Source organism: Dendropsophus ebraccatus, chromosome 14 (genome assembly GCF_027789765.1).
Source record: "Dendropsophus ebraccatus isolate aDenEbr1 chromosome 14, aDenEbr1.pat, whole genome shotgun sequence".
Classification (NCBI taxonomy): domain Eukaryota; kingdom Metazoa; phylum Chordata; class Amphibia; order Anura; family Hylidae; genus Dendropsophus; species Dendropsophus ebraccatus.
This window is the reverse complement of record NC_091467.1, coordinates 13,095,521-13,238,785: the sequence shown is the minus strand read 5'-3', so window position 1 is coordinate 13,238,785 and position 143,265 is coordinate 13,095,521. Positions and strand designations below refer to the sequence as shown.

The window sequence follows — 143,265 nt, the reverse complement described above, 5'->3', positions numbered from 1 at the left end:
AACGATTATTAGGCAACCGCTATTGCGATCGTTGGAGATCGTTTATCGTTAATCGTTAATTGAAAAAAATCGCTTCGTGTAATACCACCCTTAGGGTTATTCCCCCTGGGGGACTTCTAGTATATGCACTCTGATCTCTCATAGATATGCTGCAGCCAGAAGCAATCCAGTGCCGAGCCGGGATCAGCACCATTACGGCGCTGACCCCCGCCAGCAAAGTACACAGGGATCGCTCCTCCGGGACAACGTCTCAGAGGAGCGATTCCCCCACTAGACACCAGGGATGAGGCTGCATAAGAGAATCAGATGCAGCTGTCAACTTTGACAGCTGCATCTGATTACTCTATTAGCGAGCATGACGATCGGACCGTGCCCGCTAATAGCCGCGGTCCCGGGCTACGTGCGGCACCTGGAACCGCGGCGGATTAAGATTGCGGCCCCGCTCTGAACACCCGTAGGCGGCCCAGGACGTACCCGTACGCCCTGGGTCGTCTAAGGGTTAAAGGGGTACTCCAGAGGAAATGTTTTTTTGTTTTTTTTTAAATAAGCTGATGTTAGAAAGTTGTACATACAGATATGTAAATTACTTCTATTAAAAATCTGTTTAAAAATCTCCAGTCTTCCACTACTTATCAACTGCTGCATGTCCTGCAGAAAGTGGTGTATTCTTTCCAGTCTGACACAGTTCTCTCTGCTGCCACCTCTGTCCATGTCAGGAACTGTCCAGAGCAGCAGCAAATCCTCATAGAAAACCTCCCCTGCCACCCTGGTTAAAAATAGAAAAACACTTAGTGAAGCCTCATTCACTTAGATCTATTCTTTATGTATACTTTTGGCATCTACCTATCCCCAAAATGTTCTCTCCCACAGTGGTTGCTGGATTTAAGATGTGGATTATCTCGCACACATCAACAGGGACGCGACATAATATTATATTGCCGAATACTCCATTAGATATACTACATGTTGCATTACCCAAAACCGACCTTTCTGAGTGGGTTTCGAGGGGTTTATCAGAATTAAACCAGTTATTCCGGGAAGGTGTTTTATGTTCCTATTTAGATTTACAAAATAAATATCGCCTCCCAAAAGAAGACCTACACAAATATCTAAAATTACGACAATTTCTACTAACTAGGAAACATACAAATGTGAAATGTAATTTGGATCTTATAAAAACCCTTAAATCCCAACCAAAAGGTCTTAAACCTATTTATGAAATATTAGGGAAAACTACCTCATTTGAAGCAATTGGACCATATGCTAAATGGTCGGCAGAACTGAATATTTCCCCCTCCGGAGAAGACTGGAAACATGCTTTCTCATGGTCACACAAGGCCCTACAATGTATAGTTCATGTAGAGGCTATCACCAAAGCAAGGTTACAGTGGTACTACACCCCACTTAGACTTCACAAGATGTTCCCCTCATCCTCTAGTTTATGTTGGAGAGAATGTGGGTGTGAAGGATCATTACAGCACATTCTATGGTATTGCCCACGGATAACACAATATTCGAGTGAAATTTCTAAATTAGTGGACAAATTATTTAAAACTCAAATCCCACTAACACCCCAATTAGCACTTTTACTTGTAGGTATCCATATGATTCCACCACCCTTTCGCATTCTGTTTTGCAAAATAGTAGTAATTGCAAAACTATTCTTAACAAGAAGATGGAAATCTTCCTCTATTCCTAAAATAGAGGATATAATCCAAGAAATTAACACTACATACAGATATGAGGAGGCTATAGCTCAGGGGTCCTCAACTGGCGGACCGCGGAGGCCAGCTGTCCGGACCCCTGGTCAGACCTCCTAACCGCCCCGGATCCGGTCCGTCCCGCTCCCCACCGCACTGCCTCCCGTCCCATAGGCATACTGTCCTTAGATGTCAGTACGCCTGTGGGGCTGGGGGCAGTGTCGGTCCGGCCCCCGGCTGATACGCGCTCTGTAGGGATGTCCCGGGGATTCCCCAGCAGAGCGCGCACCACAGACCTCAGTGTACGCTGCCGGCCTGTCCTTCCCGGAAGTGCAGGCCGGCGGCGTACGCTGAGGTCACTGATGCGCGCTCTGCTGGGGAATCCCCGGGACATCCCTACAGAGCGCGTATCAGCCGGGGGCCGGACCGACGGGAAGAGAAGACAGCCGCAGCGGGGAACGAGGTGCTAGGTGAGTTGTTTTTGTTATTTTTTTTTTCTGTCTGGGGGGCATCTACAAGGGGAGAGCGCACAGGTGGACTATATACTACAGGGGGGACCTCACAGGGGGCTATATACTACTGAGGGGGCTATATACTACTGGGGGGAGCGCACAGGGGGCTATATACTACAGGGGGGGACCTCACAGGGGGCTATATACTACTGAGGGGGCTATATACTACTGGGGGGGAGCGAACAGGGGGTTATATACTACAGGGGGACCTCACAGGGGCTATATACTACAGGGGGAAAGCACAAGGGGGGCTATATACTACTGGGGGGAGAGCACAGGGGCGCTATATACTACTGGGGGGAGCTCACAGGGGGCTATATACTACAGGGGGACAGCGCATGGGGGGCCATATACTACTGGGGGGAGAGCACAGGGGCGCTATATACTACTGGGGGGAGCTCACAGGGGGCTATATACTACAGGGGGACAGCGCATGGGGGGGGGCTATATACTACAGGGGGAGCTCACAGGGGGCTATATACTACAGGGGGGAGCTCACAGGGGGGCTATATACTACTTGGGGGGAGCTCACGGGGGCTATATACTACTGGGGGGAGCTCACAGGGGGCTATATACTACAGGGGGAGAGCACAGGGGGGCTATATACTACTGGGGGGAGCTCACAGGGGGCTATATACTACTGGGGGACAGCGCACAGGGGGCTATATACTACAGGGGGAGAGCGCACAGGGGGGCTATATACTACTGGGGGGAGCTCACAGGGGGCTATATTCTACAGGGGGAGAGCGCACGGGGAGGCTATATACTACTGGGGGGAGCTCACAGGGGGCTATATACTACAGGGGGAGAGCGCACAGGGGGGCTATATACTACTGGGGGAGCAACAGGGGGCTATATACTACTGAAGGAGAGCGCACAGGGGGGCTATACACTACTGGGGGAGCAACAGGGGGGCTATATACTACCAGGGCAGTCACCCCCTTTGTACCTTATATCAAAGGCCTGGTGAGAGAGAAAAAAATGCCAATTTTCCCGCTAATAAGCAGCAATTCTGTATATAAATAGTTGAACGTTTGTGACAAAGTAACAAAACACGTTTCCTACTGATGTTCAGCTCGGACCTTCACCTGACAATAGACCCCGGTAAGTGGCCCCTCACTAAAAGTTGTTGAGTACCCCTGCTATAGCCTTTGGTAATAACTCTATTAAAAAGTTCAGAGAGAATTGGTCACCATGGACAACAAGCTCCTATTTTTCACCTTAACACTTTCTATTTTGTTAAACAAGGATTATGACTATGGATGGTTTCCTGATGTATAATCAAGATCCTTGTCTACTATAATACTCTTCTTGTTGAAATGTATATATAATTGTTTGGAAATGATGTATGTTTGTTGGAAATGTACGGTTCTAAGTTGTACAACAGTTTTTATTTGGAAAAGTTTGTTAAAACCTAATAAATATATTGAAACAGAAAACCTCTCCTGCACTGTGTCAGACTGGAAAGAATACACCGCTTCCTGCAGGACATACAGCAGCCGATAAGTACTGGAAGACAAGAGATTTTTAAACAGAAGGAAATGACAAATCTATATAACTTTCTGACACCAGATGATTTAAAATGTTTTTTTTTTTTGTTTTTCTTTCCCCCCTCTGGAGTACCCCTTTAATAAGACAGTTCTAGTTAAAATTACCATCAAATATCTATCTATCTATCTATCTATCTCCTATCTATCTATCTATCTATCTATCTATCTATCTATCTATCTATCTCCTATCTATCTCCTATCTATCTCCTATCTATCTATCTATCTATCTATCTATCTATCTATCTATCTATCTATCTATCTATCTATCTATCTCCTATCTATTATCTATCTATCTCCTATCTATCTATCTATCTATCTATCTATCTCCTATCTATCTATCTATCTATCTATCTAACTATCTATCTATCCATCTATCTATCTATCTATCTATCTATCTATCTATCTCCTATCTATCTATCTATCTATCTATCTATCTATCTCCTATCTATCTATCTATCTATCTATCTCCTATCTATCTGTCTATCTATCTATCTATCTATCTATCTATCTCTTCTATCTATCTGTATCTATCTATCTATCTATCTATCTATCTATCTATCTCCTATCTATCTCCTATCTATCTATCTATCTATCTATCTATCTATCTATCTATCTATCTCCTATCTATTATCTATCTATCTCCTATCTATCTATCTATCTATCTATCTAACTATCTATCTATCTATCTCCTATCTATCTATCTATCTATCTATCTATCTATCTATCTAACTATCTATCTATCCATCTATCTATCTATCTATCTATCTATCTATCTATCTCCTATCTATCTATCTATCTATCTATCTATCTATCTCCTATCTATCTATCTATCTATCTATCTATCTATCTATCTATCTATCTCCTATCTATCTGTCTATCTATCTATCTATCTATCTATCTATCTATCTATCTCTTCTATCTATCTGTATCTATCTATCTATCTATCTATCTATCTATCTATCTATCTATCTCCTATCTATCTATCTCCTGTCTATCTATCTATCTATCTATCTATCTATCTATCTATCTATCTATCTATCTCCTATCTATCTATCTATCTATCTATCTATCTATCTATCTCCTGTCTATCTATCTCCTGTCTATCAATCTATCTATCTATCTATCTATCTATCTATCTATCTATCTATCTATCTATCTATCTCCTATCTATCTATCTATCTATCTATCTTCTATCTATCTATCAATCTATCCAGTAGCGGTCTTTGGCACTAAGCACCCCAAGCGATCGCTTGGGGCCCCCAACATCCAGGGGGGCCCCCACGTCCTGCTCTTGTGCTCAAGACCGCTGGACAGGGCCGCTGCCCCGCTCGCTGCTGCGATCTGAACTGAGTAATGAGCGCTCACAGTTACATGCAGCAGCACTGACAGGGCGGGAGCCATTGGCTCCCTTCCTGTCAGTCACTCTTGTGGCCACAGAAAGTGTTTTCCCTGTGGTCACAAGTGGCCACTTTGTTCTTGTGGTGCTGGCGCTCCAGTGACATTACTGGAGCATCAGCGCCAGAACAAGGGGAGTGCGGCCTCTTGTGATCGCAGGGAAAACCCTTCCTGCGGCCACAAGAGTGAAGAGAAGAGGAGACGCCCGGACCCAGGTGAGTATAAGTGTTTGTTTTATTGTGTTATATACTATATGGAAGGGGAAGCACACAGGCATCTGTTTAACTGGGGGAGAGCACAGCAGGGGAATATATAAATGGGGGGAGCACACAGGGGGGTCTATATAAATGGGGGAGCACACAGGGGGGGGCTATATAACAGGGGGAGCACACAGGGGGGCTATATATAACTGGGGGAGCACACAGGGGGGCTATAGACAACTGGGGCTTTACAGAGGGGTCTATATACTACTGGGGGCAGCACACAGGGGGTCTATATACTACTTGGGGCAGCAGAATGGGGTCTATATACAACTGGGGGAGCACACAGGAGGTCTATATTCAAGTGGGGGAGCACACAGGGGGGCTAAATACTACTGGGGGAGCACACAGGGGTCTATATACTACTGGTGGGGCACACAGGGGGTCTATATACAGCTGGGGGAATATACAGGGGTCTATATACTACTGGTGAGGCACACAGGGGGTCTATATACTGCTGGGGGCAGCACACAGGGGGTCTATATATAACTGGGGCAGCACACAAGGGGTCTATATACTACTGGAGGAGCACACAGGAGTCTATATACTACTGGGAGAGAACACAGGAGTCTATATAATACTGGTGGGGCACACAGGGGGTCTATATACTACTGGGGGAACCACACAGGGGGTTTATATACTACTGAAGGAGCACACAGGGGTCTATATCCAAGTGGGGGAGCACACAGGAGGTCGATATACAAGTGGGGGAGCACACAGGGGGGCTAAATACCACTGAGGGAGCACACAGGGGGGCTAAATACCACTGAGGGAGCACACAGGGGGGCTTTATACTAGTGGGGGAGCACACAGGGGGTATATACAACTGGGGGCAGCACACAGTGGGTATATACGACTGGGGGCAGCACACAGGGGGTCTATATACAACTGGGGCAGCACACAGGAGGTCTCCTATCTATCTATCTATCTATGCAAAAAAGGGGTCCGTGGAGCCTCAGTTACGAGTCTCAAAACATGGGAATAGCCAGATATCCCTCTCTCCAGAGAAGGAAGCCCATTGCCAAGGGGTGCCTCCTAGTGGGGACAGCACCAAACCACCCTGATACGTAGTCCCTGGGACCCTCACTCTGTTGCGAGCTTTGGGACCTAAATAGGGAAACACCAGAGTGGCCCCTGTGAGTCAAAGTCTAACTCTGTGGCGAGTATAACAACATAAGACAAGGGTTACCAAGGCTAGGCATCCATCCACAGACTGCAGTTTTGGGGTACTTGCCCCTCATCAGTGTGGAGCAGGATTCTGGCTACTGGGGCAATGATAAATAGACCAACAAAACACAACAATCACTGAACTCAGGAAGAACAGTGAAAAATGGTTTGGTGCTCTCCCCACTAGGAGATGCCCCTTGGCAATGGGCTTCCTTCTCTGGAGAGAGGGTGTTTTGAGACTCGTAACTGAGGCTCCATGGACCCCTTTTTTGCATATTCAAATTTTGTATGGGACAATCAATGGAGACTCGTAAATGAGTACTCCATTGGAATTTTTCACTGTTCTCCCTGAGTTCAGTGATTGTTGTGTTTTGTTTATCTATCTATCTATCTATCTATCTATCTATCTATCTATCTATCTATCTCCTATCTATCTATCTATCTATCTATCTCCTATCTATCTATCTATCTATCTATCTATCTATCTATCTCCTATCTATCTATCTATCTATCTATCTATCTATCTCCTATCTATCTATCTATCTATCACACGAAAATCCAAAGCACTCCAGCATAAGGTGAAAAAAGGTAGTGGTTTCACCACTACCTTTTTTCACCTTATGCTGGAGTGTTTTGGATTTTCGTGTGATACTTGGGCATCCCCCCTGCCAAGGGATTTGCATCCAACTGCACCCACTACACCTGTGAAGAAGTGCGGCTCCTTTCTCCTCTGTATCTATCTATATAACCAAGAAGTCGCAGCACATCCAAATAGTGCAAAAAGCTGTGTCTTTATTTCAAAGTAGCAAAATCAATAAGTGCACTTATTGATTTTGCTACTTTGAAATAAAGACACAGCTTTTTGCACTATTTGGATGTGCTGCGACTTCTTGGTTATATTGAAGAGGAGACTTTTTCCAATCTCCGTTGCTGGCACTCCTACACCGGGTCTTTGAGTGCACTCCAGACTGAAGCATATCTATCTATTATCTATCTATCTCCTATCTATCTATTATCTATCTATCTATCTATTATCTATCTATCTCCTATCTATCTATTATCTATCTATCTCCTATCTATCTATTATCTATCTATCTCCTATCTATCTATCTATCTATCTATCTATCTATCTATCTATCTATCTATGATCTATCTATCTATCTATCTATCTATCTATCTATCTATCTATCTATCTATCCAGTGGCGTCGCTAGGCCTAATCATTCGGGGCCAAAGCCCCGAATGATTTCAGCCTAGCCCCGAAAGTCTTTTTGATCCCGCCAGCACAGAAATAACAGCAGCCGGGTCTGAGATAGATCACTATCAGAGGCCCCAGGCTGCTGTTACTTCAGTGCTGGCGGGCCGCGGGAGTGGGATCAGCCGGCACCACTTCCGGACGCCTTGTGACGTCATCCCGCTCCTTATTGGACAGAGGGCCGCAGTGGACGCTGCACGCTCCGGCCTGCCTCTCTCCTGTGCTCCCGGGACGTCAGCACAGGGCGCCGCCAGCTGTAGACCCCTCCTGCCCCAGAATCCGCGCGGACCCCGGTGCCGCAGCTACAGCCCCTTCACCCCCCGGAATCTGCGCTGACAGGGGGCGCCGTGCCGGGAGATACAGCCCACCCCCACGGACCCCTGGCGCAGATACAGCCCTCCCACACCCCGAGTGGACCCCAGCTCCCCCACTTACAAGGACTCCCCCTCCTGAATCCTTGCCAACAGAGGGATCCAGCAGCCACAGACGCGCACCTCCAGGACCCGCGCCGCATACCCGCCACCCCCTCGGACCTCACTGCCAGGCTGACTGGCTGGAGAAGACAGGTGAGTAAAATGTTTTTTTTTGTTTGGCTAGGCTGGGGCAGTAGTAGTGTGTATGGGGGGGCTCAGATGGGGGTAGTAGTAGTGTGTGTATGGGGGGCTCAGATGGGGGCAGTAGTAGTGTGTATGGGGGGGCTCAGATGGGGGTAGTAGTAGTGTGTGTATGGGGGGGCTCAGATGGGGGTAGTAGTAGTGTGTGTATGGGGGGCTCAGATGGGGGTAGTAGTGTGTGTATGGGGGGCTCAGATGGGGGCAGTAGTAGTGTGTATGGGGGGGCTCAGATGGGGGTAGTAGTAGTGTGTGTATGGGGGGGCTCAGATGGGGGTAGTAGTAGTGTGTGTATGGGGGGCTCAGATGGGGGTAGTAGTGTGTGTATGGGGGGCTCAGATGGGGGTAGTAGTGTGTGTGTATGGGGGGCTCAGATGGGGGTCGAAGTGTGTGTGTATGGGGGGCTCAGATGGGGGTAGTAGTGTGTGTATGGGGGGCTCAGATGGGGGTAGTAGTGTGTGTGTATGGGGGGCTCAGATGGGGGTAATAGTGTGTGTGTATGGGGGGCTCAGATGGGGGTAGTAGTGTGTGTATGGGGGGCTCAGATGGGGGTAGTAGTGTGTGTGTATGGGGGGCTCAGATGGGGGTAGTAGTAGTGTGTATGGGGGGCTCAGATGGGGGTAGTAGTGTGTGTATGGGGGGCTCAGATGGGGGTAGTAGTAGTGTGTGTATGGGGGGCTCAGATGGGGGTAGTAGTAGTGTGTGTATGGGGGGCTCAGATGGGGGTAGTAGTAGTGTGTGTATGGGGGGCTCAGATGGGGGTAGTAGTAGTGTGTGTATGGAGGGCTCAGATGGGGGTAGTAGTGTGTGTGTATGGGGGGCTCAGATGGGGGTAGTAGTGTGTGTATGGGGGGCTCAGATGGGGGTAGTAGTGTGTGTGTATGGGGGGCTCAGATGGGGGTAGTAGTGTGTGTGTATGGGGGGCTCAGATGGGGGTAGTAGTGTGTGTGTATGGGGGGCTCAGATGGGGGTAGTAGTGTGTGTATGGGGGGCTCAGATGGGGGTAGTAGTGTGTGTATGGGGGGCTCAGATGGGGGTAGTAGTAGTGTGTGTATGGGGGGCTCAGATGGGGGTAGTAGTAGTGTGTGTATGGGGGGCTCAGATGGGGGTAGTAGTAGTGTGTGTATGGGGGGCTCAGATGGGGGTAGTAGTAGTGTGTGTATGGGGGGCTCAGATGGGGGTAGTAGTAGTGTGTGTATGGGGGGCTCAGATGGGGGTAGTAGTGTGTGTGTATGGGGGGCTCAGATGGGGGTAGTAGTGTGTGTATGGGGGGCTCAGATGGGGGTAGTAGTGTGTGTGTATGGGGGGCTCAGATGGGGGTAGTAGTGTGTGTATGGGGGGCTCAGATGGGGGTAGTAGTGTGTGTGTATGGGGGGCTCAGATGGGGGTAGTAGTGTGTGTATGGGGGGCTCAGATGGGGGTAGTAGTGTGTGTATGTGGGGCTCAGATGGGGGTAGTAGTGTGTGTATGGGGGGCTCAGATGGGGGTAGTAGTGTGTGTGTATGGGGGGCTCAGATGGGGGTAGTAGTGTGTGTATGGGGGGCTCAGATGGGGGTAGTAGTGTGTGTATGTGGGGCTCAGATGGGGGTAGTAGTGTGTGTATGGGGGGCTCAGATGGGGGTAGTAGTGTGTGTGTATGGGGGGCTCAGATGGGGGTAGTAGTGTGTGTATGGGGGGCTCAGATGGGGGTAGTAGTGTGTGTGTATGGGGGGCTCAGATGGGGGTAGTAGTGTGTGTATGGGGGGCTCAGATGGGGGTAGTAGTGTGTGTGTATGGGGGGCTCAGATGGGGGTAGTAGTGTGTGTATGGGGGGCTCAGATGGGGGTAGTAGTGTGTGTGTATGGGGGGCTCAGATGGGGGTAGTAGTGTGTGTATGGGGGGCTCAGATGAGGGTAGTAGTAGTGTGTGTATGGGGGGCTCAGATGGGGGTAGTAGTAGTGTGTGTATGGGGGGCTCAGATGGGGTAGTAGTGTGTGTAGGGGGCAGGTTTACTGTAGGCAGAGGGGGGGACTTACTATGGTGGGTACAGTAGGTGCTATATTACTATATAGGGGGCACAGCAGTGGGGGCATTTTTACTATGGGGGACAAAGCAGGGGGCATTATTACTATATTTGGGTGCACAGCAGGGACATTATTACTATATGGGGCACAGCATGGGTCATTATTACTATATGGAGGCACAGCAGTAGACATTACTACTATATGGGAGCATAGCAGGGGACATTATTACTATATGGAGGCACAGTAGGGGCATTTAACAATGTGGGAGAGCACAGCAGGGAGCATTATTACTTTATTTGGGTGCACAGCAGGGGATACTCGATATGGGAATAATGCACAGCGGGGGTATTTTATATGAGGATGCTGCACAGCAGGGGGGCTATTTTATATAAGGAAGGATGCTGAGCAGGGGGGCTATACTATTTCGAGGCACAGTTGAGGCCTATAATGTATGCAGACACAGAGGGAAGGGCGGGGGCTACAACTATATGGGGGTAGAGAGAAGGCCTATACTATGTGAGCACAGCTAGGGTATATAGGGCACAGAGGAGACCTAATCACTGTGTGTGCTGGAGCAAGGAGCCTAAAATGTTTTTCCTGGCAGATTCTGGAGAGAAGGGTTATGGCTGGGGCCGAATGGAAAAGAAAGAGAAAAGTGAGCGACTCTGATCAGAGAAGACGTCAACTGTGAGTCACAATTTCAAATACTAGCCTATGTGATCATCTGTTTTTAAAAAAAAAGTTATACACACACATGCGCGCACGCGCACACATATATATATATATAGTGTGTGTGTGTAACGTCACTGGAGAAGTCAACTCATGGGGCCTGTGCCCCGGATGTTTTAAGACCCTAGCAACGCCCCTGTATCTATCTATTATCTATCTATCTCCTATCTATCTATCTATCTATCTATCTATCTATCTATCTATCTATCTATCTATCTCCTATCTATCTATCTATTATCTATCTATCTATCTATCTATCTATCTATCTATCTCCTATCTATCTATCTATCTATCTATCTATCTATCTATCTATCTATCTATCTATCTCCTATCTATCTTCTATCTATCTATCTATCTATCTATCGCCTATCTATCTATCTATCTATCTATCTCCTATCTATCTATCTATCTATCTATCTATCTATCTATCTCCTATCTATCTATCTATCTATCTATCTATCTATCTATCTATCATCTATCTATCTATCTATCTATCTATCTATCTCTCTATCTATCGCCTATCTATCTATCTATCTCCTATCTATCTATCTATCTATCTATCTATCTATCTATCTATCTATCTATCTATCTTCCCATATGTAAATTACACCTAGCAATGATCTGGTATCTGATTGGCTGTCTGCTTTCTTTATGACATCACAGAGTGACATCACCACACATGATGACATACATGAATGATAAGGTGCCGCTGATCTCGGAATTCTTCAGAGTTGGAGTAGGAGTTGTAGTGTAAGTATCTCCCCCTCCCCTCCCCCACCCTATGCTCCGCCCTCTGCGCCCCCCCCCAAGCCTGGTGTCCCCCAAATCTCACACCATAGAGAACTTACATTGGGGAGTGATCCGCTAGATCCATAGAAACCCCAAGAAGCCGCAGTAATAACATTTCTTCTCTCTTCCTCAGGTTGTCTTGTTTTATACAGAGCATCACTATGTTTGCTATGAAGGTAAGGGCCTGTTCACACTGTCACAGTCTCTATGTATGTCCACTGCAGTCACCAGGACACCATGGGGGTGATTTATCAAACATGGTGTAAGGTGAGACGGGCTCAGTTGCCCCTAGCAACCAATCAGATTCCACCTTTCATTCCTCACAGACTCTATGGAAAATGAAAGGTGGAATCTGATTGGTTGCTAGGGGCAACTGAGCCAGTTTCACTTTACACCATGTTTGATAAATCTCCCCCTGAGTCTCTATGTATCTTGATGGATTAGAGATTGTGGAGATTTATCCTGCCGTCCTATAGGAAGATGCTTCTCACTGCCCCTAGCAACCAGAGCTCCCATAGCAACCAATCACAGCTCAGCTTTCATTTTACCAGAGCAATGTGAGAAATGAAAGCTGAGCTGTGATTGGCTGCTGTGGGCAACAAGGAGAATCTTACTGTAAGATAGAGCCATAAATCTCCAGCAAGGTACCTGCTGTGTGTTTCTGGTGCTGCCCTCTGCTGGTCTCCCTATGTTACTGCTGTGTGTTTCTGGTGCTGCCCCCTGCTGGTCTCCCTCTGTTACTGCTGTGTGTTTCTGGTGCTGCCCCCTGCTGGTCTCCCTCTGTTACTGCTGTGTGTTTCTGGTGCTGCCCCCTGCTGGTCTCCCTCTGTTACTGCTGTGCTGCAAGTTGTTTGTCAATACAATGAAACTAACTCTCTTCTCCCTGTTTTATCATTACAGAAATGGACCACAGTGTGCGACTTGCACTGTAAGTATCACCATCATCCTCCGCCCCCCCCCCATCCCCCCATTATCTATCCTCCCCACCATCCCCCTGCCAGTCTCCATGATCCTCATGTCTTTTTTTTTTTTTTTACAGCTGAGGATCCAGAACCAGAACCCTGGGAGGAGGACCCTGATGAGTTGTGAGTATAACCCCCCCACACACACACATATACCACCACCACCACCACGTATGGTGACATCACATGTCCTGCCTCATGGGACCACATATCCCCAATGGCCTCTTATCTCCTTATACCACATATATTCCTATGCCCGATGGTCACTTACCTCCCCATACCCCATGGCCTGTGTATCACTAGTTGTGGAAGACTTATTAATATGTTTCTTATTCTGGTTTCTCCTGCAGATGGCTCTTGGTTTTACCGCCATACCCACAGGTTCCCAGGTATGGTGGAGTCTTCCTTGTAGAAGGAAAAAAAAAATTCCAGACATCTGAATAATTTCTATAGATAACCCTATATAACTGCTGAAAGAAATTACTAATCATCATTCTCTTCTTTTCTCTATAACAGGATTGACAAACCTAACATTGATGAGGACGAAGGACCTGACGAGGCGTGAGTATAACCCCCCTTTCACCCCTCACCACCCCCCCCCCCCACCCCCATGGCCACTGATGTCCTTATACCCCTTGGCCCCTATCACCTAATACCCCATGGCCACTTATATCTCATGGCCACTTATCTCCTGGGTATTGTGGGTAGTTCTTTGCATCACTAGTTGTGGAAGACTTGTCAATGTGTTTCTTCTTCCGGCTTCTCTTGCAGATGGCTCTCCTTGGTCCGTTCGGCCCCTCCTGCTTTCAGGTATGGTGGAGTCTTTCTTGTAGAAGGGAAAATAATCCAAACATCTGAATATTTTCTGTAGATTCCATTTATGTTATGTTATCCTAACCAGTTCTGTTCTCTACCAGTGATCGCTTTAAGAAGAAGACCTGGCGGCCCACACTGGAGACCATCAGGTAAGACCCCGTACTTTTCTATCATTCATCACACTGTTTGATCCTCTTACATTGGTGCTAGAGACTGGGATAATGTCTCCCAGTCTTTATATAGTTACATATAACTTGATATATGTTTGATGTACAATAGGGAGGAGACGGCAAAGGACTTTGAAAAGGAGCTGAAGAAGGAGCGGAGAGAGGAGAGGAAGTCAAGACGAGCTCTGAAGAGGGCGAGGAGGCTGGCTATGTAAGTAGAGAGATGCAATACACTAACATACAGACACATAATAGATCACACCACCATATAGACACCTTACTGCCCCAATAGAAGACACTGATATAAAACCTGTCTGCACACACTATATATCTGCACACACAGGCGCCATCTAGTGGTGCCAATCATGGGACATATCCTGCTGCACAAAGATGCCCCCGGATGTGAAACGCCTGCTAGAAAGTCGGTCAGTGCGTTCCTCCCCCGGGGGTCTCTAAAGCTTCTTCATGTCAGCTTTCTTTTTGTTATTTCTTAGGATAAGATCATTCTTCTTCTGCTGCTGCGATCCGGTCACCGTGGTCTAAAGCGTGAGTATACAACATCCTACTGTAGTCATTCCACACAATGCTCAGCTAGTGATAGATTTTACCACCCACACATGAGACGTGATCAGCCGCTGAGTGGCCGTTTTCCCGCTCCTCGGCTGATCGCTGAAACCTTTACACCTGACGATTATTGGCCGTATGTTTTTAGCAACACTCCCCACCAATAATCGGCCCGTGTAAAAGGGGCTTAAGCCCAGCACATTGTCCTACACTTACACTGTGTCAGTGAAGTTAATCTCAGCCGGTACCGCAGTACCGGCCGGATGAACTTCATTTCTGTTGAATTGGGATGGAGGCACATTCAGTTGTGCCCGCATCCCAATTCACCACAGCAGACAATGTAAAGTGCGGCCGGAGCTGCACTTTCCATTGTGTAAACTGTCAGTGTTGTGCGGCCGTTATTCAATGAATGTTATTCATGTTATTCAATGTCAGTTATTCAAAACTGACATGTCGGCTGCTAGGAATCCTGAATCCTGCCACTAGGAATCCTGGCCGGAGTGTGTATGTGTATATCTATGTGTATAAACTCCGGCCGGGATTCAGTTAACTTCAGTGCAATGTAAATTTTCAACTAATCACGGCCGTTGCTGCAAATTGCAACAATGGCCATGATTAATTGAAAATTTACTTTGTGTGGATACTGTGTTGCTGGGGCTTTTAGAAGCTGCTAGACACCATAGACCATATAGAGGCAGGAATAAGTAGTGCGGTGGAGACCGTATGGAGTGCCCAGAAATGGACGCTCTATAGTTATGGCGGGTTGCCTCCACCTATCGGCCATTACTGTGAGGTTAGAATTTTTTTTTTTACAGCTTATTCAGTTCTAGTCCTAAAATATTCTGTAGGAAATTATTCATTTCTTCATCTCTATAAAGAGCCATGAGATGTGATCTATAATAGAAGTATAAAGTATCCGTCACCTCTTTGCCTCACATAATTGTTTGGTGTCTCTCTGCTCCATACAGATTTATAACAACATCTGGCATCACCATCTAGAATTACCATCTGGCATCACCATCTAGAATTACCATCTGGCATCACCATCTAGAATTACCATCTGGCATCACCACCTAGAATTACCATCCATCTTTACCATCTGGCATTTTCAACATCTGGCATTACCACCTATAACATCTGGCATTACCATCTACCATCTGGCATTACCACCTATAACATCTGGCATTACCATCTATAACATCTGGCATTACCATCTATAACATCTGGCATTACCATCTTTACCATCTGCCTCCTCTCCGCACCTGGCATTACCATCTTCACCATCTTCCTCCTCTCCGCATCTGGCAGGCACTGCTAATAATGTGCTGAAAATACATCGGCTGGCAAGCACACAGCAGTGGCCCATGAATGATGACCGACAGTCCGGGTACATCCACATGTACTTCATCCTCGCTGGATTTCGTGCTGCGGTTGAACCTTTAATAATTGGTCGTTAATAAATCTTTATCTTCAGCTGCATTTTGTGTTTTCTTGCATCGTCGCTGCTCATATTAAACTTAGTTAGATCATCGAAAACAGGGTAGGGGCAGGGTCGTCTTTCCCATTGGGCAGGAGTGTAGGCAGCTGCCCGGGGACCCGTCACTCTTAGGGCCGTATTACACAGCCTGATATATAGGAGCAAGCAAGAAACAACCTGTCAGGTCAGTGCTCTCTTGCTCCTCATTCCCCACTTGCTGTCAGTGCTAGTACACAACATTAGCGAGCGGGATAAAAGGGGGGGGGGGGGGGTGTCGAGCTGCCAGAGGTAGTTCTGGGGGGGGGGGGGGTGACCAGCAAGGCTCTCATCAGTTTGCTGTAGTCCCAGTGGGAGGTGTAGCAGGTGCACCCTCTCCTGCAGTGATACAGAATACAGAGTGGATACAGATGGATCTCATTTAGTAGCTGCTTCTGCAGGGCCCTTGCATAATCTGCTTTTTCTCCAAGTTAAAGGGGTTGTCCAGCGAAAATCTTTTTCTTTCAGATCAACTGGTGTCAAAAAGTTATATAGATTTGTAATTTAAAAAAATCTCAAGTCTTCCCATACTTATTAGCTGCTCTATGTCCTGCAGGAAGTGGTGTGACACAGTGCTCTCTGCTACCACCTCTGTCCATGTCAGGAACTGTAACGATCTAAGGTGCAGCTCACCTGTATCTGATTTGGCTGAGGTTAACTGGAATACACCATCCAATGTACACAGTAACTAAAAAAATTCTAAACATACCAGTCCTCAAAGCAAGATCTGATATGTGTCAATTTATTGTAATAAAATGTAATAAAAATATAATAAAAAATAATTTTAAACCTGAAGTGTCTTTCTGTCTAGTCCAGGATAAAATACTCAAACACATTAAAAGCATAAACCATACAAATACATAAGCCCCGGGGCCCTTATAGTGCAATAGATCAACACAGAGGGTTAGGGAATGCGGTACGAAAGCATATGAAAACAAAATGAAAGAAAAAAAGAAAGAAAAAACCCCCAAAACATATAAAGGTGTAAAAGTGTATAAAACAACTATGAGTATCTGAGTATCTAGTTGTTTTATACACTTTTACACCTTTATATGTTTTGTTTTTTTGTTTTGTTTTTCCTGACATGGACAGAGGTGGCAGCAGAGAGCACTGTGTCAGGCTGGAAAGAATACACCACTTCCTGCAGGACATACAGCAGCTGATAAGTACTGGAAGGCTGAAGATTTTTTTTTTTAATAGAAGTAAATTACACATCTCTTTCTGGTGCACTTTCTGGCACCAGTTGATTTGAAAGAAAAAAATAATTTGGTGAACAATCCCTTTAAGGATTAAGAGACCCAGAACTTAGTATTTTTTTTATTTTATTTTACTTTATTCACAATCACTTATATCATCATATCTGCGACACAATCGGAACCAGATGTGAACAAAGTTTTAGCTTCATACATGAACAAGTGCAGTCCTAGTCTTGGCCACTAGGTGTCTCCCTTCCCTGCACACTGCCATTCACCATAGTTATGAGAAATCAGTGTCTAGTATGATTAGTAGTGTCCACCCTATGGTAAATTCAGACTTCCCTCTCATTAAAACAGTTTGGTGCAAGTGTAACCCATTCCTTGCTGTTCTGATTTATCCAACCCCCCCCCCCCCCTTATTCTGCAGCCTTTCTTCTAGCAGTTCAGTTGTGGTGCTGCTGTTTCTTTCCTTGCTGCTCACCTAGCATCTTGGAAAGCCAGTGCATTAATGACCCCTTCCTCCCCACATGCAGCCTGCACCATGTAACTCAGTCCAGCACCAGCCTATTTGCTGCACTTTCGCTAGCAGTACATCATGGCATAGCAGATAGGAGTATGTCTTGTGCTGGGATTAGCTAGGCAACTAAGGGAGTAAGTGCCTGTGTAGGTATTGAAGGCGATATCCTATTTAGGATAAGATAAAACAGAGCTACCTTCTTGAAAAAACAGCGCCACCCGTGTCCCAGGTTGTGTGTGGTATTGCAATTTAGCACCATTCATTTTAATGGAACAGAGCTGCAAAACCCACACCGAAACTGGAGACAAGAGAGGTGCTGTTTCTGGAGGAAAGCGGCTTGTTTTTCTAAGCACAGTTAACCCCTGACACTGTTGCTCTATGGGAGTGCTCATGCGTCCCCGCTCAAAGAATTGACATGTCAATTCCGCCACATTTGCTCTGTGTGAACCTATCCTAACACAGTGCTCTCTGCTGCCCCCTCAGTCCATGTCAGGAACTGTCCAGAGCAGGGGAGGTTTTTCTATGGGGATTTGCTACTGCTCTGGACAGTTCCTGACATGGACAGAGGGGGCAGCAGAGAACACTGTGTTAGGGTATTTTCACACTGAGCAAATGTGGCGGAATTGAGCGGAGACGCATGAGCCCTCCCATAGAGCTACAGTGTCACACTGAGGCAGGTGGAATTCTGCCACATTCCCTTAGTGTGAACATATCCTCAGACTGGAAAGAATACACCACTTCATGCAGGACATACAGCAGCTGATAAGTACTAAAAAAGACTGAAGATTTAAAAAAAAAAAAAATAGAAGAAAATTACAAATCTGTATAATGTGACACCAGTTAATTTAACAATTTTTTTTTTTTTTTTTTTTTTTTTTTTTAGCAGAGTACCCCTTTAAGTCACCAAATAGTCATGCAGCGCCCTCACAGGGGAAATAAAGCATTACACAGTGCAGCTAGGGTTCTGCCTCTTATACCTTCACTGATATGTTTCATATAATTGTTTTTTCTACACCAAATAATCCCTTGAAATCAATACCAGGGTCCTGCGAGAGCTTTTACAACACAAATAAAAACGCCAGGTTCTCAATGTTCTTTAATTTAAAGCTAGAATATCAAGACAGTCATACAAAGTAAGAAAACAATGTACACAATTTACAGAAAAACGCTCAAAAAACAACCTTTTGTTTGTTATTAATTGTGCCAAAATCTGAATTATGAATCAAAAAAACTTCTCTATGGGGTCTATATAACTAAAATGGGAAGAATCATGTGGTTTCGGGATTCAGGGCTTGTGCAGTGTGGGACATCAGCTACACAGTGTTTCAATGGAACGTAAGGTCGCCGCACCATTGGGCTTAGCGAATCGCATCAATGTGAACCTATAGCAAACTACACATAAACCTGTAATTCTATCTATATATTAGAATGATCTGTATACTAGCTGCGTTCCTGAATTCGGGCCAACTTTTGTTGACTAAGATCTGGAGACGTTTGGTGGAACATCTTAAAAGGGGAAATCGCATATAAAATGATGATTTAGTAAAGAGTAATCTTGGACCACCGTAATCCCCTCTATTACCTACTAGAACATCATTTTTGCAAGATGTCCCCCCTTAAAGGTGTTCTCGGTTTGTAATGCTTTAAATAAAGTTAAATGAAACGAACACACAAAATGGTGTAAAGTGAAACTGGCTCAGTTGCCCCTAGCAACCAATCTGATTGGTTGCTAGGGGCAACTGAGCCAGTTTCACTTTCCACCATGTCTGATAAATTTCCCCCTTAGAAAGTGTTTCCATTTTGGTTCCCGTATGATCTTGGTCCTGATGAGCGGATCTGGCACTATGATTACAAATCTTGGCCAAGTATGGTTAGGTCGGGATAGCTATCGCCAATGTTTGGCCAACTTTATATGGAGTGGGTAAGTGTATTTGTAGGCCATCATGGTGGCACGGTTTGTGTACGTCAGGGATGGGGAACCTTCAGACCTCCAGCTGTAGCAAAACTACAATACCCATCATGATGGGAATTGTAGTTTTGCAACAGCTAGCGGGCTACAGGTTCCCTATCCCTGACGTACACAAACCGTGCCACCATGATGGCCTACAAATACACTTACCCAGTCCATATAAAGTTGGCCAAACATTGGCGATAGCTATCCCGACCTAACCATACTTGGCCAAGATTGCCAGATTAGGAATATTCTGCCAAAAAACTAGGATAGCCACTTGTCTCCCCTGATAGAGGGATTGGGCATGCTGAAATCCATGTGCCTGATCAGTCTTCATGGAAGAGGCAGAGACCCATGTGAACTTGATATGGTTGGCTGGTCCCTCCTAAATTGATGGGGTCAGACAATATTGAAAGGGGTTATCCAGCGCTACAAAAACATGGCCACTTTTCCTCCTCTCTTGTGCAGGTTTCAAACTCAGTTCCAGTTGAAGTAAATGGAGCTTAATTGCAAACCGCACCTGAACTGGAAACAAGAGAGGGGGAAAAGTGGCCATGTTTTTGTAGCACTGGATAACCCCTTTAATCTAAAAGGCAGAGAGAGATAAGGAACTTTTGGCCCTCCTTCTGTTGCAAAACTACAATACCCGTCATGCCTGGACAGCCATGATTGGAATTGTTTTGCAACAGCTGGAGGGCCGAAGGTTCCCCCCATCCCTGATCATAGGTATATGGCCAGGTTTAAAGGGGTTATCCAGTACTACAAAAACATGGCCACTTTCTTTCAGAGACAGCACCTCTCTTCTCTACAGTTCAGGTGCCGTTTGCAATTAAGCTCCATTCACTTCGATGGAACTGAGCAACAAAATCCCACCCAAACTGGAGACAAGAGCGGTGCTGTCTGTGGAGGAAAGTGGCCATGTTTTTGTAGCGCTGGATAACCCCTTTAAGGCTTCTATAGTTGGCCAAAACCACCAATTTTGACTCTCTAATGTGCACAGGGGTCTTCAGATCACAGCAGTGCATATAGAATCTCATGTAATCAACGGAAAGGTTTTAAACGCAGGAAGCGGACCCACTTCTCAGGCTCATTTCAATAAACTTTATTTACAAGAACACACCCTGTATTCTAGTAACAGAAATAAACCTGAAGCAGCAAATGTTTTACCTAAACACAGCAATATTCTTGGCGATTTACTCATAGGCTGATATGGTCCTAGAAAAAGGCAATGGCCCAAACCGGTATGAATTCAAACATTAAAAAAAAAAAACAGCAAATCTAAATATAGATGAATAACTTTAAACTCGGAAGCCCAGACCTGCTGAGCCCATTCTTATAATTATTATAAAACCCTACTTTACAAATATTACCATGCTTGCTTCAGCATATTCTAAAACTTTCCAGAGCACAAGGAAAAAACAAAATAAATCAGGCCCTAGGTGATATATCTGAAAGAACTTTTTGGAACACGGAAAAAAAATTCTAAATACTAAAATTTGGAAATACCATTTTGTTGGGTTATAAAGTACTCAAATGATTTCTATACTAGACTATAAAGAAACAAGTGTTTACAGCTATGCTTAAAAGTTTTAACCTCTGCCCCCCCCCCCAAAAAAAAAAAAATAAAACAAAAAATAACAGGTTAAAGGAGGATTTCTTATATACACAATGGGGGCGTCCACTCTATAGCCAAGTAAGCAACATCTCCGAGGCACTGCCTCTCTAAAAGCTGGCTCTACATATTACATTATTGCCCCTCACAGACTCAACTTCTGTGAATTTTTTTGTCTTTCAAATCAACTCCAAAAATCTCCAGTACTTATCAGCTGCTGTATGTCCTGCGGGAAGTGGTGTATTCTTTCCAGTCTCTTTGCTGCCACCTCTGTCCATGTCAGGAACTGTCCAGAGCAGGAAAGATTTTCTATGGGAATTTCCTGACAGTTCCTGACATGGACAGAGGTGGCAGCAGAGAGCACCGTGTCAGACTGGAAAGAATACACCACTTCCTGTAGGACATACAGCAGCTGATAAGTACTGTAAGATTGTTAAATAGAAGTAATATAACTTTCTGACACGGGGTGATTTGAAAGAAAACAAAACAAAAAACACACCAGAGTTCCCCTTTAAACTCTTGAGGGTCCCCCCTTAAGTGTGGAGCCTGATCGGATGCACATGATGGGCATGATACCTGAAACATTGGCTACTAGGTTCCCATTTATACTAGTGCAACCCAAAAAATCAAATGTCCGCCTCTGCTATGTGCCTATCAGAGATCCGCCTTAACTTACAGTAGACATGTTGATTTTTTTTCTTTTTCAATTAAAACTTTTTTTTCTGCCGTTAAATACAATCTTATCAAGCTTAATGCAAAAGAAAAAAACAAAACAAAAAAATCAGACGTATAACCAAGCGATCAAAATGCCTCGGAACCCCCCCTCCCTCCCCCAAAATAAAACAAGTAGTACAGAGAAACTTCCCAACCAGGAAACTTTTAAAGGGGAAGTCACTAAATTATTTACAATTAACATAAAAGACCACAAATTTTAAAGACACAAAATATATATATTTTTTTAAAGCAAAATTCAAGAGGATTTTAACAAAGTACAAATATATAAATGTCAAGTGACAGGAAAATCAATACAAGCGGCGTCTTTTTATTCTTAAGCTTTTTTTTTTAATCTTCCACAGTTGGGTTAAATTGTGCAGGGTACGAATAAAGCTTTTGAAACAAAGCAGAATGACGGACAGGCAACTGAGAGATTAGGGAGTCTTCCATGTGGTCGCCAAATCCCACACGACAAGGTTACTCGGGCTATGATAAAGCAAAAAAAAGAACAAAACGCGTCGGCCAAGATGTGACAAAATCCCAGGTCTCTATGTTCACAGTGCAAAATTTTGAGGATGTGGTAACGGATCCCAAGCAGATATTTTTTTTTATAAAGGGAATATGAGTGAATCTGTAGGATGTTTAAGGCTGTACAGGTATATAGAGTAGCAGGCCAGTGCTATAGATAGGACTTTCACTATTCATTGCCGCTAATATGGCAGATTAGACTGACTTTAAACTGCACAATACACTTTTGAGGGTCTAATAAACTCAAGGGGGGAGATTTATCAAACATGGTGTGAAGTGAAACTGGCCCAGTTGCCCCTAGCAACCAATCAGATTCCACCTTTCATTTTCAAAAGAGTCTGTGAAGGAGGAAAAGTGGAATCTGATTGGTTGCTAGGGGAAACTGGGCCAATTCTACTTTACACCCCTTTGATAAATCTTGCCCAATTTTGTTAAATACGGGCCAGGCCTATACACTGAGCCTATATCTGGGAAAAATACACCTTTTGCCATAAATAAGTTATAACATGAGAAAAAGTTGTCAAAATTACCATTCCAAGATAACAGCATGTAAGATGGCATAATGGTAATAGGTAACAAGTGGCATAGGGATAACAAGGGTATTTATTGCTAACAGAAATTGTAAATATATATATATATATATATATATATATACATACATACACACACACACATATATATATTTTAGAAATATATATATTTTATATATATATATATATATATATATATATATATATATATATATATATATATATATACACACATATACACACACACATACGCACACACCACACATATATATATATATATATATATATATATATATATATATATATTTTAATGGGCATGGGAATATCCCAAGTTTCGCCTCTCTTTTACACACACACATATACTGTATATATATATATATATATATATATGGAGTCTATTCAGTACAAGGGCTCCTGTACGAGCTTTGTTCCCCCAAATTAAAAATAAACATCTGGCCATTACTCCTATAACACCCGTTACAGCAATAATAATACTGATATGGTGAACAGCGCATGTTCGGCTGTTCGGAAAACTCCCGACACTATTATAGACCCACGCCAGGGTTTTCTTTAGGCCTCTGGGTCAGTATACAGCTGTATACCTTGTTTACAGTATGGAGTTTCTACTATTCCATACAGAGGCATCAAGTAGTTTTTTTATATATATATTTTCTCTCATTTTTGGGATTGATGTCTCTATACGCCTATTCTGTGACATCCGATGAAAGTCAGTCAATGTTGAGTAAAATAACCCTTGAATCTGTATCATAGTTGCCAGCTGAACTTACACGATGCCGCTATGCCGGCTCTTCTATCTAAAACGTAAAAACCGTAACTTTTTCTATATTCCCACTATGTTCTGACCCGTCCGGCAGTGACGTCTTTGTCTTTATCAGCACTGCTTACATCAACAGTCTTCAGCCATAGAGATTAAAGCTTATACTGTCCATACACCAATAATGGCATAGCACATCCTCTGTTATATATATGTCCTGTTCCTATATATTCTAACATAGGAGTTATCTGGAAAGTTGCTCTTATTTGGTATATCCAATAGTCCCATTCTCCCAGCGCATATACTAGATTCAAGGAATAGAAAGACTATGATGTCCTGGCCCACAGGCATGCACTGAGCAGTATACTGCATGCAACCAGATCTCTGGGTAGCCCTAGCCGCACAGCGCCACTCCGTTCTACCATAACGCATTGGTTGTGTAGCCCTAACATCGCTAAAAGTAGTCTGCGATTTTATTTTTATTTTTTTTATTAAATAAGAATAAAGTAACTCTGAAATAAATATTTCCGCTTTAATGTGTTGTATATCTGTACAAAGGAAAAAAAAAATTGCCTATGCGCTGTGCTACCCCATATGTTCAACTTGTGGGTAAAAAAAGAAAAAAATAAGGAGGGACAGAGCCCCGAATGAAGGATGGAGAGCCATAGAGTAAAGAACAGTGTCCTAGAGGTTACTATGCAATACTCTGTGTAGTAGAGATGGGGAACCTTTGGCCCTCAAACTGTTGCAAAACTACAATTCCCATCATGCCTGGACAGTGATGGGAATTGTAGTTTTGCAACAGCTTAAGGGCCAAAGGTACCCCATCCTAGATGTATAGTAAAAATTCAGCTCATTCAGGGCTACAGGAAGTCAGTGCTGATGTATGGTATAATATAAAAAAAACAACACTAAAAATAAAAATATGAGAACAGAACATCTTGTTGGTTACGGGCGGCAACAGACCCTAAGACTACAAAACTGCTTCACCTGGGCCAAGGCACTTTTTGCCATCACAGCTCTGGCCTTCTGAAAACTAGAAAGTGATCCGATAAGTAACTCCTCTAAAAATACATAGCACTAAAATTTAAAATAAAAAATAAAATAAAAAATGCACGCTTAAAAGAAAACTAAAAACGATCCTGGAAGATAAAATGTAGAGCCGACAGAACCCTGCGTAACCGAACCCCCATGACCGTGAACGATCGGAACGCAAAAAACGTTCACATCCTATCAAAGTCTTATAGCAGAATAGAAATAAAAAGAAAAAAAAATAAAAGAACGTCCGAAGGGGCGACCTGTTTCACTTGATCTGCGGGGCTGATCTATCATTGCTGATGGTTTTCCTAAGCTTCACTCCACGCTTTATCATTGAGAGCATATCGTCCTGGTGTCCGACCGCCTCACTATTGCTGGTGGGTTCGGCTTCGCTCGTGCTTGGGGTAGGTGTAGCGGGTGTTGGTGTGCTATCTATTGGTCCCGGGCTGATCGCATACGCTTTCTGCGGGCTCAAGGGCAGCGGGTTGACCCCTTGAGAATAGGAAAAGGATTGCTTAGGTATGAAGGCACAATATGTTGTTTGTATGGCGTTGAGGCTTTGCGCCGAGGAACACAGCCCTGGCTTTATCTGGGCGAGATCCGATCTATGATCCTGGATGTAAGGGAAAGCTTCGCTGTTCGTCCTCTCGCCAAAGGGATTCACGGGGGCATCTGGTAAGGTCGGGGTTTTAACTGGCACCACCGGAGTTCGGATGGGTATCGGCACGCCGCCGATCGTGCCTCTCCTTAGAGTCGGCTTGTTGGAAGGTTTCCTCTTTATGGTGGCGATGTAAGATGATCGGACGAGTGGGTCGGGCTCGGCTAAAAGGCTGACGGTGGACGCGGGCCTCTTGGCTTGGAACATTCTTCTGTAATTCTGGCTTATGTCGCTGTTTCTGGGAATAGTAGACGACTTGTCAAAATCCAATTGGTCGGTTTCTTCTTGTTCTCCGTGCAGCGAGATATAATCGTAGTCTGCAACTGAAGAGAAAAGGGGAAATTAAATACAGAAAAAAAAACCCCTCAAAATCATAAAATATTCTCATTATCCATCACACAAAACGTTAAAAAAAAATTAAGATAGTATATTGCAAAGCTGCTTACGATCACAACTCCTATTGATTTCTTAGACAAAAAAATTGTAACAGTGCCTCTGTAATCAGTGCAGGTATTTTTGTATATAAGATAACATATTTTTTAACGTTTTCTATGTTTAAATCAGTGTTATACATATGGCCACTAGGTGTCTCCCTTCACTGCGCATGTGTACAACTGCTGCATGTCCACATTCAGTAGCAGAGGATGCTGGGGGTGCTTGCATTGTATGGTCAACTCTCCTGTCAAACAGCACCAAAACCTCTGTAACCACACAGTGACATTATACTGACTGACTGAATTGTTACATAACTAAGAGCATTGTCTCTAGTGATCTAGTGCATGACCTTAGTTGTACCACATGTCGATCTAAAGCAGTAACAATCCTGTGGGAATAAAATGTTGGATTAATCTGCCGCTACTGTACCCATAGCCCAAGCTTTAAAAAAAGAAAAAAAAAATGAAGACATGCTGCATATCTGGGTGACATAAGATGGGTCATAATAGTAGGCAAAATTCCAGTATTGACAAAGCCACAAAATGGGTAAAAAAACCAGCTCAGAGTCACAAAAAGCGGCTTCCATAGGGAGCATCAGAAGTGCGTAAGAAGCAAGGGTTAAATTATACAGATACCTGTACATTGCTGTGGACACCACTATATAGGTAACACCCATTATATATATAGAGGAGGGGACACAGTAAAAAAAAAAAAAAAAAAAAAAAAAAACACAAACACACACTCTCCTGCCCTGCTCCCATGCCTTCTGTTTTATTACTCTTCACAGCCAAGGCAATTCAGCAGAACATGCCTGCTCAACCAATTACTGGTTGCAGCAGATGCGGACTATAATAGGTCCGTTTCGGGCGATAGCCCGGGGCCCTGAGCTCCTGGGGGGCCCATGGCCACCCAAACAGACTTATACTTTCAGTGGTGTATTATCTCCAGACTACAGTTCTGCCATGATTTGCATAAAAATCGCTGCTGTTTAAGAGACTTTTGCACAAATCAGGGCAAAACTGCAGCCAGGAGACAATACAGTAACATTAGAGAACATACTGAAGGACCTTATCATGTGACAATGATGTCACCACAGGTCCTTTACAGGCTGTTTTATGGAGGAAAAAGACTAAAGCTAGTGCCGCCATAGTTACAGTAGGTTGGGGGGAGGGCCCAAGCTTGGTGAACAGCCCAGAGTCCATGGTAAAGTTAATCTGCCCCTGGGTTGCATCGGTGTTGGGCAGGTCCCGCTGAGTCATGCCATCTTGGCGGCAGGGAGATGTAGTAGAGGACTTGGAAACAGGGTAGATGAGTATCACTTTTTTTTTTATTGCTTCCCCAGCTTAATATATAAACTTTTAGGATACCAGATACCAGTATTCCAGTGCAATCACCAAAGTGCAATGCTGATTATACAGGCCGTCTGGGGCATTGAATGGGTTAAGCTTTAAACATCACCACCCAGCAATAAGAAACTACAATGCCCATGGAACATGTAGTTATACCAGGAGAAAAATACAGGGAAGGGGCTGAGCACAACATTGCAGGACATGACAGGCACAACACCACATTATATAGGAAATGGAGCAGCCCAGTCCAGTCTAATGAAAAAGCAGATTCTTACCAAAAAGAGAGGGGTCCTTCTTTAAGGCTGTGGAAAGAATGCACATACGTTGGTTGAGACACCAAGAACATGTGAGGTAGATGCTTACAACATGCTATGTGCCGCGCTCTGTCCCTATATTCACAAAGCAAGTCACGACATAGTCTGGGTTGTTGGGTTTTTTTGCAAATTTTTGACTTTGCAATAAATCGCCATGTAATCTTGATTCCTTAAGCCTAACCATGTTGTAATGTTTAACTACTTTTTTTTTTGCAGAATAAAATTTTTTTAAATTGTCCTGTTCTAACCACTATAATGTTTTTTTTTTAATTTTTTTTTTTTTGTGCCATGACCTTTACCATTTACTTTATGTCCCTCTAGGAGACTATTATAAGCAACCACTGCTGCACAGCAATGATCAGTGAGATCAGCGCTCTGCTTGTACAGCCTTCCTGACTCTCTATCAGATCGCCAACTGGGCAGCCACGAGGTAAGGAGGAGGCCTCCGGCTGCCATAGAAACTAATCAGCACAACTGCAGTCACGATCGGAGCGCTGAAAGGCACAGCACCTGTTAGTGACTCTTATAAATGCCCTGATTGCCACTGACTGTGGCACTGAAGGGGTCAATTGACAGACATTAGCATGATCGCTAATGTCGGTCATCGATTGTAAGTGCCAGCGACTAATTGCAGCCAGTACTCAACATCTATAAAAATCATAATCTATTAATCATAAAAATTATGATTGGTCGACTTATGGTTGCTGAGACCCCCTCTGCTCGCTACTATGAGCGGGTAGAAGTGCTCAGCTAAGCTCTTCTCTCTCGCACTACAGGAGACAGACTCTACAGTAAGTGAATAGACCTGCATGGTGGGTGCATCTAGGTCCTGTGACACAGATCTGGAAGTGAATGTGATGCAAGTGTACTTTTACCTAATCGGTCGCGGTTTGAACACTCAGATCCTGATCAATCCAAACAGCGCCGCCCAGGCTGTGTGTGGTATTACAACTTGGCTCCTTTTACCTTAATGGAACTGGAAGGATGTAGCTATGTCTTTTCTAATGATAGATAACCCCTTTACCATCCATACTGCAGGAGTGCAGACCGAGATCAGTCAGGTATCTTAACACAGTATATGAACAACTTACCATGAGAGGGAATGGTATCGTCGGAGCATGAAGGGGTAGTTGTCTGTGTGCTGTACCCGCTGGAGCAATGCAGAGAGTCACGACTAAGTTGTATCTCCGAGTTCAGGCCTTGACTTAAAGCCAAAGCCAAGTGATCACGTGCAAGTTTCGGCTGCAATATCAAATGGATAACATTAACACCAATAACCAAAGAGGAGAAGCAATCCCCTAAATATATACTACAATTCTAAAGGGGCTCCCCACCTATATATTCTTATAACAATATGGATAGCATGGCAGTAAGGGATTAATGGTGCTTTTACACAGAGATTTATCTGAAGGATTTTTTTGAAGCCAAAGCCAGGAATGGATTTGAGAAGAGGAGAAATCTAAGTCTTTCTTCTATGACCTGTTCTCTGTTTATAGTTTGTTCCTGGCTTTGGCTTCAAAAATCTGGCAGATAAATCTCTGGCTAAACACACCATAAGGCTCCACAAGAAGCATCACCTGACCTCTAAGACTCCCTAACACCAGCTTGGTTGTCTCCCCAAAGAAACGCACTCTCTCTTCTCTCGGCTCTAAGATCTTCATAATGCAGGAGACAAGAGAGTCCATCTCCTGCAGCCAGGTGCAAAAGATATTGAGCCAGGGAGTAAAGCGCTTAGCCAAGAGAGTAAAGCGCTTAGCCAAGCACTTCTCCCGACTGAACACCCTGACTCTAAACAATCACAACTTTCTATATGTCCCTATGACATCACAATAAGCTTTTTAGAGTGACAGTGCTTATATAAGGGGTTGTGCGTCCACTTACAGGGAAACTAACTCCAAAAGGTGGCACTAGACATCAGGCACTTTTGTGGTCTCCCCAAGAGGAAACTTTACCCCTAAAGGTCCCTATACACCTTATAAGTCTGTTGGCCGTAACAGTACACTCATGGAGGGTTTCGGCCACCAGTATAGGGTGTATGGTGGTTTTGTGACCGTCCACAAACAGATGATGTTGGTGAAGAAAGGGGTTAAGGGTGATGGAAAAAAATCACTGCCTGACCCCTTTGTCCTGGGAGAGATAAGCCACAGCCAGAGTTCTATGGCTGATTCTTAACCCTTACCATTGAGAAGACAGGATCGCTCAGCTGTGCTAACCGTTCCTGTGTATAGGAGAGATAACTGATGTCTGAACGCTTGTTGAAGGTGTATGACCACCATAAGACCTACATCTTATTATGTAAGGATAACTAGCAGAGAATGTGAAACCTACCTTAGCCATGACTTGTGGCGGAGGAGCTTTGAATACATCATTGGTCAGGTTTGACTTCAAAGTGCCATTCTCTCCGCTGGGTCCACTGGTGGGAGACACCTGCTGACTGCTGTTCATCAGCTTTGGATCCTGTAAGCAGACAATCAAATGGTTGAGGTGTTGGTGCTGAGACCCCCGCCAATCGTTACATAGAGCGGGGAGAAGCGAGTAGCTGAGTGCTTCTCTCTCCAGCTCGCTGCAGGAAACAGGCTCCACTGTAAGTCTATGGAGACCGTCTCCTTCTACAAGACAAGAAAGCAATCGAGCCGGGGGTCTCCGCTATGTGCTTCTCCCCACTCTATGTAACAGGACGAGGGTCTCAACACCCCAATTAAAACCTTTTGACCTTGTCCACCTCATCTTATAAGGACAATGTAAATTTCCCTTCTTCAGACTGAAGTGTGTGTATGTGACATCCCGCAGCGGCACAACCTCTGTAAGGAGCAGGAAAGTCTTTAGTTCAAGGACCAAATGTCAAGAGGGACTTCAATGTGGAGGACTCCCTCCGCTGCTCTGTCATTTGCCTGGCGGGAAGAGCGTAGGTTGGCAGCTACTGACGTGAGGAGAGGAAGTTTCTCTGTGGTCAAGTACTGCTGAGGGTGCTTCAAGGGGAGACTGAGGAGACTCATCTGTACCGAGTGCCCCGTGTCCAACATCAGCATGCGTATGTATCTGCTGTAAGAGTACACGGCCACAGACTGAACTGAAAGTCATCACGGCCACCAAATAACATCTCAAAGGTTTATTAAAGGGGTTATCCAGGATTAGAAAAACATGGCTGCCATCTTCCAGAAACAGCATCGCTCTTGTCTCCAGTTTGGGTGTATGTTTTGCAACTTGGTTCTATTGAAGTAAATGGAGCTTAAAAAGGTATTTCAGCGTTTTTTTTTTTCTTTCAGATGAACTGGTGTCAGAAAGTTTTATAGATTTGTAATTTACTTCTATTTAAACATCTCAAGTACTTATCAGCTGCTGTATGTCCTGCAGGAAGTTTTCTTTCTAGTCTCACACAGTGCTCTCTGCTGCCACCTGTGTCCATGTCAGGGACTGTCCAGAGCAGGAGGAAATCTCAATAGAAAACCTTTCCTGCGTTACAGACTGGAAAGAATACATCACTTCCTGCAGAGCATACAGCAACTGATACGCACTGGAACACTTGAGATTTTTTTTCTTGAAGTAAATAACAAATCTTTGGCACTTTTTGTCACCAGTTGATTTGAAAGAAAGTTTTTATTTTGCTAGAGTACCCCTTTAATTGTAATACCACACCCGAACTGGAGACCAGAGCGATGCTGTTTCTGGAACATGGCGGTCATGCTTTTCTAAAGTTGGATAACCCCTTTAATAGTGCAGGCCATTATTTCAGCGCACAGCAAGGATTTAAAGGGGTTATCCAGTGCTACAAAAACATGGCCACTTTCTTTCAGAGACAGCACGACTGTTGTCTCCAGATCAGGTGCGGTTTGCAATTAAGCTCCATTCACTTCAATGGGACTGAGCAGCAAAACCCCGCCCAAGCTGGAGACAAGAGTGGGGCTGTCTCTGGAAGACAGTGGCCATGTTTTTGTAGTGCTGGATAATCCCTTTAACTGAATAGCCCCTTCTCCACCCTACACTGATCAGGGCCACAGCGGAAGTCACTGACCTCTGTTTTACGGATCCTTTGTAGGACTACAGTGTTGAAAACCCAATTAAGGCCATGGGGGGTACAAGTTTAGCGTTGTCAGGGATCTCCGCTCATAAGCCTCCCCCTTACAATATCATCTTTGGACAAGTCAGGTGATACATAGAGGTGTTTATTTACCTGGAACATAGTCTCCAGCATTATGGTGGAAGATGGACGCATGTGAAGGGTTTCCATTGAGCTTGAGATTGAGTCCATAGACGGGACATGTCTCATTGATCCGTGCAGGTAGTTACTGTTGACAAATACAAGAAAATTTTTTTTTTACTATTTTATCTCATAACACATGACAAAGTGGACTATTTTACTAATGCCTACTATGAGCAGACTGCTACTTACTTCACTGAACTGTCATATATATTTTCAAATCAACTGGTGTCACAAAGTCATACAGATTTGTAATTTACTTTTATTGAAAAAATCTCCAGTACTTAACAGCTGCTGTATACCCTACAGGATGTGGTTTATTCTTTCCAGTCTGACACAGTGCTCTCTGCTGCCTCTTCTGTCCATGTCAGGAACTGTCCAGAGCAGTAACAAATCCCCGTAAAAAAAACTCTCCTGCTCTGGACAGTTCCTGAAACGGACAGAGATGGCAACAGAGAGCACTATGTCAGACTGGAAAGAATACACCACTTCCTGCAGGACATACAGCAGCTGATAAGTACTGGAAGACTTGTAAGTAAATTACAAATCTGAATACCTTTCTGACACGTCGATTTAAACGATTTCTGTTATGTCAGGGTTCCCCTTTAATAACTTTCCTCCATTTTCCTTGTTGAGCTTTCTATTAAAGGAGAAGTCTGGCCAAAAGTATTTTTATATGTTTTATAGGTCCAGTAATAGGTCAATACTTATGGAGAGTTAGACAAATTCCTAATGTAAATTATGGAAAATGAACATATACTGCTATTTCCCGTAATTTAGTAGATCAAGCAGGGTACAGATTCCCTAAAAAACCGTGACGTCACGAATCAGGTGTAATTCCTATGGAGAGTCCAGCAGGGGGCGCACTATATGTAGAAGTCTATGTTGTGTATTGTATATGCAACTGTACATAATGTATCACAGGGACACATGGCATCTCCCTGTGATGGCACTGAGCAGGGAGGGAGAGAGGTGCCCGTACATCTACAACTACCACCCCCTCCCTTCCTGCTTGGTGTGTGGGACACATACACACTACTACTCCTCCCATCATCTGCTCATAGTATCGGCAGGAGGGAGGCAGGTGGATTCTGGTGGTGGAGGGAGAGATGTATGTATGTGGGAATTGTAGTTCTGCAACACAAAGGTCCCCCTATCCCTGTCCCATAGGTACAGATCCTTACAGCAGTGTATGAACAGTCACATATATGTCAGTGTAAACCTTGGACACTGTAGTCAGACTAATACATCCCTAACAAGAAGCCTTTTATTTCAGCAAGCCCCGGTGACTGATCCTTCTGGTCACAAGAGATTATTATTTCACCCAGTCAAACACCTTTCTATTGGAATGTAAAAGTAGACGGCACCTGGGAATGGAAGACATCCGATATCCGAGCGGGCTAGGCACCGTGCTGACCTATGGTAACCTTCATTGATTGTGGAATCTAAGCCCCCCCCTCCTATATAGAGGCTGGGGGATTAAGATATTGATGGCCGGCTAAAGTTACAAAACGTTCGAAAGAAGAATCTACCCCGATGATCTGTAAAAGGCTTTGCTGATGTCACTCTATTCAGGACGGGAGCTGCTGACAAGACACAAATAGCCGATCATGCCAGAAACGTTCCAGTTCACTAGTGCGAGCGGATGATAACGCGTCTGACCACTAGATGGCGCTCTCTATCTATTCCTGCTTTGTGCTTAGCTTCCATTGCATAGAGGTGAAACCTGTGGAGCTGGGATCATCTCACTAACTAGCTGCTTTTCTCATATATTACCACTTTAAGTAACCAATCATTCCTAGTTGGAATAGGCAGTATGGAGGAACATGCTTCATACTACACGCTGTACGCTGCCATCACGTGCTTAGTGGTTCACCATGTTATGGAGCTACTCTCCCCTTGAACTACTGTTGTCTAGAAAAAATTGTTCTGTAACAAGAAATCTGATGGAATCGGACAGAAAAATCATGAGATGTGAACAGAGAGTTTGGCCATGTAGCAATGTCTATGGTCAGGCACCTTGGACTGCAGCTTCTCTCCCTTAAAGGGGTTGTCCAGCGAAAATCTTTCTTTCAAATCAACTGGTGTCGGAAAGTTATATAGATTTGTAATTTACATCTATAAAAAAAATCTCAAGTCTTCCAATACTTATTAGCTGCTGAATGTCCTGCAGGAAATGTTTTATTTTCAGTCTGACACACTGCTCTCTGCTGACATCTCTGGCAGAGACTGGAACTGTCCAGAGCAGGAGAGGTTGTCTATGGGGATTCATAGAAAACAGAGTTCCAGTCTTGGCCAGAGATGACAACATTTCCTGCAGGACATACAGCAGCTGATAAGTTTGGGAAGACTTATGATTTTTTTAATAGAAGTAAATTAAAAATCTATATAACTTTCTAATATCAGTTGATTTGAAAGAAAAAGATTTTCGCAGGACAACCCCTTTGAGAAACAGAGTGGGGCTGCAACTGAACATGCACAATCCTTTGATGCCACAGCAGCATGTATTGACAGTGACCTCTAAAGAGGCACTGTCACAATTCTTTTTATAAAGAAATTAAAAGGGGTTTTGATTGCAAGCAGCAATGCAATATACTGAATTTTTTTTTATATTTTCCATGTTTAAATCAACGTTGATTTTAAATACATATGACCACTAGGTGTCTCCCTTCATGTTACACTGTCTTCCATGCTCCCTCAGTGCTGAGATTTGGTCTTTTCTCTGTTAAAGGGGTTGGTCACTTTATAGTAAAATTGCTCAGTGTACAGTATTAGTAAGTGTACTCAGTGTATATACTGACAGCAGCTCCCTGTGTACTCAGTGTATATACTGACAGCAACTCCCTGTGTACTCACTGTATATACTGACAGCAGCTCCCTGTGTACTCACTGTATATACTGACAGCAGCTCCCTGTGTACTCACTGTATATACTGACAGCAGCTCCCTGTGTACTCACTGTATATACTGACAGCAGCTCCCTGTGTACTCACTGTATATAGTGACAGCAGCTCCCTGTGTACTCACTGTATATAGTGACAGCAGCTCCCTGTACTCACTGTATATACTGACAGCAGCTCCCTGTGTACTCACTGTATATACTGACAGCAGCTCCCTGTGTACTCACTGTATATACTGACAGCAGCTCCCTGTGTACTCACTGTATATACTGACAGCAGCTCCCTGTGTACTCACTGTATATACTGACAGCAGCTCCCTGTGTACTCACTGTATATACTGACAGCAGCTCCCTGTGTACTCACTGTATATAGTGACAGCAGCTCCCTGTGTACTCACTGTATATAGTGACAGCAGCTCCCTGTACTCACTGTATATACTGACAGCAGCTCCCTGTGTACTCACTGTATATACTGACAGCAGCTCCCTGTGTACTCACTGTATATACTGACAGCAGCTCCCTGTGTACTCACTGTATATACTGACAGCAGCTCCCTGTGTACTCACTGTATATACTGACAGCAGCTCCCTGTGTACTCACTGTATATACTGACAGAAGCTCCCTGTGTACTCACTGTATATAGTGACTGGGGCGGGGCACCACTCCAGTTACTGATTAGCTGAGCGGCCAGTCTATAAGCCGGGACATTTTCACCAGAGTTGTATCCCTTCCGGCGAGGGTCCCGATGCGACGACGCATCCCAGGCACGGGAGAGGTAAGTAAGGACTGGTTGTTATGTTTACCCATGCTCCTGCCGCCTCTCCGATTTTAGCCAGGAGCAGACTTCTGAGGATAAGTATATTATTAACTTTTGCTAATTCTATTAGCTCAGCAACTTACCAGGAGACAATGCTCTCTGTTATGTAACACGTCAGTCAGTACAATGTCCCTGTGTGGTTACAGAGGTTTTGGTGCTGTGTGACAGGAGAGCTGACCGTACAATGCGAGCACCTCAGGATTTTCTGCTTCTGAATGTAAACGTGCAGCAGCTGTATTAATACGTTGTGAAGACTTGTCCTGCTCCGTGCAAACACAGGAATGACCGTCAATCAATACCAGGCCATGTCTGTGAGCGCACAAAAGACTGGGACTTCCTGTCTTTGGTCTCTCCCCCCACTAGACCACCAGGGAAAGGGGGGGATATAATACATTTAAATGCAGCTGTCAGTTTTGACAGCTGCATGTAAATGTATAATTAGCGGGCGCGCCAATCGGACCACGTCCGCTAATAGCCGCGGTCCCGGGCTGCACATAGTACAGTTACGCCCTAAGGCAGGAAAGGGTTAAAGGGGTTATCCAGTGCTACAAAAACATGGCCACTTTCTTCCAGAGACAGCTCTCCTCTTGTCTCCAGCTTGGACGGGGTTTTGCTGCTCAGTTCCATTGAAGTGAATAGAGCTTAATTGCAAACCGCACCTGAACTGGAGACCAGAGTCGTGTTGTCTCAGAAAGAAAGTGGCCATGTTTTTGTGGCACTGGATAACCCCTTTAAGGAGCTGCCTCAGGAGGAGAGAAAACCAGTGTAAGGTTTTACTCTTCCACAATCTGATGCAGAACAGGATCACATGATAACATTGTGTTTATTCACGGTCAGTAAGACCTATACCCAGCGTGACGTCCCAGAGAGTCCACAGGCCATCTGTCTTCTCCTCTAAGCTCCTAGCGGCCTGCCTCCCCTTACTGCACCCATGTGAGGCCCTCACAGGTCTGAAAGCATTCATCCTTCATAAACAGCCTGTAGGTTCCATCACTAATCCTAACCGCAAGAAGGAGGAAAATCTCTCCTGCCAAACGCGGCCGTGCTGGAGGATCCTTACATGGCCATATACAATGAGGACACCACAACCTAATAACTCAAACATCTCCAGGGGGAAGAAGCGCCGACGTGTTACTACAAGGCTCCACAGTACCAGCCCCGCTTATGGTATAAAAGGGAAAAAACTTCCCCTGTTTATACACAATGGAAAATAGTAGTCACGAAAAGTGAGGTTGTGTGATCTGTAAAAGCACAGATCCTTCTAGCAGCCCTGGATAGTAAAGAACGGAGTATTCTTACTACATCAGGTGATCAGCCGGACATACCATACCGCCATGTGTAATAGGGTCAATCAATGAGCAAATGCTCAAGAAAATCATTGTTTTATGGCCACCCCCCCCCCTTTGATCTAGTGATCGTTCGGTAGACCTCCCTATACGTTGAAAGCGAGCGTAGATCGGTGCTAGTTTACGGCATGGTTTGGCTCATCTAATGCTATCTAAGGCTTTAGGTCCCCAGACACCTTATAGTTCAGTCGGCTGCGCCCACCACTCGGTATAAGGTGTATGGGGCTCTCCCAACCCAACCCCTTTGTTTTTGGAGAGATAAGCCACAGCCAGAGAGACGAGAACACAGGAACACTTGGCCGTACCAAACGCCCCCTGTGTATGGGGAGGACGGGGCTAGACGGGAGAGATAACCAATGGTTGTCAGTTATTGAGGCTTGTATGGAGACCTTTATATGCTCCCGTAAGGACTACAAGTCTAAGGGTCCTATTACACAGAGCGATTTTTAACGATTAACTATCGCAAACGAGATTTTATATCGTTAACCTGAAATCGTTCACCATATTACACAGAACGATAATCGTTAGTTATGATCGTTACTATGATCGTTATTACGATCGCTACTATGATCATTTACTCTATCTGATCCCAGCAAAACAATGAACAATGTGCAATTACACTGAGCGATTAGTGAACAAATGCGGAACTTGGGCGAACGAATGTGGAATTACAGCGAACGATTAACGATAATTTTAGGTTCAGATCTAAATCAACGATATACGAGTGATTTTTCGATCGTTGCCTGCAATTACACAAAACGATTGTTGATTAAATTCGAACGATTTTTCGCACGATAATCGTCCCGTGTAATAGGGCCCTAAGCCTTTCTTAGTAGTGGCAAAGCCTTTACATTATAGCACTCTGGACCTGAACAAAAAAATTCCGAATACATTGGATCTGGAGATCTACGGAGTGACTGAGCTCTCCAGGATTTATCACAACAATGGCCCTGTTGTATTGCGATGTCACATAATGGGTGGGGTTGTGTTGCGACAGCACAACTACAATATGTCTGGTGCAAGAAAACCATCTTTTGGTTCCAGGTCGCAACTCAAACACAACTTTGCCACCAACGACTCAAATGCAACTGTGACTTGTATGCAATATGGCTTTAAGGAATTACAATTTCAGCAATTCTCTAAAACAGGGATGGGGAACCTTGGGCCCTCCAGCTGTTGCAAAACTACAATTCCCATCATGCCTGGACAGCCGAAGCTAAAGCTTCGGCTGTCCAGGCATGATGGGAATTGTAGTTTTGCAACAGCTGGAGGGCCCAAGGTTCCCCATCCCTGTTTTAGAGGCTAAGCGCACCAGGAAGTTTTCCCATTAGAACATCTTGACCTTCCCCCTTCCACTCCGCAGTGAGCTTCTCGCCTTTGACAAAAGGGTCAGATGCTATTTTTAACAGCTGCTAAAAAAAAACAACAAAAAAACTCTAAACGCCTTTCCATTTGCTCTGCTGCTTTCCAACATCTGTTAAATCTCTTCCTCTCGCAGAGGTCCCCCAGCGAACTGGCAGCCTGACAGCCAGCGCTGCCATGTGCCTGCATAGATGGGCTGCTATCCCAACTAAAACACAAAAAAAACAACAACACACACATACACAACAAACACAGAAAACCCCACAACAAAAACAAAAGCGACAGAATCCAGAAGCTGAGAGAAGCACGTGGGGGATGAAAGCTTTTCCCTTTGTTCTGGAGGGGGGGGATGACAAAGGCAGCGCGGCTCCCAGGTCTTAATATAAAGGCCGGGACAGAAATCGAACCATTTTACAGTCACTACTGCTATGTAAACCTTATACACTATACAACTAGAAAAAAAAAAAAATTGCCATTAAACTTTTTGGATTTTTAGCTGTCACATACATGCAAAACGGCATAAACAGTCTCATAGCAAACCATGTAGCATCATACTTTGCATGCACAAATCTAAATACTGGTATACGTTACTCGCACAAAGATTTAATATAGTACCCACAGAGCCCACATTGTGACAAATGGTACCCAAAGGGTTAAATACTTTGCCCATACAGGGCCAGTCGGTGGCCACAAGGTGCCAACAGGAACCAGAGTGCAATATAGCGCTCACATTGTACCAACCACCCCCCTCAATAACATGACTCGGCATGCAGACTGTCAAGACAAAACCATTTTCTACCACTAGGACAACAGTGAAAAGGTATCAATTAAAGAGGTACTCCGACATTTTTTTTCTTTCAAATCAATTACTGTCAGAAAGCTATATAGATCTGTAATTTACTTCTATTTAAAAATCTACAGTCTTCCAGTACTTATCAGCTGCAGGAAGTGGTGTATTCTTTCCAGTCTGACATAGTGCTCTCTGCTGCCACCTCTGTCCATGTCAGGAACTGTCCAGAGCAGCAGCAAATCCCCATAGGAAATCTCTCCTGTTCTGGACAGTTCCTGACATGGACAGAGGTGGCAGCAGAGAGCACTGTGTCAGACTGGAAAGAATCCATCACTTCCTGCAGGACATAAAGCAGCTGATAAGTACTGGAAGACTTTTTTTTTTTTTTTTTTTTTTTTTTTTTTAAATATAAGTAACTTACAAATTTATATAACTTTCTGACTGACACCCGTCCATATGAAAGAATTTTCCCGCTTTAATAAGTATAAGTATATGTTGCACAAGGCCTATAATGAGAGTAGAGTTCTTAATGGGAATGATAATGATATGATAAATGTAATGGCCAGTACACGGAGTGTAGTATATGGCATTCTCTATTGTAAGACATGACATTACCCAAGGTAATCTATAGTCGAGAATAAGAATACATTAGGGCGTGTGCAGCACTAAAGTAATTCCCCTGGCTACAGAAATGCTGGAATCCTCTGTATAGTACCTGTTGGTGCTGGCCTTTCGTGATAAGGTTCCACTAGGTGAAGCGGGTGGGGTCTGATAAATGAAATTGTAATCCGAGTTCTTCAGATCATGTATCACCTGTGGAGGGAAATGAGAAAGAGTTCTGACTCACTGCTCATTGCTCTTTATGTTCAGTCTGGATGAAGATTAGCCGCCGTACTGTTAATACTCTCATTTACCTGAAAACATATATGAAGGATACACTGCACAATTTTAACAGGTTAAATATACCAGCCATTTAAAGGGATTGTCTAGTTTAAACAGATTACCATATACCCTATTAGGTAAATTAAGGATATATATATATAATATATATATGTAATAAATATTAGTGAACAAATAGGGGTCTCCAGTTCCGGAGCTTCATCTGCACTATAAAGGACAGCGCATCTGTGCTGTGTACTTATGTCAGCCGGCCGGCTGCCTCCTCTAGGGGATTCAAGCTGTCCCTGAAAAGGTAAGTCACGGCTTCCCTCCCATCTCCGTAGTTTAGTACTTAGTGTAACCCCTTCTCTGCTGATCTGCTGTTTCTTTCCTTTCTGCTCATACAGCACCCAGCAAAGCCAGTATATAAGTTGCCCCTTCCATCTCCATATCCCACCCAAGGATGCATTTGCGCAGTTAATAAAAACCATGTGAAGAATAAACCACACTGTTTTGGAGGCTGTTTAGGTGCTGAGCTGTGATTGGCCAGAGAAGTAAGATAAGGGAAGAACCTGTGTGTGTACTACTGATAAACAGTCCAGCACTGCTCCAACCCCCTAAAAGGGGACATAGCTGTGCACCATGGGCTCTATACCAAAAAGGTATCCTTTATGGTAATATAATGTTGCATATAAACTTTGAATCCTATATAATATAATGGTGCAGCGTTACCTTTCCGTATGACTCCCCCATCCCAGGTTAAAGGGGTTATCCAGCGCTACAAAAACATGGCCACTTTCCCCCCTCTCTTGTCCCCAGGTCAGGTGTTGTTTGCAATTAAGCTCCATTTACTTCAATGGAACTGAGTTTAAAATCCCACTCAATCTGGAATCAAGAGAGGAGAAAAAGTGGCCATGTTTTTGTAGCGCTGGATAAGCCCTTTAAGAGATAATTCACGTGTAAGTATAAAATGTGAGGATGGTGTCCTGTGAAATGTCTGCAGATTACAACGTGCGCACAGCTCGGAAACAGGTCAGAGGAAGGAACTAGGAGTGAGTTCATAGTCTGATAATACAAAGGACTATTGCAGGCCAGCTCTGCTCATATTCCCAGGACACCACGTGTGTATCTCGAGTGATAGGCCTCCAATTCCTGCTATGAATGAACCCGGCCGCCCATGATTACAGTCCTCCTGAGACGGTGCGGAGAGGGGATGTTAATAAAGACTACTCTCACAACTAGTCATTTACTTCTATCTTTATCAGGCGCTCTGCCTGGCACTGCCCGATAAGGCTGGGCGGACCCTCACCACTGGCATTTTTCATGGTCAATAAACCAAAAACACAAGTTGGTTTATAGGTAGACATACATACAATGATAAGATTACAGTCTTCACTCACTACCAGGTATTTAGTCAGAGTTATTTCCCAACATTAGGAAACAAACCAACAATGAGCTGGGGGGGATAATATCTCCCCGCTATTATGGTACTCCGTATTTAAAGTGTTATTCATGATTAGAAAAACATGTCCCTTTAGTCCCCAGTTTGAGTGTGGGGTATTGCAGCTCAGTTCAACTAAAGTGAATGGAGCAAAGTTGTAAAACCGCACACAACCTGAGGAAAGGGGTGGCGCTGTTCTTTAAAAAGGGCAATTTTTTTCCCCTGGATGTAGTTGTAAAATTTAGCAATTAAGTTTGAAATATCCTGCATGTACCCCTCCCCCCCCACTAGTCAGAAAAAGGAAGTCTGTGACTATGGAGGTGAATCTGATACCATACTCATTATAAAAGTTGAGCTGCCATAGCAGACGCAGCTGTACAGATATATGTTATAATAGCTTAATGCTTAAAGGATTGTCACTGGCTGGGGTTGGACCTCAACAGATCGTACGCTAATGGCCTATGATAATATATGTGAGTACTATGCCAGCCAATCCCATCACTTTATTGGAATAGTCCGTACCTGCTCGCTCAAGGGGGGTAGTTTATTTGGTTCTAAAGTCAAACTTGTCAGGTCTTCAAGGATGGTCTGTAAGTGAGTTATTTCTCCCAGCATGCCGATCTCTTCATCCTACAAAAAACAGACAGCATAGCAATACTAACCAAGCCACCAGTATATAGTACATGTATAACCAAATCATGCCAAAGATTTTCAGAAATGGTGCGATTCATGTTCCAAACCGCTGACACTGTTAGGGATCATTCACATGTTCTATAAATATGGATGATGTGCTACGGAATGGAGTTCAGAGCTCCTGGTATCAGTATTCTTTATGATGCTGGAAGCTCAGAAGCTGGTTAGATATTCGTGCAACTGTACTGACACAGCGTACAGACTGCTCTATGCAAGGTACCATGTGTCTTCTTGCTCTTACAACTATCTAACTAGGGTAGGGGCAATAAGGCATCCGAGTCTTCAGTACTCTGGGATGCCTCTTTGATGCCTGGCACCAGAGAATGAGGCACAGACAGATGTATGACGGGTACCATGTACCTCCTTGCCCTAACAGTGTCAGCAGTTTGGAATGCAGCTATTGGGTTCCCTTTTACCATAATCATGGCGGGAGTAAAGATTTTGGTGGGACCAATGGTCTAGGGCAGACGTGTCAAACTCAGGCCCTCCAGCTGTTTTGAAACTACAATTCCCATCATGCCTGCACAACCAGAGCTAAAGCTTTGGCTGTCCAGGCATGATGGGACTTGTAGTTTTGCAACAGCTGGAGGGCCTGAGTTTGACATCCCTGGTCTAGGGGGTGTCCAACTCTCCATTGGGGAGACAAGGATAGGGCATGTTTGCAATCATTTTGTTCTTGGAGGGATAAGTCAGTAGAGAGGAGCGAACTTCAAGCTGAAATAAAAATTTTGGCATTTGATTACCGGTGGCAAGCTGGATGCAGCCCTAGGGGTGCCTGGAAAACATCCTATGGCTGTATCCATGTTTTAGGGCTGCATCCAACTTTGCATTTTGGGTTTGGACAACCTGAACATACTGAAAATTAACTCATCTCTAGTCATCAGCAGGGGTGTCTGGAAGAGTCTTACATTTTCTTTTTTCATTCAGAACATATAGACTTATGGTGCATTTACACAGAACGATTATCGTTCAAATTTTTGCAATAACGATCACATTTGAACGATAATCGTGTAAATACAGCGAACGATCAAGCGGTGAGCGAGAAATCGTTCATTTTGATCTTTCAACATGTTCTCAAATCGTTGTTGGTCCTTCACTAAAAATTCGCAGATCGTTTCATGTAAACAGTCTTTCACCGATTTACCCTGTGTGTGAGATGGGCTTAAGCAATCTTAAAACGGTCGCAATAACGATTTTTCCAAACGATATATTGTTGCGTCTAAACTCTAAACGTTATAAAAAAACACATCGTTAGTTCGAAATTGTTAATCGTTGGGCGAATTATCGCTGTGTAAAAGCAGCATTAGCTAACGGTCCTATTCCACGGAGCGATAATCGGCCCGATTTGGCCGATTATCGCTCCGTGGAATAGAGACAACGATCAGCTTGTGTCATCGGCTGATCGTTTATGCAGGTGCAAACCTAAAATCATCGGGCACTGACTGCGCATCAGTGCGTGGAATAGCGATGCGCAGCGGGCGACCGATGATCTTACCTACACATGTTGCAGGTCTTCTCCTGTGCTCCTTCTTCTTCCCGGTCCCGCGCGCAGCAGCAGCTTCGGTGTGGCCTGTCTTAGCTGACAGACCGCTCAGGCAATCACTGGCCAGGACCGCCGCGGCCAGTGATTGGTTGAGTGGTCTGTCAGCTCAGACAGGCCGCACCGAAGCTGCTGCTGCTGCGCGGGACCGGGAGGGAGAAGGAGCACAGGAGAAGAACTGCAACATGTGTAGGTAATGTATGGTGTTTAAACAAGTGCTGCAAGCACATCAGTAACGATGTCCCTGCAGCCCTTGCTAAACGATTATCGGGCCTTGTAATAGGCCCAGTAAACGAGCGCCGATCTAGCAGATCGTCGCTTGTTTACATTATTGATCGGGCCCCCATTGGTCCATGGAATAGGACCCTTAGGGCCCTATTCCACCGGACGATTATTGTTCAGATTATCGTTAAATCGTTCAAATCTAAACGATAATCGTTCGGTTGAATAGCAGTTAACGACTATCGATCAAACAAAAATCATTGATCGTTTAATAAGACCTGGACCTATTTTTATCGTTGCTCGTTCGCAAATAGTTCACATTGAATAAAAAGTTGTTCGCAGTAGTGATGAACGCAACAGCGACGACAAGACGACCGCAAGAACGATCATAATTAGTGATTATCTTTCCATGTAAAGGGTGAAAGATTTCAGGTCTTTCGTAATAGCGGTCGTTTGGATCGTTTATCGTTAACCATTATGCGAACGATAATCGTCCAGTGGAATAGGGCCCTTAGACTATTAGGGACATGAGAAGAGAACCATTTCCTGAACAATCGTTTGGCCAACAGCTACCAGCTGTGTGCGCTATAAACAATCAGGCCTCTATGGCAGATGTCCCCAATCTACAGCAACTACAACTCCCAACATGCTATCAGGACTTACCAAGACCGGCTTTAGAAAAGACACAAACATGCAGAAGCGCCCTCGTTCTTCCACCAACGCCCGATACACGGCCCTCTTCTCCGTTTCTTCAAGGAGCATGTACTTGTCATTGACGTCTTGCAGGACGCTGTCCAGCTGCATACGAGCATCATCTTTGCCTATGGGAAAAAACAAAAGACTGACCTTGAAAACATGACCTCGGCAGATGGGGGGGATCTGGCGCTCATGTTACCTCTCACCATCTTATCTTTAGTTTACATATTAGAATAAAGATGTCCGATAGTGTAATATATGGAGCAGTGATGGTGAGAATCAAGCTACGAGATAAGATTAAAAGACCCAAACAATGCAGAACAGAACACTCCTCCATGTACACTGGCCTTATATCTGGATTCAGGACTGTGAATAAAGTTATGAATCTTCCACAGTCTCTCGATATAAAACGGTAAAGCGGCACAGTTGTATTTCATCGACATCGATATGATTTTTAATTATGGTGCAGAACCTCCTTCAGCCTCCAGGTGTCGCTGTTGCAGCCGTCTATAGAGTTTATTGGCTTACGGCTACAGCAAACTCTGTAACGTACATGGAAGCTTCAGTGGAAAGAGTGATCCACTAACCCCCGGGCTGTAAATTCTAATTATTTATGATCAAATTAAGTTGCAATCATTGCTATGAAGTAATTGCTGACTGGCATTTCATAAGAGAGCGGCTATAAACTACACCATGTAAGGCTGGATTAACGCTCGCTGCTTATCTGTACTATCCATTCCCCCCATTCATAGGATCAGTGATACAAGGACCCCCCATTCATAGGATCAGTGATACAAGGACCCCCTATTCATAGGATCAGTGATACAAGGACCCCCCATTCATAGGATTAGTGATACAAGGACCCCCCATTCATAGGATTAGTGATACAAGGACCCCCCATTCATAGGATTAGTGATACAAGGACCCCCCATTCATAGGATCAGTGATACAAGGACCCCCTATTCATAGGATCAGTGATACAAGGACCCCCCATTCATAGGATTAGTGATACAAGGACCCCCCATTCATAGGATTAGTGATACAAGGACCCCCCATTCATAGGATCAGTGATACAAGGACCCCCCATTCATAGGATCAGTGATACAAGGACCCCCCCATTCATAGGATCAATGATACAAGGACCCCCCAATCATAGGATCAGTAATACAAGAACCCCCCCCCCCCCCCATTCATAGGATCAGTGATACAAGGACCGCACCATTCATAGGGTCAGTGATACAAAGACCCCCCTCATTCATAGCATCAGTGATACAGGGACCCCCCCATTCATAGGATCAGTGATACAGGGACCCCCCCCCCAATTCATAGGATCAGTGATACAAAGACCCCCCTCATTCATAGGATCAGTGATACAGGGCCCCCCTCATTCATAGGATCAATGATACAGGGCCCCCCCCCCCCATTCATAGGATCAGTGATACAAGGACCCCCCCATTTATAGGATCAGTGATACAAGGACCCCCCCCCATTCATAGGATCAGTGATATAAGAACACCCTATTCATAGGATCAGTGATATAAGAACCCCCCATTCATATAATCAGTGATACAAGGACCCCCCCCCATTCACAGGATCAGTGATACAAAGACCCCCCTCATTCATAGGATGAGTGATACAAGGACCACTCATTCATATAATCAGTGATACAAAGACCCCCCCATTCATAGGATCAGTGATACAAGGACCCCCCATCCATATAATCAGTGATACAAGGACCCCCCCATTCATAGGATCAGTGATACAAGGACCCCCCCCCATCCCATTCATAGGATCAGTGATACAAAGACCCCTCATTCATAGGATCAGTGATACAAGGACCCCCCATCCATATAATCAGTGATACAAGGACCCCCCCATTCATAGGATCAGTGATACAAGGACCCCCCCCCATCCCATTCATAGGATCAGTGATACAAGGACCCCCCATTCATATAATCAGTGATACACGGCCCTCCCATTCATATGATCAGTGATACAAGGACCCCCATCCCTATGATCACATCCCATACAGTTCACCACTATAGGCGAGTCCCACTAGTATGGTGCCTAGGGCAAAGTTGCCTTATTTATGGTTTTATAGCGTGGACAAACCCTTAAAAGAATAAACGCCACTCAAGAATGCGGAGGAACAAATGGTTGGAATGACGGCCTCCCTGCCTGCCCCTCGCACAGCTGACACGCAGCAGCTGTACCGTCATATGTGCTGCACATTACTCAACAGTAAAAATACTCCAAAAAGATCCATAAGAACCCGGCACTAGGGCTTCCTCACATACAGCATTGGAGTTTTCTGCTGGTATTAAATCCCAAAGAGGGGAGAAGCTTCTGGCAAGAGAAAATCCTGACACAGAAATACAGAATTTCTAATAGTTAAAGGGGCACTCTGGTGATAAAAAAAATTAAATGAACTGGTGCCAGAAAGTTATTTATATAGATTTGTAATTTACTTCTATTTAAAAATCTCAAGTCTTCCAGTACTTATCAGCTGCTGGAAACTGTCCAGAGCTGGAGAGGTTTTCTATGGGGATTTGCTCCTGACATGGACAGAGGTGGCAGCAGAGAGCACTGTGTCAGACTGAAAAGAATACACCACTTCCTGCAGGACATACAGCAGCTGATAAGTTAAAATAGAATTTACAAATCTATATAACTTTCTGACACAAGTTCATTTAAAATTTCTTTCCCCTTCGGACTACCCCTTTAATATTTCATAAGGCATGGGAGATGCTGGGATTTACTCTATATGCTAACGTGACTTCTATCACAGCTTCCATTATACAGCCCCTGGTCATAAGAGACTCTCGAGAATCCAATATGAGACGAGTCTGGAGCCGCTGCAGGGATTTTAAGTTACTTTAATTAAATCTCTACAGGGAATGGAGAAGCCGTGTATCCAGAAGAGGGATGATCACCTAAAGATGATGGAGTATAGATGAAGGAGTCCCCCATCACAATGCACAATGCAGGACTCTGTAGTGCAGAGCGGATTCTATTACAGCAGACACAGCATAGACACTGTCAGCCGTTGGAGGTATACAGCACATGTGCCCTGCTTTACCTGAAGCCATCTCCTCTTACTCAGCTTTGTGTCTTATAACAAGTGGAAAGGATGGAAACTGAAAAAAAAGTCTCCAAACAGAGATATCCAGGGATGAACGGAAGAAGCATATGCCAATAACATACAGGGCTGGCAGGAATTTCTTAGGCATAGGACATTGTGTGGGGAAGCCTTAAAGCTTAAAGCCTTAAAGAGTCACTGTTTAAATTTTTTTTGCATAATAAAGGCGATTTTAAGAAATTTTGCAATTGGGTTTATTAGCCGAAAAATGCATTTTTATCATGAAAAAGCAGTGTGAAGCTCTTCCCCCTGTCTTCATGGTTCTCTTATGGAGAGGGGAGGGGTGGAGGGAGATGAGGCACCAAAACAGGACAACAAAGAGTTAATTTACAGCTACATCAGCGAGCTATCTCCCCTAACAGTCAGCACTGACCTCTCTGACCTCTAAATACAGGCTTTCACACAGGTCCCACTGTGTAATCCTTTGTTCTCTGCTCTCTGCTGGTGACTTATCTTCCTCCTCCCCCCTCCCCTCTACATAGGTTACACAGGGACTGATGTAACAGAGTCAAGATTTCCTAATAATGAGCAGTGAATATGAGAGAGAGAGAGAGAGAGAGAGGGGGGGGGGGGGGGGGGAGACCTGGGGAAAGTCTTTTTGAATGCAGATAATGGCATATTTGCCTAACAAACCCAAATACAACATTTCTGAAAATCGCCTGGACTACAGAATTCTGCAAAAAAATAAAAATAAAAAAATACGACAGTGACACTTTAAGGGACTTAGAAAAACATGGCTGCCTTCTTCCAGAAACAGCTTGAATCCTGTCATCAGTTTAGCTGTGGGGTTTTGAAGCTTCGTTTCACTGAAGTGAATGGAGCTGAATTGCAATACCGCATACAGCACAGGAGTGGCGCTGTTTTTGTAAGAAAGTAGCTTAGGTTTAACCCTTTAAGACGAACACTTCACATATCTCTGGCTGTGTTCACACATGCAGTAACGCAATGAAAATGGAAAGTAAATGCATCATTTAATTGCAGTAATTAATCATTTCACCAGCAGGAGGAAGTGGTGTATTCTTTCCAGTATAACACAGTGCTCTCTGCTGCCACCTCTGTCCATGTCAGGAACTGTCCAGAGAAGAAGTTTTCTATGGGGATTTGCTGCTGCTGCTACGGACAGTTCCTGACATAGACAGAGATGGCAGCAGAGAGCGCTGTGTCAGACTGGAAAGAAAACACCACGTCCTGCAGGACATACAGCAGCTGATAAGTACTGGAAGACTGGAGATTTTTAAATAGAAGTAAATTACAAATCTATTTCACTTTCAAATGATTTCAAAGAAAAAAAATCATCCCTTTAGGGTACAAACACACTGGGCGGATCCCTGCCTTGTACACTCCGGCTTGCTTCAGGGGTTCCCGGCACGTCCCGCTCAGCCGGAACGGGACCAGGTGAAGTATACACTCTGGCGGCGGGGGGTTAACGGGGCGGGCTGCTGACTTTTGTCTGCCCATAGAGTGTACAGGGCAGGGATCCGCTGCAGATACGCCCAATGTGTTTGCACCCTGAGGCTGGGTTCACACTACATATATTTCAGTCAGTATTGTGGTCCTCATATTGCAACGAAAACCAGGAGTGGATTAAAAACACAGAAAGGATCTGTTCACACAATGGTGAAATTGAGTGGATGGCCGCCATATAACAGTAAATAACGGCCATTATTTCAATATAACAGCTGTTGTTTTAAAATAACAGCAAATATTTGCCATTATGTGGCGGCCATCCACTCAATTTCAACATTGCGTGAACAGAGCCTTTCTGTGTTTTCAATCCACTCCTGGTTTTGGTTGCAATATGAGGACCACAATACTGACTGAAATATACGTAGTGTGAACCCAGCCTCAGGGTAGCTTCCTATGTACCGTATTGCAGCAGATTTAAACACAGCATCAGATCCGCACCGTCAAATCTATTGCAGATCTGCAGTAGATTTGATGCAGTGTTTATTCATTCATTTAGTCAAATCTACCTAAGGGTGCGTTTACACGTACCGCATCCGCATCGGATTTCATGTCTAAAATCCGCTGGAAATTCGCAGGTATTGTTCTGCGTTGTTTCCTACTGCGTAAAAACTGAATGTGTGTGCGGATTGCGGATTTTACGCATCAATTTTTTAGACAGCCGGGGAATAAAATCCGCTGCGGAAATTGTTTGCGATAGATTTCAATGGGAATAACAATAGCAGCGGATTTCACTGCGAGAAATCCGCTGCGGATGCGGTACGTGTGAACGCACCCTTAGGGTAGCTTCACATATACCATATCACAGCGTATTTTCTGATGCGGATCCGCAGCAGATCTGCAGCATATTTGATCTAAGTAACTGAACACAGCATCAAATCTGCTGCAGATCCTGTACGTGTGAACGCACCCTAAGGTAATTTCCTTAAGTACAGATAAAGAATCCTTTTAGCTTGTGTTTCATTCACAGTGGGTGCCGGGCTGTACCCCACCCAGGCTATATAGCATGAAAGTTTCGGAAGCCCTGCCTATGAGTGTTTATGCTGCAGTCTTACAGGAAGGCTCGCTGCTCGCTCCTGCATTCACAGCATGTCTGCAAATGGGAAGTTTGGAAATGTTGGATCCAAGTGATAGTCTGATTTAAGTTCAAGAATGTTCTTAACTCCGTCTCTGGAACGTTTCATAACCTGTATGAGCCGTGCCGAACATTCTCACTGCAATCTCTAAGCAAAGCAATAAAAAATAACCTGCCACTTGTATCTTCCCTGCTTTCTCAGCTCTTCTCCTCCTCTTCTTCTTCGGATATAATAGTCCTGGACTGTAACGTTGCGCAGGTGCATACATAACATCTTCTAAGACTTATTATAAATCATAAAACGCTCTGCCAAGTTATATACAGAACAGCAAACGTCTGCTTCAAGTACCTATATGAGCACTCTATACACAGCTAGGAGATTGTCTTAAAGGGGTAGATCACCCACACTCACACAAAAAAATCTTTCAAAAATCAACTGGTGCCAGAAAGGTATATACATTTGTAATTTACTTCTATTAAAAAAATCTTAAGTCTTCTAATACTTATCAGCTGCTGTATGTCCTGCAGGAAGTGGTGTATTCTTTCCTTACACTTCCTTCAGGATATCCAGTTGCTGATTAGTACTAGAAGACTAGAAGTACTTAGAATTATTTTTTTTAAAGTAAACGACAAATCTCTGGCACCAGTTCATTTGAAAGAATTTTTTTTTTTGTGAACAACCCCTTTAAGGGGACGTTCACACTTACAGGATCCGCAGCGTATTTTCAGCTGCGAATCCGCAGCAGATTTCATTTAAATAACTGAACACAACATCAAATCTTCACCATCAAATCTGCTGCGGATCCTGTAGGTGTGAACGCACCCTAAGGGTGCGTTCACACGTACAGGATCTGCAGCAGATTTGAAGCTGCAGATTCAAAGCAAATCAATTCTGGGCCATCAAATCTGCTGCGGATCTGCTGCAGATTCAAATCTGCGCCATCAAATCTGCTGCAGATCCTGTACGTATGAACGCACCCTAAAGGGGTTATCCAGCGCTAAAAAACATGGCCACTTTTCCCCCTCTCTTGTCTCTAGTTCAGGTGTGGTTTCAAACTCAGATCCATTGCAGTAAATGGAGCTTAATTGCAAACCACACCTGACCTGGAGACAAGAGAGGGGGCAAAGTGGCCATGTTTTTGTAGCGCTGGATAACCCCTTTAAGCGGAGACTCGCTAAAACGTCACAAAAAAATAAATAAAAATCTAAAGTGAAATCTATATTGATCTTCCCAGCACCACCTTGTCCAGAGTAGACAGAATAAGTTCCATCAAGTTTAAACATTAAAGGGATTATCCAGGATTAGAAGAAAGCACAGCTACATTTTATTTTCAAGAATGGCGCCACCTCTGTCCCCAGGTGGTGTGTGGTGTTACAATTTAGCTTTTTTTTTGTGCACTGAACCTGGAGGCACTGCAATACCAGGTCAATGCCTGGAGAGGACAGAGCAAGCTCTTTTTCCATCTCCCTGTTCTAAAAATCCATTTAATATATGGTCCCCAGATAGGGGACGTATCAGATATTAAACTGATAAGAACAGATACTACGCTTGATCTTAGCCAAAAGGCCGAGAAGCGATAGCTGCAAAACCTTTTAACAAAATTAAAGGGGTATTCTAATTTCATAAAGTCTGAATATGAGATAATTTGTCTGCGCTGGAGGGAGGAATACATTGCTAAAGCCCCATAGAGTGCAGCAGTCGCCATGTATACATCTAGTGGCAGGTCAGTCATTCGGGTAATTTTACCTTCCATTCTCAGTACCTGTAGGGTTCCCAGTGCTCTGACATCCATGTGTGGATAGGATAGCAAATAACTTTCTGAAATGAGAATACCCCCTTAAAGTGTCACTGTCGTTTAAATTTTTTCTGCAAAAAAATCAATAGTACAGGCGATTTTAAGAAACGTTGTAATTGGGTTTATTAACCGAAATATGCATTTTTATAATTAAAAAGCAGTTTGAAGCTCCCACCCCCCCCCTCCCCCCGTCTTCATGGTTTTCTTATGGAGAGGGGAGGGAGATGAGGCACCAAAACAGGACAACAAAGAGTTAATTTACAACTGCATCACCAGGCTATCTCCTCTGACAGTCAGCACTGACCTCTGAATACCAGCTTTCACACAGGTCCCGCTGTAAAATCCTTTGTTTTCTGCTGGCGACTAATCTTCCTCCTCCCTCCTCCCCTCTCCATAGGTTAAACAGGGCCCGACTGATGTAAGAGAGTCGAGATTTCCTGATAATGAGCAGTGAATGAGAGAGGAGGAAGGGGGAGGGGGGACCTGGGGAAAGTCTTTTTGAATGCAGATAATAGCATATTTGCATAATAAACCCAATTACAAAGTTTCTTAAAATTGCCTGGACTATTGATTTCTGCAAAAACAACCATATATATATTAACCGACAGTGACACTTTAAGCTTGACTTTTGCCACCTATAAAGGGACTGATTATTTCCAGTCAATATTAGATACTAAGCAGGAGGTTACTGATGGCAGATTATTGCTGCACAGGTGTCAAACTCAGGGCCTCCAGCTGTTGCAAAACTACAATCCCCATCATGCCTGGACAGCCTTTGGCTGTCCAGGCATGATGGGGATTGTAGTTTTGCAACAGCTGGAGGGCAGAGTTTGACACCTCTGATTTAAAGGAACCCTTTAAGGCACATCTGATTGGCGCTCGTATCTGCCATTGCCTGTATTGCTATTTCACCTTCCCTGACATACAGTGGAGCCTGGTAAGGGATAACTTGTGTCAGGCTCAGGGAGGAGGAAGCGATCATTTCGCTTCTATGACATGTTTGCATTGCCAGAGATCCAGGGATGATGGCCGTAACACGAGGACAGGAGTCGGGCACAAGGGGAACATTCTCGCTCAGGTCACATTGGGACCTTCGCTCTCCTGTGGCAGGGGTGAACATTTTTTGCTATTTTTATATCAAACATGCAGGCTATACATCCAGGGACCTGGTATCCACTGCACTAATATATCTTATTATGATGATGGTATAATATCTGTAGAATTGGGGGGGGGGGGGGAATGAAGGCCAGTTTTATGGGAAGCCATAGAAGAAAGTGTTTTGGAGTGTAGGGTGGAGTTAGTTGTTCAAAGGCGGAAGACCTTAAGGGGTACTCCGGCTATTTTGTTTACTTTTGAATCAACTGCTCAAAAAGTTCTACAGATTCCAGTACTTATCAGCTGCTGTATGTCCTGCAGGAAGTGGTGTATTCTTTCCAATCTGACACAGTGCTCTCTGCTGCCACCTCTGTCCATGTCAGGAACAGTCCAGAGTAGTTGGAGAGGGTTTTTTATGGGGATTTGCTCCTGACATGGACAGAGGTGGCAGCAGAGAGCACTGTGACAGACTGGAAAGAATACACCACTTCATGCAGCACGTGCAGCAGCTGATAAGTACTGGAAGACTGGAGATTTCAAAATATAAGTAAATTACAAATCTGTATAACTTTCTGGCACCAGTTGATTAAATAGAATTTTTTTTGCTGGAGTCCCCCGTTAATATTTGCCCAGCTTACATAGCAAATTTTTATAGGAATAGCAGCATCTTTGGGAAAGCTGATCCGAGCGCTGGAAAGCATATATTCCATTCTCAAATTGTCGCTCAGCATGGTGGCACTCCTTAGCCTCCGCGTCTGTGCCAGCGATCAGAGTAGGAAAATGCCTTGTGGTGGAGGAGGCCTCATAGTAACTGAACAGGCCGTATATTCTTGCACATGGAAACACGCATAGGAAAAGCAGCAACACTGACAATGTGGTTTTTTTAGAGATGTGTATCCTAGCACAGACTGCCTGGTTACTACCAGTAAGAAACACATCAATCTTTCTGTGTATATACTAAGGAACATCTTTGTGTCCATGATCTGAAGGGTAGTGACGCCAAGAAAAGTCCACCATAGTGACAAAACCCCCTTTCATGAGAGAACCCGTGAGGTAATTCTTCAGGATGGCTGTGGAAATGCTCGTCCCATGTCCGAAGAAGGTACAAAAACAAGCTTGGGGGAGATTTATCAAACATGGCGTAAAGTGAAACTGGCTTAGTTGCCCCTAGCAACCAATCAGATTCCAATTTTCATTTTCCAAAGAGCCTGTGAGGAATGAAAGGTGGAATCTGATTGGTTGCTAGGGGCAACAGAGCCAGTTTCACTTTACGCCATGTTTGATAAATCTCCCCCAAGGAGTATTGGGCTGACTGAAGGCCCCCTACTGAGATATGGGCCCAAACCATTCAAGGAGACTAAAAACTAGATTAGGGCTTATTCACAGCACAAACGTGCCCTCCTGAATATCAAAATGGGATGCAGACGTATACTGGCATGGGCAGGCATGGGCTCCATTGGCGTTTAGAGATCTATTTGGTCTACGACAGTCTAGAGCTGCGCTGTGGTATATATCACAATGCACTTTATATATCTTGATATACAAAAATAACTCTGGCCCACACATCATGTATTGAGGTTCTATTACCTGTATATCTTGGAAAGCTGAGTGGCTCAAATTACAGCTCATTAAGGCTTCATTCACTCATCAGGAAATCCAGATGGATAATCCTGACCCATAGGGTTCTGTTGGGCACAGACACCTTTTAGGATTTCTACTGAAGGGTGTCCATGTCAGAAAATAGGCCCGGAAATTATATAACCCTATGGGAGCATACAGAATTACAGACAGCTCCTAGCCAGCCCAGGCCAGGCCAGCATCAACACCCAAGGCTCTAGCCCTTTAAAGGGGTACTCCAGCAAAAATGATCTTTTTTTTTCAAATCAACTGGTTTCAGAAAGTTATATAGATTTGTAATTTACTTTAAGTCTTTCAGTATTTATCAGCTGCTGTATGTCTTGCAGGAAGTGGTATATTCTCTCCAGTCTTACATAGTGTTCTCTATTGCCACCTCTGTCCATGTCAGGAACTGTCCAGAGCAGAGGAGGTTTCCTATGGGGGTTATCTACTGCTCTGGACAGTTCCTGACACAGAGAGAGGTAATAGAAGTGAGCACTATGTCAGACTTTAGAGAATACACCACTTCTTACAGGACATACAGTAGCTGTTAAGGACTGGAATACTTGAGATTTTTAAATAGAAGTAACTTACAAATCTATATAAATTTCTGACAGTACCATTTTTCTGGAGTACCCCTTTAACTGTATGTGCTCCTAATCAGAAGCGCATACAGTTAAATGCAGCACTCTGTGTTGACAGGGCTAGGAGCCATTGGCTCCCGATCCTGTCAATCACACTTATTATTGGTCAGTCAGAAGTCGAGAGAAGCTGGGTAAACTATAACCTTCCCACAATCATTACAGAATATAATTCACACAAGACGGCAAACAATATATGGTCATTGGTGTTACACTGTACAGTATACTCTATATCAGGGATGGGAAACCTTTGGCCCTACAGCTGATGCAAAACTACAATTCCCATCAGGCCTGGACAGCCGAAGGCTGTCCAGGCCTGATGGGAATTGTAGTTTTGCAACACGTGGAGGGCCGAAGGTCCCCCCACCCCTGCTCTATACTGTCATATTAATGTGCATAACAAATCTATCCAAGAAAAAATATAATATATATATATATATATATATATATATATATATATATATATATATATGGCATACACGTCCAGCTTAAGGCGTGGAAACGGACATGGGGAGCATACAGCAGATTACTGAAGGCGAATGATGAAAACGTCTATTCTTTCTCCCCATAGAGGTCCACAATTTCCTGTCTTTCCTATTTCCTCTGTTCCCGCTTCCTTCCCCACAAAACAACTCCATTAATCTAGAATGGATTTAAAGCAGGAAGTTTCGTTTTGAGCCATAAATCCTGTGAATTATCGTCAGCTGAGATCTGCGGCGCTGGGACTTAGCATTGCTAACATAGCTGTATAGAGCACTATACAAAGGAGTGGGTAAAGCCAAGGTTAATAATACAAAGGACTGTGCAACGTACACCAGGCTACAGGCAGATCACAAGGCCGCTATTCTTTTAGGTGAAAGCGCTCCATGAGATTATATTATATTACAATCCCTCCTATATAGACCAATATAGGTCTATGCAGGACATCATATTACCTTTCTTCACTTTCTTTTGCAACTTTATAGTATCTGAAGATTTCTTCTTTATCTCGGCCCGGGCCTTCTTATATTCTGAAAGGAGAACAAGAATGGGTCAAAACAGAAAAATCTAAAGGGTATGTTCACATAGTTGGAACAATTAGAGCATGTTTGAGTCCGATCATTCGGCATTTGATTAACGGTGACTGAAGTAGTTGGATGCAGCCCTGGGGAGTCTGGGAAAACATGGATACCGCCATAGCCTTATCCATTAGGACTCCCTAGGGCTGCATCCAACTTCTTCATTATTTTAATGATTACCAAGCCTAGATGCCAAACACTTCTCCCCCTACCATTTCATACAAGCATTCCCAATAAGTAAAATGCCTTTCTAGTTTCTTAGGAATAAGAAAAGACACCTTGTGATTGATTTTAAAGGGGTTCTCAAGTGGAAAAAAAAAAGTTTTCAAATCATTTGGTGGGACTAAGTTATATAGATTTGTAATTTATTTCTATTTTTAAAAAATCTCCAGTCTTCCAGTACTTATCAGCTGCTATATGTCCTGCAGGAAGTGGTGTTTTCTTTCCAGTCTGACACAGTGCTCCCTGCTGCCACCTCTGTCCATGTCAGGAACTGTCCAGAGCAGTAGCAAATCCCCATAGGAAACCTCTCCTGCTCTAGACAGTTCTTGACATTGACAGAAGTGGCAGCAGAGAGCACAGTTATCTGCCACTAGGGGCCCATTCACACTATGGAATCAGCGCTGAAATTCCATGCGGAATCCCCATGCACGGACTTGCGCCGAATCCTGCCTTTTTTGAATGGAATGATTATTTATGCACAGTTCTTTTTAGCAAGTGCATACAGTAAAGTTTTGCTTTAAATGTGTCCTAAAAGGACAAACTCCAGAGTACAGGTTACTGAACCTGGTGGAATGTGAACTCCGGCAACTTCTGCAAGGTTGTTCTGCGGCCACAAGTATACATCTCCGACATAGCACAAAACCAGCCATGTATGATGGAATAAATAGAGGGCGAACGAGTCACTAAGGAATATAGAGCAAAGCATTGTATTTAAGCTACAACTACGCACACAATGTGCTCTTTTTATGGGGGAATGGAGGACACTTAAAGGGCCACAATGCTGTGCGAGTCTGGGGCAGGATTGGGAACAGAACGGCACTGGACACAGGGCCAGATTCGGCTTTATTTTACTTTTGCAAGTTGGCAAATATTTAGAGAACAGCTCAGGCAAACACAAAGTCCGGGCTTAAGGACCGCAGTATTTCATTAAGCAATATTTTACAGCCGGATCTACAAAAGAACGGACACTCCGGTCACTGACTCGTCTAGAACAAGAAATTTCTTGATTACTGGTCAATTGATCAAAATACCCCCAAATTGTGCTTTGCTCTTTTTTTTTTTGGATGATGAATAAGATGATAGAGGATAATTCATACTAAAACAAACATACCAGATGATTTACTAAATAAAGATTCGCATAACATCGGATCACCACCACTGTGCAGATTCTAGCGGTGCTGCCCATTCCTTGTATCACTGACCGCTTTCAAACATCTTCTCTGTTTGTATATATGCAAATGTCATGTTTGGTGCACTGGAGGCAGGTCCGGCACCTTAAATGCACTGGTATCTCTACCTCCTCTGGGGACAGTCTTCACTATGAAGGAGTCACCGAGGAGAGGAGATCTCTGGGTGCTTGGCTCACCTCCGGTGCACCAAACTATCCATTTGGATATATACAAATCAGCGATGATGTCGGGAAGCAGGCAGTGATACAAGGAATGGACAGCACTGCTAGAATCTGCATGGTGTTAATCTGATGCTACAGTTCTCGCGTTGCTGCCTATTCCTTGTATCACTGCCTGCTTCCCGACATCATCTCTGATTTGTATGATATATGATATCTGATATATGCAAATATATAGTTTGATGCACTGGAGGAAGGCCCGTTGCACATCATCTCTCCTCAGTGACCCCCTTCATGATGAAGACTGTCCCTGGAGGAGATGGAGGTACCAGTGCACTGTGCAGATGCAATACGTATGATCATTGCTTGGGGGGGGGGGGCTGAAGTTTGGAATCCCTAACTAATCCTAAGGAGGAGGCCACCAAGTCACTATTTTTTTTGCACAGCTTTGCTCCCAACCATCCAGCTGTGTCAGGAACAGCTGCCGGTCTGATTCACTTGTGAGGTTCTGAATAAAGGGTCGAGAACACAGTATCGTACCTGTGGTCCCCCTCATTCTCCCCACTAAAAATATGGCATATCAGAGCGATATACCATTACTTTATCAGATGAGAATGCTCATCTCTAACCCAACTAAACAAGTGAATCTTCTACAGTACATCACATGTATGATAAGTGGCATCTCGTATCTCAGAGGGTGTACAGGGGATATGGTGGTTATGGGCGATAGTTGTCACTGCAATTAGGAAGAAAGTACCTGTCCTTAGAAAAAACTTTTTGACAAGTTTAGACCACGACCGATCAAGAGAGTGAGCTGATAGAGCAGGGCGAAAAACACATGGAAGTACAGTTTTCTGTGTCCACCAGAACGACGGCCTCATAGACTTACATTACGTAAACAACCAGGCTCTGGCTCGCTCTCTTGATCAGTCGCAGTCTAAACGCCGACCGATCAAATCTTTTGACATGTCTCTTCTACTGGCAAGTACTCTTTAATACAGGTTTCCGCACAATGCAGAAAGAATATTTAGCACTTAAAGCGACTCTGTACCCACAATCTGACCCCCCCAAACCACTTGTACCTTCGGATAGATGCTTTTAATCCAAGATCTGTCCTGGGGTCCGTTTGGCAGGAGATGCAGTTATTGTCCTAAAAGACAATTTTTAAACTCTCAGCCCTGTGTCCAACGGCCGGGGCTTGGAGTATCTGTGCCCTAACCTTGCACCACTCCTCCGTACTTCCTCCCCGCCCTCCTCATCATTAGGAATGCCACTGGCAGGAATTTTCCTATTCCTCTGGAGTGAACATTGCACAGGTGCCTTAACGATCCATCCCGTGTTCTGTGCTGACACAGGTGATGAATAGTAGAAACTCTGCCTAGAGCATTCCTAATGATGAGTAGGGTGGGGAGGAGGGACAGAGAGGTTGTGCCAGCCTAATGCACAGACACTCAAGGCCATGGCCGTTTGGCACAGGGCTGCAAGTTTAAAAGTTGTTTTTTAGAACAATACCTGCTTCACCTGCCCAACAGACCACAGGACAGATCTTGGATAAAAAGCAGCTATCTGAAGATGAAAGCAGTTTGGGGGAGGGGGGGGGGGGGCAGATTGTGGGGACAGAGTCACTTTAAAGAACTAAACTTTACCAACTTGTAGCCGGGCTCTATGAGGACCTTGTGTGTTCTGACCTTAAACAGTGAGGTCTTACAAGATGTCCAATTTCCAGAGAATACAACAAAAACAGAGAAAAGGATAACAGACTACCGCTATAGAAGTTTACACAGCGGTGATTTTCCCAGGGGGACTAAAAAGTAACTTTTAAGGAACTAGGAATAAGTCCTCTTTAATACACTCGATATTGGTCTGTGCTGATGGCCGGCCAATCTCACAGACAGTAAGACTTAGGGAGCTGTGACTAAATGCTCTGAAAATAAACCCTGGAAATGTGACGGATTCAGATTGTCTGAACATTACAAAGAGTTTTATTACGCAGGCACATCTGACCTAGAGGCTTCTTACCTTTAGCGTGGTCCTTGTCGAGCTGGTTGGCAATTTTCTTCCACTCCTCAATCTTTCCTTCTAGGGGGTTTATTAAGCTGTCACTCAGGGCTCTGCCGCAAAGAGAAAAAGAATAATTAAAAAACAAGTCAAAGAGCAGGAGAAGACGTAAGCAACAAGGCAAACTAGCCATTATTCAATTCTCACTTGGAAAGCCTCAGGATACTAGAAACCATGACTGAATAAGTCGAAAAGTTCAATGAAGACGAAGTATGACGTAATTCTGGACATCCATTATAATAATCATATCTCAATGTTTACAGTGTGCTTCCAATTTACAAGCAACATTGGTCCGATTAGTCCACAGGTCCCTGTACACCACAAAAACGGATTTAGCTGCTAGTTCTTTCCCTCCAGTGCTTGTCCTCCCCATACAGAGGAGTGTTTGGCACAGGTGGTCGGTCGGGAGAGATCCATACAGAGGAATTTTTGCCATAGATGGTCGGTCAGGAGAGCCCCATACGGAGAAATGTTTGGCACAAATGGTCGGTTGGGAGAGCCCACATACAAAGAAAATTTTGGCATAGGTGGTCAAGACAGCCGCCAATACACAGAAACTTTTGGCATAGGTGGTCGGTCCCCATACACAAGAACTTTTGGCACAGGTGGTCGAGCCCCATACACAGGAACGTGTGGCCTAGGTGGTTGGTTGTGAGAGCCCCATACACAGGAACGTGTGGCCCAGGTGGTTGGTTGTGAGAGCCCCATAAAGAGGGACGTCTGACACAGGTGGTCGGTTGTGAGAGCCCCATAAAGAGGGACGTTTGGCACAGGTGGTCGGGTTGGGAGAGCCCCATAAAGAGGGACGTTTGGCACAGGTGGTCGGTCGTAGGGGGGCCCCATACAGAGGGACGTTTGGCACAGGTGGACTGTCAGGAAAGCTCCATACAGAGAAACTTTTGGCAAAGGTGGTCAGTCGGGGGTACCCCATACAGAGAAACGTTTGGCACAGGTGGTCAGTCGGGACAGCCCCCATACACAGGAAGTTTTGGCATAGGTGGTCAGTCGGGAGGGCTCCATATACAGGAACGTTTGGCACAGGTGGTCGAGCCCCCATATAAAGGAATGTGTGGCCCAGGTGGTCGGTCGTGAGAGCCCCATGCAGAGCGACATTCGGCTCAGGTGGGCAGTCGGGAAAGCCCCATACACAGGAACGATTGGCACATATAGTTGGTTGTGAGAGCCATATGCATCTTATATTGACGGCCGAAGCTGCTGCGGGCTGCAGGTACAGTCGGTGGAAGTGTAAGGCATGTGGGGAACTTCTGTTGGTGAGTAAAAAAAAAAAAAAAAAAGCCATATTCTAGAAGACTTAGCCACACTTTGTGGTTTCATAGAATGTTTACAAAATAAAAATGTGCACCACCTTTAATATGAGAACAGGCCCTAAGTTTTTCTCCTGCGGGGGTAGGTGGGGGGGAGAGCGTCAATGACCTTGTCAATCAAGTTTTGCAAAGTTTTAAACTTTGGGATGGGATAGATCTGGTTGGTATTTACAATTTCTGGCCAGAGGGCACAGACACGACTAGTCAGACCCTTGAGTAAGATGACCCTTTTTAGAAGTTTGCTTAGAGCTGCTAGTTTGTCCAACGTGTTCAGACAGACCCTTTCCATCTGATCTGGACACAAAATGAAAGGACAGAGAGAGAGAGAGAGAGAGAGAGAGAGAGAGAGAGAGAGAGAGAGAGAGAGAGAGAGAGAGAGAGAGAAAAACCCCACATTCGTGACACTACAAGACATGACATCGCAACGTAGAAAGAAACGCCGTAAATAGTCAAGACATTTTCAAGCAGCAATTTCCTCCAGATCAGTTGACGCCAGAAGACTCGGAACAATTACTGGAGGACATGACAGGAGGGGGACGTCTTTTAAGTGGGCAGACCCCGAGAGATTTTTTTTTATGTTGTTAGCTCTGAAAGCCACATCTATAAATAGAAGAAATTTATGTAAAACAACTGATTTTAAGAATTCCCCTAACAAGCACATTTTCCTCGAGATACATGCAGAGCAGAAGCATGCTAGCCATTGACCGCCATGGTATACAATGCCCACAACCCTACATTTTGTTAGTAAATAGCCTTAGTTACTCGGATTGTTGGGTGGTAAACATCAGCGGTTCCCTGAGGCTTTGCCATATCGTGTCTAGGAGCTTCTACTCAGCACTAAAAATGAGGAACTAAAGCACATGCAGATCTGATGCAGAAGCCAAAAAGGGTGGACTTAAAGGTCTTCTCCATGTAGGTACAAGGGCACCACAATAATCTCCTGACTAAAGTGGTCAGTAAATCTTATATAGCCACGGTCGTATCAAACAGCTTCCCTTCATTTTATGTCAGAGATGAGGAACCTTTGGCCTTACAGTTGTTGCAAAACTACAATTCCCATCATACATGGACAGCTAAAGCTTTAGCTGTCCAGGCATGATGGGAATTGTAGTTTTGCAACAGCTGGAGGGCTGAAGGTTCCCCATTCCTGGCCTGTGTGTTTAATAACATAAATCACTGTAGTTACCAAAAAGGACTCCTCTCCCTGATTTCTCGACTTCTCAGTTCTCTGGTTTCTGATCAAGAATTTCTGTCTCTAGCAGCAGAGAGACCAGGACAGAACGCAGGAAGTGGGGAGGGGCTAAGCATGTGCAGGTTAGAGAGAGTCTGAGGAAGTCTGGGCTGTGTACCTGCAAGCTGAGCCATTCTTTATGTTAAGATAATCCACACTGTTCTTGAAAGGTAAATCAAGGCTTCCCTTTAATCTCTGACCAGCCATAAAAATCAGGGCAACTAATGCAAATAGTGTATGTTCACAGTACTGCAGGGTAATTGCCCCCTTGTCCCTCCCTTTAATTTCTTAGGAGTTCAGTGCTTAATGTAACCTCTTCACTGATGTGCTGCTGTTTTAGCTCACATAGCCCCTTGCAAAGGCAGTGCATTAGTAACCCCTTCTACCTACATACACCATTCATAATACTAAACTGTGTATACTAGCTTAGCACATGGCCAGCATACTTATTTTACCAGCACTATGGCATAGCAGAGAGGAATATGTGTTGTGCTGTGTGTAAGGCGTACTGCTGAAAAACAGTCCACTTCTGGTACTACTCCCTGAAATGGAGAAAATTAGAAATTGTTGTGAACCATGAAAGGGACTCAATAACAGCAATGGAAACACTAAAATCACACTAAAACCCATGTGAAGGGTCAATGTGACAAAACCAGAAAGGTTTTAAAAATAGTACGCTTTTAAGGGATTGTTCAGGTTCAGAAAAACATGGCCGCTTTCTTTCAAAAACAGTGCCACTCCCGTCCTCAGTTTTGGTGTGGGTTTTACAGCTCAGTTGCACCATGTAAAACCACACATAACCTGAAGACAGGAGTGGTGCTGTTTTTGCAAGAAAGAAGCTGTGTCGTTTCTAATCCTGGATAACCTCTAATGTTTGGAACCCCACTGATAGATGTTGAAGCTTGGTCGTGTTAGACAGTACACTATGTCACAGTGTGTCACGCTTGGTGTAGTCACCGAGGGAATTCCCAATCGGCACTGGCTATTTCTACATACATTACTATATAGCAGTGTTATACAGGAACTAAAGCTACTGCAAGGAATCACGTCCATCCACCAGGCACATTAGTCAGTGCAGGTCTGTGGTTCTCTCAAACAGATTTCTTGTGGTTTCAGGCCATGACTGGACGGTCGATGCGGGATGACGTGCAGACGCGGACAAAAAGACCTTCTGTGCCTACGAATCATATGATGGCCGTCTCCCATCACCCCTGCCTTGTGAGGAGATCTTGTCCGGAATGTCATGACATCATCCAGGCGAGGAGAAACCACAACATTAGAGGCTGAAATTAAATGTACACGCTTAAGGCGGCAGTACACTTTCATGTCAGATCAAAGGACCCCCAAGTGCAGAATACAGGCTGCTGTATATGGCGGCTGAGGCCATAGACATACATGTTTGGCTGATGTGGGACGGTAAGGAGGCAGCTATATACATAGTCACCGGCGGGTTTGGCCGACTTTTATGTGTATGACCAGTCTGGGTGCGTTATTGTCGTCCATTTCACGATGTCTCATGTTATCGAGGATACACGCCCAACAAGACATAATCAACATTTACCTAAGTCACACAGTAAAAGTCAGTCAGTCCGAGATAACATTCCAGACTCTAGGTGTGTGCGCCATGACACCAACCTAATAAAAGCATTGGGTGTCCCTGCCTAGGACCAAGGGCTGGAAACATTTCACTGCCCATTCAAGACTAAAAATATTCTTTATGAGCCTGTATACCTGTCCTCGTATATTCCTAACGTTCAACTTACTGGTCACAATTATACCTCAGCCTTCAGGTCAGTAGGTCACACCCAATAATTGGAAGTGTCATAGAGCTTTATATATGAACTACATACACTTATATAATAAATGTAGGCTAAGGCTGGGTTCACACTACGTATATTTCAGTCAGTATTGTGGTCCTCATATTGCAACCAAAACCAGGAGTGGATTAAAAACACAGAAAGGTTCTGTTCACACAATGTTGAAATTGAGTGGATGGCCGCCATATAACAGTAAATAACGGCCATTATTTCAATACAACAGCCGTTGTTCTAAAATAACAGCAAATATTTGCCATTAAATGGCGGCCATCCACTCAATTTCACCATTGTGTGAACAGATCCTTTCTGTGTTTTTAATCCACTCCTGGTTTTGGTTGCAATATGTCACTATACACTAACCAAAACGCGTCCTCCATGTACCTGCTGGAATTACACTAAATAAATTGTCAAAATTCTACTTGGTGAGTGCCGGGATTCATCTATTCTGTGTGTTCTGTTAATTTTCTATGATAACTTCCACAATATTTTTCAGCAGTTTGTTCTACAGTATGGGGATTGGAGCAGATGGATTAGCCTTTGCTCCTTCCATAAAGTAATGGGCCAACTAATAGCTCAATGAATGTTCTTTCTTGGACCATCTTTCCTAGGCACATCCGAAAACACCAAATTTCAGAGATGCTATAACCCAATCATTCAGCCATCACAATTTGGCCTATATCAAAGTCGCCTAAATCCTGTCCAAATTTGCCCATTTTCCCTTAAATGGGATCCATATCCACGTTTAAAGGGTTTATCTAACATGTAATCACATTATTGCTCTAGTGGAGGAAGCTCGGACCTTCAACGATGCCCTGATTGAAGCTCCCCAGCGCCTACTACTGGTTTGGACTCTTCGGAGTCTTCTTCAAGGTCATGTCCCATCTCTTAGTTGTCTACTAGAAACCATTTGCCACAAACACTCAAAAGTACAAAGAGAACCAGGAGACCATAGCTGTGGGGCAGGAGATCAAGATAGTCGAAGGTTTCAAAATATTTTATGAAAAAAGCTTGACATTCCTGGAGTCTTTGCCCGATTGGACGGCCTGACTTGGTTTCGCGGGTGTTCACGGATTCTACTTGTGACTTCATGAACTTTCATAAACCCTTAAGTCACTAATGTTACTGGAAGGATTTATCTTGTTTAGCAGGAGAGTTCATGCCTCCCCCATATAAATGCTATGTAAAGCAATGTGGAGGCCAAGATCCACAAGAAAGCGTTACTTCCGTAGGATAATATAGACATATGGAGCGAGGATATAGGTACTTGTGCTAATGCGTTCAGAGCCATGGTTAGCTCACAGGAACGTGTAAGTTAAATGAAAGCAGCACCATGAAAACGTGAGCCATAGAATATGTAACAGCCTGGAGGGTTAGTAGGCACCAACCCGAAACTCCCATCCAGGGCTAGAGCCAACAAAACTTTCATATTGTACTTCAGATTGGCTTTAAAGGGGTACTCTAGAACGGTCTTCAAATAAACAGTTTTCAGAAAGTTATACAGATTTGTAATTTACTTCTATTTAAAAAATTTTAGTCGTCTAGTACTTATCAGCTGCTGTATGTCCTGCAGGAAGTGGTGTATTCTTTCCAGTCTGACAAAGTGCTCTCTGCTGCCACCTCTGTCTAGGTCAGGAACTGTCCAGTGCAGTAGCAACTTCCCATAGACAGCTCCTAACACGGACAGAGGTGGCAGCAGAGAGCACTGTGTCAGACTGAAAAGAATACACCACTTCCTGCAGGGCATACAGAAGCTGATATGTACTGGAATACTTTACATTTTTAAATAGAAGTAATTCAAAAGTCTATACAACTTTCTGATACCAGTTGATTTAAAAAAAAAAAAAAATCTACCTATCTATATATCTATCTCCGGAGTACCCCTTTAACATTTGGATTGATGAACCCTTTAAGGTTTACAACAATGGAGACAAATCCTGTCACTGGCAGGTAGGAGTGCACATCTATCCGCGCTCACTTTCATACTGCCTAAACTACAGTCTTCATTGATTGATCTCTCCCAATATCTAAATAGAAAGAGATCTATCAATCAGTGGCTGGTGGGGTGGGTAAAAGCCGCCAGGTACCATCCCGATGACTCATGATTCAGGCAGCATTAAAGTGATGATAGGTTCCCTTGAAGCTACAATTGTCTGATCTTCAAAGAGCAGGATACAAAGCCTCATCATGTACACATATGTAGTCTGATGAAGACACAGATGGAAGCGGCTGTACAGGTCATATTAGACTAAGGGTGCGTTCACACCTACAGGATCCGCAGCAGATCTGATGCTGTGTTTAGTTATTTAAATGAAATCTGCTGCGGATCCGTTAAGTATGGACGTGCCCTTAGTAGGTGTTCAGCATTTGTCTCTATAATAATTCAGAATGCATGATGGATCTCTCCCCCTCCCCCTTCAAAAAAAAAATCTGAAAGAGCTGGGCAAAAAAATCGGAGCTGTAAGTTGTTTCTGTGTCATTGATCGCATTTTTTGAATGGACCATAAAATCATTGTTAAAAAGGGGTGTTTCACTCAAACATAACTTTTCATATGTTGCTGCCCATGGTGAGACTAACAATTCCTTCCATACTTATTATTACCTATTCAGCCCCCTTCCCCCAGTTCTGAGCTGCTGCTTTCTGCTGAAGATAGAAAAATCTGTGAGTAAGCTTTTCTCTCTGTCTCCTCCTCCCCCCTCCCTTCTGAGGCAGCTGGTGTAAAAAAGTCCCTGGCTGGCTGTATCTGCAACATTGTAGCTTCTTTGTAATGCTGGGAGGATTAATCACAGTGAGTTCATTAGCAACATTTGCAATAGTTTATCAGATAATACACCTGGTCTTATAGGACCCTAACATGATAAGTAATCTTGTATATATAGGGCACATGCACCACCCAGGTAATAAGCCACTTACACTGTAAGGTGCTTGAGGCGAGACTCAATGTTCCTGTGTCTCATACACATCCTGGTCAATGCAGAACCGATTTCTTTTGTAGCTCCTAGAAGAGAGAAGAAAATAAATTTGAGCTTTTCTAGGTCTACACGTGCATGGAGTTTTACACACACACACACACTATTATATTATATATAAACATATATATATATATATACACACACATATATATATATATATATATATATATATATATATATATATATATATATACACACACACACACATACATAATCAGTGCATGGAGTTTTACACACACACACACACACACTATTATATTATATATAAACATATATATATATATACACACACACATATATATATATATATATATATATATATATATATACACATACACACACACACATACATACACAGTGCATGGAGTTTTACACACACATACACACATTTTATATATATATATATATATATATATATATATATATATATATATATATATATATATATATATAATGTGTGTATGTGTGTGTAAAACTCCATGCACTGTGTGTGTGTGTGTGTGTGTGTGTGTGTGTGTGTGTGTGTGTGTGTGTGTATTATATATATATATATATATATATATATATATATATATATATATATATATATATATATATAATATATGTATGCGTGTGTGTGTAAAACTCCATGCAGTGTGTGTGTGTATATATATATATATATATATATATATATATATATATATATATATATTACACACACACACACACACACCTATATACACACATACACAGTGCATGGATCTAGCATTGCTAGAAGAATAGTCATTTCCAATTTGCATGGCAAATGGAACACAGTATGGTTAAAGCAAGTGGCATTGAAACAAGCAAAGTAGTAGTCAACTCTTATCCCAGAGCCAAGTGCTCACTAGGAATTATGAACTGTATCCTTAGTATACAGAGCTTTCATCTGGTATAGGAAGGGGTTACACGGACCAACAAGGACACTATATCATTGGTCACATATAAAGGCTTCTCCTTAGAATAAGCACAGGAATATACCAGAATTAGTAAAACACCAATACAAATTAAACACTGCAATCCACAGAGTGTGTAGAGCTCTTTTTATGCTTTTATGGGGTTGGAACCCTGCTTAAAGGGGTACTCCAGTAAATTTTTTTATTATACAGATTTGTAATTTACTTTAATTTAAAAATCTCTAGTCCTTCCAGTACTTATCAGCTGCTGCATGTCCAACAGCAAGTGATGGATTCTCTCCAGTCTGAAACAGTGCTCTCTGCTGCCACCTCTGTCCATGTCAGGAACTGTCCAGAGCAGGAGCGGTTTTCTATGGGGATTTGCTGCTCCTCTGGACAGTTCCTGACATGGACAGAGGTGGCAGCAGAGAACACTGTCAGGCTGGAGAGAATACACCACTTCCTGCAGGACATACAGCAGCTGGCAGACTTGAGTTTTGTTTTTGTTTTTTTAAATAGAAGTAAAAGACAAAGCTGTATAACTTTCCGACACCAGTTCATTTGAATATATATATAATATAATATATAATAAAAAAAATAAAATAAAAATTATATATATATATACACATACAAAGAGAGATAGGGGGACGGGGGAACAAATCTTTTAGTTATGCCCTATGCTTTGCATACTCTGGATAGGGCATAACTAACCCTCTAAGCATGCAGGAGACAGAGTGCCATCACTCTCATCGGTACCAATGCAGTAAATGTAACACGCTAAGGAGATCATTCCCAGAATCCTCTGCTGCATACAGTAGACCTAATGTCAGCAGCAGTCCTAGTACACAGCAGGTGGCCTTTGTGGCTGATTACCGTATACAGCAGCTACAGCACACAATACACTCATATACCTGTACTTCACATACACATATAATTACCAGCAACCATCTTACACCGGATCAACCTGAATGGCAAGTCTAGTAGCTAAGCAAGCCGAGACAGGAAAGGAAAGTTTTCCCAGTGTCTCTTTTAGCTGGTACCCTAAATGTTAAAGCACCAATCCTCTACCAGCAAACATTCCCATAGTCGGACATAGAAAACACTGAAGAGACACACAATGGGGTTTTGTGCCTTGCAGCTTTTATATAAAACAGCCTAAAATAAAAGCAGGGCACAAAGCGCAAACAAACGGCATAACAAACGGCTTGGCGGAGCGGCTCTCAGGCGGATAGACCGGGCAAAGGCCCAAAGCGCGGCTGTTATTGTAATTTACCTGGGTGCATTGCACAACCATATGAGAGTATATAAAGGGGCCATCCAAAATAAAGAGCACTTAATCCACAAATCAATTTTATCTGCAGGAAGTGGTGTATTTCTATGGGGATTTGCTCCTGCTCTGTACAGTTCCTGACATGGACAGAGGTGGCAGCAGAGAGCACTGTGTCAGACTGGGAAGGATACATCACTTTATGCAGGACAACCCTTTCAGTTATAAAGGTCATCAATACCAGCAACAAAAAAAAGAATTCTGTTTTAGGACTGGATATGGGGCCTCCCTGAGGTGTCGCTCCTACCAGCGCCGTTCCTACATCTATTCCGTTACGCAGCTCTTCAGGTACAACAAGCTCTGTGTGTGAATCGCGCTTTGCCGCCAACGTTTCCATGAATAAATAGGGAAAAAATTCCAGTCTGGTATATTCTGTTCCCAGCATTACTGAGGTTAGGTTTTTCCAGCTGAAAACACTATTTCCGTGTCTACGAGTTTTTCTGACAGTGAAAGATACGGCAGCGGGGAAATCCGGATGGGGGACATACGTTTGTATTTCCAATTTTTATACAACGTGCCGGCAAATTTTTGGCTGTCATCTTCACCACCATGACTGGCAATGGTATGATGATGGCAACCAGCTTTGGCTATCCAGGCATGATGAGAGTTGTAGTTTTTGTAATAGATGGGAGGTTATATGATAGACTTTACACATCCTGCACCCATAGAGAGGAGCATACAGCACCCCATAAAACTCGGCCTTGCTCTTTCCTATGTCCTCTTCCTTATGGAGGACATCCCATGCACTTCAGCCTTGAGTTCAGAATCCACGTTTTATGACTTTAAAGCAAGGACGCTATTTTCTGCATTATGTCTTGAATGTATTTATAGGCGCCTATAAGGATAGGAAGGATTGCGTGTGTGTGGGGGGGTGTGTACACGTCCATTGTGACCCCATCTCCTTGGATATGATGCATCAGGTCCCGCTGCTCATATGGCCTCATAGCCACAATCAGAAGGTAAACTAACCCCATTTCTGAAGCCTATGACCGTGGTGCAGATAGCTGGATTGTTCGTGCGGCCAGTCACTATTACCATCGCCGGTCACACTCCTCAATGTGTGGCCGACTCGCAATGAATTTTAGTCCTGCATTAAATATATGATCGGTCAAAGTGTTTTCTCCTTTGTCAGCTGATCGCTGGCCCACAGAGGACGATTACGTCAGTCAGGTCACACAAAGATCACATGGTATCACACCTAATGCTTAAAGTGACACTGTCCCCCTTTTTTTGCATTATGACGTCTCTACACAGGTGTAAAGGGTAAATTTAGCAGTTTTCATACCTTATTCTATATCATACGTCATGGTGCTTGTTCCAGTAAAAAGTCATCTTTTATCATCTGTGGATTGGGATACCTGGGCAAAGCTGCAAGCCAAGGGCGCCACTTAGCCCCACCCCTCCTTGACGTCATCGCCACATAGGCCCCACCCCTTAGCGGCCATTGGTGTGGGCCAATCTAGACCTTTAGGATGGCCGCTGAGGGGCAGTTCCTATGCGGTGATGACGCCACGGAGGGGGGCATGGCTAAGTGGCGCTGGGGGTGGGGGTAAGTGGTGCTTCGGACGTGAAGCCCCGTCCAGGTATCCCAATCCACAGATGATAAAAGATGACTTTTTACTGGAACAAGAACCATAACGTATGATATAGAATAAGGTATGAAAACTGTAAAATTTACCCTTTACACCTGTGTCATAATGCAAAAAAGGGCGGGGGACAGTGTCACTTTAAGAATGGTGTTAAGACAGGGAAAGAGACTGGAATATGGGGACGGGGGACCGGAATATGGGGACGGGGGACCGGAATATGGGGACCGGAATATGGGGACGGGGGACCCGAATATGGGGACGGGGGACCCGAATATGGGGACGGGGGACCCGAATATGGGGACGGGGGACCCGAATATGGGGACGGGGGACCCGAATATGGGGACGGGGGACCCGAATATGGGGACGGGGGACCCGAATATGGGGACGGGGGACCCGAATATGGGGACGGGGGACCCGAATATGGGGACGGGGGACCCGAATATGGGGACGGGGGACCCGAATATGGGGACGGGGGACCCGAATATGGGGACGGGGGACCCGAATATGGGGACGGGGGACCCGAATATGGGGACGGGGGACCCGAATATGGGGACGGGGGACCCGAATATGGGGACGGGGGACCGGAAGAAGACAAGTCAAGTTTGGGACAAGAGAGAGACAGGGACAAGACGAGTTTGGGTCAAGACTGGGAGTAGCGTGACCAAAGTTGTTGTGAAGTCCTAGCCACGTTTGCCAGCTATCTGTGCCCTTAGGTTTGGTACCTGACATAATAAAGAGCCTACAGATCATCAATGGGATAGTCACTGCCCCTCAGTTTGTAATAGGAAGAACACACACGTCCACACCCTGTTAACAAATGAGCAGCAGTGACCGCCCCCTTGACAGTTTATGGCCATCATGGCAGTCTACTGCTTGTCAAAGGGGCAGTCACAACGGCTCACTTCTCAATAGGTGTAAACGTGAGCGCTTTTCCCGTTGAGAACTGAGTGATTGAGAAAAAAAAAAAATAACAAAATCTTAAAAACTGAAGGTTTTTATATTTTTTTTTCCCCCATTTTTCTTGTTAAGTCACATATACTCTTCAATTACGAGGACAGGATTTATCTGATTACTTTATTGTGACAGAAACAATATCCCATCAGGTACAAGCAGTAACTACCTTCTCTATGACTGAATGAGCTATAGCCGACAGATCAGGCTGCACAGCTTCAGCTTTAAATCAAAGCTCTAACTAGGACGTTGTGCGGCGAATGACTCAACCGTCCACAAAGGCACTTCAGTCATTCCTCCGTAGGCTTACTCATCCGCCAGCAGTGCCGGACCTGCAGGAGCTTGTACAATTCATCACCGCTCTTATTCAAGACAACACAGGCAGGACAACGCGATTCGCCTATTGTGATGGGATGGAATTTAGCAGTTTCAGATAAAAAAAAAATAGCAGTTTTTTTTCCTGCAGATCCACACAGTCGGGGTGTGCTGGTTCTCGCCCGCAGAGGGTTTTCTCCGGCAGCTCTGGGTGCTGTGTGTTTGCAGCACACATGCTACTTGGCAAGAGGTAACACACCTCCCCCTGTTTAAATATTTCACTACCCTGTTAATCATGACACGAGGATGGGAGAACCTTCAGTAGGTGTAAAATAGGACATGGCCTTCACAGACAGAGCGCGTCTCAGGTATCCTGGAGTCTAGGGAGACAGTGCGCTGTTATGTGGTAAAGAGACATTCAAAAACAATGTGGGACAGATCACATTATCTAGGCCTGAGTGCCTGCAATCTATCTATCAGATTTCAGTCGCTCAGATCCTTATACTTGCCCATTTTTTCTGGATTCACACGTAGCGGTAGTGTACACAGCAAAGCCACACGTAGTTTAAGGCTGGGTTCACACTACGTTTTTGCAATCCGTTTTTTTTTTTGCCAAAAAAAAAGTATGGAAAAAAGGATGCTTTTTTTTTATTGAATACCATTATAAAAAAAGAAAAAAGGATCCTTTTTCTTAACGTACTCAAAAACAGTCGACCTAATTTTTTTTATTGAATTAAATTGAAAAATGGATGCACACAAATGCATCTGTTTTCTTGCAAAAAACGGATTGCAAAAACGTAGTGTGAACCCAGCCTTACCAGGATTTTCACATAAAAAAAAAATGCATGGCCAAAAACCTAATTTGAAGCAAAACATAGGTGGTATAAAAACCGCATCCACGGTTGCCAAATATATAACTACCAAAACACTAGTTGGCAAAAAACAAAAACAAGGTTTATTAAAAGTAGCGACGCATTTCGGCACTATAATCCATCAGTGCCTTTCTCAAGCCTAAGCTTGAGAAAGGCACTGATAGAGCATCACAATTGGCTCCTAAAGTAATGTAAGGATCCTGCTTTCTTTGTGGGCTTTGCCTTGTGATTACATTACCAGTCTTTATTTCAGGTGTTTTCCTTATCATAAACAATCTGATGAAGCCTGGTAATGCTGATAACATGACAAAGCCCAGACAGTCAATATACACAAAATTGCAGAGCCCCATTAATTGATCAGGCTCTAATAGTGTGGGAAAAAAGCTTAAAAACTGTAAAATTGTGAACACAGCCAATCACCGCAATCAACACAGGCAAGATTGCGTGTCTACCGGTGACGGCATGGGGGGGGGGGGGGGGCGGGGGGAGATATGGTTTTGGCCGAATGCAGCAGCCGCAATGTGGGTTTACAACTGATTGCTCACTTCTTCCTTAAAGGGAACCTGTCAACAAGACAATGCTATCTAATCTATCACCATTATGTTACAGAGCAGGAAAAATGGAATAGATTGATATATAACTTTGTGGGAAAAGATTCAGCAAATTTTTTAACATGTTGATTGAAATCCCCGATCATTCTGTGGTAAGGAGTCCAGTGGGCGGAGTCTCTCACTAGACTGGACTCTAGCATGGAAACATTAGATTTTACCCAATAATTTACAAGTTAACCTGAATCTTTTCCCTTAAAAATATTTATCAATCTACTTAGCTCTTTCTGCTCTAAAACATGATGGCGATAGCTTAGGTAGCATTTTCATGGTGACGGGTTTGCTTTACTATATCTCATCTCTTGACTAAGGCCATTGTCGGGGGATGATCATCATCATTCACTTCACCTGTCAGTGGCACCCCCCCCCCCCCCCAATGGTCATGCAATATTACCGGGACTATTAGCAACGTCATGCAGCTATTGGGAACCTCACGGGGGCGCAGTTTGAATGCACGTAGGGATCGTAATGTGGAAACTGTGTAGATTTAACTGAAAGATTTTTTTATCTACTACAAAGGAAATGAGTAACAGTCTTATGCCCGGGGCCATGTGACTTATCTGTCCTTCCACTCACCGCAGAAGATATATAATAGACTTAAAAAATGTTTCTAGCAATTTATGAAAAAAAAAATCTATGTGCCTCAGGGTATAGATCTTCCTGTAATAGTTATTACATCCAGAGAGGAGGGGGCAGGGCAAGGATGTGTCTGGGCATACAATGTCTTCACCTTCATGCTGCCCGAACCACACTTTATCAGGGCGGTCCCCATCGGCCATTCCCCACCCCCAGCCTTGATTGATAGATCTCCCCCCTTGCATTAATCAAGGCTGGAGAGATTTTCTATGGGGATTTGCTACTGCTCTGGACAGTTCCTGACATGGACAGAGGTGGCAGCAGAGAGCACTGTGTTAGACTGGGAAGAAAACATTTCCTGCAGGGCATACAGCAGCTGATTAGTAAGTGAAGACTGGAGATTTTTAAACAGAAGTAAATTACAAACCTATATAACTTTTCAACACCAGTTGAATTAAAAGAAAAAAATTTTCACTAAATAACTTCATCAAGCGCATCTTGTGGGTTCAGTTTTTACATAGCTCTTTCGTTCCCGTGACGAATAGATGCATGTGATGTCTGGGATATCATAGCCGTAACAAATGCATTAATTTGCGCGAACTGTTCAGGTTTGGCAATGTTCTCTGAACCTGACTGCTAGGCATTTGACCTCAGGCGGCTACAGAAGTTGGATGCCGCCCTAGGGCGCCCAGGAAAACATGGCTGCAGCCTGGCATCCAACTGCAGAAAACGGATGAAAAACTGATGAAAAAAAACGGATGCATTTGTGTGCATCTGTTTTGATCCGTTTTTCCATTGACTTCCATTGTAGAAAGAAAAAAAACGAATCAAAATGGATCAGTTTTTTTTAAAGGACACAAAAATAGTGCCGGCTATGTTTTTGTGTCAGTCAAAAAAAACGGATCGGTTTTGATCCGTTTTTCTTTTACAATAGAAGTCAAGGGAAAAACGGATGCACACAAATGCATCCGTTTTTTTCACCTATTTTTTGCAAAAAACTGATGAAAAAAAACGGATTGCAAAAACAGTGTGAACCCAACCTAATACAATTCTCAGCTTTAGCTTTGGCTGCCCAGGCATGATGGGAACTGTAGTTTTGCACCAGCTGGAGGGCCGAGGGTTCCCCCATCCCTGGTTTAGAGCAAGTGACCAATGGACACAGCTGGTCACAGAGGAGCCTGCCTTCATTCTGCTGCTACTGACCGGTCTCGTTCCTATGGTTGCTGCCATTTTCCACAATGACAGAAACAGATGGGCCAGGAGTTCTGTCCCGGCCTGTGACCAGATTTTTAAGACCATAGAAAATATGTGCAGAATCCAAAAGGCTCATATGCCTGTCACATGGCGGAATGCTATCATGTCAGAAGTCAGACATCACAGCCCCTTTGCTCCAGTAAAGCTAATAAGTAACACACCGGCAGGTCAGACGCATAGAACTCAGCTTTCGGCCTTCTCCAGAATCTCAGGGTGGTGTATTCATTATTCTAGTATTGATGGGTAAACACCTGGCCTAAAAGGTTTATAGCAGGGATGTAAAACCTTTGGCCCTCCAGCTGTTACACAACTACAATTCTCATCATGCCTGGACAGCCGAAGACATGATTGGAATTGTAGTTTTGCAACAGCTGGAGGGCCAAAGGTTCCCTATCCCTGGTTTATAGGATAGACCAGTCCAGGCATGATGGGAACTGTAGTTTTGCAACAGCTGGAGGGCCAAAGGTTTAAAGGATAGACCAGTATTTCCAAACCTGTGACTGTTTCAACTACTTCTCCCATCATGTCCCAGGCTTCCATTGGTGCAGGTTCTACATCTAGGTGTCTCACAGATGCCAAAGTGTCCCTATGAGAGTCATGACCTCTTTTGTTTTTTTTACACAGACAACAATGGCTTATCTTCTCGCCAGGTGATCTACACCATGACCACAAAATATGATATGTTAAAGGGGTAATCTCACCTTAACTAACATAGGTAATCACAATAGGTCAATTAAAAGTAAAAAACAAAAAGGTTTGTGGAATCAACTGGTATCAGAAAATTATATAGATTTCTAATTTACTTCTACTAAAAAAATCTCCAGTCTTCCAGTACTTATCAGCTGCTGTATGTCCTGATGGAAGAAGTGTCATCTTTCCAGTCTGATAGGTGCTCTCTGCTGCCACCTCTGTCCATGTCAGGAACTGTTCAAAGCAGGAGAGGTTTTCTATGGGGATTTGCTACTGCTCTGGAATTTCCTGACATGGACAGAGGTGGCAGCAGAGAGCACTGTGTCAGGCTGGAAAGAATCCACCACTTCCTGCAGGACATACAGCAGCTGATGCATACTGGAAGATTTGAAATTTTTTAACAGGAGTATAACTAAACCAGCCAGACCACTGCTTATAAAGCAGAGTGGTGGTCGGTAACCTAGACAACGAGCGGTCAACAACAGGAGAGAAAGAGCAGCATATCAGGAGAAGGAGGCAAGTTTGATAAATTAATGTATTGTCAAAAATAAGTGGAGATGGGAATAGCCCTTTAAGTTGCCCTCTTTTGCCAAGCACTAGCCAGCTGGGATTGGAATACCTAGTAGCCTCTAGTTTATCCCCAATTTGGTATCTGAAGCGTGACATAGGAGCCTATCTAGTGCGGATGTTAGAGGGGTAAATAACCGCCCATCTGATGGGCTGGTGGGGCATATACCAACCCTGGGCATCAATACAGCTTGTGCCACCCCTGGGATATCAAAGATGTCCTACTTTAAAGTGCACCTGTCTTATAATTCTAGTCCGCAGACCGATAAAAGAAGCTCCTCTTAAATAGGACATCACGCTCATAAAACGTCCGCCATCCTGAAACATCTTGTTTTATAGATCTACCCCCCTGCAGCATATAAAAACATCAGGAGCCGGGTGTCATAGGCTACAGCAGCGCACCTCAACAACCAGCATCGTCGCATTAAGGAGGAACGGCTGCGGATAAATTACAGGGTCAGATCTCTTAGTCACCTCTCACCGCTAGTAAGGGCTCGGAATGATAAACAGATGACTAGGCCCCTTGTGCTATAAATTGCCACGTGTTGTGAATTCTAGCAGAAGAACAGAAAATACACGGAAACAGAATGCGGTGGGACACCCATACCAGATTTCATACGCTGCATTCCTCGAAAAAAAAAAAAGACGTTCTCCTAAGACAAGTGGACGTCTCCAAGAAAAAGCACATTTATATACAGACTGGCTGTGATGGCTGAACTTCAGCCGGGAAGGTGCCGCACACATTACCGAGGGGGAGGGTCCTGCCACCTGACTACTAATTTTAGGCCCTAAACACACACTTCTTATAGATGACAGAGAGGGCTATCATGGAAAGTCCACAATTACTGTGTTTTTCTACCCAGAGACACATTTTTCTTTTCCCGGGCAGACATTCTTTTCCCGGGCCACAATTCTCCGCACCGGCCTTCCGCTCGGTGTTATTAGACATTACTTACCCGGGCAATCCGAGAGCGGCAGGCCCAGGGCTTAAAGGAAAACTAAAAAGATAAGGATCTGTAAGGGCTTTTTATACCCATAAAATCCAAACAAGAAAGAGAAGGCTGAAAAAACATGAATAAGTTGTGGTCTCGCCCGTCATTTATCACCTTTCCCAATGTAACACTTGCAGCGTAAGAAACTTCTGGGGAGAATGGGGGCCAGGAGCACCGCTGTGCAAGGAAGCAGCAAGAAGGTAAAGAGTGCGCCCGTGGCATCAATGGGTGAGGTATAGTGATGAGCGAATTTGGCAAACTGTTTGGGGTCCGCAAACCTAAACATTCGGCATTTGACTCCCTGCGCCCTAGGGACCTGGAACGTAGATACAGCTATAAGACATAGGCTATATCTATGTTTTCCTGGCAGCCCTAAGGTGGCTTCCAACTTCATCAGACGCCAGAGTCAAATGCAGAACATTCAGGATAAGAGAATGTTGCCAAAATCAAACAGTTCAGCAAGTCTGCTTAACACTAGCGATGTATTATACCCCTGGACTGTTTTATGGTTGTAAGCATGAGTGCCTGAAGTGGTTTTCCAGAATTAGATAAAGCTAGGCTACTTTCCTGCAAAAACAGCACCACCCCTGTCCTCAGGTTGTGTGTAGCATCACATATTAGCTCCATTTACTAAAGGGATGTGGAACCTACGGTCCTCCAGCTTGGAAGGCTTAAGGTTTCTCATCCCCGATATACTTCAATGGAACTAAGCTGCAATACCACATCCAAACTGAGGACAATAGTGGCGCTGTTTATGAAAGAAAACTGCCATATTTTCCTAAGCCTTTATAGGGGATATCTGATCCATAGGAGGACAACTGCTGAGACCTCCACGTGAATAGGGATCCCATGTTTTCTGAATGGAATGACCGCTGCTCAATTCACTCATATATATGAGTGCTAAATATGACTTCAAAGTTTCCATAGATTGCTCAGTAACTCTAGGGGACCTTTACCGTCTATACTATATTGTTAACAATGTATGAAAAGGAGGACAACCCCAGCCCCTTTAACAATGTACTAAAATGCATGCATGAAAACTTAAAAGGGATTGATCGCCATTTTTTTTTCATTTCATTTCAAATCAACTGGGGTCAGCAAGTGCCAGAGATTTGCAATTTACTTCTATTAAAAAAAATTAAGTCTTCCAATACATATCAGCTGCTGTATGTCCCGCAGAAAGTGGTGTATTCTTTCCAGTCTGGAGAGCTGAAGAGATTTTCTATGGGATTTGTTACTGCTGTGGACAGTTCCTGATATGGACAGAGGTGTCAGCAGGGAGCACTGTGCATGACTGGAGGGAATACACCACTTCCTGCTGGGCATACAGCAGCTGATATGTACTGGAAGACAGGAGATTGTTCAATAGAAGTTAAAAATCTGAAAGAATTTTTTAGGGGTAAACAACCCCTTTAATAGAGACATGAAGCTTCTATGATGATAGCATCCAATGCCACTAGTTACCTAGTCTTCACATACAGCAGTTTGTACACATGAGGCCCGGAGACCTCAGCAGAACCTACTGTGCGAGCAGTAGCTTATAAAATGATGCTCATAGTCATGAGGGACTGGAGATGGTAAAAGAGCAGATGCGAGGAGAAGTCCTATTGCGTAATCCGCCTTTACCCTAAACACATGGTTCCTGAAAAGACTCCTCAGCTATTTTCTGACGGGATGAAAAAAAAAAAGACTGGATGAAAACCAGTGGTCGCACATTACTTTCCGACATGTCATGAGATAAGCGGTAACCTGCCATCACTGGTAGACGAATGTACGTTCTGTATATCCAGTGTAACATTACTGCGGCTTATTTATAAAACCCGGCATTGCTGGGCGGTTCTGTATAATGTATTACATTCCGATATAAGTGGTAGTCATGTGGGAGGCGTGAGGAGCCATGAGGTGCTAAACCGCATGGAGAGGGAGAGATGCACCTGCCAAACTGGGGGGGGGGAGGGGGGTGCATTGACAGGTTCGGAAGTGTCCCTGTGGGAGAACCCTGGGGGAGCATGGACAGGTGAGTCAAACATTTCCTATACCCATCAGCCATGAGAGTGATGCACGGCCAGTGGTGGATGATTCCCATGTTGAAAGACAGATGATGATTGGGTCCTCATTGTCTTGGGGCGATAACTGCCAGATTCGGCAAATAATTGCCCCCTGTAATAGGGCCCTAAGGCACAGGGCCCTATTAAACAGAGCGATAATTGGCTCAATTAGGTCGATTATTGCTCCGTGTAACAGACAACGATCAGCCGATGACCGCGATCAACAACTGATCGTGTCAAATGGTCTAAAACCGGAATCATCGGCCGCCGACTGCGCATTGCTACGTGTAATAGCGGTGCATGGCTGACAGCTAACGATTGAATAAACTGTTATACATTATCTCTCCACGGGAAGCAAGCAAAGGGCAGGAGAAGCCGGCAACATGGAGGGGTAACATACAGTTTAGGTCAAGGGCTGCACAGATATCGTTAATGTCCGTGTAGCCCTTGATAAACGATTATAAAGCCGTGTAACGGGCTCTAGTAAACGAGCGCCGATCCAGCAGATTGGACAGCCCACAAAACACCAGTTCTAGGAGGAACACCTTAATCCCACGTCTGTGCTTTTTGTCCATAAATGCGGATCAAAGTGCAGTCCCATATTCACATATTTGTAATTATACGGATCCGTGACTTGGCCGTGATCCGAGCCACAAAAAATACTGTGGTGTCCTAGTGCGACCCGTAATTGCAGCACAGACACACCTGTAGACCTCTATGGGTCTGTCCCTAATTTGCGGACCTTACGGTGGTAACGTTTGCAGAATACGGTTCTTTTTGCTTTTATGGACGCACAAAAAATACGGATGCATTTTTGCGGATCGCAGACTAAAAACTGCAGAGATAATATACATGGAAGGTGTGGATGTAGCCTTACACGTACCTTCAAACGCTGCCACACTGTGGCAAAATCATTGAGAAACCAAAAACACGGATTACTCTGCGACAAAAAGACGCTTTATTCTAATACTGAAAGGTAACGTCTGCAAGAAATATTATACGAAAAATATTTTGAACCGCAACTCCAAGAGGGTTTCGGAGATTTTCTGGTGGCACGTGCCTACACAAAGTAACCAAAGCAACCAGGTGAAATCATAAAAACACTGCCATCACAGAGAAATCACACCGCCGCTCACCACATCCTGCTGTGCTGAAACAATGTGTCATCTTCTATAATAATACCGCCAAACACTGCTGTACACAAGGCTGTATCCTAGTTACCGGGGAACGACACAATGGTTTTTAGTAGGTATGCTATCTAAAACTGGTAATATGGTATATGTGTATAGGGTAGATAGTAAAGCGAATGCACTGTCAGATACATCGCTTTGAGTTTTTTTTTTTTTTTTTTACATGAAGACCTTTAAAGGAGTCTTCGATATTAGATTTGGGCGCAAACAGTCAACACCCTCCAATGATAAACTGTTTGCCAAAGCTGCAACTTCATCATATACAGAAAAAGTGGAGTCGGAAGCAGACAACTCCACTTATTGTTTTGCAGCCATGCTTGGGTACAGCAGCTCAGCTCCCATTCACTTAAGGAGTACAGCGAAAATTTTAATTGTATTTTATTAAGTATTGTATTGCCCCCCAAAAGTTATAAAAATCCCCAATATACACTTATTACAGGAAATGCTTATAAAAAGAGCTTTTTTTCCCTGCACTTACTACTGCATCAAGGCTTCACTTCCTGGATCACATGGGGATGTCACTTCCTGGATCACATGGGGATGTCACTTCCTGGATCACATGGGGATGTCACTTCCTGGATCACATGGGGATGTCACTTCCTGGATCACATGGGGATGTCACTTCCTGGATCACATGGGGATGTCACTTCCTGGATCACATGGGGATGTCACTTCCTGGATCACATGGGGATGTCACTTCCTGGATCACATGGGGATGTCACTTCCTGGATCACATGGTGATGTCACTTCCTGGATCACATGGTGATGTCACTTCCTGGATCACATGGTGATGTCACTTCCTGGATCACATGGTGATGTCACTTCCTGGATCACATGGTGATGTCACTTCCTGGATCACATAGTGATGTCACTTCCTTGATAACATAGTGATGTCACTTCCTTGATAACATAGTGATGTCACTTCCTTGATAACATGGTGATATCCCTTCCTGGATAACACGGTGATGTCACGACCCGACTCCCAGAGCTGTGCGGGCTGTGGCTGCTGGAGAGGATGATGGCAGGGGGAAACTGAGCATCCCTCTGCCATCATCCTCTCCAGCAGCCACAGCCCGCACAGCTCTGGGAGTCGGTGCATGACATCACCATGTTATCCAGGAAGTGACATCACCATGTTATCCAGGAAGTGACATCACCATGTTATCCAGGAAGTGACATCACCATGTTATCCAGGAAGTGAAGCCTTGATGCAGTATTAAGTGCAGGGAAAAAAGCTCTTTATAAGCATTTCCCATAATAAGTGTATATTGGTGATTTGTATAACTTTTGGGGGGCAATACAATACTTAAATAAAAATTTTCACCGGACTTCTCCTTTAATGGCAGCTGAGTTTTATTAACCCAGTACGGCCACTATACAATCTAGAGGTCTGTTTGCTCCTGGAAAGGTTTGGGCACCTATGTACACCCCTCACGCCCATGCACGGGTTTAAATGTAAAGGGGAGCGTTGCAGCTGCACCTGTGCTCTGCCATATAACCAGACAACAGTGTAATAAATGACACTCGGTAGGTAGTGTTGAGCAGAGATACCGAACTCTTCGCGTCTCCAAACCTGAACGCTCAGTATTTGACTCTCCAAAGCTGCCTTAGGGAGTCCTGGAAAACGTGGATACAGCTATGGCCATATCCATGTCTTCCAGGACTCCTTTGGGCGGCATCCACCTTCTGCAGCTGTGTGGAGTCTAATGCAGAGTGTACAGGTCCGGAGAACGATGCCATCACTTATGGTTAGTCTTTTGCATCAAGCAATGCCTCTAAACCCATAGGCCACTGTGTACACACCGCTATGTTTTAGACGGTAAGGCATGACATGGCAAGGACTATTACGGTGGAGCCATTCTTCTAATCCACGATTAAAGAACTAATGAAAAGCTCCGGGTTCTTACTGTACAAAGGGCAGGTACAGTGCAGAAGTACAACATGGAGCTATGGGGTCACTGTGAGAATTTACAGCCACAGCCATATTCATGGATGAGAACCCAGCGACTATTCAGATATAACACCATCTTACTAGGAAGATGGCCTAGGAGGGGGGGGGCACGGCTTGCAGCCCTCCATCTGATGCAAAAGTACAATTCCTATCATGCCTGGACACCCTCTAACATGATGGGCATTGTAGTTTTGCAACAGCTGGACGTGCACCACCTGCCTAGAAGATGATTGCAGCTTTAAGAGTCAGAAGAAATTATGACTGTAGCCAAGTATATGAATTTATCCTTCTTAAGACAGTCATATAGCCTTCAAGAGGTTGTGAAATATTAGGATAATAAAAAAAAAAAAAAAAAAAAAAAAAAAAAAAAAAAAGACTGCTTTTTCCAAAAGCAACCCAAAAGCATTTAGGCTGTGTCTGGTACGGCAATTCGGCTTCACTGAGGTCAAAATGGCTGAACTGCAATACCACACACAACCTGTGGGCGGGGTGTGGCACTGTTTTTAAAAGAAAGCAGCCATATTTTTCTAATCTTGAAATACTTCCTATAAAGGGTGTAGTAGATTTCTGCAATAGAAAACAATCCACTCTCCCTTACATTGTAACAAGTAATGTCACCCAAGTAATTTTTTTCCAAATCAACTGATTTCAGAAAGAATGTATATAAATTACTTCTATTTAAAACCTTCCAGTCTACCAGTACTTGTCAGCCGCTGTATGTTCCACAGGAAGTGGTGTACTCTTTCCAGTCTGACACAGTGCTCTCTTCTGCCACCTCTGTCCATTACAGGAACTGTCCAGAGCAGGAGAGGTTTTCTATGGGGATTGCCCTGCTCTTGCCCTGAACAATTTTGGTGGCAGCAGAGAGCACTGTGTCAGACTGGAAAGAATACACCACTTCCTGCAGGACATACAGCAGCTGATAAGTACTGAAAGACTAGAGATTTTTAAATAGAGGTAATTTAAATCTATATAACTTTCTGACCAGTTGACATTGTGTTGACATTGCTCTGCAGGAATATTGGCCCATTTGGACAGGATCGCTTTGCGCAGACAGAGGGACGAACGTGTTCAGGACAGTCCGTTCTACAGCATACTCAATGCTGACACAAATATCAGATCCCATTTACAGTTCCATAGCGCCACACACATTGGGCACTGTCCATAGCTACGGGCGCACCAGCTGTCCCACAAGCCGCCAACAAGTACGGCCTCCTTTATTTATCCCAAAATACAAGACAGAAACCCAATCTGCAAGGAAACGATAAATTATTTACCTCTGGTATTTATAGCCATATCTGCAATTTTCTGAAAAGCATCCAAAAATGATCCCGTTACGATGGTCGTAGTTCTGAAAGACACAAAAAAAAAAGGAGACAGAAGTTAGTGAGTGCAAGGAGTTATAAAGCGGAGTGAATGCGAGGACTGGGCCAAGGAAGCGAAGGCAAGCCAAGATGAAACTCGCTGGCAAGGAAATGGCTATTGCTTAATTTTCCAGAGACACAACAGAAAAATACATCTGGCTCAGAGCCCCCGATCTGAACTGATAAGTTTCATCTACAGATATAGTTTATATTTTTTTTAAGTATTTCACTGGAATCTAACAGGGTATGAATACGTAGGCTGTGTCAGTACAGTAGTGCAAACATTTAAGGTGCTCCCGGCATCATAATGAACCATGACCCCGGTCCGTAGCACATCCAGCTCATCCAATAATGGAAGTCAATGGAAAAACAGATCAAAACGGACGCAGACAAACGCATCCGTTTTTTCATCCATTTTTTTAATAAAAGGCGCTGGGAATTATAAAGATGAAAGGTTGTTTCCTCTCCAAAAAATTAAAAACGTTGGGGTATTTCCAAGTAGGAATATATGAACCTGCTAAAATGCGTGGGCCCCCTCCCATATAATGTCATGACATCTGCACTCTGAAATGTTCCAGTCAGGAGGCAGCCTCCCGTGTCCTGCAGAAAGTTTGTACTAACAGCGCTGATGGATATGACTGGGAAGGCTCTCGACTAAAACACGTATCTGGACTTTTTCTGGGCCGGAGAATGTAAGTGTTTGCGGCAGAAGTCAGTGTGAGTAATTTGGTTCCTAAAGGGGTCACCTCAAGAAATAAAGGTTATCCTTTATCCACAGACCAGAGATAGCTGACTGGGTGGGACTGCCATTGATAAAGATGATCAATTGTCCAAATGAAAGGAGGGGCAGCGGACACACTTGGCCACCAATCCCCTTCAATTGGGCTTCGAGGAATTGCCTAGTTCAGTGCTCAAAAGCCCTATAGAGAACAAACAGCGCAGTGGCAGAACATGTGTGCATCGGTGGGTGCCCCAGCAGTTAGACCTCCACAAATCTGCTAGGTATCCCGTACCCAGTGCATAGGTGACCATTCTTCGGGTACTATTACACCAAGCAATTTTTCGACGACTAACGATTAACGATAAACGATCTTAAACGACCGCACCCGAAATCGTTCTCCCAATTACATGGAACGATGATCGTTATTTATGATCGTTCTTGTGGTCGTTTAGTCGTCGGTATTGCGTACATTTCAGCTGCGAATTCTTATTCCACCGAACAAAGTGCGAACGATCAAACGATAAAAATAGCTCCGGATCCTATTAAACGATCAACGATTTCTCGTTGGCCGTTTAATCGTTGCCTGCTATTACATGAAACTATTATCGTTCAAATCCGAACGATTTTTCGAACGATAATTGCTCCGTGTAATACCAGCTTTACTTAAAGGAATTATATTATATCACTGGTGTTACCATGGTACTCACAATTACCAATATAAATAAAATACAGTCATTACTATAATAAGTATCACCAAGCGTAAAGGGAAAAAAAACCCTATTTTGGCGACAGATGTAAAGGTGAAAGATGGAATTTTATTTTTCTTTTTAAACACAACTTTTACAGATGGGGTTTGTGTAAATAAAAGGAAATGACTCACATGGGATCTTATAGTCATATCCAAACCAAGCCCGATTGCCAATCATGATTACAAGTGTATTCTTCATTTGACTGCAGTGGGTAACGCGGGCAATCCCCACAGAAGGCCAACCAGATATTGTATCTATGGATGGACAGCTGCAGCCAGTCTCCAATAACTAGAGATGAGCAAATCTCAGGCAAACTTGGAGTCGTCAGAACCCTAACGTTCCGCATTTGACTACTGGTGGCGGAAGTTGGGTGCCACTGTAGGGAGTCCTGGAAGACATGGATACTGCCTATAGTTGTATCCATGTTTTCCAGGTAGCCTGAAAGCTTTACCCAACTTCTTCAGCCACCGGTAGTCAAATGCAGAACGTTCAGGTTCGGACGACTCCAAGCATGCTCAAGATTCACTCATCTTTACTAACAATCCAAAACCAGAAGCTCTCCCTTCTTAACCGGTTTAAAGAGATTGTCCAAAGTGGACGAGGTTTGGACAATCTCTTTCCAATTAGAATGAAGATAAGCTGATCACAGTGTCCCACGCAGAACCAAGTGTTTGAAGTGAATGTGTCGGCCACTTAGATGCCAGAGCGAGAGGCACTCCTTTTGGCTGCTCAACTTTTCTTTTAGTAACTTGGAATGTCCTTAAAGAGTACCTATCATTAGAAGAAACTTTTGACGGGTCACAGAGACACGTAAAAAGTTTTGATCTGCCAGGATCTGAGTATTCAGGAGAACGAGAGAAATCCGCACTACCATGTGGTCCTCTACCACCTCTTGTGTCTGTCCGACCATCTTAGACGCAGAGTCGGGAGACAACGTGCTGCATGTCTGAACACTGACATGTCGAAAGTTTTTTTCAAACGACAGGTACTCTTTAAAGAGTACAGTATAAGGGCCCTATTCCACTGGACGATTATCGTTCAGATTATCGTTAAATCGTTCGAATCTAAACGATAATCGTTCGGTTGAAATGCAGTTAACGATTAACGACCAAACGAGAATTTGTTGATCGCTTTATAAGACCTGGACCTATTTTTATCGTTGCTTGTTCGCAAAACGTTCGCATTGAATAAGACGTCGTTCGGTCATTCGCAATAGATACGAACGCAATAGCGAAGAAAAAAACGATTGCAAATACGATCATAAGTAACGATTATCGTTCCATGGAAATGAGTGAACGTTTTCAGGTCTTTCGCAATAGCGGTCATTTGAGATAGTTAATCGGTAACAATTATGCAAACGATAATCGTCCGGTGGAATAGGGCCCTAAGTCTTCATAAAAGATGGGAGTTGTAGTTTTGCAACAGCTGGGGAGCCAAGGTTTACTACCTCGGCTCTACACAAATTATGTTAAATGCCCCCCTATATGTCTATTCATATAGGTCAGTCCCTTCTATATATAATGTGTATGGGGGTCTCGAACCAATTCTTTGACCACACACAGGACTGTACTTCGGCTCTGCGTAATTGTATAGACGTGACGGCCAGCTATCTCGGCACCTCCACTCGTCTTGCTTCACCCTTCTTTTACATTGAGGTTTACTTAAGAAGCGCAAAGTCTGCAGCCATAGGAAGCAGGTTCCCATGCCAATGTCTGGTGTTTATCCAATCGCCACTTCATAGACAATGGCGGCTTCAAAGCGCGCTCCTCTCCAGCACATGCACCGCACTTACTCCTCTCCGCACAGCCAGATAAGATAGATACAACAAAGTCTCCATCTCTCCCCCTCTGCTTTTTGCAGATTGAACAGTACACGTTCTTTCCTTCGGCCTGACAATCTTGTGGTTGCTTGCTAAGGTTCAACTCCACCAAGCTTCTGTGAGTAGCCAACTTTTTATTTTTTAAACCTTCACATGAATAAGCTCTTACAAACACTAAATTGGTCCTGTCATCTTAAAAAGACATCATGCTATAGAGCTGAGCGGACTGATGTATAGCGGTATAGCGGTGGGAAAAGTCAATGCAGCTTGTAATTTACTCATTTAAAGACGACCCATGGCCTCTCCTGACCTGTCCGTTTTTCCTTGTATTCACCATGAACTGACAATTCTGGAACATCCTTTCTTCTGGCTCTCTGTCCTCCCTTGGTATCTCCGAAAAAAATATGATCAAACAGCCAACTGGGTGTCAACAATATGGGGGGGGGGGGCGTGTCCCTACATTGCCTGACACTGTCAGCTCTGATTGGATAGTTGTCAGCTGGTTGTAGGAACACGCCGCCAACTGTTGACACCCAGTTGCCTATTTAGTCATATAATTCTAGTAAGAATGACATGTGAACACAGAGTGTTGTGTGTCCAACGACTGTTAATACAAGGACTTACTATAATAGATCAGGAAAGATCACAGGTTCTCGTTAAGAGTTTTTTCAGGCTTAAAGAAGTACTCTGGCAAAAAAAAAAACTTTCAAATCAAATGGTATCAGAAAGTTATATAGATTTGTAATTAACTTCTATTTAAAAAATCTCCAGTCTTCCAGTCTAACACTGTGCTCTCTGCTGCCACCTCTGTCCATGTAAGGAACTGTCCAGAATAGTAGTAACTCCCCATAGAAAACTTCTCCTGCTCTGGACATTTCCTGACATGGAAAGAGGTGGCAGCAGAGAGCACTGTGTCAGACTGGAAAGAATACACCACTACTGCAGGACATACAGCAGCTGATAAGTACTGAAAGACTTAAGATTTTTAAATAGAAATAAATTACAAGTCCCGAATTCAAATCCCGAATGATCAGACTCTAGCATGCTCCAGTTGGGCTCATCTCTAGTCCTCAATGAGCCCCCCTTTAAAACGTTTGCTTATTCTGAGCTTAGTAGTCTACGGGGCGGCCTCAATGTTATGTAGGAAAACAAACACTGCTCGCTTGACATTGTGCACATTTATCTATTTATTCGTCTTCAACTTCTCATAAGACAGTAGGTTAATCCTTCCTTTATTCCAAGAGACGAGAAGAATTTCTTGTGTTTTTCTGGTATTATCTACATTTTTAAAGGATATTGCACCACAGTTGGGCAGAGTTCTTGCTATGTGGAAAGACCATGAATTGCTTAATGCTGAAATAAGGGACACTGTGTCCTGAATGAGCTGAATTTACTATAAATCCAACATCTATATACAGTGGTTCCTCAACATATGATATTAATTGGTTCTAGGAGGACCATTGTATGTTGAGGCCACTGTATGTTGAGGCCACTGTATGTTGAGGCCACTGTATGTTGAGGCCATTGTATGTTGAGGCCATTGTATGTTGAGACCAAAACTCTATGGAAAATAGGTAATTGGTTCTGAAGCCCCCAAATGTCATCCCAAAATGAGGAAAAAAAAATGAAGATTTAAAGGGAACCTGTCACCCCCCCGTGCCGGGGTGACAGGCTCCCGACCCCCCGTTAGAGCCCCCTATACTTACCTAATCCCGCCGGGTCCCGCTTCTGGAGGTGGTCGGGTGATGAAGATCTCAGCCGCTGCAGCCCGGCGCTCGCGCTGAGAGATGAGTCCAACGCTCATAGAGAATGACGGAGCGCTGGACTCTCCTGTCATTCTCTATGGGTGTTGGACTCATCTCTCAGCGCTCGCCGGGCTGCAGCGGCTGAGATCTTCATCACCCGACCACCTCCAGAAGCGGGACCCGGCGGGATTAGGTAAGTATAGGGGGCTCTAACGGGGGGTCGGGAGCCTGTCACCCCGGCACGGGGGGTGACAGGTTCCCTTTAAAGAAAAATAAACAGATAACTAATACAGTATGTAAAAAGCAAATCCTTACATACAACAGTCAGAAAGACCTAATGGAGATTGTAAATTACTTTCTATGTAGAGGACCGGAGCGTTTTCAGGGTCCAGTACAGATCACACAGGGTCCCAAAAAAATAAAACGAAGCCGCCCTCACCTGGTGCCCAAAGGAGCAGCTCATCCTGGCACAGGTACAGAGCAGCACAGGACATGTAGTATCACATTGTACTATAGGGAGGCTCTACTACAGCCAACCAATACATGCACTTCACTAATACTGGGGTGTTACCAGTAAAATGGCCACTTTTATTGATCAGATCATCCAGTTATTCACATGTGCTGCAGATCCTATCTGTATGTTGAGTCTGGTGTCAAGTTATGATGGTCCAGAAAAGACCATTGTATGTTGAGGCCATTGTAAGTTGAGGGACCACTGTACACATAGGTAGCACTACAGTGTCACATATGGGGTGGGGGTGGAGAACATCACGCCGATCCTCTTATATAACAAAAAGATGGTTTAATAAAAAAAAAAAAAAAAACAGCAAAGAGTGCAGTGCATAAACTAAAGAGAAGTCATGTGCATGTAGATAGATGTCTGCAAAGTCTCAGCACCACCCTAGTAACTATAATAAAGGCATGGCTTCCTTCTTGAACAATTGATCTTATTAGATAACCAAATAAGCTAGCGACTTGTGAAGTTTGCGCTGAAATGTGAGGAAAAAAATAAATAAAAGAGGGAGCGCTATTCGGTGTGCGGACACAATACCTGGGTGACACACTCCATTCACTTTCAGAAAAAGTGGTCAAAAACTGTAGAAAAACAGATTAATATTCTGCAGGGTCTCTAATCGTTTTTCCATCTCTGAGTTAATCCTAGTCAAGACGCTGAAGGCTGTGGGCTGTCATGGGATTCCTGTTTTGGCGGACGGTGAATGACTTTCCGCCTGACCCACTTAATACAGTGCCTGTATCCAATAAACACTGCTAACTTTGTTAAACCATTAGTATTGAGGGGACGCAAACATTTAGGAGAACAGGAGAACAATGCAAGTTCACCTATTCGTTTCATAGTCAATTCTAAACCTTGGGCTTGGTTCATACTAGAGATGAGAGCAACTGGAGCATGCGCAAGTCTGATCATTTGGTATTAGATTACTGGTGGCTGAAGAAGTTGGTTGCAGCCCAAGGGAGTCCTGGAAACATGGATATATCCTATTACTGAAACCATGTTTTCCAGGACTCCCTAGGGGCTGCATCCAACTTCTTCAGCCACTGGGTAATTAAATGCCAAGCGATGGGACTGGAGCATGCTCCAGCTGCGCTCATCTCTGGTTCACACCATGTGTTCAGCACTTATTTACTGGAAAATCTTATGGCGTATTTGATAGAAAACCAAATAGATTTTTTGTGATCAAGTGGTTGACAATGGGGTTTACATTTGTTGTATGGAATTGCACAGGCTACAGGGAACTTGTATATATGTTATAACATGGGAGCCTAAATATGATGGATCAGTTATAGGTAGTGATGAGCAAACTGTCCGGTTCAGCAACATTTCCCAAACCCAGATGTTTGACATTTGATTCCTGGCATCTAGAGAAGTTGGATGCAGCCCTAGGGACTCCTGGAAAACATGGATACAGCCATAGGCTATGTTCACACAACATATAACACCGGCCGTTATATGGGCGGTGTTACCGAAGATCATCCCGGCTGATACTGCAGATGATCTTCACTTCTGCTAAATTTGGATGCGGGCGCATCAGTGTGCGCCTGCATGCCAATTCCCCGCTGCACACAATGGAGCGTGCGGCTGGAGCCGCACGCTCCATTGTGTGAACTGCCAGGTTCTCTGAGGCAGCTATTCAAAGAATAGCAGCCGCAGAAAACTGACATGTCAGTTTTTTGATGCACCGCTAGGGATCCCGGCCGGAGCGTATACTCTGTGTACACGTTCCGGCCAGGATTCCATTCATTCGCATACAACGCGTGTGTTGTATAAATCACGTCCGTTGTTGCAAATGGCAACAACAGCCCCGATTTCTACAACAAATACGTTGTAGAAAAAGTGTAATAGCGATGCGTGGCCGACGGCTGACAATTGCCCAAACACCTGACATCGCTAATGATGTCCATGCAGCCCTTACTGTCAGGTCATCAGGCCGTCTAATAGGTCCAGTAAATGAGCGCCAATCTACTAAAATAATCGGGCCATATAATAGGACCCTATGTCTGTATCAATGTTTTCCAGGACTCCATGGGGCTACATCCAACTAATCTAGGCAGCAGGAGTCAAATGGTGAACGCTTGGGTTTGGACGAACCAGGGTGTTTGGCAAGTTCGCTCATCACTGATGGTAAACAAAGAAGTGGGAGTGCAGCAATCCCTTCAATTCTCTTTAATCATCTAGAATCAGTGGGATGACGCCAACCTGATATCGATGGGCTACTCTAATATTGCCCATACACCTTATACTAATGTTGGCCGATGGTGACAGACACTGAGAAACTAGAACTACTCCACTACTCCTTTGCTCTATTTTGGACCAGAGAGAGCCGTATCTCAGAGAAAACGCTTGTGGAGTCTAAAAATAAATTATATTGACTGCAAACTGGTTTAGGGAAGTAAAAAACAGCTGTCAAATTACTGCTGCAAACATCATGCAAATGTGAATGGTACAAAAACACAAGCCTGCTCTTGTGCGAGTCGAGTGAGAAAACATTCGGATGTTTGTTTGTGCTTTTGGTCACAGTCTGGACCGGGCAGGAGGTGGCGGCCAATGATCTGACAATCACAACGTTGTGTAAGAAATCGCTTATGGTCAACTATGATCGCTTCCGCCCCAAGATCCTTGGAATAACAGACTGTAAGAGAGCAGCTATGTGAACTAATGCTGCACATCGATACCATGGTGGTGGCTCGGTGGTTAGTACTATTCTTGTGCTGCCCTAAATCTGACCAGGGGGAACCACTGCATAGTTTTTTTTTGTTCTCTGTGTCGATTTCCTCCAGCTTCCCCCAAAACGCCATCACATCTAATGTGTACATCCCACTCTACCCCACTGGCAGTGGTGTCACATGGTATACATCAAGAACCAAAGTCACATCTACAGTAATTGATCACATAGGGTCTCACTGCTCAGACCAGGTGTGAATAGAAGATATAGCAGGGAGAGAGCGCAGCAGTACCGTCCACTTTTCGGCCGCTAATTACAACAATGTAGCCTCATAGACTTGCATTGTCGGAACTGGCCGTTACAAAGATAAGGCTGGGATTGAATGGCTCTGCTGCAGCGCTCTCTCCCCGGCTACATCTCCTGATCACAGGGGGTCTCAGCAGTAAGACCCATTATGATGGATAACTTTTGACATGACTGGTGATATGTTAAAAACATACTTTCTTGCCAGTATCCACTTTCCAACTAGTGTTTGCCAAACTGTTTGGGTTCGGCAATGTTCATGAACCCGAACACTAGTCATTTGAGTCAAGTTAAATGCCGCCCTAGGGAGTCCTGGAAAATATGGATACAGCCATAGACCATAGGTTGTATCCATGTTTTCCGAGCAGCCCTAGGACCGCATCCAACTTCTCCAACAGCCGGCAGTCAAATGCCAAGTTTTTGGGGTTCAGAGAACATTGCCGAACCCAAACAGTTTGGCAAATCTGCTCAACGTTAGTCACTGGGGATGGTGGCAGTCATGCTCGTAAGAGGTGGCAGAGCCTTTTCTGACAGCAGAGACTAAAACTAGAGCTACAGGCATTGTCTCTGGCTGCCTTTACTGTAAAGACTATAATAAATCCACCAATCTACATGCTATCTGATAGCGCAGCCAAGAAAAAGATGCCCAGTCACCCCTTGGAAAACCATTGCATCCAGCAGACGACAGAAGGGTCAGAAGGTGGAACGTGAAGGAAATGACTGCAAGGAAGTGACACATAAATACACAATAAAACCATGAAAAAGTAAAAAAAAAAACAGTGACTTCCAGTAAAAATATGCATTTTTTAAATTATACAGATCCTTCTAGCCGGACGTTGTTTCCGGGGGACAGAACATGAGTTATGTCGATCTTCTACTTGGAGTGGAACACTAACCATAATTCTGGTGTACAGGAATTCCCTGCCTATACTGGCCGACCGCAAAACTGCACATCAGAGAGAAAACCAGCTGAAAATAGCAAGGTTCCGATCCCTGGAATGCCTGCGTCAGGGTAAATGGAAGACACAAGAGCTTTTCCGGTGTAGGGTTTTTCTTCTCCCACATATATTGTGAAGTCTTTGTCTTAGAGATAAATGATATGTATATTGGGGGGGATATTTAATTTTACACTATATGGCTGCTACGGAGTACAAAATGTAAAAAGACGGTCTGGAAATACATCTGATGTGCGCGGTCACATGACATATAATGCGACAACAACTTCGGAAAACTACTGTGTTTTGTTCGACCCGCTTGAAGGATGGGATGGAAGCACGAACGCAGGGAATCATCATAGAGGATGCGAGAGGAACCTAGCCTTACAGCCAATGCAGTCATGCACTGGCTGTGGATCTATGAAATTCCCAGAATACACTATAAAATTCCCAGAATGCATTGCTTTCCCTTAACTCTCCATCACAGTCCTCCCACTCTGCCTACTCCCCTCCCCCAGCATATCTGCCAGTTACCCGCCCAGAGCTGCTGCACAACATCTAATTCCACAGCAAACTACTGCATAATCGGTTAGGTTGCAGCACCTGCTGCATTTATTCCCTGTCTGCTGCCTTATTAATCACAAGGCAGCATGCTATAAATCACACCTCAGTCTGACTAAATGTCCCAATAGAAACAGAAGATTGTCAGCAGAAATAGACCACTTGGTCTATCTACTCTGTCCCATTTATGTTCTTATTAAATATATATATATATATATATATATATATATATATATATATATATATATATATCTGCATATATGACAGTGAGATAGTGATGTAAGCTAAAGGGTGATTGTCAGAGATGTGTCATCACTCAGGGGGCGGGGCTAGAGCACACACACAATCAAGTCAAGCCTTCTGCATTGTCTACGGAAAGAGGGAGGAGTCTGGGAGCTGGCGACAATACACATTCTATAGTTGTTCTTTTTTTCAACTTCCTGCCAGGGGTGATTCCCACTAAAGCCAGGGCTATTAGTGATATGGATATTAGTGGGATATTATAAGATATATATATATATCCTGGGGTGACTTTTAGAAGCAAAAACAGTATTTGCCAAGTGCTGACACATCACTTCTTCCATCTGAGAGCGCCCTAGCAATTCACAGCTCCTGTAGTCTGTTTTGTATTGAACGCTATCAAAGTATACAGAGAAAGAACAGTCTGACATTTTAAGGAGAGATAAGCGAATCCCCATATGTCTGTGTGGTTATGTCCAAGGAGCTGCCGGAGAGAAGCTAGAACTCTCAGGACCTTGACGGTGTTAATTGTTAATCGCTGTGCGACATGATCTCTCACCCTGACGTTCTTACATAATCATTTGCCTTTGTTGCTATGGGTATCCTCCATAACACAGGAACTAACCGCACACCTCAAGCAGCCCTTTATAGCAGGGTGGAGATATAATGATGGTGTTATAGGGGATGATTACTTCCTAAACAGCCGCCTTGATGCCTGTAACACCACTTTGTGTGTGCTGGACATCCCCTTCCCAGATATCATCACTAAAGTAAACTGCACACCTAACACATTAAAAAACCATCACATACTATATAAACATCATATAAACAACTCACCTTAGCTGGGACTGCAACTTAATAGCTTTGCTGATGAAATCTTCCCATGTCGGATAACTGGCCTAAAAAACAAATACAGACATGTGTAAATGAGGGTTAACATGTATGAAATGTATACTGTAAATGGTATACTGCGTCGCCCACTGCTGTTACACCTAGATAGTTTACCATGAACAGCAGCAGATCTATTATCGGTGCATAGGATAATGCTTTACGGCACAGACAAAAACTTTATTTGGTGACCCTCCCCCCAGTGATCAGCTGACCTGTGTCGAAATCTGCATAAAAATTTTGGTTTCCCTGCAGCGCCACCACAGGAGAAAAGAAGCATTACATGAAGCCCAATCCTGTTGTCTGTCTAATTCAGGAGACCACAAGTCCTCCCGGGCAAGAAGCACTCTGTGTAACCGTAGCCCTGCACTCTGATGTGGTTCGGGCAGAATGAAACCGATGATCCAAACAGCGGCACACACATGGTTGGGTGTGGTATCGCGGCCCAGCTACAGTTCCATCCAGGCCCCCATGCAAAGCCATGTTTTTTGATCCTACAGTATATGTTAAAGCGAATGTACCATCATCAGGTATATTCGCTTTAAGTGCTGCATAGCACTAGACGGCGGCGGCGTGGGAAAGTCAGTGCCGTGATGCTTTTTTTTTAACCACGGCCCGAGTTCCTGTGCACAGCACCGGTCTATTACCGGGCACCGGCCCCGACTGTACCTTGATTGTAATGGAGCTTCCTCGCGCCTGCGTCGTTCTAGTCATATGCAGCACTTAAAGGTGAAGACTAAAGTGAATGACACTCTAATAAATTTAAAAAAAAATCCTCATTAGTGTTCAGCTAACTTGCCAAACTGTTCAGGTTCTGCAATGTTCTTCGAATTCGATCGTTCACCATTTGGCTCCCAGCTTCTGGAGAAGTTGGATGCCGCCCTAGGGAGTCCTGGAACATATGTATACAACCATAGACAATAAGCTGTATCCATGTTTCTCTGGTAGCCCTAGGATGGCATCAAACTTCTTCAGAAACCAGGAGCCAAATGCTGAACGATCGAGTTCAGAGAACGTCGCTGAACCTGAACACTTTTTCAAGTTCGCACAACACTAATCCTCATCTAAAGAATCGGCCATTTTGAATAAGTAGTTCGGCTTTGAAAGTGCTCCGATTGCACAGAAAACTCATGGAAGATCCTCTGAGGTTACCTAGGACTGCATCCATTGGTGACCCCACCATCTGAGTGCCACACCTGAGTATTCTAGAAGCGGAACCACTGTAAGATGTAATATGATGTACAATATGAGGCCTACGGATCGGGATGCATCCTGCAGAACAGAAATGTGAATGGGCAGAGCTGAGATCTTGAAGACCGGGATCACTTCCAGCCATCTTACTGGGCAGTCATTAAAAAAGTCTATTTTTGTTGCCTAGAATTATAGGAGGGAAGCCTAGAATATTTCTGGCGCTCGGGTGATAAGAGGCCATGGTCCCATATAACATCCGCTCTACATATGATTATGTATCCAAGCTAGGTCTATTCTCGTATATAGGTAATAATATTTAAAAAATTCTAAAACTAAAAATATATTTCCAAAATCACCAGTCACCTCCCTCATCACCAGAAATAACATTTCATTAGAATTTTCTCCCAAAAATTCCAGTAAAAGGCGTCAAACTCTTAAGATTCACGTTACCGCTGCAAAGTCAAGACGGGCAGCACTGTGTCCTATGAATGTATCCAGCTGCCGCCAGCCGCCCCCTCGCCGCTTAGGTAATGGTATTTCTAAAATCATCTCTATAATTGCTGGAAGGAGTTGTCCTAATAGATGTAAATTATACAGATATAATGATATCATGTTTATGTTAATTACTTAAAATTAGGATTTAATAAAAAAAAAAAAAAAAAAAAAAAAAAATCGCCATCATAACGACTAGATGGTTTTCTTTCCAGAACCATAGTGTACATAGTGGTGGTGGGGGGGATTTATGAAGGGAGTGGAGCTTAAGGCGTAAATCATGATAAATGAGGCGCGGGAGGAGGCCACGTCTCATCACGCCCCTGCAAGCTCCGCCTGCCTGCCCATCAGGCGAGCGGGGCGCATGGGAGGCATATGCCAGGGAGAAGTGGCGAATCTGCGTCTTCTCCCTGGCATACCAATTGTAAATCCCCCCAGTGTGTCTAATTAATACAGTATATAATTAAAGGGGCACTCCAGCTAATTTTTTTTTCTTCCAAATCAAATGGTTTCAAAAAGTTAAATAGATTTGTAATTTACTTTTATTTAAAAATCTCCAGTCTTCCAGAACTTATCAGCTGCTGTATGTCCTGCAGGAATTGTTGTATTCTTAGTCTGACTCAGTGCTGTCTGCTGCCACCTCTGTCCATGTCAGGAACGGTCCAGAGCAGGAGAGGTTTTCTATGGGACATGAACTGGAGAAAATGGAACGGCTGCACATCCCATCTATGGCTGATACTAATGCCGCTAGGCCTATATTAAAAATCAACACCAGAGTGTCTGTATATGAATTGATCAAGCCATATTGCCCCGTGTACCACCGCGCAGGTCCTCTGGTCCACACGGGTCCCTACGCTAACTCCACACCGTGTCGGTCAGCGACCGCCAACCCCGCAAAGCGTGCACGTGCAGGGAAGGGAGGCCATGGAACGGCCCTGCAACCCCAATGTCACAGGACCAGACCCAAAAAGCCCCACCAAAACCCGGCCAGCACCACCGGCGGGGAAGGCTGCCCCCAAACGACACAAGTATGGATATGGTATTACACTTACCATTGCTGCTCTCACAGAATGGGGAAGACATAGGGTCCAGACATGTGAGCACAGGCATATCCTGCTAATTTTGGTCATTTCTATGGGACATACAGCAGCTGATAAGTACTTAAAATAGAAGTAAATTACAAATCTGTATAATTTTCTGACATCAGTTGATTAGAAAAAAAAAAAACAATTGCCGGAATATCCCTTTAACCCTACCATACAGTGCCTAAATAACAATGATATAAAGTGCCCAAATAATACCGCCAAACAGTAATCTAAATAACACTACTCAATCTCATATAAAGTATGAGGCTTCATCTTATAAAGTAGATACTCTAAAAGCTCCCATTATACATTTGTCATCTGAACCCACCAATTCTAGTGGGACTAGCTGATCATCTGATGACCATTAGATGTTTCTAATCAACCGGTGTCAGAAAGTGCCAAAAATCTGTAATTTAAAAATTTCATGTCTTCCAGTACTTATAAGCTGCTGTATATCCTGCAGGAAGTGGTGTATTCTTCCCAGTCTGACACAGTGCTCTCTGCTGCCACCTCTGTCCATGTCAGGAACTGTCCAGAGTAGGAGAAAATTTCTGTGGGAAATTTTCTACTGCTCTGGACAGTTCCTGACATGGACAGAGGTGGCAGCAAAGAGCACCGTGTCTGGAAAATATACATAATTTCATGCACAACATACAGCAGCTGATAAGTACAGGAAGACTGTAAACAGAAGTAAATTTATCGCACCAACTGATTTTAAAGAATTTTTTTTTTACCCCTTTAAAATCTTGGATAATCCCTTCAACCGATTCAACAATCCCCCCCCCCCATTAGAAGTATATATTACGGTACACACTCTCTAAGCGTTTGCGTGTGAAGGTGCACTTTACACGAGCATGTGCACAACATGGGAAGGCTATAAAAGCCTCACACATCACCAGCTCGCCTCGCAGACTCTTTCATCCATACTGGAAGAATGTCCAACAAAGAGAGCATAGATCTCATAAAGGAAGAGGGCACGGCCCAGGCAAACAAGCGGTTAACCCGGCGGTTCCAGTACATCATAAGACAATAAAAAGCTTCAGCCGTGGTACATTCCATCCTATAACCCAGAGTATACAGTAGAGCGGCCAGCAGCCATCTGCAGCTGCAATACATTCCAGGATGGAGGGGAAAAAAAAAGAAAAAAAAAAAAAGTTTTCCAACTATCATTTCCTCTTTCTAATGAAGACCTAACGCCGTTCTAAAAATGGAAACTAGGATTTGTTTTCGTGCCCTTAGAACGAGAAATCCCAATAGCGGTGGCCAGGTTCCCTCGCAGCTGCGGCCCGCGGAATTAACTTCTCATGGACCGTTCGGGAGCGGAGAGCGATTGTCTATTTCCACGAAAACTGGAAGTGATAACCTATAGCTCAAAGGATGGACGCGGCACATTCTGTCTCCATTAGGGCCCCGCGCACATGGCCATCAAAGACCTCTTTTCATCATATAGTGATTGTATGCAGATCAATGGACGTTACCGAAGGAAGGAACACAGTGATCCAAATGGGGGTTTTCACGTCCTGTCATCGCCTGTCACCCGCTGACGACGGACGATGATGCCTGAAACTGTAGTTTTTAGAGAAAATAGGCCGCCACAATGTGTCTGGTAGAGGCTTCCTCCTCATTGACAACATATGTATGGAGGAGGGCGGGACGGCTGTCTGACAGCTACTCAGCCAGAAGGCTATGTTCACGTACAATATAAACAGACGTAATAATGGACCAAAAACAGGGAGGGAAACAAACAAGAAAATTGAGGCTCACAAAATGTCTGTAAAAAAACAAAAAAACAAAACGTGTGGTAACAAAAAGCCTAACGCTACGTAGAGCTGCACTATGTCTATGTCTACTGACTGCCAAAAAGCAAGTCTATCCTGCTACACGATCTATACAGACAAGACAGGAAGAAACATGGAGTCCAACAGCACGCGCCAATAGAGATTTCTAATACCGCGTTTCTCCCTACACCAATAATAAGCCCTGGTTACAGTCAGCTGACCAGATCCCTGCCACTGGGTGGTGAGCATCAGCCAATCAGGGCCAAACTTTTTATGCCCCACCCCCCACCTGCTCAACACAAACTGCAGGAGAGGCAGGGGGGTAAGAAGATGCTCAGTCAGGGACTATCTGCAGAGAGGGGGAGGGGTATACAGTATTGAGGCCTAAATACAGGGGAACTTAGTGCTCTATTACTGTACATAGCCTGATCACTAACGTAAGCGAGCGCCAATCTGCTACATTGGCGCTCGCTTACTGGGCCTAATACATGGCTCAATAATGGTGCATCAAGGGCTATGTATACAACCTTATCCATACCTTTTCGCTTTGTGTTCTTCTCACTCCCATAGCCGCCACTGGAACTTCTTAACGGGACACCGTTGTGGCCAGTGATTGGCTGAGCGGCCTGTCACTTCGGAGACTAGGTCAGAAGTTCCAATGGCGCTTGTGGAAGCAGAAGCAAGAAGAACACCGATAGCGTGGACAGGTATGTATAAGGTTTATTATTTGGCAGAACACTGCTATTACACATAGCGAGGCGCGACCGGCAGTCGACAATTTTTAGGCTGGAATAGGTGACAACCATCAGTCAATGATCATTAGCATTATCTTTATTACGTGGATAATCTGCCAAATTGGCCTGATTTGGCAGATTATCGCTTTGTGTAATAGGACCCTAAAGCCCCAATTACACGGGGCAACAGAGGAGCAAACAATCGGTCAGTGCTTGTTTGCTCCTCGTCCCCCCGATCGCTGCCGCCGCTATTACACGCGTTGCCAGTGAGCGGGTAAGTGCAGGGGGGCCGCAGGGAGCTACCTGGGTGATCGCCAGATTGTTCGGGTACCCCATAGAAAATACCCACCGTCTGCTGCCACAGCTCCTATAACACGGGGCAACAGCAGAAGGGGCAACCTTTAACATAAGCCCTAACCCTGATTTTTTGCCCCCTAAAATGTGCAGTGTAGCCTCCCCATGTGAGCATACCCTAAAGCTGCGCATTATACAGACGGTGCGGCACACTGTGGGCTCACACACATGAACCAGCGCAGCGTGCTATGATAATGCTGCTCCCAGCCACCCACAAAAATTTTTGGTTTGGTAGATAGAGGCCTAACTAGAACGGTTTGATGCCCGTGGGCGCTACGTGTTCTAATTTCCCCCTTTTTAATACACCTCCGCGCTTCAAAAGGAATGAAAACCACAGATTGCTGTGTGCGTCTCGCTCCTCCACGCACCACATACTACTATTCTACATCAGATATAGAAAGCATTATGTGAGCGTATGCAATTACATAGTCTAATCGCTGCCAATGTCTGCAAGCGATAACATCTGTACATAACTAAAGTAAGAAAACGAAAACCGGAGATCAGGACCCAGCAGGAGTCTTCTGGTGAGACCATCTAATACGCAATAAAGTCTACAAGTAACTACCTGTTACAGGTGCTTGAACGCAGCGTACCGCCACTTAGGTAGCTAGCAGCTCTATAGCATTTTATCGATGAGCAATAGTGTTGACTGGAGAGGCCAAACTGTTCGGGTTCTGCAAGGTTCTCCGATCCAGAACGCCCAGCATTTGACTCCCTATGGCTGCAAAGGCTGAATACAACTGTTGAGTGTCTGGAAACCATAGATATAGCTTATGACCTATAGTTGTATCCATGTTTTCCAGGATTCCCTGCAGCTCTAATGTCGAGCATTTGGGTTGGGAGAATGGCACCGAACCCAAACCATCCTCTTGGCTCAACGCTACTTAGCACCGCGATGGCGAACTTATGCCGTGTTTGCCGACACGGGGCCGCATACAGAGAAGCATGCAGTATGCTGTTGAAGGGATGGGGGGCCAGGGAGGACTGGAGGTGTGTGCTGGTGAAGGGATGGGGGGCCAGGGGGGTCTGGAGGTGTATGCTGGTGAAGGGATGGGGGGCCAGGGGGGTCTGGAGGTGTATGCTGGTGAAGGGATGAGGGGGCAGGGGGACTGGGGGAGTATGCTGGTGAAGGGATGGGGACTGGGGGGTATATGCTGATGAAGAGATGAGGGGACCGGGAGGACTGGAGGTATATGCCAGTGAAGGGATAAGGACTGGAGGTATATATTCTTTTTATTTAAACTATAAATATTGCAAAACTATGCCAAAATTATGTTTTTTTTGTCAAAGTGACACCACCCAAGTTATGCTTGTTTTTTTGCCGAATTTTGACACACCAAGCTGAAAAGGTTGCCAATCACTAACTTAGCACCTATCTCTCCGATCCGCCGAGATCTTATGTATTGGTGTATGTGGACCAGAACAAAACGGGTGGGGTATTTGAATGCCAATGGGCCCGATCCTTCTCTCTTCTGTCCGGGAAGATGGTTGGCTGCTTTGGCCTCAGATGTGTATGGGTTCAATGTCCATAAAATGGACAAAGGGCACTGGGGAAAGTCAACAGATATGCAAACAACTACACAAGGATAAACAATGGTATGGTAATCCTAGGCGTGGGCAGTGCCATGACACTAAAGCACCAACAGGTGGCACTTTGAGAAGGGGCACACCATGACACACCATGTATATTCATTTTCTATCTAGTTCCTGAACATTTACCATTGTCTCGGCCATCTGCGATAAAACATATCAATCACACTAAAAGGCAATGATTCACGGGCATAGCCCGACATCTGTATCTGTAAGAGATAACCTCCCACTCATAAGCTGCACCCAATCTAGGGAGGTTCCAGGCAGACGCCTTGTTCAGGTCTTGTAGCTAAGTTTGGAGATACACCTTCCAATGCAGTCATTCGGCATTCTTCTGCACCGCCACCACCGCCGCACAACAACAAGCTCAGCCCCACAAGTCAATTAAGATAAAAACAGCCTCTGATTTGCATGTCGGTCGCCCATATGTCCTGCATCAGTGCACTTATGTAATGGTCATGTAAGCACTAAGCACTGCCACCTGTTAGAAGGGATGGTTTCATCTACTTTAGATCTCATTTACTTTTAGGTTTGGCCTGCCATTAAAGGGGTTATTCACCAAAAAAAGTGCCAGAGATTTGTCATTTACTTCTATTAAGAAAAAAAAAATCCCAGTCTTCCAGTACATAGCAGCTGCTGTATGTCCTGCAGTAGGTGGTGTAGTCTTTCCAGTCTGACACAGTGCTCTCTGCTGCCACTTCTGTCCATGTCAGGAACTGTCCAGAGCAGGAGAGGTTTTCTATGGGGATTTGCTGCTGCTCTGGACACTTCCTGACATGGACAGAGGTGGCAGCAAAGAGCACTGTGTCAGACTGGAAAGAATACACCACTTCCTGCAGGGCATACAGCAACTGATAAGTATTGGAAGAAGAAAGAAAAAAAGAAAGAAAGAAAGAATGTATGGAGTATAAGGTGTATGGGGGCCCCCCTGACGGTCCACCAACAGAAGCTGTCAGTGGAGATATAGGTTGGGTGTGATGAAAAATTACCACCTACCCCCCCATCTAAAATGTTGGTGGACTAACTGAAATATAAGGTGTATGGGGACCCTAAAGGCCAGCCTACATTCCTAAATTTAGATTTGAAGAATTTTTTAATGGGCTGAATGTTCGTTGTAGCGATCCATAGGGATCTGATCACCCATATCCCTACCAATAATTTTTGCTATGTCTCTATGACATGCAAAAAGTTTTTTTTTTTTCCTTTAAGGAATAGGACACTTGAAATTATCCATCCTCTATATCCTTTTTACCCTATGCTGCGTCATGGCACAACTGTGGACCCCATTGCGGTGCCTAATATGTTTTCTATGTAGCCATCTGCTTTACAAACAAACAAAAAAGCAAAATGTAACATGATGCCGAGAGAGGCTTAAACTTCAAATGATTCTTAACGTGCAGATTTCTTTGTAGCTTAACTGATGAATGTGAATTAAAAAAAAAAAAAAAAAAAAGGTTTCCTTCCTCAGGAAAACCAAAGCTTATTTGCCTGACAAAAAAAAAAAAAAAAAAAAAAATTCCGTCATCTGGAATCAGATTTAACCAGTAGCGCAGGGCTGCTCTGTGCATTTAGCAAAGGAAACGCTAAGGAGTATTAAATAACCACTAAAAGGGAAATCTCGAGACAAATGTAAAATTCATTCCCCACCAGAAAGACGCCACCAGAGACCCGAGCGCTGCATAATCGGTTATGTAATAGCGAAATGCATAGAAATAAAAGCTATTGTGGTCTATGGATTAAGAAGACAGGAGAGTAGAAGAGCTACTGTAGGAAACCCAGCACACATACTAGACATAAATCACATGCACGCAGCCATATTACCACAAACCAAAGCATGTGAATCGGTGGCTGAAGTAGTTGCATGCAGCCCGGGAAAACATGGATACAGCATATAGCTATGTCCACGTTTTCCAGGAAGCCTTAGGGCTGCATCCAACTTCTTCAGCCCCAGCAAACTCTTTTTCCTTCAAATCAAATAGTCAGAAAGTTATACAGATTTGTAATTTACTTATTTTTAAAAATCTTCAGTCTTCTGGTACTTATCAGCTGCTGTATGCCCTGCAAAAAGTGGTGTATTCTTTCCAGCCTGACACAGTGCTCTCTGCTGCCACCTCTGTCTATGTCAGGAACTGTCCAAAGCAGTAGCAAATCCCCATAGAAACCTCTCCTGCTCTGGACAGTTCCTGACATGGACAGAGGTGGCAGCAGAGAGCACTGTGTCAGAATGGAGAGAATACACCACTTCCTGCAGGACATACAGGAAGACTAGAGATTTTTAAATTATAGTAAAATTACAAATCTGTATAACTTTCTGATACCAGTTGATTTAAAAGATTTTTTATTTTTTTTTGCTGGAGTACCCCTTTAAGTAGCCAATTTTCTCACACTGTAGTGAACGTATCCAGCTAAAACCACACTTCTGTGTGTATAAGTCACAGCAACATGGTTTTGGCCACATGCACTTACTACAACATGGGAACGTGGCATTAGTTCCAGCTGTCAATGCGTTTCAGATAGCTGTCAGCCATCATACACATTACATGCTTGACCGATCCCACTGAAATTGGCAGGTTTGGCCAACATGGCCGTCTTTGCTATAAGACCGGTGATGGATCTCAGATTCCTGTTATACAATACCCCTAAACCAGTACGTTAGTGGTAGGGAACCTTGGCTCTCCGGCTGTTGCTAAACTACAACTCCCAACATGCCTGGACAGCCTTCGGCTGTCCAGGCACGATAGGAGTTGTAGTTTTGCAACAGTTTGAGGGCCAAGGTTCCCTACCACTGGCGTACAGACTATGAGGGAGATTTATCAAACATGGAGTAAAGTGAAACTGGCTTAGTTGCCCCTAGCAACCAATCAGATTCCATCTTTCATTTTCCAAAGAGTCTGTGAGGAAAGAAAAGTGGAATCTGATTGGTTGCTAGGGGCAACTGAGCCAGCTTCACACATATATATATATATATATATATATATATATATATATATATACACACACATACATACACATAGTATACACTCCGGCCTGGTGCACAAGATCTGTATATGAACTATATTAGTAGAAAAAGAGGATCAGGGTGTGTTCGAAGTTTCATGGAGGGAATTTGCCTCAATAGATCCTTTTAGATAACGTTCCCCATGTATGTAATGGAGCTTACAGAAATAAAGAAGCGTTTCATCCTCACATAACCAGGGCTAGAAGCTTCGGCCTCTTAGAACTGAATGCCACATGATTTTTACACAGGGTGGAGAACATTTTTCTGCCACATGATTCACGGACATCTCTGAGCAAACATCAGACAGTGCCGTACAGTTTTCTGAGTCACATTCAGGAACCCATGATCCATATATGAGTAAGCCAAGATTAATGTCAGAATCATCAGCCCGTTGCTTCAGCAATTGTGTCAACACTACTTTGGCATCCCGGCCGATACGGCTTTCAGAAGTAAGTTGAAAAGTTTATATGGCTTATGCAGTACGTGCTACTGGTATTAGGATCTCCCTATGGGCACGTCTACAGAGCGGTGGTTAACGCTATTGTCTGGAAGCCCCGGAGCCAGGGATGACATTCCCACCAGTGGATCTGTGAGGTTTGCATGTATTTCCTGCAGTCACTGTGGAGGCCTGCTGAAACTAAGGGCCCTATTCCACCGGACGATTATCGTTCAGATTATCGTTAAATCGTTCGAATCTAAATGATAATCGTTCGGTTGAAATGTAGTTAACGATTAACAACCGAACGAGAAATCATTGATCGCTTTATAAGACCTGGACCTATTTTTATCGTTGCTCGTTCGCAAATCGTTCGGTTGTTTGCAATAGATACGAACGCAATAGCAAATAAATAGCGAAGAAAAACTATCGCAATTACGATCATAAGTAACTATTATCGTTCCATGCAAATGAGTGAACGTTTTCAGGTCTTTCGCAATAGCGGTCGTTTGAGATCGTTAATCGTTAACAATTATGCAAACAATAATCGTCCGGTGGAATAGGGCCCTAAGAGAGGCTACATAGCTGGTACAAAAAGGCACAATCTGTAAACTGCTTAAAGGAGAAGTCCCACTAAGGGCCCTATTCCACAAGACTATCATTGCTCGGATAACCGTTAACGATAAATGATCTCAAACGACCACTATTGTGAACAACCTGACATTATTCACCCAATTACACGGAACGATGATCCTTACTTATAATTGTTCTTGCGGTCGTTTTGTCGTAGCTATTGCGTTCGTCGCTACTGTGAACGACCGAACAATGTCATATTCCATGCGAACAATTTGCGAACGAGCAACGATAAAAAGAGGTCCAGGTCTCCTTAAGCGATCAACGATTTCTCGTTCGTCGTTTAATCGTTAACTGCTATTCAACTGAACGATTATCGCTACGTTCCGAATGATTTAACCATTATCCGAATGATAATCGTCCCGTGGAATAGGGCCCTTATGGTATGTTTACACAGAGAGATTTATCTGAAAGATCTTTGAAGCCAAAGCCAGGAATAGACTATAAACCGAACAGGACCTAAAGAAAATACTGGGATCTATTCTAATTTCAAACCCATATCTGGCTTTGGCTTCAAAAATCTGTCAGATTAAGCTTTCTGTGTAAACGCACCATATTGGCGTTTTGTACAGATTCGCTCCCCTCCCCATCGTACTGCAGAACATAGCCTGATAAGACTTTCCAGGGATTACGGGGCAATCAGGTACCCCATCACAGGGCCTAATTTTAAGCAGCATATTATACTGGACTATACGACATGTGACTCAACAGGGTCTTGCAAACAAACTTCACTTGTCAGACTCCCCTCGCACTGAGGTTCGTTTACTCCTCTTCTTGCCCCTATTTCTGGCAGGCTCATGGGTGTGAAACGGAATATATCAGAGAGCTGATTTCTGTGGAAAGACGTTGGGGCAGAACAAAGATCAGAAGCAACGGTGGAAACTAAAACACCCTCCAACGGACAAAAATAACGAAAAAATATTTCCTTTTATGAGTCATTTACAGTATTCCGCCTAATGGCACCTTAACCGCAGCCACCTATCCTAACGGATGGCATGCCATGTGTGCTGCGCCATGGATTAAGACTGTAGGTGGATGAGGCATGGAAAAGAACATTGATGGAACACCTAGTTATATAGTTTGTTGGATATTACAGAATATGGAACTACTTGTTAACCCTCAAAAAAACAACAACATTGCTCAATAGGGGTTAAAGGGGTTCTATAGCAAGGGGAAAAAGTTTTCAAATGAACTGGTGTCAGATTTGAAAATTACTTCTACTTAAAGATCTTAAATTCCAGTATATATCAACTGCTGTATGTCCTGCAGGAAGTGGTGTATTCTTTCCAGTCTAACACCTCTATCCATGTCAGGAACTGTCCAGAGCAGCAGCAAATCCCCATAGAAAACCTCTCCTGCTCTGGACAGTTCCTGACATGGACAGAGGTGGCAGCAAAGAACACTGTGTCAGACTGGAAAGAATACTTCACTTCCCACAGGACATACAGCAGCTGATAAGTAATGGAAGACTTGGAATTTTAAATAGAAATAATTTACAAAATCTGTATAATTTTCTGACACTGGTTGATTTAAAAGATAAATGAAAAATTAGCTCTGGAGTACCCCTTTAACACCAGAACAGACCCCAGTGTGGTTCTAGATCCAGCATGCACCACAATGCATTTAGTATAAGGGGTGAAACCTTTTTGGGTTTATATGGAGTTGTCTACACAGAAACCAAAGTAAAAATGTACTCCTGGAGGGGGTGGCAGCGGCTTGTCTCCATCTCACCATGCATGGGTGAGTTCTAAGTTCATTGGGTGGTCGGGGGAGCTGCAGGCTGAAGGAACATTTTGCTAGACAGCTGTCTGTGTATGAACAGCCCTAAGGACTAGACGTTTTGTTCTTGTAATGTCCTTCAAGAGCTCTTACCCTTCCGTCAAGCAGCTTTATCATATCATTATACCTTAGATTCTCCAGCGGTGAGGAAAGGTACTAAGCCAGAGGCTCACACCCTGTATACAGCCACTAAGGCCTCGTTTTGTATCCCTTTACGTTACACACCATGAAGTGCCAATGTATATAGTAACTGGAGGCCGTGACAGATTACAGACAGAGGCATCCGTCACATATAGACTACTATACTATAGGCGTAAATCAAGATAAATCAGTCACGGGAGACTGTCAGCAATGCAAACGCTGCGGGTCAAACTCCAGTTACAGTGACCACCAGACCTGATCACGACCTTCTAAATACTTGGCTATCGGACTTATATATGATATAGACTTTTATAGGGAAAGAGTCAGTAGAACTTGTATTTTCTTCATTTAAACATTTGCTCGTATTGGGTTTAGGAGTCCAGTGGGCGGAACTACGCAGTGACAGTTATCTCTAAGATTGATTTTATAATATATATATATATATATATATATATATATATATATATATACATACATACATACATACACATACATATACACTCAGCTCTATGACAAATTCCCTTAGAATGACTTGTTCTGCATAGTGTGATAGTGTGGTGGACTTTTTCTTAAAGGGATACTCTGGCAAACTTTTTTCCTTTCAAATCAACTGGTTTCGAAAAGTTATAAACATACGTAATTTACTATTATTCTTAGTTCATATTCCAGTACTTATTAGCTGTATGTCCTGCAGGAAGTGGTATATTCTTTACAGTCTGACACAGTGCTCTCTGCTGCCACATCTGTCCATGTCAGGAACTTTCCAGAGAAGGAAAAGTTTTTCTACTGCTCTGGACAGTTCCACATATGGACAGAGGTGGTAGCAGAGAGCACTGTGTCAGACTGGAAAGAATACATCACTTCCTTCAGGACATACAGCAGCTGATAAGTACCGGAAAGTCTGAGAATTTAAATAGAAGCAATTTACAAATCTGTATAAGGGTGCCTGTACACAGAGAGATCTATCTGACAGACTTCTGAAGCCAAAGCCAGGAATGGATTTTAAAAGAGGAAAAATCTCAGCGTTTCCTTTATAACCTGCTCCCTGTTTATAGTCGGTTTCTGGCTTTGGCTTCAAAAATATGTCGGATAAATCTCTCTGTGTAAAGGCACCCTAAGTTTCTGACACCAGTTGATGATTTTTTTTTCTTTATCTCTGTACACGGTATATAGTATGAAGTTTTAGATTATGGTGATTGACCAATGTTCCCAAATAATAGTCCTTGTAGCTTATTTGCTGTAGCACAACCTTTGCCCACCCATGTGTTCTGCGAGGTCAGCCCCGGCCCCAGGGGATCCCAGCCGATGCCTCCGCTGATGGAGAAGTATGTAGATGATAGTACATCTACACAATGCAGCGGGCCTGGCCCATCAATGCCGCCATAAGGGTTTCTTTTCTGGGAGCGGGGTACACGCCTGCATTGTTCATAAAATAAAGGAAGTGAACCAGGGTCTGGATCTCGGCCAAGTAAAACGAAACAACAACGTGCAAACATTTTCAGCCTGACATTTATGGTCAATGATGAAATCATCTGTTCTCTGTCCTCTTTGGTCACCGATGCCACCTGCACTGATTTCCATCCCAAATGACATCACATTGATAAAAACATACTGGATAAGTTAGTAGCGCTGTCTGGGATTTGAAGAAAGTTCCCAGAACAGGTGATAAAATATCTCATCCGCTAGTAGAATGGGATAACGTCATTCACTGGCTTAAAGATGTTTTTTCTTAAATTTACTGGTATCAAAAAGTTATACAGATTTGTAGTTTACTTGACCAGTGGTACCTTGGTTTAAGAGTAACTTGGATTGAGAGCGTTTTGCAAGAAGAGCTCAGTTTTTCAAAATTGTAACTTGGTTTAAGAGCATTGCTTTAGTTTAAGAGCTCCCTGTACTAGGTGGAAGGGGGAGTGGGGGAGGGGCATGGCCTGCATAGCGGGGTCTACAGCACTATACTCTGACCCAGGAAGTCTCCCTTACTTTCCATATCATGGTAGAACTGCTGCTATAATGTGCCTGCACTAACACTCAGCTATACACACTGCTGCTATAATGTGCCTGCACTAACACTCAGCTATACACACTGCTGCTATAATGTGCCTGCACTAACACTCAGCTATACACACTGCTGCTATAATGTGCCTGCACTTACACTCAGCTATACACACTGCTCTATATAAAGTTTCAGTCACTTTCCTCCAGCACAGCTCTGTGATTCTCACTTCCTGGTCCATGCTGAAGACACACTCCTCCCTCATTGCTGTCATGTGACCACACAGACCTCTGGCAGCAGCCCTGCTTCTCTATTTTAGCTTGTTGTACTACGCTGCTGCATTATGGGGATCTGCGGCTCCATCCTGTATTACTGCTGTGTTATCAGGTTTATGCTCTTACTACAGATTGCTATGCTGTACAGTAACTTATAATATTGTTTGTGCCATCTGTTCTACATGATATTCAGAATAAAAAAATCATTATTTTTAGGGTGTGGGAAAAATTTTCTGCATATCAATGATTTCTTATGGTAAAATTTGCTTTGGTTTAAAGAGGATGTACCACCAGGTACATCCACTTTAAGCTGAACCGACGGATCTATGCACTGGAACCGGCCGGGGCTCAAGCAACTGGAGGTAGGCCGGACCGCCCCCGGTGGGAGGGAATTCCCTCCCCTGTATGACGCGGCTCCCTTAGAATGAATGGAGCGGCGTCATACAGGGGAGGGAATTCCCTCCCATTGGGGGCGGCCCGGCCTACCTTCAGTGCTCGAGCACCTGTCGGTTCCGGTGCATAGAACGGCGTCATGCACGGGAACCGGGCCGCAGTACCGGCTTCCCCGTGACTGCACCGTTGGATCCGTCGGTTCAGCTTAAAGATGATGTACCTGGTGGTACATCCTCTTTAAGAGTGGTTCGGAATACAAGCACGTTCCTGAAATGAATTATGCTCGTAATCCAAGGCACCACTGTATTTAAAAATCTCCAGTCTTCCAGTACTTATGAGCTGTTGTATGTCCTGCAGGAAGTGGTGTATTCTTTCCAGTCAGCTCTCTGCTGCCACCTCTGTTTATGTTAGGAGTTACGCAGAGCAGCAGCAAATAGAAAATACCCATAGAAAACCTCTCCTGCTCTGGACAGTTCCTGACATGGACAGAGGTGGCAACAGAGAGCACTGTGTCAGAGTAGAAAGAATACACCACTTCCTGCAGGACATACTGGGGCCGATAAGTACTGGAAGACTGGAGATTTTTAAATAGAAGTAAATTACAAATCTATATAACTTTCTGATCCCAGTTGATTTTGCTTAGCTCACAGAGCATTGCCTAGAATGACGCTCTGTTACAACTAGAACATGGTTAATATTGGACTTGGCAAACGCAAAGCTAAGCTTCCCCAGTTTCAAGATCTCTGCTTGCAGTCAGTGAACGTGAGCAATTTAATATTAGCAAACTGCGGGGCTCCTAGACAGCTATTCTCCCTATGTATAGTGCAAGTGACTCTGGATGGTATACGTTTTATTTTCACCACAATCCCTTGTTGACGTCTCTCTCGGTGCTGATGACTTCCCCAGAACCCCAGAAACATAGCGAGCGCTCAGTACAAGAGCACAAAGACCAATTGTTTTTCCAGAGAGTGTGGCTGCAGACAGTTGATTTGTGTGTGGGCTTGTGGACAATCTACGTAGGCACGCGGCCGCTGTCACATTGTGCAATATGGTAAAGACTACCAACTGCAGCTTCAGTCTTCCAGTACTTATTAGCTGCTGTATGTCCTGCAGGAAGTGGTGCATTCTGTCCAGTCTGACACAGTGCTCTCTGCTGCTACCTCTGTCCATGTCAGGAACTGTCCAGAGCATTAACAAATCCCCATAGAAAACCTCTCCTGCTCTGGACAGTTCCTGACATGGACAGAGGTGGCAGCAGAGAGCACTGTGTCAGACTGGAAATAATACACCCCTTCCTCCAGGACATACAGCAGCTGATAAGTACTTGAAGACTGGAAATCCTCTTCTACAATAAACTCCTGTAGTTTGTCTGCTTCTGTGTCTTCCATAGATTACGGGCAGCATGTAACTAGATGCCTCAGTGAGCTTCTATACGTTCATGCCTATCAGGACTGATTTAAAGGGGTTGGCCACTTTATAGTAAAATAATTCAGTGTACAGTATTAGTAAGTGTACTCACTGTATATACTGACAGCAGCTCCCTGTGTACTCACTGTATATACTGACAGCAGCTCCCTGTGTACTCTCTGTATATACTGACAGCAGCTTCCTGTACTCACTGTATATACTGACAGCAGCTTCCTGTACTCACTGTATATACTGACAGCAGCTCCCTGTGTACTCACTGTATATACTGACAGCAGCTCCCTGTGTACTCACTGTATATACTGACAGCAACTCCCTGTGTACCTCACTGTATATACTGACAGCAGCTCCCTGTGTACTCACTGTATATACTGACAGCAGCTCCCTGTGTACTCACTGTATATACTGACAGCAGCTCCCTGTGTACTCTCTGTATATACTGACAGCAGCTCCCTGTGTACTCTCTGTATATACTGACAGCAGCTTCCTGTACTCACTGTATATACTGACAGCAGCTTCCTGTACTCACGGTATATACTGACAGCAGCTCCCTGTGTACTCACTGTATATACTGACAGCAGCTTCCTGTACTCACTGTATATACTGACAGCAGCTCCCTGTGTACTCACTGTATATACTGACAGCAGCTCCCTGTGTACTCACTGTATATACTGACAGCAGCTCCCTGTGTACTCACTGTATATACTGACAGCAGCTCCCTGTATACTCTCTCTATATACTGACAGCAGCTCCCTGTGTACCTCATAGAGCTAAAATCAGACTCTCCTCCTCCTGGTTGGGCTGCCCTGCTCTGTGGTGAGTCTGTCCATAAGATGGCTGACTTGGTGGAACATGTGACCATGCCCCGCCCCTAGTGCTTTGCGTTGACAAATACAGGCTCAGTGGTGGACACTGGGGGGCGGGGCATGGTCACATGCTTCTCCACGTCAGCCATTTTATGGACAGACTCACCACAGAGCAGGACAGCATATCCTGTAGGAGGGGAATCTAACCTTAGCTCTATGAGGCACTCAGGGAGCTGCTGTCAGTATATACAGTGAGTACACAGGGAGCTGCTGTCAGTATATACAGTGAGTACACTTACTAATACTGCACACTAAACTATTTTACTATAACGTTCCAATAGGAAAATGGTCAGAAAATTGCAAAAAAACTGTTGTTAGGAGGACTGTACTAAAACCTTCACTTTGCCCAGTAATTCTGTTTGCAGCATCAGCAGAGAACATCTATGACCCTAGACCCAAAGCGACGGTTCAAGCAAACAAACTTCACAAACGGTGGGACATTGACCCGAATGGGAAAAAAAACACAAGCTGCGAATACTTAAAAAAAAAAAAAAAAAAAAACGACTTCAAGAGAAAACATTTACAAGTGACCCCATTAAACATCTGAGGGGGTCCTTTAAATCTGCTGGTGGAATGCATCAGAGAATAAGGGAAAGTAAGGCCAATGGTATCTGCTGGGGAAGAATTCTGGTGGCTTCCGCTGCGAGGAGAGAGACCAGTTGTAAAATTTCACTTTTTAAGATTGCCGGGAGGGAAATATTTTAAGAATGCAACCTCTTCTCTGGGTAACGTCCTCCTTGAGGAGATGAGGAAAACCAAGGGCTTCTGGGAAAGAAGAAAGCAAGAATGGAAACAGTGGCCGTAATAACACGAATGGGACGTGACTTATGAGGTACCTGCCTGCGCCATGCTCTTTGTATGCCCATGGATCTAGAAAGTTCCTCACCCGCACTGACTGAGGAGATCTGTTCCTCTTGTGTCTGACACAACCTCAGGGCCCTTTTACACGGACAGATTTTGGAAGCCAAAGCCACGAATTGATTTGAAAAGAGGAGAAATCTCAGTCTTTCCTTTATGACCTGTTCTCTGTTTATACTCAATAATAATAATAATAATAATAATAATAATAATACTTCAATAATCTGCCTGTGTAAAAGGAGAGTTAACAATTGAATAATAATAATGCAGGACACACAGGGACAGGGGACGCACTATGCAAACTCCTAGATAAATAACGACTATACCATCTGGAAGTGATGGACAGCATGCAGTCTTATGGCTCTTTATCATGCGCTTGAATTGATTTCACACATGTATTCTTATTTAAAGGGGCACGCCACCAAAAGAAAATTCATTTAGTAATTTACTTCTATTTAAAAATCTCAAGCCTACCAGTACTTATCAGCTGATGTATGTCCTGTAAGAAGTGGTGGATTCTTTCCAGTGTGACACAGTGCTCTCTGCTGCCACCTCTGTCCATGTCAGGAACTGTACAGAGCAGGAGAGGTTGTCTATGGGGATTCGCTACTGCTCTGGACAGTTCCGGACATGGACAGAGGTGGCAGCAGAGAACACTGTCAGACTGTGCTTTTTCTAATCCTGGATAACCCCTTTAAGAGGAGGTTTTTAAAACAAACAAAAATACCAAAAATCTCTCTTCCCTCCACCAAGCAAGTTTATACTCCTATAAGATATCTAATATTAGGTTACCTTCATTCTAAACCTCAGAAGGTCTCCCTGACTAATCCCTGTGATTAGTAGAGACACAAACAAGCCGCGGTCCAGTCATTTATTTGCTCCATTGATATGTCTATGGGACAAATAAATACATTTATAAAGGGAGGATACCGCACTGAAAACAACCACCACCCTTCCACCTGCCCTCTGTCAATCCCTGTGTGACAGACTCAAATACCAAGTAAACAAGGTGAAGGCCTGAGCAGGTCGCTCCTCTCAAAGACTGGCCCCAAATGCTGAGAAACAGGGTCAGACAGTGGTTATGCATTACCACATAATACTAACAGACATTGATTAATCACCCAAAGAGTCCCTCAAATCAGTCATTTACTTTTATTTAAAAATCTCCAGTCATCCAATACTTGTCAGCTGCTGTATGTCCTGTGGGAAGTGGTGTATTCTTTCCAGTCTGACACAGCGCTCTCTGCTGCCACCTCTGTCCATGTCAGGAACTGTCCAGAGCAGTAGCAAAACTTTTCTTGCTCTGGACAGTTCCTGACATGGACAGAGGTGGCAGCAGAGAGCACTGTGTCATACTGGAAAGAATACACTACTTCCTGCAGGACATACAGCAGCTGATAAGTACTGGAAGGCTTAAGATCCTCTTCTACAGTAAGCTCCTGTAGTCTGTCTGCTTCTGTGTCTCCATAGCTATTCCCCTCAACTCTTACATAGATTATGGGCAGCATGTAACTAGATGCCTCAGTGAGCTTCTAGACCTTCTTGCCTATCAGGACTGATTTAGGGTACGTTCACACATACCGTTTCCGCAGCGGATTTCTTGTCTTTAACTGGGTGGGCTACTGACTAACTCGCAGTGGGATGTGCATTCTGCTGCAAGTTTGTCTGCCCATAGAGTTTACTTGGCACGGATCCACAAGCGGGTCTCACTGCGAATACGCAGCGAGAAATCCGCTGCGGATCCGGTACGTGGGAACGTACCCTTAGGGTGCGTTCACACGTACAGGATCCGCAGCAGATCCGCAGCAGATTTGATGGTGTAGATTTGATGCTGTATTCAGTTATTTAGATGAAATCTGCTGCGGATCCGGTATGTGTGAACGTACCCTAAAGCATCTTTTCAGAGTGAAAGATGAGTTTGGGGGAGGAGCCTGATATAAAATGAGAATGTGGCATTTTTATCTGATAAGATACACAACAAGGTTTTCTATACTTTCTTGTACTATCCATGTAAGCACAATTTCACAATATAGGATAAACCACGATCGGTTTGGTCAAACACGAGGTTCAAAACAGACGCAGATTTATCTGAGATTTCTCTTCTTTTAAAATCCATTGCTTGGATCTGGAAGACTGGAGATTTTTAAATATCTTTCCCACACTAGTTGATCTGAAAACTTTTTTTTTTCTTCTGGAGTACCCCTATACGCTGGCAGAATGCTATGCACTATGCACTTTATAATAAATGTGACTATAATGTAGAAAAAACAATAAAATGATCTTCCCCTTTAAGAGATAGAACTGATATGAAAATAAAAATGAGATATGAGATCTACAAAAACCCACAGAGATTGCCTAACATCCCAGATGTCCCCGCAGACACGCCTAAGTGACGATCCCAGTCACACACGGCAACTGGTGTGATCGTGTAGTAATACTATGCGAAATGATGGCACACATACAAACCAGCGATACAATGCGTTTCCATCCTGGCAGGCATGGGGAACCTGCAGCCCTCCATCTGTTACAAAACTATAACTCCTATCATGCTTGGACAGCCAAGCCTTTATTTTGGCTGTCCATGCATGATGAGAGTTGTAGTTTTGCAACAGCTGGAGGGCCAAAGGTTCCCCATCCCTGCCACACAGGAGCACTGACCAGCTTATCCAGGAACAATTTTCTACCAATAACAAAACATCATCTCCGGAGCTGCTGTTCCTACTTCTGCACCGCGGGCCTAGGCGAGGTGTCTGCCTTCCCACAGGTTTGTACAGCTGTCACAACCAAAAGGCCCCCCTACGTTTACTGACGGGAAAACCTTACCACTGCCTGCAAGTGTGAGGCAGATTACCAGACTCCACCGATCTGTTATTCTAACCGTACAACCTTTTACCTTGATCATATAAAAATGAAGTTGAAAAAATTAATTGGGGGGAGATTTATCAAACATGGTGTAAAGTGAAACTGGCTCAGTTGCCCCTAGCAACCAACCAGATTCCACCTTTAATTTTCTAAAGAGTCTGTGAGGAATGAAAGGTGGAATCTGATTGGTTGCTAGGGGCAACTGGGCCAGTTTCACTTTACACCATGTTTGGTTGAGGGCTCCAGTTTTCTCCATGAGAGAGCTTTGGCAGTGGCTTATCTTTCCATGAACAAAGGGGTTGGGTGGTGATTTTCCATCACCCCAATCTCCACTGACATCCAAAAAATTAAATCTCAATGTTTTAAATTTTTTTCTTGATTCTCGATTTAAAAAAATGTATTTATTTTATGCAGGGTGTAGTAGTAGAAGCATAATGAATAAGGGCTGCAGAAGCACAGAAGATGAGGGGTGTAGTAGTAGCAGTTTTGGGAGTAGCAGTATCAGGAGTGGGGGTAGTAGTAGAGCAGTATTGGGAGTAGTAGTAGCAGCAATGGTAGTGTAAGCAGTAGAGCAGTATTGGGGGTAGTAGCAGAGTGTTATTGGGGGTAGTAGTAGAGCAGTATGGGAAGTAGTATTGGGGGGCAGGCGGGGATCATGTAGGTGGGTGTGTGTTTGGTAGGGCGGCTTTTGCAGTTCTCAGGGCGTGGCCGTGCAGTCCTGCTTTGACCTGCAGGAGGAGCAGCTTGCCCGAAGCGCCACTGCTCCCCCTACAGGTCGGATCGCATTTTTTTTCTTTTCCTTGAAAATCGAATTTGCGATTTTCAAAGAACTTGGAATCGATTCTCAAAATCTAGGCGAATTAATCAAATTAATTAGATTAATCGTCCAGCCCTACATGAGGTACATCGCTTTGGGCTTTTTACATTAACGGATCGGCGCAGGAATGACGGTTAAGCAGTCTTTTTTTGAACCGCCATCCGCTTCCTGCACATGGCGCTGGTCCATTCCCAAGCACCGAGTGCAGGACCACAGGCCCCCAGTGTGACAATCTCCCCTCCCCTCTGTGACACAGTTTCATTAAAATCAATAGAACCGTATAACAGAGAGGAGGGGGTTTCATCACACTGGATGCTGGTGAGCCTGCCCACAGTGCTTAATAATAGACTGCCGCCATGCGCAGGAGCTGGGCGGCATTTCCAAAAGAAGACTGCACCCTCAGCTTCCCCGCGCTGTTGCTGATCCGTAAAAAAAAAAAAGTGATGTTCCTGATGATACCTTCACTTTAAAGCTACCAGGAAAACATATATACAGCTTGTGGCGTAAGGCTATACCCATGTCTCCCAGGACTCCCTAGGCTAGCATGCAACTTCTCCAGCTGCCGGGAGTCAAATACTGAGCGCTCAGGTTAGGAGAAAAGCTTCAAACCCGAACAGTTTGTCATCTTTGCTGAACACTAGTGATGATTTATTCCATAGAAGTGAATATGCACCCTCTAGTCTATAGAATAAATCATCACTTGAGTGCAACTTCAATAAGCGCTGGGAATTCTATATTGTGTTTGTACTGGATTGGAAAAGAGTAGACTATTGCACAGGCCTTTCATTGCTGAGTTCCGTCGCCTACAACAGCTTACGCACATTGGATAGCAAATCAAAGTTGCATGCCGCCCTAAGGCAGCCTAAAAACATGGACACACCATAGGCAATAGTCTGTATCCATGTTTTCCAGGACTACCTAGGGCAGCATCCAACTTCTTCAGCCACCGGTAACCAAATGCCGAACCGCTTATCTGCGATCTGCCATTAGAACAGTATAAATGTAGGTCAACAAGCTAAGAAGAGAAGGGAGAAGCCATTCACGGCACGGGGTGGGATGTAGACGGCTATGAAGCGGCTATTCCCTAGAGACCTGATCAGAATTGCTTTTCATTAGGTTGGGAATCTAATGGCTGTTTACTTCATTTAGCCTGCGACTCCCATCTGTGGGCTGTGTGCATGTTCAGCAAGTGCCGACACTAGCAAAGCAAACACACCGCCCTCCACGAGAAGCGATGACTCTACAGACTGCTCCTACACCGAGAGGGTCACCGGCAGTATGCCCTTATGACGACATAAAGGGGGATTCCTCTGCTTAAGACTCCCCTCTAGAAGGCCGAACAGATGCCTATAGACTTTCAATAGCTTTAGGCCATAGGTAAATCCCCTATGCACAGAGTGGTTGAGTGTGCACATGTTTAAGTGGGAACAGGAGAATAAGCTCTCCACCTCACCTCCAGTGAGAACAAGACACTCCCAACAAACAGAAGATCTGGACTGCAAAAGCCGCCACTTCCTATTAGGTATTTTCCAAGGAGCACCCAATCGATCACACAGGTGATGTCAGCGGCTGATCAAAGGGGGTCAAAAGACAGGCATGCCCCTAGAACAGGGCTGTCAAACTCATGGCTCTCCAGCTGTTGCAAAACTACAATTCCCATCGTGTCTGGACAGCCAAAGCTTTAGCTCTGGCTGTCCACGCACAATGGGAATTGTAGTTTTGCACCATACAGAGGGCCGAGAGTTTGATACCTATGCCCTAGAATAACGATGGGTTGTCCAGATTTATTAAAGGCGGTGTCTGACTCCATTTTTTTACATAGTTAGACATACCCTTTAAATTTCCACGGAAAGTCATACGGCCATAAATATTCTACCCTCCCTATATATGTGCCATTACACACGAGGCCGTTGTCAGTCTATACGTTAAGTCTTTGTGTTCTTTCATTTCAGATACTTGTAGTATATGGAATAACCTGCTTGTCACCTTCCAATTCGCAGACGTATAATAAGACAAAATAAAACTAGAGCAGAAGCCAGTCGTGTCAGCGTGCCGGTGACTCTTTTAGCAAAGACGACTCTTCCGTCATGAAGGTTAAGAGGCAGATGTAGGAATTCACACATGATATCTCCAGTGTAGGAGCTGTGAGTGCTTTATCTGCAGCAGACAGTACAAGGGCACTGCCGAGGGGTCACTCATGGGCTACTTCTGAGAGAGTGTGGACTGTAAATCCAGATCCTTGTGTTGTTCAAAGGAGAGGGACACCTCAAACACAGATCCTTATCGGCATCAGAGGGAACGGCTACATTAACAACGTAAGTACATACATTAGGAGACCACATCATGAAAGTAACACAAAAAAAAAAAACTAAAGAAAAAGAAAAAAACACAACACAGGCATAAAGCAACATAAAAGAAACGGGTCAAAGTGGCTATAAAAGTCATAGACATGGTGATTTTCCAGCCGATCTACCCAACATTTAGTGGTGGAAGTAAAATCATTGGGTCTATATCACCACAACAAGGAGTTCTGAGCACTTAGAGTTTGTTAAAGTTTTGACTGATGGAACCAATTTCCATTGTCTTGATCCGTAGGCGGTTACTCCAACCAAGGAAATCTCCTGGTTAAAGGGGAACTATCAATAAGTTTGGACGGATGTCCCCTGCCGATATGTCTCATCGGGGGTGTTCCAGTGCAGTTAGTCATTTGCTCCACGGTCTGGTTAGAAGCACTGTCCTCCCCCATAGCACCAATTTGGTCCGCCCCTGACCAGACCGCGGAGCAAACGACTCATTGGACCAGAATGGCATCAAGGATGAAGGGAAGAGACATACCATTCTCTTCTGCGTCTCCTGTGCAATAGGGGGATATCAGCAGGTTAGATTTGTCTCAGTTCCCCTTAAGGGTAGTTTCACACGTACCAGATCCGCAGCGGTTTCACGCTGTGAGTTTGCAGCGATATTCGCTGCGAATCCAAAAAATTCCGCTGCGGGTGTGTAACCCCGCTGAACTTCATACTACATGGATTCACAGCGGATTTTGCTGCAAACTCGCAGCAAAATCCAGTATGTGTGAAGGCACCCTTAAAGAGGATGTACCACCAGTTACATCCTCTTTAAGCTGAACCCACGCCAAACGGCACCGTCACGGCGCCGTTCTATGCACCGGAACCGGCCGATGCTCAAGCACTGGAGGTAGGCCGGCCCACCCCCAGTGGGAGGGAATTCCCTCCCCTGTATGACGCGGCTCCATTCATTCTAAGGGAGTAATCACACGTTCTGTGATTACTATCCATGTGTGGTAGATGAGCTTTGGACTGGTATCGCAGAACTTTTGGCATTACGATTCATGATGATGTTGGAATCTCCGAAACAGGGTAAAGGTTTGAGCTACTGTACGGATACGCGTGGCTGTGTCAGTACAGTAGTGCAAAGATGTAAACTGTTTCGGTACTCCTTTCCGTGGCACATCTCCTGTATTTACAGACTTACCCATTAGGCCATATTATGCTGCGTTTACATGTAACGATTATTGCGCGATAACGGTCGAATTCGAACGATAATCGTACGTGTAAACGCAGCGAACGATCGAACGACGCACGATAAATCGTACATTTTGATCTTTCATCAGGTCATCAAATCGTCGTTCATCGTACGCAAAAAATTCGCAAATCGTTCCGTGTGAACAGTCGTTCGCCGATTTAACCAATGTGTGAGATAGGCTTAAACGATCGCAGTGCAAATTTTCGTACGATATATCGTACCATCTAAACGCTGATCGTTATAAAAAAAAAAAATCGTAAATCCGACATCGCTAATCGTACGATCGGGCCAATAATCGTTACGTGTAAACGCAGCATTACACAGCTCAATAAGTAATGTAAGCGAGCACTGATCTGTTAGATCAGCGCTCCTTTACTAAGCCTATCACACGACTCAACCATCATGCAGCGATGTCTGGGTAACCCCTGTGTTTAGTGTAAAATAACAAGAATTCATACATACCTGTCCACGCTCCCCAATGCTTTTGCCTACTACCCGATCCTGCAGCCACTGCAAGAACTGCAGAGCGGGTCTCCAAAGTGACAGGCCGCTCAGGCGCAGCCATTGATTGGCTGAGCAGTCTGTCACTTCAGAGACCTGCTCTGAAGCGGTGGCTGCAGGACTAGGCAGAAGACCGTAGCGATGCGCATTCGGCAGCTGATTTTTTTAGGTAAGGGCCAAAAGACGCGATCAGCTGATGATCGCTGTCTTTATTACACAGAGCGATAGTCTGCCAAATCAGCCTGATCTGGCAGATTATTACTCCGTGTAAGGGTATTTGCACGCTACGGAATATCAGGAGACTTCAAGCAGATTTCGGTGTGCGGCCTCTGCTTGAAGTTCCGCCCGACCCATAGACTCAAAGATATTTGCCAGGAAATTCCGCTGTCCGCCCAAAGAATTGACATGTCATTTCTTTGGGCAAACAGCGGAACTCACTGGTAAATATCATTAAGTTTATGTGACGGGCGGAACATCAAGAGGAGGCCGTGCGGCAGAATCTGCTTGAAGTCTCCACACGTATTTACTCAAATGTGAGCAATGATATGGTGCCTCCATGAGATTGTAATTTATATATATATATATATATATATATATATATATATATATATATATATATATATATATATAATGTGTGTGTGAAGCCTGAATAAAGGAACGCCCCAAACGCAACAACCCCTGACCTAGCTGGGCCACCCTAAGCAACAAGCGAAAGACTTTAGGAATAAGTAGAGAGTGTGTGCAAGTCTATAACCTGCATTTATGCAAACCTTGAGCACGCTCGGGTTAGTCCGAACCCGAGCGTGCAGCATTTGATTACCGGTGGCTGAAGTAGTTGGATGCAGTCCTGAAAAACATGGATACTTCCATAGGCCATAGACTGTATCCATGTTTTCCAGGACTCCCTAGGGCGGCATCCAACTTCTTCAGCCAGCGGTAATCAAATGCTGCACGCTCGGGTTCGGACTAACCAGAGCGATTCCTTTAATTTTGCCTCAGGAATCGGGAACTTCCCACCCTCCAGCTGTTGCAAGACTACAATTCCCATCATGCCTGAACAGCCAAAGATTTAGCATAGTGGGAATTGTAGTTTTGCAACAGCTGGAGCCCCAAAGGTTCCCCAACACCGTTTTAGATGCAACAACCCATGCAGCTGAACTAAATGGAAAGCGTTGGAGTTGTATCTATACGTTTACTTTATTACTGTGGTTTCAGATGACAGTCGTGTTTTTTTACCAATCAGTTACAGCCAACATCCCAACATGGTCTGGCTAGATTTTCCGCGCTGTAAGACCCGCGAATACACAGAAGAGAGTGTGGAAGGGGAGAAGTGAGAGGTTCCCATGCTCGGATTAATATCCACATCTGGCATATCATCACACGAGAGACCCCCCCCCCCCCCAACAGGATGCAGCAAATCCTGCGTCTGTCACCTGCCTCTCTGCCTTTGGGCTCCCGGAGAGATACACAAAACTGGACAAACAAGTTTCCAACTTTTTTTTCTTTCTTTCGAATAGGTGACACAAACTAATCTGGAGTCCTGAGATCAGAGCTAAACACGGTCCTCAAAGACTCTCGGAGTTACGCAAAGTCCAAGCCCTCTCCAGAGACAAAACAAGAGGCCTCCTTATCATTCATGTATTTGCCTTTCTACTCGACAAGGTATTAACAAGCCCAATCCATTGTCTGGGGGGGGATCTGTGCCATAAACTTCTATGGCTATCAGGCCGTAAATCAGACTAATCTCGCCCCACCACAGTTTCATTTTCTATCCAATGACTTCTAACTAGTTCTATTAACCCCAAACAAGGCCAGGAGAGAGCAAACAAAGAGAGAAGAGGGGCGTCCATCCCACAAGGATCCTCGCTGTGTTTCTAGCACCCCTCCCCCCCAATACAACTCATCACAACTCAGGGGAAGTGGGTCCGGGCTGGTTTGGCGACACTGCATGGGGAGAGGTAAGTACTGCTTGGTTATAATGTTTTTTAAAATCGCCAGGGAGAGAGAGCTCCCTTCATTTTAGGATCAGCAGGTGTCTCAGCAGTTAGATCCCTACCGATGACTATGACATGACAAAAGATAAATAAGAGGTTAGAAACACTTCAAGAAAGAATTCAGGGCCGTTCTTCAGTGTCTGATGCTCACTGTAAATGAGCGCCAATCTCATGGATCAGTGCTGAATTACAGAGCCTGTTGCGAGGTTCAAGTATCTTGTGGGCAGAACCACATAAAGGATCTTTTACTGCTATTACTCATGGGCCAGGCGTCGCTTATGATGATTTATTTGACAGGTCAAAATGACCTGATCAGTCAACAAATGAGCTGATCCCCAATCCTATAAAGATCCCCCATTAGAGATGAGCGAACCTCGAGCACGTTGAGGTTTATCGAAACCTGGACATGAAGTAATTGACTAGCGGTGGCCAAAGAAGGTGGATGCAGCCCAAGGGAGTCCAGGAAAACATAGGTATGGCCTATGGCTGTATCCATGATCTCCTGGCAGCCTTAGGCCTGCATCCATCCTGTGTATGGGGAAGACAGGCAGGAGAGATAACTAAAGACCAAGTAGTTGTTCTGCCGTCAATTACTGAAGGTGTATGGCCGGCTTAGACTATGCTCACTAGACATGAGTGAACCTGTCAAAAGTTCGGGTGGACGCAGCCCGAGGACTGCCTTGAAAACATGGCTACAGCTCATCTCCAGTGCTCACACACTGCAGTACTGCTTAATTTCAGTGAAAACACAGCTATAGTACCCTCAATGTGTGTGAACACAGCCTTACACAAGGCCAAAACTGGGGGGAAAAAAATGTGTAAGCCTTTTCACGATATTGGTTACATCCCAGGTTTTATCTACAAACACCAATGCAAGACCAAAGCCTGAGGCATACAGGTCTGATTCAAAGGACTGGACATTTTTTAATTAAAGGGGTACTCTGGCGAAAGTCTTTTCAACTGATTTCAGAAAGTTATAGATTTGTAATTTACTCCTGTTTAAAAATCTCAAGTCTTCCTATACTTCTCAGCTGCTGGATGACCTACAGGAAGTGGTGTCTGCTGCCACCTCTGTCCATGTCAGGAACTGTGCAGAGCAGTAGCAAATCCTCATAGAAATCCTCTCCTGCTCTGGACAGTTCCTAAAATGGACAGAGGTGGCAGCAGAGAGCACGGTGTCAGACTGGAGAGAATACACCACTTCCTACAGGACATACAGTAGCTGATAAGTATGGGAAAACTTGAGATTTTAAAATAGGAGTAAATTACAAATCTATATAACTTTCTGACACAAGTTGTTTTAAAAGAAAAAGAGTACCCCTTTAATGGCTGGTGCCATCTTTCCACTCTAAACCATTGTCTTTGCTTTCTTCCAGTTCCTACAGCTGACTGTCCCATCCCTGGAAGCTCACAAAATCTACGAAGGACAAAGGTTATCCGTCTCGGAGCCAAATTACATACAACCAGCAACGTGTTGACTTTTATTACGTTGCTGAACCAAGCCGATCTCTCCTTACCTGTCTCCCATCGCCCCTCCCAATAAACTAGCTGATGCAAGCAAATAAAACCGGAATGCAACGCACGCCTGAGCTGAAGGAGTGCATGCCTCTAGGGCCCGATCTACAGGCCACAACATAGCAGCTTGCCGAGCCAGCCGAGCCAGGACCTTCAAAGTGAAAACTGATCAATCATAGGTCATTGAAGACGTCAAGCGGCCACAGAGATCACCATAAAAGTTCTATTGATAAAGCAATAATGTGAACACATGCACCGGATATACCGCCAGCCCCTCGCTATAGGCAACATCTACCGGGTTATTGGCGACTACACAAATCAAACCCGACAGAGATATATTATATATATATATATATATATATATATATATATATATATATATATATATATATATAAATAAATAAATAAAATCAGACAAATCCACACACATATATATATATATATATATAAATAAAATCAGACAAATCCACACACATATATATATATATATATATAAATAAAATCAGACAAATACACACATTATATATATATATATATATATATATATATATATATATATATATATATATATAGGCACACACACAAACCTTGCACAAGTAATGAGTGCGTCTAGTAAACGGAACTACTTTCAGACACACAAACACAGCACACATGTCTACCCAACAAATGTCCCGGCCAGCTGTCCTCCTGGCTGCTCCTCCTCCCGCTCATGTGTCGGTGATTAACATAACTACTTTACACAGCTGCGCTGCTGCTTCTTTTACAGCTTTGGCTATTGGACTATGTTCACACTGGACTGAAAAGCTGTAGGTATGTTTTGGGTTTTCCCAATGGGCTTCGATATGTCATAGAGACATCTTTTGATTAGTCGGGGACTACATTTTTAGATCTCTGCCAATCTCTAGATATAGCAGGGAGAAGCACTTGGCTGGGCACTTCTCTTCACGGCTCGCTGCAGAAGACGGACCCCACAGACTTGCTATAGAAAGGGCATTAAGGGCTGTTACTTATTGGTCCCATAGCCAGATGTTTATCCTACCTGGTTCTAGCAAACTGAAAACCCAGACCCCAACTGTTCAAAACTTTTGACACTTTAAGGGTACAACAGGCGGAATTCTGCGGTGGAGACATGGGACTTAAAGAGGAACACTGGGCAAACTTAAAAAATAAGTTCGTGCAGGGGATGGTGGGACATAATAATGTTATACTCACCTATCCTGGTGCCCCCCTAGCTGCAGGGCAACCCACCGGTCTCCTGTATCTCCTGGTACTATGACATTGCAACCCAACAGGAACTACCTGGCTTAGCCTCAGTCACTGATTGGCTGAGCAGGGCCATGACATCACAGGACCGGGAGATACAGGAGAACGGAGGATGGCGCTGAAGGAAGAGCGGCACGGGGATGAGGAAGTATAACTTGATCGTTATGTTCCTACCACCCCCTGCCTTCCCTGTTTTTGTTTGAGTTCCCCTTTAAAGCTGGAGCTCCACAGCAATTCCCATTTGTACAACCAGGAGCCGCTGTGTCGCACTGCGTGGATATGTGACCCCATCAAGGGGTCGGGGAACAAGGCAGTTACTGGTTGCACGACCAACAATTGCCATGTACGTCCTACGTTTTAGATTTCCAGTGGATTTTCCCAATCCAGTCAAACTCTGCAATAAATCCCCTGCATTTTACTCCTGTGTGAACATACCCCAAGATAGATATAACATTGAACAAACCTGGACGTATATATTACCGATAGTTCTCAAAAAAATGCAGAACGTTAATGTGTAATTGCTCTTATAGCCTCAGGGCGAGTTTACACATAGTGACCAAAATGTGCGCCAACATGCAACTTTTACTGGAAACTGGTTCAGATTGTTAATGGTTGTGTGAGGGAAGACCTGCTGATTTCAACTGGACTAGCTGACTGTGAGGTATATGTGAGGGGGGGCTCCTGACTCTTCCCAGACAGAGGGTTGGTGGGGGATAAGGACTAGGCTGTACTTTAACATGCCTAATCCTTTGTTCCTATGGGAAATAAGTTGCAACCAGTCGTCTAGAACCTCTCTTCATAGAAAACACAATAACACTCTGTGGAGCGTGCATGTTTACAGGGAGGATGGAGGCAGCTGCTGTGACCCCCTAAAATGACAGACCCCTGGTAAAGGAGCAATGGTGGCAGAATATGGTTCTCCTAGCTGTATCCCCTTCTCCCATGCAGAATAATGTACAGGTATAATGTGTCAGACCTCCAATACGTCGCAGTCCTATCAATATGCCGTAAATGTTTGTGGTGGAAAAATCCCTTTAAATAGAAATGCCTGTCCCATAAAAAAAATGCTGGCAGCCATGACTATATAGGCCTGCACATAGGTGGTCCTGATAGTGTACGGGATTGTGCCCACCTTTACCCTCAGATGCCGAGGATATAAGGAGGCGGCCGGGATCTGCACAAGAAGAAAAGAAAAAAAAATCCTAAATTTGGTGCTGGTGATGTCATCCTGGCAGGCCGTCTCCCCGCAGTCTAGTGACAGCGCGGCGCACACATGGAGCTCAGGAGAATCCGCTCATGGCTGAATCACAACACAGACTGTTTATCCAACAAGAGCGTGCGCGAAACCCAGACGTGTAGTTTACATGTGAAAGGAGCGAGAAAACAGCGACAGGAGGGAGAGGAATCACGCCGGGTCCGACTATACAATTACCGTGTGATCTAATAGCGCCGCGTGCGAACGACCCGCATTGATTGTTCTACTGCTAATCGACAGAAAGGCCCTATTGTGGCCATTGTTCACACCCAGCAGATTCCTGCAAGTGACAGTCCATTCCACACATCTTGTTGCTGCAGCACGTGCATACATTTCTGCAAGCGCCATTGACATGAATGAGAGTCGATGAGCCTTCATCACCCGCTCTTAATATACCCAAGGATGGTACTACAAGGGGGTAAATCTCATTCCCATGCTATGGTGCTATCAAAAAAAAAAAAAAACACAAAACAACTAATACTTACCTGTTCTGATCCCCTGTCAGTGGTGCCCAGTCCCTGGGTCCTTTCTGCTGCCAACCCCATAGGAACTACCCATTCAGACAACCTATAACCACCTCTGCCAGTGACTGGCACAGCGGGCAATTATCGCTGAAACAGGCTGTCATAGGAAGAACACAGAGGACCAGGCACTGTCAGAAAGAGCAGTGGTGGGGAATCAGGGCAGGTGAGTATAGGTTATTTTTTTTTTTTTTTTTTAAACCTGGTTTCTGAGTGCATCCGACTTTAAATGAACAGCCGCCCTACAGGAACTCCCTGTTCAGAAAACCTATGGCCACAGCAGTGAACTAGCTCCGCCACGCCATAGGTTGGCACCCCAGGCAGTTCTTGCACAAACAGGCCATAGAAAGAGCACAGAGGATCAGGCACTGTCAGAAAGAGGAGTGGTGGGGAACCAGGGCAGGTGAGTATGGGTTATTTTTTATTTTGCCCATTTCAAAAAATTGATTAACCCCTATCCCCTCAGACATCTAAACAGTACCAGCTGTCAACCTTACACATAGAAATTCCGCACCAAATACCTCACGTGATGACAATTCCCTTAGTCAGGACACAACCGTAGAGACAGCGGACTGGCATCCCCCACCATGGACAAATCAGACCACTGAAGTGACAGAGTTGGCCACAACTTTCAGGGATTGGCAAGATGTTCAGAGTGCCATCACCATGACTGAAGCCGGTCATGCCAGGACAACCTGGCCCTGAACCAATAAACCCTCAAATTACTTTTTTTCAATGGTACACGACCAAACATTTCCCATAATAATAATTTTTTATAGAAAAATCTGGATTAAGACTTGCAGCCCGGCAGTACCTCATATACTTGGATGTTTTTTTATACAGCAATGGGTGACAATTTTAAGCAAAACTACAACCCCCAGCAAGCCCACATGGCCTACAGCTGTCCTGCCATGCTGGGAGTTGTAGTTTGGGGGGAAACCACTATACAATATAAGAGAGAAAACACAAAGGACTCAGAACCCCCTGTCACGGCATGGGTGGGAGTCCAAGCTGTCAGACATTTATAGTGTAACCTCTCCATAAGGCATAAGTACAGGGGACTAGTGCCGAACTGTTTGGGTTCCGCAATGTTCTCCGAACCTGAACACTCGACATTTGCCTCTCGGCGGCTGAAGAAGTTGGATGGCGCCCTAGGGAGTCCTGGAAACCATGGATACAGCCACAGGCCATAGGCCGTATCCATGTTTTCTTGTCAGCCCTAGGGTGGCATCCAACTTCTCCAGACGCCAGCGGGAGTCAAATGCGGAGCGTTTGGGTCCAGAGAACGTTGCGGAACCCAAACAGTTTGGCGTGTCCACTCATCACTACAGGCCAGGGTAATATCAGAAAGGTCACCAAATCTCTATGATCTACCAACCACTTCATACAACCATTGGTTAACCACACATCAAATACATATCCTGAAGGATTCCAAGTGATAACGCCATACTTTTCAGTACCACAAATCATGGTTCTCTCTTGACATGACACTTTAAAATACAGCGCCCTCTGATGGTCAAAGTCTATGGGGCAATAAGCTCTGGGTGAAGATCCTGCACCTGTAAGTCAGTAGCTGTGTGCCAACATGTCACCAGGTGTGTGCCCACAGAGGGCAGACTATCAGTATATTCAGATCTAACAGGATGAGATATGTATAGGACATTACATGAACTCGGCAATAACTATAACTCCCATCATGCATGTCCTAATAAGAGTGAGATGCCTCCAGCTGTTGCGAAACCACAATTCCCATCATGCCTGGACAGCCGAAGGCTGTCCAGGCATGATGGGGATTGTAGTTTTGCAACAGCTGGAGGGCCAAAGGTTCCCTATACCTAGTTTATAGTACAGACCAGTCCAGGCATGATGGGGATTGTAGTTTTACAACAGCTGGAGGGCCAAGGGTATCCCATCCAGGACAGTGGGGGGGGGGGGGGGGGTCCGGTTACTTGTCTGAAGCCCCCAATGCGCTTGTATATACAATACTGCTCAGTATAAGGCTGGTGTCGGACAACCTGCGATTTTCAGGCTGATCCAAACTACAACTCCCATCATGCATATCTTAAAATAGGAATGGGATACCTCCAGCTGTCGCAAAACTATAATTCCCACCATCCCTGTCCTAAAAGGGCAAAGACTATTAGATTAGTAGGGGGTCCGGTCACCTGTCCAAAGCCCCCAGTGTACACATATATACAATACTGCTCAGTATAAGGATGGCGCCTGACAACCTGTTGCAAAAACTATAACTCCCATCCGCAGGTTGTCAGGACACAATGGGCGCTGTAGTTTTGGCGACAGCTGGACTGGCAAACACTGGTAATCCGCTCACTCATTTACAAACAGGTAAACATTGTAGCTCGGTGCTAGTGGTTATTCTCAATGTAGACCAGCACATATACGGGTCCCTGGCACTAGTGGTTATTCTCAATGTAGACCAGCACATATACGGGTCCCTGGCACTAGTGGTCATCCTCAGTGGAGCCCAGCACATATACGGGTCCCTGGCACTAGTGGTCATCCTCAGTGGAGCCCAGCATATACGGGTCCCTGGCACTAGTGGTCATCCTCAGTGCAGCCCAGCACATATCCATGGCATCAGTGGTCATCCTTAGTGGAGCCCAGCACATATACGGGTCCCTGGCACTAGTGGTCATTCTCAATGTAGACCAGCACATATACGGGTCCCTGGCACTAGTGGTTATCCTCAGTGGAGCCCAGCACATATACGGGTCCCTGGCACTAGTGGTCATCCTCAGTGGAGCCCAGCACATATACGGGTCCCTGGCACTAGTGGTCATCCTCAGTGGAGCCCAGCACATATAGGGGTCCCTGGCACTAGTGGTCATCCTCAGTGGAGCCCAGCACATATACGGGTCCCTGGCACTAGTGGTCATCCTCAGTGGAGCCCAGCACATATACGGGTCCCTGGCACTAGTGGTCATCCTCAGTGGAGCCCAGCATATACGGGTCCCTGGCACTAGTGGTCATCCTCAGTGCAGCCCAGCACATATCCATGGCATCAGTGGTCATCCTTAGTGGAGCCCAGCACATATACGAGTCCCTGGCACTAGTGGTCATCCTCAGTGCAGCCCAGCACATATCCATGGCATCAGTGGTCATCCTTAGTGGAGCCCAGCACATATACGGGTCCCTGGCACTAGTGGTCATCCTTAGTGGAGCCCAGCACATATACGGGTCCCTGGCACTAGTGGTCATCCTCAGTGGAGCCCAGCACATATACGAGTCCCTGGCACTAGTGGTCATCCTCAGTGCAGCCCAGCACATATCCATGGCATCAGTGGTCATCCTTAGTGGAGCCCAGCACATATACGGGTCCCTGGCACTAGTGGTCATCCTCAGTGGAGCCCAGCACATATACGGGTCCCTGGCACTAGTGGTCATCCTCAGTGCAGTGTAACGCGTGTATAACGCAGTGTGTGTACACAGGTTGCAGGATGTGCGCCCTGCAGTCTCGCCCCCTTTGTTATGGAAGTTTCCCCGGACACGCCTGGCAGACATTCTCACCTTCATATCGTTCATGATGGTTTGGAAGAGTCCTCCGAGCGCGCTGCATTCCTTCTCCATGCCCGCGTCCATGGTCGCCGCTCCCGCCCCGGGCAGAGCCCCCCGTCCCCGTCTGTCTCAGTGCACGTATCCGGTGTGCGGGCTCCAGCCAGCAGCGGCGGCGGCAGCAGACGACAGCTCCCCACTGACCAGAAGACGAGCGCAGCGCTCACACTGTTCTCATGCCGCTGCAATGCACTGGAAGCGGGGAGGGGAGGAAGAAACTGGCTTCGGGAATACGCAGTTTACGCAACGGCGCGGAGCCCCCTAGCGGCCACACCAACAGGACCAACCCGGCACATGGCCACGCCCCCTCACATTCCCAGTTCTGCCGTAAACCACGCCCAGCGACAACATTCCCTCCTCTGTGGACTGTCTCCTAGGAAAGTAGTGGGGCTCGGCGGGTGACGTCATGCAGGGGGTGGGGGCGTGGCTTACCTAGCTACGTGGGCTTCAAGTTGCCAACTCTCCTTGAGGAGGGAGGGGCTGTCGGGTGTTCTGTGTGTGTGTATACAGGGGGAGGGGCTGTAGCCACGCCCACAGGTGTGTGAGGACTCCTTCACCTCGAGTGCTGGCTGGCAGGGGCATGTCCTGTGAAGTGTGCCCTTGAAGAGAACAAGCAACATGTGTCTGCCCTCTAAGTGCTCTGATAATGGAGTATAAGGGCTGGACTGTATACAGTATATCCAGTAGTCTGGTGCTCACTGCCTGGCTGCAAGACTACAACTCCCAGCATTCCTCCACAGCCCTCAGCTTCGGCTGTCCAGGCATGATGGGAATTGCTGGAGGTTCCCCATCCCTGGTATACAGGCCTGTATTTAGAGTTCATGCCGCCCTGGGCACTTTGCACGCTGAGGCGCCCCCTCCCCCGGCACTGGCAGGCTACATGCATGGTATATACCCTGGCACTTGGGTGCCGCTCTGCTTGTTGCCCGATCTTCTCATCAAAAAGACGTGATGGAGGAAGGAAGGAAGCCGGGGACGTCTTAGTTTGGGGACCGCTTCCAGTCCAGTGTCCGACTGGGGTACCTGGGGCCCATGCAGTACGGGGGCAGGGGAGACGCTGGGGGTAAGGGAGAGCAGTAGGGGGGCAGGGGAGACGCTGGGGGGCAGGGAGAGCAGTAGGGGGGGCAGGGGAGACGCTGGGGGGCAGAGGGAGTAGTAGGGGGGCAGGAGAGATGCTGGGGTTCAGGGGAGAAGCTGGGGGCAGGAGAGATGCTGGGGTTCAGTGGGAGAGGCTGGGGGTCAGGGGGGGCAGAGGAGAAGCTGGGGGTCAGGGAGAGCAGTAGGGGGCAGAGGAGAAGCTGGGGGTCAGGGAGAGCAGTAGGGGGGCAGGGGAGAAGCCAGGGTTCAGGGGGAGAAGCTGGGGGGCAGAGGGAGTAGTAGGGGGGCAGGAGAGATGCTGGGGTTCAGGGGGAGAAGCTGGGGCAAGAGAGATGCTGGGGTTCAGGGGAGAAGCTGGGGGCAGGAGAGATGCTGGGGTTCAGTGGGAGAGGCTGGGGGGCAGGGAGAGCAGTAGGGGGGCAGGGGAGAAGCCAGGGTTCAGGGGGAGAAGCTGGGGGGCAGGGGGAGTAGTAGGGGGGCAGGAGAGATGCTGGGGTTCAGGGGGAGAAGCTGGGGGCAGGAGAGATGCTGGGGTTCAGTGGGAGAGGCTGGGGGTCAGGGGGAGCAGTAGGGGGGCAGGAGAGATGCTGGGGTTCAGTGGGAGAGGCTGGGGTTCAGGGGGAGAAGCTGGGGGCAGGAGAGAAGCTGGGGGCAGGAGAGATGCTGGGGTTCAGGGGGAGAAGCTGGGGGCAGGAGAGATGCTGGGGTTCAGTGGGAGAGGCTGGGGTTCAGGGGGAGAAGCTGGGGGCAGGAGAGAAGCTGGGGGCAGGAGAGATGCTGGGGTTCAGGGGGAGAAGCTGGGGGCAGGAGAGATGCTGGGGTTCAGGGGGAGAAGCTGGGGGCAGGAGAGATGCTGGGGTTCAGTGGGAGAGGCTGGGGGTCAGGGGGAGCAGTAGGGGGCCAGGGGGCAGCTGAGGTTGCAGGGGGGAGAGACTGGGGGGAAGACGGAGCGGCCGGAGGGCAGAGGGAGCAGATGCAGGCTGGTCCCCGTCCCCCCAATGTAGCGCCGAGGTCCGGGGTGAGCTTCCGGCACAAACAGCCTGACAGAGTCGGGAAGCTCACAGCTGCAGCCCCGTGGTCCCGGATTTCTTCCCTGCTTGGCGGCGCTCACATGTGACATCATCGCCGAGCAGAAGAGAAGTTCGGGCATCACGGGGTTGCAGCTGTGAGCTTCCCGACTGTCAGGCTGTTTGTGCCGGTAGCTCACCCCGGACTCCGGCCATCAATTATCCAGGACACTGGGACAGGTGAGTATCATTTGTTTGTTTTTTAAATGGCAGCTCAAGCTTTCTTCCACAACTTTGTGGCACCAGACAACCCGATTTATAAATAGTGAAAGCATTTAGGGTATCATTGGGCCCTTAAAGAGGTTGGCCACCAAAAACTAACTTTGGGTTAGAGAATGTGGGGGGTCCGACCGCCATACTGCGCTCTCTCTCCAGCCAGCTCCATTCATTCTCTACGGAGCCATCAGAGGCTTTCCAGCAGCTCCATAGAAATGAATAGAGCCAATAGAGGTCATTGCAAGTCTATGGGGCCCATCTTCTGCAGGAAGGTGAAGCTCTCAGTGATCCAGAGAGAGAGAAGCGCCCAGATGTGCACATCTCCCAGCACTGTTTAATGATCGGTGATCTGAATACCCAGAACCAAACAATCAAAACACTTAAAAGTAGGGGTGAGGAACGTGCGGCCCTCCAGCTGTTACAAAACTACAATTGCAATCATGCCTGGACAGGTTTGGCTGTCTGTGCATGATGGGAGTTGTATTTCTGTATAATCATACAGTTATAACATATTATGGAAACACAGCGGTGAAATGGTTAAAGCAGTTATTCTCCTCTCCATAGATCGCTGTTTCCCAGCTGGCATGTCTGTGGCTCATTCCACCTGTGACCCCATCACACAAGCTTGTGAGTGATGACACGACACTAGTGGCAAGGAGCCATGCCGCGTACAGCCATAGGAAGCTATCAGATTGCAGCCATACATATCTGCCATTGTGCTGCACTGTGGGAATAGCTGTCATACTTTATGGCACCTGTTGGTACAGCTAACGTAATGTATCATAATGTGTACACTGCCCCCAAGTCCTTAAGTGTACCTCCTCTCTTAAAGTGTTACCAGTTATCTTCTGTTTCTTAAAGGGGTACTTTTTTTAATCAACTGGTGTCAGAAATGTAGCTGTGTACTCTGTCTGAACTTGGAGAGATACTTTATAGTGAGAAGTTTACTTGTAATGGTGTATAGACTGTGTCTGACCACCTTGTGCCCTACAGTGTCAAGTGACCCGTCCTGTCAGGGTACTACAAGCTCCAGCCATAGTTCTCTGAGCTTAGCTAAGTGTCTGGGGGTGTCACAGTTACCTGCACTGCGAGATAGGATACATTAACCTTCTTTACGGTAGCCTAGTCCTATCCAGGCTAGTTCCTCTTGTGTTCAGGATACTGCCCTGCGCTTTTTAGTGTTCTCGGCGTGGGTTAGGGTGTTCCTGGACTCCTCTCCCTTTAACTTGCTAAGTACTGCATAATTAATGTAGTAGAAATACTGGAAGAACTGTTGGTCACTAGCTGCATCTGTACACACTCAGGGGGAGATTTATCAAAGGGTGTAAAATTTAGACTGGTGTAAACTGCCCACAGCAACCAATTACTGCTCAGCTTTCCTTTTAGCACTGCCCAAAGCTGAGCAGTGATTGGTTGCTCTGGGTAGTTTGCACCAGTCTAAATTTTACACCCTTTGATAAATCTCCCCCTGAGTGTCTAGACCAGTGGCATAGCTACCATAGAGGCAGGGTAGGCAGCTGCTATGGGGCCTGTGGGGGAGAGGAGCCCAGGAATGCACAGGGAAAATAAGAGCTGTCTTGTGTCTTTCTGCTTAACCCCTTAGGTACTACAGTGTATAAGTGACCCAGTGTTCACTTACATGCTGCAACACAAAAAAGGGTTAATAAGCAGAGTCCAAGGAGATCTTTACTGCTTTGATAACCCCTGACCTCTGTTCTCCAGCTGCTGCAATCAAGTAGGAAAATGTACAGAGTTCTATCCAGAGGTCAGGGGTTATCAGTGCAGGAGCAGTATGTAAGAGAACATTGGGTCACTCACACACTGCAGTACACAAGGGGTTAAGCAGAACGTTGCCTGCTCCTGTACCTACAGTATGTATTTAAATACAGTGGACTGACAGAACAAGCAACCATTGGCTCTCTGCTCTGCCAGTAACTTTTGTAGCAGAGGATTCTGCCTCTGGTGACAAGAGATTTTATTTTTTTGGCCACATCACCAAGCCTACATATAGCGAACTTCCCTGTGAGTGCTGGGGATTAGTGTGTGCATAAAAAAGGAGAAAAGAGATTTGTTAGAAGCAAAGAGCACCTCCTATTGGTTACTAGTAACACATGGTACACATAAAATATTAGCCCATGACCTTCCTCAGCTGTGCAATACATAGGAATATAAAATACTGACATCTAGTGGTGAAACTTTAAAGTACCCTTTATCACCACTTAACCTGAAAAGAGGAAGCTTTTTGAGAGGTTTGAAAGGAGTGACAAAAAACAGAGGTTTGAAAGGAGAGACAAAAAACACTGCTGCAGGAAGTGGTGTATTTTTTCCAGTGTGACTCTGTCCATGTCAGGAACTGTCTAGAGCCGCAGCAAATCCCCATAGAAAACCTCTCCTGCTCTGGACAGTTCCTGACATGGACAGAGGTGGCAGCAGAGAGCACTGTGTCAGACTGGAAAAAAATACACCACTTCCTGCAGGCCATACAGCAGCTGATAAGTACTGGAAAACGGGAGATTTTTAAATAGAAGTAAATTACAAATCTGTTTAGCTTTCTGAAACCACTTGTATGAAAGAAAAAGATTTTCGCTCTAGAACCGCTGTACAAATGTGTCAGCTCATTGCCGGAGGAAGCTGGCCGTACTCTAAATGATTTCTCATCAAATTCAACAATGGCCCCCTCCAGTGTTCCCTCTATATTTACTTAGCTCTCTTCTTATTGGTGGGGACAGCTTTTGTACTGGTGAAAATCAAACATCCGGTGACATGATTCACTAACAATGGTGAACAAGCTAAACAAATATTATACTTGCTTTGACCTCTCATAAGGTGTCAGACCTTTTGAGCATCGAAAAATTGCATCCCATAGCTTTGACACTGCAGATCTCAGGTAGATAATTCTGCCCCATTGCACTCACAATAATCATTGTGGCTTATGCAGAGCCATGCAGCTATATACGCCTCCTCCCCCAACTTCTGTTTAGCATGCTGTCCAGCCATGGATGGGAGGAATCTCCTACTTTGTTCATCCAAATTTTTTTTATTTAAAATAAACTGGTGCTCTCCTCTCTCACACTTCCTGTCACACCACCCTATACAAGGTAAGGATTTCCTGTCAGGTGAGCAGTAGAGGTTTAGTGTCTCTTTAGAGTTGGTAGGACAGGACACAGGTTCCTGCTGCAGTGGGCCTAGCTTAGGTCAGTACCCTGAACGGGGACTACACCTCTTTTCTTTGCTAGGAGTAACTAGCTAAGATGCAGTGTTAAACCCCAGAGGTGGGGTAACCAGATCATAGGAGAGACACCCTTGCCTACAGCGAGGATCTTCACAGTCAGGACAGTCACCCCCTAAGGAAAAGGCAGAGGGACTGATCCCCAGTAAAGCAAAGCAGCGTTAAGTCGACGTACTTTACTGACAGACGCTCGTCCACTTGCGGTTAGGCTTCAGTGGGAGCTACACCTAGAGACAAAGACCTAGGACTTGTACTACCTCTCAAGACGGTCACTGATACTGGGAGGCAGAAGGCGGTTAGATAACAGAAGTTCTCAAAGCCAAAGTATTTTTGTTACCAGATCTGTTCCTACAATTTTGTATTGTAAAGAACAATTTTCAGTAAAATTAAGCACTGTTCAAGTTGAGACTCTGTTACCTTTGTCGCCACACCTGTACGCTCACCTCACAGTTGTTCTACTTAAGGTCCAGTGCCCGTGTGTGGGGGTGGGCAGGGCCGCCGATAGGGCAGTACAAGTGGTACTGCCGTATGGGGCCCGGACCCTAAGAGACACGGGGGGGGGGGCCCGGCGGGCCCGCCGACCGCCGCCCCCCGACCGCTACGCTACCGCCAACTGTTTTTGAGCATCCCGAGAAGCTGCGGCCACGCAGCTTCTCGGGATGCACTGATCGCTTTAATGTTCCGCCCGCACAGCGGGCGGAACATTAAAGCGATCAGAATACAGGAGAAGGACCTGTCAGCGTCCTCCTCCTGTATTCTCTCCCATAGGCTGCCGGCACTTCATACCAGCAGCCTATGGGAGGCCGGGCCGTGATCATGTGCCCCTCCGGCAGGCGTGATGATGTGACGTCATCACGTCTGCCGGAAGTCCCGTCCCTGCGGCTCGCAAGATGGAGCCCGAAGAGGAGGAGGAAGAGTTGCTGCCTGCACAGCGCGGATTAGGTGAGTAGGATGTTTTTTTTTTTTAGGGGCACCTCTGGGGGCGTTATTAGTGTATGGGGGCACCTCTGGGGACATTATTAGTATATGGGGGCACCTCTGGGGGCATTATTAGCTCATGGGGGCACCTCTGGGGGCATTATTAGTATATGGGGGCACCTCTGGGGGCATTATTGGTCTACGGGGGCACCTCTGGGGGCATTATTAGTGTATGGGGGCACCTCTGGGGGCATTATTGGTCTACGGGGGCACCTCTGGGGGCATTATTGGTGTATGGGGGCACCTCTGGGGGCATTATTGGTGTATGGGGGCACCTCTGGGGGCATTATTAGTATATGGGGGCACCTCTGGGGGCAGTATTAGTATATGGGGGCACCTCTGGGGGCATTATTAGTGTATGGGGGCACCTCTGGGGGCATTATTAGTATATGGGGGCACCTCTGGGGGCATTATTGGTGTATGGGGGCACCTCTGGGGGCATTATTAGTGTATGGGGGCACCTCTGGGGGCATTATTAGTGTATGGGGGCACCTCTGGGGGCATTATTAGTATATGGGGGCACCTCTGGGGGCATTATTAGTATATGGGGGCACCTCTGGGGGCATTATTAGTATATGGGGGCACCTCTGGGGGCATTAGTGTATGGGCGCACCTCTGGGGGCATTATTAGTATATGGGGGGCACCTCTGGAGGCATTATTAGCTCATGGGGGCACCTCTGGGCATTATTAGTGTATGGGGGCACCTCTGGGGGCATTATTGGTCTACGGGGGCACCTCTGGGGGCATTATTGGTGTATGGGGGCACCTCTGGGGGCATTATTAGTATATGGGGGCACCTCTGGGGGCATTATTAGTATATGGGGGCACCTCTGGGGGCATTATTAGTGTATGGGCGCACCTCTGGGGGCATTATTAGTATATGGGGGGCACCTCTGGGGGCATTATTAGCTCATGGGGGCACCTCTGGGGGCATTATTAGTGTATGGGGGCACCTCCGGGGGCATTATTGGTCTACGGGGGCACCTTTGGGGGCATTATTGGTCTACGGGGGCACCTCTGGGGGCATTATTGGTGTATGGGGGCACCTCTGGGGGCATTATTGGTGTATGGGGGCACCTCTGGGGGCATTATTAGTATATGGGGGCACCTCTGGGGGCATTATTAGTATATGGGGGCACCTCTAGGGGCATTATTGGTGTATGGGGGCACCTCTGGGGGCATTATTAGTGTATGGGGGCACCTCTGGGGGCATTATTAGTGTATGGGGGCACCTCTGGGGGCATTATTAGTGTATGGGGGCACCTCTGGGGGCATTATTAGTATATGGGGGCACCTCTGGGGCATTATTAGTATATGGGGGCACCTCTGGGGGCATTATTAGTTCATGGGGGCACCTCTGGGGGCATTATTAGTATATGGGGGGCACCTCTGGGGGCATTATTAGTTCATGGGGGCACCTCTGGGGGCATTATTAGTTCATGGGGGCACCTTTGGGGGCATTATTAGTATATGGGGGCACCTCTGGGGGCATTATTAGTATATGGGGCCACCTCTGGGGGCATTATTAGTATATGGGGGCACCTCTGGGGGCATTATTAGTATATGGGGGCACCTCTGGGGGCATTATTAGTATATGGGGGCACCTCTGGGGGCATTATTAGCTCATGGGGGAACCTCTGGGGGCATTATTAGTATATGGGGGCACCTCTGGGGGCATTATTAACTCATGGGGGCATCTCTGGGGGCATTATTAGTGCATGGGGGCACAGCTGGGAATCCTACATACAGGGGGCACAGCAGGGGATCCTACATACAGGGGGCATCCCACACAGCGCAGTTACTATGGGAGCCTACAGGGGGGAGAAAGGAAAGGAAGTTGCTAGAAATGTGCGGAGCCTAAATTGTTTGTCTCGCAGGTTCTAAGGGGATGAAACGTATCTGGAAGAAATCATCATGGAGGTCTGGGCCGGATGGAGAGGAAAAGGGAAAGTGACGCCTCAGATCAAAGAAGACGTCACCTGTGAGTCCCTGTATGACACTTTTCTTATTTTGTAGAACATCATTTAGTAGGGGCGCCCCACGGTGACAGCTACTACATTATCTGTACTCAGAGATATCACTGTGTTATCTGTTGTGTTACATAGGACTGCAGGTGACTACTACATTATCTGTACTCAGAGATATCACTGTGTTATCTGTGGTGTTACATAGGACTGCAGGTGACATCTACATTATCTGTACTCAGAGGGATATCACTGTGTTATCTGTGCTGTTACATAGGACTGCAGGTGACATCTACTACATGATCTATACTCTGAGATATCACTGTGTTATCTGTGCTGTTACATAGGACTGCAGGTGAAATCTACTACATTATCTGTACTCAGAGATACCACTGTGTTATGTGGTGTTACATAGGACTGCAGGTGATATCAGGTGATTTCTCCAGGTTGCAGAAGTTCAAACTTCATCGTGCCCTGGTGTGCTGGTGTCTGTATGTGTGTATACATGTGTGCTGGTGTCTGTATGTCTGTATACATGTGTGCTGGTGTCTGTATGTGTGTATACATGTGTGCTGGTGTCTGTATACATGTGTGCTGGTGTCTGTGTGTGAGATCAATTCTAGAGAACTGGCTCATATACCCCATTTTCCCCAGTGGTTTAAAATGTAACCTCTGTTATACAGTTATAAAATTGTAGAAATTAAATGTGAACAAGGTGCAATTCAAATAGACACTTACTTGTATAGCTGCCTCTTGTGCTCTGTATGCAGTGCATTATATTCACCCTTGCAACGTACAATTTATAGCGTGTCTACAAGCCCAGCGGGGCTCATTATGATGGAGACTAAAACTTATACAAGAGTGGGGTAGGGGTTCCCCTGTATTCAGAATGCTGTTGAGTGCTAGGCAATGCCCCATCTGGGATTATTGAATTTCGAGGGTCTATGCAGAGCAGGATAAAGACACCTCTGCTGCACAAACAGGATCTCCTAGAAAGCGTTCTCACCGCCATGTATTCGCTATCACTGGCTTGGGTGAGCTAAACTAGTCTGCCTGGGGGGGGGGATGATTTGTACATGCTCACTAACATGGAACAGCCTCATTATATTAGCCTTATCAACATATTCTATGTTAGTGAGCATACCGGGGGGGGGGGGGGGATATTGGTGAACATATACAAATCAAACAGCCCCCCCCCAGACCCTCGAAATTCAATAACCCCAAACGGGGCATTGCCTAGTACTCAACAGCATTCTGAATACAGGGGAACCCCTACCCCACTCTTGTATAAGTTTTAGTCTCCATCATAATGAGCCCCGCTGGGCTTGTAGACACGCTATAAATTGTACGTTGCAAGGGTGAATATAATGCACTGCATACAGAGCACAAGAGGCAGCTATACAAGTAAGTGTCTATTTGAATTGCACCTTGTTCACATTTAGTTTCTACAATTCTATAACTGTATAACAGAGGTTACATTTTAAGCCACTGGGGAAAATGGGGAATATGAGCCAGTTCTCTAGAATTGATCGGAACCAAATTATACCTCCCAGCAAGGCATGGGGCCAACACACTATTTTATTTTTTTTTTATTAATGTGGGGGGCCCAGACACTTTGGTTGTATGGGGCCCCGAAATTCCTGATGGCGGCCCTGGGGGTGGGTATTATCACTCTTGGCCACCGTGTCAAGTTGCCCCCAAAACACCAGAGCCCACCAGCTGCACCGAACACCTGCACCAGCGCCCGGGCCAAGGCATGAGCAAGGGGATCGGCAGGTAGCTAAAATGTAGGGCCACCACCCTGCTCTCATGTTCTTGGCATGGGTGATGCTTATGATGTAAGAAGGTGCAGTATCTGATCTTTCACTTCTGGACAGGAATATTTGTCATGGGGATTCCAGTATATTTACAGGGTAAACCTAATGACAGATCCAGTACTTTCATAAAGAAGGAAAGAAATGCTAATGATATGACGCACGTAAGGTGAGAACAGGTGGGTCCACAGAGTCAAGTGTATAGAGAATAAGAGATTTCATGGTGAATAAACGAATCAAATAATAATATGATTCATGGTGAATCTGCCCTGTACATCCTCCTAATACGTTCCGGAGTGTGAGTAATCCTGCCGGACGGCTATGCATGAAATCCA

General features: G+C 44.9%; 1 protein-coding gene, 2 long non-coding RNA genes and 1 other non-coding gene across 5 annotated transcripts; 2 read left to right on the top strand and 2 right to left on the bottom strand.

Moving 5' to 3' along the window:
• Positions 1-13,009: 13,009 nt before the first annotated feature.
• On the top strand, positions 13,010-13,742 carry LOC138771994 (uncharacterized). Its single transcript, XR_011359692.1, has 4 exons — positions 13,010-13,055; positions 13,283-13,321; positions 13,449-13,493; positions 13,704-13,742. It is a non-coding gene; the product is annotated as an uncharacterized lncRNA (long non-coding RNA).
• A 291-nt stretch (positions 13,743-14,033) lies between these two features.
• On the top strand, positions 14,034-15,924 carry LOC138772878 (uncharacterized). Its single transcript, XR_011359844.1, has 3 exons — positions 14,034-14,126; positions 14,410-14,461; positions 15,448-15,924. It is a non-coding gene; the product is annotated as an uncharacterized lncRNA (long non-coding RNA).
• An 8,398-nt stretch (positions 15,925-24,322) lies between these two features.
• Positions 24,323-132,775, bottom strand: LOC138771776 (protein MTSS 1-like). 2 transcript variants are annotated; one of them, XM_069951766.1, is made up of 14 exons: positions 132,519-132,775; positions 95,648-95,709; positions 84,469-84,542; positions 67,289-67,373; positions 59,966-60,057; positions 56,254-56,328; positions 44,459-44,616; positions 41,863-41,970; positions 39,736-39,833; positions 31,781-31,895; positions 29,938-30,066; positions 28,701-28,851; positions 27,571-27,597; positions 24,323-25,834 (listed from the first exon to the last, which is right to left on the bottom strand). In XM_069951766.1, the coding sequence occupies exons 1-14, from the start codon at positions 132,588-132,590 to the stop codon at positions 25,119-25,121; spliced, it is 1,962 nt and encodes a 653-aa protein (XP_069807867.1). In that variant the 5' UTR covers positions 132,591-132,775; the 3' UTR covers positions 24,323-25,118. The 2 variants fall into 2 exon arrangements, with proteins under 2 accessions (XP_069807867.1, XP_069807868.1); XM_069951767.1 differs by lacking the exon at positions 27,571-27,597.
• LOC138773414 (U2 spliceosomal RNA) lies at positions 51,558-51,748 on the bottom strand. Its single transcript, XR_011360115.1, has one exon. It is a non-coding gene; the product is annotated as a U2 spliceosomal RNA (small nuclear RNA).
• Positions 132,776-143,265: the final 10,490 nt, after the last annotated feature.

Bases quoted from the DNA above. Each gene is read 5' to 3' on its own strand.
- LOC138771776 (XM_069951766.1), bottom strand. From the start codon at position 132,590: ATGGACGCGGGCATGGAGAAGGAATGCAGCGCGCTCGGAGGACTCTTC. The intron at 84,543-95,647 runs GTGAGTTGTTTA...TGTGTCTTTCAG, and splicing joins AAGTTGCAGTCCCAGCTAAG to AACTACGACCATCGTAACGG. The intron at 30,067-31,780 runs GTAAATAAACAC...GTCTGCTTACAG, and splicing joins TGCTGGAGACTATGTTCCAG to GATCCAAAGCTGATGAACAG.